The 138,366-nt window shown below is 54.1% G+C and overlaps 4 protein-coding genes and 1 pseudogene across 9 annotated transcripts; 2 read left to right on the top strand and 3 right to left on the bottom strand.

The window, feature by feature from the left end:
* Positions 1-7,740: 7,740 nt before the first annotated feature.
* Positions 7,741-14,119, bottom strand: BAK1 (BCL2 antagonist/killer 1). Of its 2 annotated transcripts, XM_073810846.1 has the most exons (7): positions 13,945-14,119; positions 12,186-12,376; positions 11,977-12,082; positions 10,988-11,123; positions 10,522-10,665; positions 9,236-9,416; positions 7,741-9,109 (listed from the first exon to the last, which is right to left on the bottom strand). In XM_073810846.1, exons 3-7 carry the CDS (start codon positions 12,047-12,049, stop codon positions 9,005-9,007), a joined length of 639 nt encoding a protein of 212 aa, XP_073666947.1. In that variant the 5' UTR covers positions 12,050-12,082; positions 12,186-12,376; positions 13,945-14,119; the 3' UTR covers positions 7,741-9,004. The 2 variants fall into 2 exon arrangements, with proteins under 2 accessions (XP_073666947.1, XP_033720304.1); XM_033864413.2 differs by lacking the exon at positions 12,186-12,376 and having other exon boundaries at positions 13,945-14,117.
* A 193-nt stretch (positions 14,120-14,312) lies between these two features.
* On the top strand, positions 14,313-20,274 carry LOC117313870 (gametogenetin-binding protein 1-like). The gene is made up of 6 exons (XM_033864414.2): positions 14,313-15,593; positions 16,245-16,363; positions 16,765-16,859; positions 17,042-17,186; positions 18,193-18,332; positions 20,009-20,274. The coding sequence occupies exons 1-6, from the start codon at positions 15,142-15,144 to the stop codon at positions 20,057-20,059; spliced, it is 1,002 nt and encodes a 333-aa protein (XP_033720305.1). The 5' UTR covers positions 14,313-15,141; the 3' UTR covers positions 20,060-20,274.
* Positions 20,275-39,586: 19,312 nt separating this feature from the next.
* On the top strand, positions 39,587-106,398 carry ITPR3 (inositol 1,4,5-trisphosphate receptor type 3). 4 transcript variants are annotated; one of them, XM_033864409.2, is made up of 58 exons: positions 39,587-39,966; positions 54,482-54,552; positions 63,974-64,095; positions 65,714-65,800; positions 66,320-66,478; positions 66,667-66,765; positions 68,048-68,131; positions 68,740-68,886; positions 69,142-69,237; positions 69,797-69,847; positions 70,047-70,189; positions 71,430-71,529; positions 71,623-71,783; positions 72,395-72,536; positions 74,087-74,248; positions 76,605-76,777; positions 77,320-77,439; positions 77,835-78,017; positions 78,940-79,191; positions 79,279-79,423; positions 79,934-80,075; positions 80,745-80,944; positions 82,881-83,010; positions 83,534-83,591; positions 85,026-85,191; positions 86,174-86,338; positions 86,415-86,489; positions 86,876-87,001; positions 87,794-87,916; positions 87,999-88,199; positions 89,274-89,525; positions 89,777-89,902; positions 90,013-90,138; positions 91,930-92,050; positions 92,573-92,763; positions 93,297-93,445; positions 93,598-93,706; positions 93,815-93,926; positions 94,034-94,203; positions 95,402-95,576; positions 95,742-95,926; positions 96,177-96,377; positions 96,523-96,633; positions 97,117-97,212; positions 97,317-97,418; positions 97,508-97,594; positions 98,159-98,269; positions 98,361-98,553; positions 98,796-98,921; positions 99,312-99,484; positions 100,166-100,330; positions 101,001-101,193; positions 101,657-101,761; positions 101,849-101,976; positions 102,751-102,916; positions 103,532-103,692; positions 104,817-104,978; positions 105,563-106,398. In XM_033864409.2, the coding sequence occupies exons 1-58, from the start codon at positions 39,878-39,880 to the stop codon at positions 105,629-105,631; spliced, it is 8,037 nt and encodes a 2,678-aa protein (XP_033720300.1). In that variant the 5' UTR covers positions 39,587-39,877; the 3' UTR covers positions 105,632-106,398. The 4 variants fall into 4 exon arrangements, with proteins under 4 accessions (XP_033720300.1, XP_033720301.1, XP_033720302.1 ...); XM_033864410.2 differs by having other exon boundaries at positions 39,588-39,966; positions 93,836-93,926; XM_033864411.2 differs by lacking the exons at positions 39,587-39,966; positions 54,482-54,552; positions 63,974-64,095; ... (8 more) ...; positions 71,430-71,529; positions 71,623-71,783 and having other exon boundaries at positions 72,397-72,536; positions 76,589-76,777.
* On the bottom strand, positions 61,222-62,397 carry LOC141279667 (ubiquitin carboxyl-terminal hydrolase MINDY-1 pseudogene; annotated as a pseudogene).
* Positions 106,399-107,386: 988 nt separating the features above from the next.
* Positions 107,387-128,677, bottom strand: UQCC2 (ubiquinol-cytochrome c reductase complex assembly factor 2). Of its 2 annotated transcripts, none has more exons than XM_073810845.1 (4): positions 128,518-128,677; positions 111,246-111,334; positions 110,337-110,406; positions 107,387-107,567 (listed from the first exon to the last, which is right to left on the bottom strand). In XM_073810845.1, exons 1-4 carry the CDS (start codon positions 128,609-128,611, stop codon positions 107,440-107,442), a joined length of 381 nt encoding a protein of 126 aa, XP_073666946.1. In that variant the 5' UTR covers positions 128,612-128,677; the 3' UTR covers positions 107,387-107,439. The 2 variants fall into 2 exon arrangements, with proteins under 2 accessions (XP_073666946.1, XP_019786962.1); XM_019931403.3 differs by having other exon boundaries at positions 111,246-111,320; positions 128,518-128,675.
* Positions 128,678-138,366: the final 9,689 nt, after the last annotated feature.

Here is a 138,366-nt window from a genome sequence, read left to right as displayed (position 1 = left end):
GCTTGGTTGCCCTGCAGCATGTAGGATCTTAGTTCCCTGACCAGGGATCGAACCTGCATCCCCTGCATTGTAAGACGGATTCTTTACTGCTGGACCACCAGGGAAGTCCCCTCTGCTACTTCTCTTGCTCCTCTGTGATCACCATGAAAACATGTCCAAAACATTCCCAGCTTAAGCTGCCAGAGGGACATGAATGACACATGGAGGAAACTGAGTTGCCCAGCTGAGGTTATCCTAGACAAGCCAGCCCTCAGTTGACCTGCCAATTGATGACAAACACATGAATGTACCCAACTAATAGCAGCCAAGCCTGGCCCAGATCAGCAGAATTGTCCACTTGAACCACTGACTGTGGGGAATAATCAATGGTTATTGTTTTAAGTTGCTAAGCTTTGGGATAGTTTTGTTACACAGCAATAACTAACCGATACACGGTTATTGACTATGTATGTACATTTTTAAAAGATTGGAAAAGGACTACACAAACGTTAAGAAAAATGAATTATGGTGATTTTTAGTTTTTTCTTCTATTATCCCTATAACTGTGTTTCCCAGTTATAATAAAAAGAAAGCAGAGTAACATAATGGTAAAGACTTCAGGTAATAGACTTCAGAAAAATCTTAGCTTCCTAGTATAAAACAGATTTGGATTTTACTTACACTTGCACTTTTCACTTAGACTCTGGGAGAGTTACTTAGCCTCTCTAAACCTCAATTTCTTTATCTGCTAAATGGGCATACTTCATAAAGTTGTGAAAATTAATTAAGATAAAATATATAAAGGGTATAGTATGTATCCGACACAGAATAAAAACTCAGATTTTATTATTATTTTTTAATTTTTATTGGAGTATAGTGGACTTACAATGTTATGTTAGTTTCAGGTGTACAGTGTACATTGTGTTTTTTTTCTTACAAATTTATTTATTTATTTTTGGCTGAGTTGGGTCTTTGTTGCTGCACGCGGGTTTTCTCTATTTGCGGCGAGTGGGGGCTACTCTTCATTGCAGTGCGCAGGCTTCTCATTGTGGTGGCTTCTCTTGTTGTGGAGCACAGGCTCTAGACACATGGGCTTCAGTAGTTGTGGCACACAGGCTTAGTAGCTGTGGCTCGTGGGCTCTAGAGTGCAGGCTCAGTAGTTGTGGCGCATGGGCTTAGTTGCTCCGCGGCGGCATGTGGGATCTTCCCGGACCGGGGCACGAACCCGTGTCCCTTGCATCGGCAGGCGGACTTTCAACCACTGCGCCACCAGGGAAGCCCCGGCAGGCGGATTCTTAACCACTGTGCCACCAGGGAAGCCCCAGATTTTATTATTAATAATAAAATATTTTTGAAGATTACAATGAGGTCCTATTATTTGATTAGCAGTAATTGACAAACAAATTCAATAGATACAACTCAGTTCCTACCGGTAAATCATATACATAACAAGACAAATACAAATACTAGAGCAAAGTTCTCAGACATTCTACTCCATCTGGTTTTATAGAGCCTTCATGGTATCCAATAAATGTTTGTTGAATGAATGAAAGCAAGCATGCATTCTTATTTATTTTCACATTTAGAGGGACTAGCCCAAAAGCTATGTAAGAGGAAGACCTAAGACTTATACCCGGGTCCCAAAACTTAAAGTGAAATGATCTTCCTAACTGGACAAGACCATTAAGCATCAGATCCCAAGAAACACTGGAGATGAGAGAAGGGCGAAACTGACCCAGGTTTGGAGGGTGGTCACAGAAGGCTTCCTGACAGAGATGGAATTAACATTGGATATGTAGGGGAGGGAAGATAATTTTTCCTCTACCCCTCTGAATTCTTAGCTGAGACCCCTGCAATAAAAGACAGATTAACAAGAGGAAAACAAGTAGAAGTGCACTGACTTGTATACCTCATATATACCTGGGAGGAGATACCCAGGGAAAAATGAGTAACTTCCTGATGTAGCTTAGAATTCAGGATTAAATACCATCTTAATAGGGAAGGGGGAGGGGTTATGTAGGCCTCTTAGGGGAGAGTAAATGATTTTTAAGGAAGCAAACGGGCCCTTAAGAGAATAGATGGGAGATACGACAGTTTGTGACAAAGTTTGGTGCGATGTGGACTTCTAGTCTCCTCTTTGAGGATAAACAGTCTTCTCTGGTTGATGAAACTCCTGGGGAGGGGAATCCATGACAATCCATCCTGAGAGGATCTGTCTTTAGGCAGATAAGGGGGATTCCGAGAAAGCCTCTCCCTGCATTTGCTGTTTTTCAAGTGCCTACAGCTCAAAATATACCAAAGTGTCATATTTTGAGGTGGCATATTCTGCTGCCCTTCTGATGTTAAAGGATGAAGAAGCAGGTTGAAACAAAGAAAAGAGGTGGGTGGGGAGCAGATCCTGTTAAATGTGGATTGGAGGACAGGGAAGAAGTGGAGGAGCTCTGAAGACAACAGCGTGATACTTGGACCATCTGGTAGGAGTCAGAGAAAAGCTGGAAAGGTCTCAAATGTCTGTTTGTTCCCTCCTCTGAGAAGCCTCCCTGGATCACCCCCAGACCTGGCTTGGTGCATCTCCTCTGGGACCCCACGGCCCCTGCGCTGCCCTGACACTTCTCACCTGAGCTATTGTCACTGCTTGGCGCTTCCTCCTTTGAAGTGGAAGCTCTCTAAGGATAGAGAGACATTGGCTTCCCAGTGCCTCCACCAGGGACCCGCAAAGAGGAAGTGAACGTAATGAATAGAACGGATCTAGTGGATCTGAAGTGGGGATGTGACATGATAAAGACAATATTTCGTGAAGTGGGTTTGGCGGTGGTGGGGTTCTGGGAGGATTTGAGCTGGGCAGGACCCAAGGAAGGGCCATTACCAAAACCTGGAACATTGAGGATACACCCCAGGGCCTTGGCAGTGGGAATGGGAAGGCAGAGATGGGGAGATGAGGAGCGGAGAGGCTTCAGAAGCGGTGCTGACTCAGGGCAGCCGTGGGCAGAGGGAGGCACTGTGGCACGAAGCGTGCACCGGGGTGGGGGGGTGTCCTGGGCGCAAGGAAGGGGTGTTTCCCATAGACAAAACCCGTCTGGGTCTCTCCCTGTCAGGCACACATTTGAGACAAATCCCATAGCATCATGTAGCATGGAAATAGACTTTGTGATATTGCGATTTATAATAAGAAATACATATTTGGTTTTTGTCCCTGTTCCCCACACAGAGCTCCTAAAATCCTTGGAATTTCCTAAGAGATAAGAGCGATATATAAAGGTGCATTTTTTTTAAAGGTGCTTTTGTTATTCATAACAAGGCCCTTTCAGCCACACCTGAGTTTATGTTAATGAGGTGACTTTTGGAAAGCCCCTAAGGATGGGGGCTGGTTGCCAGGGGAACCAACCTTGATTAGAGAGTTGGAACTTTTGGCCCCATTCTCCCACCTCTGGAGAAGGGGAGAGGGGCTGGAGGTTGAATCAGTAACCAGTGGTCAACGATTTAATCAACCATGCCTGTGTAACGAAGCTTCCGTAAGAATCTCTGAACCATGCGGTTTGGGAGAGCGTCCTGGTTGGTGAACACCTGCCAGCTATGCCTCCACCTGCCAGGAGGGTGGCACACCCAGAACTCCATGGGGACAGAAGCTCTTGTGTTCTGGACTCTTCCAGACCTGACCCTATCTCTTCATCATCTGGTTGTTCATTTGTATCTTTTTCTTTTTAAATATTTGTTTATTTATTTGGCTGCGCTGGGTCTTAGCTGCAGCATGCTGGATCTTTGTTGCTACATGAGGGATCCTTAGTGGCAGCATGTGGGCTCCTACTTGTGGCATGCGTGATCCAGTTCCCTGACCAGGGATCGAACCTGGGCCCCCTGCATTGGGAGCGCTGAGTCTTAACCACTGGACCACCAGGGAAGTCCCCATTTGTATCTTTTAATATCTTTTGTGATAAACTGGCAATCTAGTAAGTAGACTGTTTTCTGAGCCGCTCTAGCAAATTGATCGAACAAGAGGAAGGGGTTGTTGGAACTTCTATAGCCGGTCTGTCAGAAGCATCTGGACTTGCTATTGGCATTTGAGGTGGGGGTGGGGGTAGTCTTCAGGGACTGAGCCCTTAACTCGGGGGATCTGATGCTATCTCCAGGTAGACAAGTGCCAGATTTGAGTTAAATTGTAGGACACCCAGCTTTGCTGGGGAAAGAGAAAACAAGGAGGTCAATAAGAGAAGCAGCCGCAGCCCTCTGACCTTCATCTCATTCTGTGGAGGCGAGCCAGGCCAGGGGTAGCTGGGCCTGCTTTACAGTGTGCATTCCAGCGAAGGGCCTTCTTGCCATCACTCTGCCTTTGTATAGAGCTAGCATGGGAAAGCAGCCTTGTCAATGAAGGAACACCAGGCTGCTTGGCACCATTCAGTCTGGATTCGGGGGGCCAGCCCATTACAGGAGTTGTCTGAGGATGCCAGTAACTGGACACCTCTGGCCTATGGATGTTACTGTGTCCCCAACTGGCCAAGGAGGGGGGCAGAGAATATTTGGAAAAGCCCCCAGTCCAGCGGTCAGCTGAGCTTGGGTGTGGCTCCTCTCACTGGGAGAAGGAAGGAGGGCTACTCCTACCCAGCCCACTGTTCAGGCCAGCCAAGGTCATGTAAAAACAATCTCGTCCATTACACTACACATCACAACTGAATGCAGGGACTCCCCCACCTCCTCACCAGGATAGCATTTGGCTTTTAGCCTGCACTCAGCCCTTCTCACACTCAGCCTGCTAGTAGGCTGGCAATCAGGTTCCTGGAAATCTCATTCTTTTTTAGCAGACATGGGAACCCACATCCCTAAGCCCAGCCCAGTGCCTCCTATGCACTCTGATTCACAACGTCCACAGTTCAGAGATGCTGGACATGCCAAATTCACCCTGGTGTGGTCCTCCTGAGAATTAAGCAAGAAAGTGTTCTCACTCTCGAGGAAGCCTAACCATCTGCTGGAAATGAATTGGAGAAATTGCTCTTAGTAGGGATGCTCTAAGAGAGGGTTCAAGTCAAAACATGAGAAGGCTGGTGAGCCCAGCTTCCATGCAGCCAATCATCACAAAAGTCTGTGCCGTGAACTTTGCAAAGCAGGTTCACTGCATGATGTGATGGAACAGAAAACTTTGAAGAACTGTGTTCTTAGCTAAACCTTGAAAAACTTGAGGCATTGGGCACCAGGAATGATTCCCAGACTGCAAATGAAGAGTTGGTTAAGTGGAGCTGAGAGGTATACTCATATCCATGTTTATTTCAGCAATGGATGCATGCTCACAGGTATCCATTTGGTGCCTGCCTGCATCCGTTGCCAAATCCCATACTCCAGGTGGAGGGAGATTCTGTGGCTTTCGTCTCTTAAGCTATTGACTTTTCTCAGAAAGTCCAGTTTCTGCCCATGTTATTCCATCACTTGATTTTGGTCTTGTGAGGTTGCCCCTCTTTTGATTCATTCATACAATTTGCTAGGGATCTGCTTCCAGTCATGTGCTCGATAGGGCAGACCACTGCTTTTTGTTCTTGTTAACTGGTGGGCTGAATCCCTCCTCTTCCCCCATCTTTTATAACCCAGTAGTCTGGTGTTCACCTTTTTATGGTGTTTGGCAATTGGCAACCATGTCCCATCAACTGGGTTTTGCTGATTTTCTGGACCTTGACATTTAGATACCTCTGGCAATCTCTTGTAACTCCCTTCTCTCTCTGTCTCTGTCTCACTCACACACACACACACACAAACACACACCTGTTCTGCTTAGATTGAACTAAATAAGTGTCTTTGATCTGGGCCTTTACATCCTTGGTGTGTACAACTGGAGCAGGATATGGTTGTTTTCTTTATTTTAATTAACTAACGAATTAATTTTAATTAATTTTAATGCTATTCAGATGGTTAGGTCCTAAAAACTTGTTCAAACAATCTACTGAGTGGTTTGGGCAAAGGAAGGATTTTCTCATTTGGATGGACACCCAGTGGCCTAAAATAAACTTTCTTCAGAGGCTGTAAAACAGCAAACACATGAAGGTACGCTGCGGGGTGGGGGGTGGGGGGGAGGCACCGGGTTCGAGGCAGGGCAGGTGCCAGTTTATACTGACGCTGCACAACTGAGCTTGACACCTGAACACGCTCCTTCCCCTGGCTGCATTGCCCCAGCTCCATGGCACTACGGACTGAGGAATCTAGACCTCTTTGCAGGAGACGAAGGTACAATTTCAGAAGAACTACAAATCTTGAGAAGAATTTGATTTAACTTCCTTAATACCTGCAGAGCCCATCTGCTCCCTGCCTTATTCTGTCCCTCCTAAGTTCTCACGCCTCACAGCTCCGGGATGTATTTAGATTTCGGTTTTGGCAACTTCGTCCTGGCAGAATAGAGGGTGGAGTGGAAGGCTAGACACAGGCCAAAACCTTATGGGGCTCCCCACGCCTTCCAGGATAGAGTTCTAACGCCTTTCTTACAGGGGCAGAGGACACACAGCTGCCACCAGGGCCCACCTTTCTTCCAGCCTCCCGCGGGGAGGGGGTGAGAGGTGCGCACCGAGGCCCTGCCCACGAGAGGGCACGCTTGCGTGCCTGATGCAGCAGCGGCCATCTTTGACCCGGGCAGCCGGCTCACCCCCCGGCGTTCTGAGGGGTCGCGCAGTTCCCGCCGGTAGCGTGTAGGCTACCTCCACCGCCTCACCCCTTGGCAGACCTGTGCTCAAGACCAAGGGCCCCAGCCCCCACCCTTCCGGCCTCCATGTAAAACCTCGAGCCAGTATCCTGGTGGCCAGTGCCAGCTCTCCAACCTTTCTACCTGGTAACTCTGGACAGGTACCTCAGTTTCCTTATCTGTAAAGTGGGAGTTTAGGGCCCCCCCTATTCCCGGTCACCAGCTATATAATACCTATTGATTGGGCATGTATGATAAATTCTCAGCATAAAGCCCGGCACAGAGTATGTTCCATAAATGTCTCCGAGATTTTCCTGCAGGAAATTGCAAGGGGCCTTGTATCCACCACCCTTTCAGCCACCACTGCTGCAGGGGCCCCCTCCCTATGACTGCAGTCAGTACGTGGGCTCTTTGAAGACCAAGTCGGAGGGCCCAGGGGATTGGCAAGATGCCCTCGGGGGAGTGAAAGAGAAGCCTGAATCTTTTAGGACTTGCATGTGACCACTTTGGAAGGGTGTCAGAAAACAGACCAGGGTGCCCAGGACTGGAAAGACTTTGTAGATTTTGGAACATTTAAACGCCCCCGTGCTTGTTATTTTTATCACCCCTGGCTGTGTCCCCATAGGGACTCCCATGCAGCACAAAACTCCTAGAATGAAAAGCCCTGTGTGTGTGCTAGCTGTGGGGGACATCGGGAAGAGGGAGCCGGGACACTGTGTCCCAGGTGGAGCCAAGCGTGGGTGGTGGCTCCCCGAACGGAGAGGGATTCAGGCCAGGCCTGTGGGGGTCCCCAGGCAGGTGCAGCTGCCCCACCAGCTCTGCAGCCAGAGCCTAGCAGTTTGGAGACCCCTGACTCTCTGTGGGGATGGGAAACTTGCCTGGAACCCAAAGAAATGAGGGTAGTTCCTGGAGAAGGGGCTGGAGAAGAGTGGGGAGGGGCCAAGGCCTTCTAGGAGGCTGGAGAAACACACCCAGCCCTCCACAGGATTCAGGAGGCCCGAGATGAGACCTGTCAGTAAAAACCAGGTGAAAGCCAGGCATGCCCAGGTTCCCCGTCCAGCCTGATGGACAGAAGGGTAGCAGAGGAGACAAAAATGATCAAGTGGGAGTGGAGGGATTGCAGTTTATTTTCAGACACACTCAGAGGGTGGGAGGTGGCCAGCTGGCTCCATCTGCACCCCCTCCCTGCATTTGGCTTCATCAAGAACTCCTCTCCCCTGACCTCCAAACCCCTAGGCTGTACAAGGTAGACGAGGCACTCCTACCCCACCCATCAGGAGAGGCTTGGGCAGGTGTGGAGTGAGGAGTGTAGAGACTGGGGGTAGAGTTCAAATATTCACAGTTCCTCTATCCGTAACCCCAGATTACACTGTGCCCAGGCCACGAGGGCGGCTCCCAACCCTGGGATTCCTAGTGGTGTTAATAGCCCTTCTCTCACTCAGAAACTTCAAGTTGAGCTCCCTACCCCCTTTCCCTGACCATAACAAAACTGCAGTCCTAAACCCTGTAGCCTGGGCGAGGAGGGGGCCTCAGCACCGCACTCACCCAAGCCCCCTGCCTGCCTTTTCTGGAGTGATGGGGGTGGGGCGAGCTTCACTTGTAGTGAGCAGGGGTGGGGTCTGGGTGTGGGAGCAAGTGGTAATAGGTGAGGGGAAGGGAGAGAATGAGGGCCTCAGGAGGCAGGCTTGGAAGGTGCTGATGGTCTGCACCCCTACTCCACCCCCACTGCACCCCCAGAATCCCTGAGAGTCCAGCTGCAAAGGCAATATGGGGCAGTGGGAGCGGGGCGGGGAGGAGAGCTGAGCCATACCTCGTCTCCACCCCCCACTGGTCCTGTTCCTGGGGGACATGATGTTTAGGAAGGGCCAGGACTGAGCTCCAGGCCCAGCATTTAAGCTCTGACCTTCCAGAACAGCTGAATCCTGGGAAAGGGTAGGGCTATTAACCCCCACACCCCAGACGTCCTGGCTTTGGGTAGAGAGGTGGGAATCGGAGGGGGGCAGTGTCCCCCCAAGGATATTATAAAAAGCTAAAACCGTTAACAACTCCTTGGGGAGAAGCGGCTCATAGCCTCTTGCTTCCCCAACTTATCATCTCCCCAAAACCCAGTAGACAGGGCTGAGGGGGTCCCAGAGAGCTAAGGGAGGGGGCCATAGCCCCTCTCTGAGAGGGGGCCCTTTAGCACCATGCAATGTTGGGGCACCCGTGCAGTCTGATGGACCCCTGGGCAGGGACCCTCCAAACCTGGAGTGCCCACTTGCTAAAGCTTCTGTGCTCTTAAGGAGGGGACCCCTGCAGGGGAGGAGGTGAAGGGAGAAGACTGGGCCAAAGTCCACGCAGGGGTCTCAAGACCCCAAAGGACCCCTCCAGGAGTCATGACTTGAAAAATCTTCGTAACACAAACTGGCCCAACAAAACCACAGCCAGACCTATCAGCACATTCCGGATGGGACCGTTTCCCAAGTCCAGGGCTGCCACCTGCCAGGAGAGACAGAGTGGTCATAGGGGGGCTGGCGGCATATTCGGCTCCTGGGGACTGGGGTGGGGCTGGGAGAGGGGCGGCCCTAGCAGCAGGGAGGAGGTGGTCAATGCTTGGGCACTCACCCAGCCACCCCTCTGTGCGATCCACCGGGCAATGCAGTGATGCAACATGAAGTCGGCCACGAAGCGGGTCACCTGGCCCAGGAAGCCAGTCAGGCCGCGCTGGTAGACGTGGAGGGCCAGGCGGTAGCCAAAGCCCAGCAGAGCCACCACTCGGCCCCAGTTGATGCCGCTCTCAAACAGGCTGTGGGCCGAGGAGATACAGTCAGTGGAGACCTCTAGAGGGCCCTTCATCTGTTTGCCTCTCCCACCCCCTTGGAGACCCCTACCCCTCTCCCAGCTGGAAAGCAAAATGGCTTAGCTGTGAATGGAGGTGGTAGAGGCTGCCCCAGCCTGGCCTCAATTTGGTTAGAGCCCGTGTCTCTGTGAAAGGAGAAAGCTCAGAGGGCAGATGAATGGGATGCTGCTGCTGGGGCTGGGGCCCCAGGGCTGGGGGAGCAAAGGGGCACAGAGAGCGTGGAGGGCAGAGCGAGCAGACGGAGGCAGCAGGGAGATTACCTGTGGGCATTGCTGCTGGCCTGGCAGCCCGAGGGACAGCAGAGAGAAAAGGACAGAAGAGGAGGTTAGGACAGTCCAGTCCTGGAATCACAGCTGAGTGGGCGGTGGCCTCTCAGGACACGGGCAGGATGTTTCAGCTCCGAGCACTAATTCTGAATCTATCGGCTACTCCTGCCTTCACCCTCAGCCTCGAACCTACCCTGAGACTGGCCTCTTTAACCAGATGGTGACAACAGCTAACACCTTTAAGTGCAGACACTGTTCTAAGCATATTTCCCCTATTTTACGGACCAGGAAACTGAAGGCTAGGAAGTTTCACAAAGCCGGTAAATGGCAAAGCTGAGATTTGCCCAGGCTGCTGGTTTCTTTAACCACTGCCTGTCTGACACCAGATTATAGCATCTGGAAGCCATTTCCAGGACCTGGTGGGCTGAAGCCAGAGCCAGCAACCATCTTTGGTGTGAAATGTGGTTCCAAATCAGAAGGAGAGCCGTGTCCCAGCGGGGCTGGGGAGCTCTGGGGACACCCCCACCGCGAGCCCCTCTATAGCCCTGATCTAACAGGTCAAGTCCTCGGGGCCAGAGTTAACAAGGGCTGTGTGCTTATGCAGAGATGAAGAGTCTGGGCTCAGAAAGAGAAAGACAGGGGCCCAAGGCCCCGCGTGAGTTAACAGCAGACACGGGGACAGCAAACACGTCTTCTGGTGCCGACAGAGAAGTGTGTCCCCCATCCCGTGGGCAGGGCCTGGCATGGTGGTGACAGCACAGCGGAGAGGCAGTGGCCAGAGCTACCTTGAGGCGATCTTGGTGAAATACTCATAGGCGTTCTCTGCTGTTGGCTGCAGGTGCTGCAACATGGCCTGGAACTCGGAGTCGTAGCGCCGGTTGATGTCATCCCCGATGATGGCCAGCTGGCGACCCACCTGCCCCATGGTGCTCAAGGAACGGTAGGCAGCAGGTGAGCTGGGGCCTGGGCTCATGGCGAAGGGCTCCTCCCCGAGATGCCCCAGCCTTGGGCCCCCCCTCCTTGGCGGTCCCAACCGTGTTCTCAGACACGAGGGCTGGGCCCAGGGACAAGGGGCAGGCATGTGCTGAAAAGGATGCCAGGTCCCGGATGGGGGTGGGAACCCACATGAAAAAGGAGCAGCAGTGGGAAAAACCCCCAGGCCTGTCCAGCTCCCAGGACCTGCATGGTGACCCCACGTGAGCCTCCAACTCCCTGAACATGTCCCCGTGGGCCCAGGGGGCTGCTGCTCACCTGCTAGGTTCTAGGGACAAGGTGACCATTTCTGGGTCAGTGGGCGCAGCCGCCCCCTCGGCCTCCTGCTCCTGCTGATGGCGGTAAAAGACGTAGCTGCGGAAAACCTCCTCCGTGTCCCGGGCTACCTGCTCCTCTGAGGATCAAAGCCAGGAGTCAGGGAGGAAGTGCTCTGGGGATGGTTCACTCTGCCTGTGGACAGAGGTGTCCCTCCTCTAGCCCTTAGTTACCACCTAGGGCTGACACTGAAAAGAGGATTCTTGTCACAGCTGCCTTGTGGAATAGGTGACCCCCAGTTTACGGATGGGGAAACTGAGGTGCAGTGTTTACGTAACTTGCACGAGCGTGTACAGCTGGAGAGAGCGGTGCAGCCAGGATAGAATCCCAGGCATTTGGGTCCCCGACTTTATTTTAGTTTGTCCAAGGCACCGAGCCCTTATGGCTTAGGGAACGTGGGAGACAGAATTTGAAATCGTAGCCCAGAAAAGCCACATCGGGAAATAGTGACAGACCTGGGACTGAACCCAAAGTCCAGGGAACAGCCTGTGCTGGGCCGCGAGCTGCAGGCGTCCCTGACGTTCCCCTTGGAAGAGGAAAGAGGGACAGCCATTTTACTTCCTCCCCAAAGTCGTTAACAATCCCTCTCCCTGTTAAGCGGACCTGACTCGGTGATAGGTGGATTTACTTCCTTATTTCTCCCAGGGCAGGGATAGGACAGCCACACCCCACTCTTCTTTCCTCCTCCTCGCAGATGGCAGGGTGCCCACCTCATGCACACTGCCCCGCCTCCCCCAGCCTCTGCACCCCCCACTGCTGCCCCCCTGCCTGCATTGGGTAGGGAGATGCTTTTCTCCTTTACCCAAGGTGAGGAAACTGAGGCGGGAGAGCCTGCCTTTAAATCTTGCCCGGCTTGTCCACATCTGCTCTCTCCATCCTCACAGACGGCCCTGGTGGTTATGGGAGGGGTGAGGGGGCAGAAAGACAGTTACCCGAAGTGGAGGAGGGGTCAGGTTCTTCTTCGCACCCCTGCCTGGGAGGACCTGGGCCTTGTCCGGATGCCATTTCTCAGGTCCTGGCAGGAATGGCAGTGTTAGCCTGTGGGGGTGAGTAGGAAAGCAGATGGGGACCAGAGGTTCCAACAGCACACGGAGGGAGGGGACCCCCACTCCTGAAAGACCGCACCGTCCTAAGAACTTACTGAGTATTTCACTGGCAGTTCTTCAAGGAGACTGGGAGTGAGAAAGGCCGGGCAGCCAAGATTCCCACCCAGGGGTCAGCCAGGGCCCAGGGAGGGGTGGCCGCAGCAGTGCCCGAGTGGATCTCTAGTCGCACTGGGAGGCGAGTTTCAGAAGCTGGGGTTCCTTCCACTGCTCCGGGGCCTCCTGCACCCTACGCAGCACACGCTTACTGCAGACTTGCCACCTTCCAGCCAATGACCCACGAAGCCGTCCCCGAAGGTTCCACTTCCCCTTGGCTAGTCAGAACACACCTGTTTTCCAACTCAGGCCCGTTAGCCGCAAGCATTTCCTGAGTACCTATGGTATACTTCTACCATGTATGTTCAAGTACTCCCCAGGGAGTGTGGGACATGGAAAGAACACATTAACCTGGCAGGGTAAGCAATGTCATACCCATTTTACAGGTGGGAAAAGGGAGGCACAAAGAAGTTAGTGCCCAAGGCCACAGAGCTAGTCAAGGAGTCAGGTTGGTTATTTGAATTTCCACGAGTCAGTCCTCCACTCAGCACTCATTTCAGATTTATTTTTCAGTTTGTGGACCTTAGAGGCTGTCCTTTCCGGGGAAACTTCCCTTGTTTGCGTCCCGCCTGTGATCTTCACATTTCTGCCTAGCAGGTGGTTGAGGAAATCACATGTACCCCTTGCTCTCCTGTCTCCAGCCCCTATTTTCCTCCTTTGCCCAGTCCTGGCCACAACCCCAGTATGCTCTGTAAACCTCCACAGAGGGAGTATTTCCTGGACATAAGCTATTTCACTTTCAATTTGCACCCCCTTCACTTCCCCCCACCCCAAAGCTGCCTCCATCACCCAGGCGGGAAGCCACCCTCCTCCTCTCCCTGGGAGGGCCTGTGTCCCCTCCCCCCACCTTCCCTCTCAGGCCTGGGGCCATTTTCGAAAGTGCCTGAGGAGAAGGGTGGGGAAAGTCCGGACCACCTGTGCTCTCCACCCCTTCACTGTCTCAGGGCAGGGACAGGGAGAAGACCAACTCTCCCCTCCTCCACCCCTGGGTGCTCAGACTCCTTATGACAGACCTTTGCCTGGCAGACCCCCATCCCAGAAGCTTCTTCCTGAACAAGGTACCTTCCTCTCTCCCTTGGTCTCCGAAACCCAGTGCCCCCAGGACAGCAGGGCTGGAGGATGCTGATTGCATCTCGACTGCCTCTACCGCTACCCCTGGGGCTCAATGCTGGGGAGAAAGTGGAGCCTCAGAACCGGCCCCAGGGCCAGAGGCCTATGCCAACCTGGTTCTACCTCTGCCCCCATCCAAGTGGCCTGACTTCCTGGTAGGGAGAGTCCACTGTGCCCCACCTGCGGGGTTTGCTGGGCCCAGGATGTTTCCCGGGGCGGGGGGGAGATGCAGACCTAGCCCTGCTGAAGACCTAGTCTTAGGGCTCCTGGGACAGCAGGAAGTGCTGTGAAAGTTCTCCCCCTGCCCTTGACCTTGGCTCTGACCTCCACTCCCATCCCCCAGACTGCTAAAGAACCTGGTTCTTTAGCACCCGATTCTCTGGCACCAGGGCCAGGCCAAGAGGGAAAGCTGTCTGAGGAGCAGCCAGAGGGAGCCCCGGCCGGATCAGGCCCTGAGCAGGAGTTGGTGGAGCTGCCCAGACAAGCCTCGAGGCCTCCCCCTCCCCACCGGGTTCCCTGCGGGCTCCCTGCCTCACCCTGGGCCTGGGGCTGCCGAGAGTGGGGAGCATGGGCAGGACCCTCCCGGCTTACCTGCCCGGACCCTGGCCCAGGCCCGGGACGGCTCAGCAGGGCAGAGGCTGGAGATCCTGAGGAGCCAGTGGCTGCTCCCAGGGTCAGGTACCCAGGTCTGGCTCCCAGGAAGGGGCGTCAGTGAATTCCTGGTGTCTGGATGCAGCCTCTGCTGGTCCCAGCACGGCCCTGGGGACCCGCGAGGCTGCGGCGATCATAGAGGTGCCGGCGGTTCCCGGCTCCAATCAGCTCCCTCTAGAGGAAGTTGCTCTGTGGCCGCCGGATGCAGATGCCCCAGCCTACAGGGCTCCCAGGCGGAGAGAGCGGCTCCCACCCAGGCAGAGTGGCTCCCCCTCCCCCACTGCTTTTCCCACCGTTGATTCCCAGTCCTCATCCTTGATCTTTCCCCTGCTTCCATCAATGTCAATAAAAAAGCCAGGATGGCGAGGTTTCTTAAGCGCCACTGTGTACCCGGCACTTTAAAACCTCTTTGGAACAACCCTTGGAAGTAAGTGCAGTGGACCACACCCATCTTAGAGCTGAACAAACTGAGGCTCAGCTGGTTTAAGGAACCTTGCCCAAGGTCACTGAGCTGGGTTTATAATCAGGTCTGTAGGTGCCGTGAGGAATAATAATACAAAATTGAGATTCAACGCGCAATTAAGACCTGTACACCAAGCACCTCGGTGGTCTGCAGAGAGAAAAATCCTGAATGTGATAGGCAGGTAAACATGAAAACACAGTGGGTCTGTGCTACCATCTGGGCATGTGCCAGCTGGATACTGAGAGGAGAGAGAAGAGGGAGGACAGAGACTCTCTGGCCTCAGGGATTGAATGGTTCTCAAGGACAGAAGCTACCGCAGCCAGGGAAGGACAGGCCTGGAGAGAGCTGTGTGCCTCCACCCCATTCTCAGAGTTGGGGTTCTCCAGACACCTCTGCCTGCCCCCCACCCTGGTGTTTCCTGGAGCCTCGCCAACCCCCTCTCCCTTCAGGCTGGCTCCCCAGGCCTCCTTCCCCTGCCTCATCAACCCCTTGCACTCTCTGCCCCCAACTAAGCCCTCCTACCTTCTCCCCCCACCCCTCCCCTACCTTTGCCTTCTAGAACTCCTGGAAGTTTCCAACTGGAGGGTTTAATTTGAAAACTCCTCCTTTTCTTAAGTAGTTGGTCCTGAGGTGGCTGCTGTGGCCCCTCCCTCTGAGTCAGGGTCCTTGTCAGGATGGAGGCCCCAGCTTCAAGCCCTCGATCCCGAATTTTGGGCCACTCCTCTATGTTCCGCTTTTTCCGTAGCCTGGTGGGGAGCAAGGGCAGCCCAAAGAGCTCAGAGAAGGCCCTGCTGGGGGGCCAGTCTTGTCCCTTTCGAGAGCAGAACGCCACCCCTTTGATGACTGATCACCAGGGAGGAGCAGGGCGGGAGTCCAGGCCTCCTGCCACGCTGCCCTACACCTTCTCTGTGGCCCTGCCACAGTCCGACCCCTCGGGGCTGGGGCTGGGGAACACAGGGCCCCAGACCCCTACCCCCGTGGAGGTCCTGAGGGTCCTGGCTCAGGGTGTAGAGGTGAAGCCAGTCCTGCCCAGAGGAAGCCAGGAGGTGCTGGGCAACCTGTCTGAGTTGGAGGAGAGGGAAGAGGAACAGACAGAGGTAGCAGGGGATACAGGGACCTCAGACAGGTGAGGGGCCGGGCTGTGGATGGTGGGAAGGAGCCTGGGATGGAGGAACTGGGAGGAGGCCTGGATGTAAGAAGGGGGAAGGATGTGGGCCTGAGATGGGAGGACCCAAATTGGGGAGGGGCCAGGAGCGGACTCCTTGGGTGGACAGAGGACTGGGTGGGCATGGTTGGACAGACGTGTCAGGGGTGGAGAGGAGCCTGGAGATGTGGGGAGGGGGTGAGGCAGAGATGGGGGTCCTCCCGCAAGTGAGTGGTTGTGGAGGGAGGCATCATCGAGAGGAAAGGGGGGTGCTCTGGGTTGAGCCGGGGCTCCTGTTACTTCCCAGCTCCTTCCTGGGCCCCACTCCCCCCACCTTCCCTCCCCACTCTCTCCCTCCCGGTTCCCACTCTCATTTGGACCTGGCACCCACCCCTGGTGAGGAAGGGGGCCCACTTCTCTCTCTGCTCCCCACGCCCCTCCTCACCCTACTTTTGGGGAGGGATCATCCCCTCTGTGATGAAGACCCCAGAGGGCCGAGCAGGGAGTAGTTGGGAGCAGGAGGTTAGAGGAAGCTGAGCAGGGCCTCTAGGAGAGCCTTGGAGGGTTTAGGGGGCCTTCACCACATCTCTGGGCCCCACCTGCCACCCCCGTCTGACTATGCTTGGGGATCAGGGGCCACTTTGCCCAAGCCTTGGCGGTGGAGCAAGGATGCTTGCAGAGGGCCATGGGGCCACTGGATATCAGCCCCGAGACCTTCACCGGGGAGGAGGAGAAGGAGCGTCTGCTTGATGGTGAGTGTGGTGGCCGCAGGTGTGGGGGACATGCCGGGGGTGTAGGGCCGGGAAGGACACAGGGCAGTTTGAGGGGACGCTAGAGGCGGGCTGCCTGGGTTTGAATCCCACCTCCACTAGGCCAAGCTGTGTGATGGTGGCGAGTCACTCAACCTTTCTGTGTCTCACTTTCCTCATCTGCAAAATGGGAATATAATAGTACCTATCCCAGAGGGCAGTAGCAAGAATTGAGTGAGATTTTCTCTGTGAAGTGCCTAGAACTGTGCCCAGCATGTAGCAGGTGTTTGCTAAAGAAAACAAGGAAACCTGGCCCTCAGCTCAGCCTCCTGATGGCCCTGTCCTCCTGGGCCTGGGCTGCCTCTTGCTGCTGTGAGCTATCAGTGACCACTACCGCTCCACAGGAGACCTCAGGCTGGCCTCCTCCCAGGTGGGGGCAACTCCCTGGAACCGCCTCCTCAGCTTGTACAAACAGCTCCAGAAATCGGCCCCGGCCAAGGTCAGTGGGGCTAGCTGAAAGTGCGGGGTGAGGCCTGGGTGGGGCCCAGGGGGGCAGCCACCTGCCTGAACCTCTTGAGAGCCGTTGTTCCCTCCTGCTTTCTGTTCTGGGTCTCTGTGGGCGTGGGGGCTGCAGGCTCGGCCCCACCCTCCTCACCTGCTCAGTCATGGGCACACCCTCAGATCCCTCTCAAGGAAGGCCTGCCCTGTGAGGAGAAAGGCGGGGAAGAGGAAACAGAGGAGGACAGCTCACTCAAGCTCTGTGTCCCAGGCATTGTCACCCTCCAGTCGCCGCTGCATAAGACTTTTAGGTCGACAGATACAGTAGGTAAATGTGGTGCCCCCACCTCCCCACCCAGCCAGCTCCCCCACAGAAGGAGCCCCACTTGGGTCAGTGGCTCATGGATGCGATACCAGTTCTGACCACCAGGTGGAACCAGAGGACCTAAGATGACTGCCCAAGCTGGAGGAGCTGTGTGTGGCTGGTCCCGAGGCTGAGCTGGGTCTAGCAAGGGTCCTCCTCCCTCGGGGCCCGGGTGGGCAGCAGAGGGTGGAGGGGTGGGGGGCGGGTTGTGACTGGGACTGCGGCTCCTTGAGCACCACCCTTTCCCAGCCTGGAATTCTAACTCCTTCAGTGGCCACCTCCATCCCTGGTTTTCCCATCGTGCGTGCACTGCTGTGACAGTACCCCAGAAGGCCCCCTCTCCCACTGCAGCCCACTTGCCGCCCTGACATGGTGAGCAGATGGCTTAGTGGTAATAACATACTCCAATAAAATCACTGTTGACATTTTCATAGCCATTACTATGGGCCAAACCCTCCTCTAAGCACTTTTCATGAAATACTGCGTTATAACTCTGAGGTAGGTTCTGTTACAGTCTCCACTTCACTGTGAGGAAACTGAGGCACAGAGAGGTTAAGTAACTTGTCCAAGATCACACAGCTAGTAAGTGGCAGAGCTGGGACTTGATCCCAGGAGGTTTGGGTTGTTCCAGATCTGTGCTCTGGAATTGGTGGCTGGAGGGGGCAGGGTGGGGTAGGGCAGATGTCTGCCCCTTGCATGCTGTCCCCAGAAGGTAAGTAAAGAGACTCACACTCAAGCTGGTGGGAGGGAGCCCATGGAAAGCGAGTGTCCTGGGGAGGGCAGGGCAGTGGGGAGGTGTTGTCTGGCTGGCTCCAGGGACTGGATGGAGAAGGGGCCCAGCTGGGAAGGCCAGGGGCTGCACAGGGCTGGGTGAGGTTTGGAGAGCCAGAGCCCCCTCCTCTCCCTTCGATCCCCAGCAGGTTGTCCACCCTTCTCCTGCCTGTCCCATGCCCATCTCTCTGACTCTCAGGTTTCGTGGAGTCGGAGTTAAAGAAGCTTCTGGTAGTGCAACAGGAGTTCCGCCTCTGGAAGATGGGTGGCCATGAGGGCCGGAAGCTGCTGACCCAGCCAGAGATCACCCTGGAGGAGGCAGGCATTGTGGATGTCCAGGTATGCCCGCCCATCCTGCCCCCACCCTCTGCCTGAGAGCCCTGGAGAGAGTGGGGCTGGAGGCCTCCCCTCTCCACAGCTGCTGGCCCAGGCTCCAGCCCCCATGCTGGGCAGGAAGTGCTTAACTCCTTCTTGGTGGTGGTATCTCTGAGAGCAGGATCCTGACCCCCTGCACACACACACTCCTCCATCAGTCTCTCTCACTTGACCTGAGTCCATTTTTAAGGCTTCACTGCCGTTCACTTGCTGTATGGCCTTGGGCAAGTCCCTTCCCCTCTCTGGGCCTCAGTTTCCTCATCTCTACATTGAGGGGACTTGTCTAGGTGGCTTTAAGGCTTTCCTGCACATCTGTCATTCGCATAATGTTGCTCTTTTTCTGTTTTCTCTCCCATTCACACCCACACCAACTCCCACAAACACACATAGGTGCGGGGGAGTTACCTACCTGGTCACACCAAGGACCACCTACAGCCCACCCTCCTTGACATTGGCCTCAAAGGTTAGGCCTGTCCCAGCTTCTCTGAGTGCACATTGATGGATATGTTGATGAAAAATGTGTCAATGTCCTTCTTGGGTTAATTTCCACTCATTCATCAGCTCATCCTTTCATTCAGTGGACATCTGCCCCTGACGGTGTGTGTAGTTTACAAAAGGAAGGAGCAAAGTCTTTAGTCGAAGTCTCTGACCTGGCATGACTTGCTCTGTGACTTTGAATGTGGGCCTTGGTTTCTTTACCTGAAGAGGGGACCATTGGAGGATCAAATGAGCTGCCGAGTGTGTAGCCCTCAACTTCAAAGGGCGCTCCAGCGCCAGGGAGTATGACTCACCCCTTGGGGGTCGTTAATACCAGAAATACTTGCCTACCGGGTACTGAGGGGCAGCCTTCCCGTTGTCTTGAGCCTGCAGGCTATGTGTCAGGGTGCCCCTCTGTGCTCTGGAGAACCTCACCCTAAACCACACAGGTGGTCACTCTGGCAGGGCCCCTGCTTTTGTCTTTTCCTGCTAAAGGGAGCTCTCCTCCCCTCTCCCCTCCACTCCAGGACCACCCCCTGAGCCGGCCTGCCCCAGCCCCAGGGGTCACAGTCCTAGGGTAGCCTGAACATCACTGGGGGCCCCTAGGGAGTTTCTGGAGTAGAGGACCAGCTGAGTCCTCACTTGGGGACAGGGCTGCCTCAGGGATATCTTCCTGCTGTGGGTGTTACAAGGATTCTGTCCTTATTACCTCCCCCCACTCTCTCCTTATCTGCCCTCAGAGACACCAAGCTGAGGGGGGAAGGAAGCTGCCCCCCAGCCTTTGGGGAATGCTGGGGACCTGGGGGAGGGGCGCTGAGGCACCAGAAGCACCACCCTAGGCTGGAGGGAAGGATGCAGAGCCCCCTTGGTGTGGTGTCTAGGATAGAGGTGAAGGAGGGGAGGGCTTGGCTGGGGTGCCTGGCTCCAGGGGCTTCCCAGGAATCCCCCAAGCTGGAGGGAGAAGGTTACCTCCATTCTATGGGAGGGAGGTGGCTCAGGGCTAGTGGGCCTGGCCTGCTGTGGGCACCTGGGGGAGGGTCTGGAAAGGTGGCCTTGGGGTGCTTGTCTCTGAGGGCAGGTGGGATGGTTCTGGGGGTACAGAGCAGGAAGAGGAGAGCCCAAAGATGCAAAGGCATCTTCCTTCACCCACTTCCGCCCCCCAGCACCTGCTCCTTGAGGAGATGAATGAGATGGAAAACTGGCCTCCAGAGTGAAGCTGGTGCTGGCCTGAGTCTGCCCTGCCCCGGGTCCCTGCAGCCTGTGTAGAGATGTATCCGCCTCCTCTTAGGGCACCTCAAGGAGCCCCTGGGGCCAAGGGGTCTTTAATAAATGGTATCCATGTGTCTGCAGGGTGGGCCTGCCCGGCACACTGTCCCCACTCTTCAGACTCAGGCCTGTGATGTTATTAATAAAACTCAGTTTGACTTTGGCCTTCTTGCCTGTCTGTCTGCCGACCTGGCCCCTCATCCTCCACCCAAGAACAAGCTCAGGGTTCTCAGTCTAGTTCTAGTCCATGCCTACAGGCTGCCAGGCCACCCCAGCTGCAGAGCCCTGGGTTCCATCTGAGCTGGAGGACGGGAGGTTTAATGCACCTGACCCAGGGGTGGGGAAGGACCTGGGGCCCAGAGTGAGCGCCGGGGGAGCCCCTGCTGCCACAGACCCGCCCGTCATAGAGCAGCCCTGGTTTCCCTGCCTCCTAAATTCCCAGGCCTGGCTTGCAGCCTCCTCGAAGGATCCGGGAATTCTCCAGCAGGAAGTTCCTGCCCAGCCATCACGGGGACAAAGCCAGGAAAGCAGCCTTGGGACCATGGGGACCTGCCTCAGGGGCTGGGCTAGGGGGCAGGTGAGGGGGCCCTGGGGTTGATGGAAAGGTGCCACGGGGGTGGGGGTCAGGGCTCCATCCTACTGCCCCTGGTCAGGGCCCACTAGGCCATGCTCAGTGCCAAGCGCCTTTGGGGATTCTGGGCGGAGGGAGGTCCAGACATCTAGAAGGCCCAACCCTATCTAATCCCAGAAGCAAGGATGGGCTTGAGTATTGGCCGTGGCAGGGCACACCCTCATACCCGGCTTCGTGGGCATCCAATGGGAGGGAGGGCCAGGCCCAGTTTGGACACCAGGAGGTGCTGTTTGCCAGGAGGTCCAGCTGGCTCCCGGTAGGACCCTGGTTCATTCCCTCCCGTGCTGGTCCTGGCTGAGCCCCCAGCACACGTGTGAGAGAGAGCTCACACTGCCCAACTCTTATCAACACAACTGCTATTTACAGATGCGTGTCTGGCCTTCTCCATGGGGCCCCCACTGTGTCCAGCCCGAGGCCTGTGCAGAGCTGAAGTTCAATGTCAAAACATGGTGGCCACTCTGAATAATTATCATGATTGATAACAATAGCTGTTTGTTGGATGGATGGGCGTGCTTGAGGTGGGGGTAGGGAAACTGCAGCAACCTGGCCTCCTGCCCCAGCCCCGCCCAGCCCAGTGAAGTGGGGAGCCCCACCTCCTCCCATCCCCCAGCCTGGGCTCAGGGGAGAGCTTGGAGAGGAGACTGGCTAGTGATTCACAAGTGGGCTGGGGCTTTATTTTCTCTTGGGCTTCCTGGTCAGGCCCCCCACCTCCTGGAATCCTTGACTCAGGCCCTGAGCTGAGGCCCATGGAAGGGCCCATCTGGACTGTCCCCCTGAGTCAGCTGGAGGCAGCCTTGTGATCATATGACTCACCTGGGCCCTAATTACTTCCTCTCAGAGTGTTGGCTGCTGGGAAGGGTGGGGGCCCTGGAGGGCAGCCTGTGGGCTCCCTGGGTGCACGTGGACCCCTGGTGTTCCCTTGTGGACATAGCACTCCTCATGGACCCCACGGAGGGGATACCTCTCTGCCTTCCCCCTTCCTGATAGGCCCCCAAACCTGGTGCCAGCCATGCCCAGGCTGGAGGAGGATCCCTGGGCCCAGAGCACTCCAGGACACAGCTCTGCCCTCTCCCTCCGTTGTCTTCTGGGTGGGGCTGGCCAGCAGCCCCTGGACACAGGCAGGCACCACAGTGGGTCGGGGTAGACTGGGCCCAGCTGGCACTCAGGCTCCTTGGCTGCTCGTGTGAGCCAAGTGGGCACTCATAGGCCGTGTCACCTCAGCTCCCAGGGACAGGAGCGTCTCATCCTTGGGCCCCACGAGAGTGGGCTGCTGGGGAGTGGCGGGGCGGGCACCTGTCTGCTCCTCTCTCTCCCTTTCTGTCAAGTGAGGGCCATGGCACCTCATCGTCCACCCCGCCTCCCCCAGGGTTCCTGTGAACCACAGGGAGGAAGGTCTGTGAGGCTGGGAGGCGCAGCTGCCGGTGCGGGAACAGGAGTGGGGACTGTGTCCGGGCACAGGTGTGAGGGCCTCTCCCCGGCCCCGAAAGGTCCTGGGCCGGTTCCTGTGGATGGGCCTGGCCTGACACTCATGAGTGGTGAAGGCAGGGGTGACGTGGCCCAGGGACCTGCGGGGGGCGCGGGGAGGCGCGGCGGGCAGGTGCAGAGGGCCGGGTGCAGGCTCAGCGCACACGTGGACAGAGGCCAGACGTTTCTGAAAGGCTTCGAGGGAACACTGCCGATGCATCTGTGGGTCTGACCTGAGGACTGGGTGGCATTTAAAGTTTTCTCCTCTCCAGCGTGTGCAGACAGCCGGGGCGGGGGAGGGGGGGGCAGGGCATGCACCACTTGTGCAGGTTGGGCCCTGCACCAGGGCACTAGGCTCAAGGGTGACAAGGCTCTGAAGCCCCAAGAGGTGCCTCTCTCTCATTTGCTCAAAAGGGCCAGTTGGGGGGCAGTGGCCCTGGTCAGTCCTGCAGGTTTAAGTCAAGCTGTTATGTCAGAACTTGCCAAGCCTCTGCCCCTCTCCAGGTTTCTCTCCACGCTCCCCATGCCCCCACCCCCCGCATCTTCCTCCATCTCTCTCTGTTGGTAGCTACGTATGGGTCTGTTTCTTTTCTCTCTTTCTTACTGTATCTCTGGAGGGATAGAGGTGAGAAAAGCAGCCCCCAGATCCATTCTGAGGGTATGTGGGGGACAATGGTGGCTGAAAGGAAGGCAGTAGGTGGTGGTGGGGGGAGAGCAGGGTGGGTGGTCCCAGGGAAGTGTGGGCAGGGTCAAAGGTGGGCCTGCCTGCCTGGGGAGACACTGGGGTCTCCCTCCCTGTGGGCTCTTGGGCATAGCCTTTGAGGAAGATGCCACCTCGGGCCGTGTTCAGAGGCACTGGTTGTCAGCCTTGCCTATCCCTGGGGTGAGGGAAGGGCAGAACCACTGTCTTATTTTCCAAGTGGGAAGGGAGCTGGAGCGCAGAGGAGCAGAGGGGAAAGACTCAGCTGGGTGGCAGCCGAGGCTCCAGCTTGACAAGCTCACGTGACTGCTGGCAGGTCCCTGACCTCTCTGAATCTCAGTTTCCACATCCTTGAAATGGGTGAATCACAGGCTTCTCTTGTGGGCTGAATGAAGTGCTGTTTGGCAGGGATCGAATAATTATTAAGCACCTACTACATTCTGTTCTAGACACTGGGGAAATAGAGCAGTGAACAAGACACGCAAAACCTTCACTTTTTTGAGCACTTACAATTGCTAGTAGGATATACAGCGAACATGTAATGTATCAGGAAGTGACAGGTACTATGAAGAAGCTGGCTAATAGGATACTCTTTCAGAGTGATGGGATGGGAAGGGCCATTCTGAGGAGGTCAGATGGAAGCATGGACCACCAGGAAGTGAGGGCAGGAACCATGGGAATGTCGGGGAAGAATATTAGAGCTGAAGTGCAAACGCCCTGAGTCAGGAGAAGGCCTGGGGTGTTTGAGAAACAGGAAGGAGGCCTGTGTAGCTGGAGGATAGAGTGGGAGGAGGAGTAACGGGGTGAGATCAGAAGGGAAGGAGGAGGGACTTGCCTGGTGGCACAGTGGTTAAGAATCTGCCTGCCAATGCAGGGGACATGGGTTTGAGCCCTGGTCGGGGAACATCCCACATGCCACAGAGCAACTAAGCCCATGCGCCACAGCTACTGAGCCTGCGCTCTAGAGCCCACAAACCACAACTACTGAAGCCCGCGCGCCTAGAGCCCATGCTCCGCGAAAAGAGAAGCCACTGCAATGAGAAGCCTGCACACTGCAACGAAGAGTAGGCCCTGCTCTCCGCAACTAGAGAAAGCCCGCAGCAACAAAGACCCAACGCAGCCAAAAATAAATAAATAATAAATAAATTTATAAATAATCCGCCTGCCAGTGCAACACGAGTTCGATCCAAGGTCAGGGAACTAGATCCTGTATGCCACAACGAAGACCCCGCATGTCACAAGTAAGACCTGGCGCAAAAATAAATTAAAAAAAAAAAAAAGACCTTCTCTCCCTGCCATCCATCCCTCTGTAAACCTGCACTCTAGTGCCTTTGCTGGGACCCCAAATCACAGCCACAGCTTCCCAAGCCTTCAAAGCTGCTGTCCCCCCAGGTCTTCCCTGCTACCCCCGTACCCCTGCCTATCCTGTACAGCTCAGCTCTGGCACCTCCTCTTCTCCTGGAGTCCTCACAGCTCCCTGGCTATGGGACTAATGGGATCTATGTGTTTTCCTGCTCTCTAGCCTGGACAGACACATTATGAAGGCAGGCCCTGGGGGGGTTTGTCCCCATGTCTGCAGTGTCCAATGTGCTGGCTAGCACAGAGCAGGCTTAGCACAAGGTGCCAGACTGAACGAGCAAGGGAGGGGAGGTGGGAGGAGGGGGCTCAGGGACAGAGCTGGAGTGGTAGGGGCTAGATTACATAGGGCCATGTCTGGCAACCTCAATGGCTTGGCATCCTCAGGGCAGTGGGAGCCATAGAAGGCTATAGAGCTGGGGGAAGTAGCATGATAAGATGTACAGTAGAGGGGGGAGTGGAGGGAGCAGGGGGCCAATTAGGAGGCTGTCACAATTGTTGAGAGAGATAAGTGAGCCTGAGCTGGGACAGTGGCAGATGGGGTGAACAGGAGGACACTTGGGCAGTGCTTCTCAACCGGGGCAATTATGTCTGCCAGGAGACATTTGGCAATGTCTGGAGACATTTTTGGTTTGTCACAACTTGGGGTGGGGTCCTACTAGCATCTCATGGGTAGAGACCTCCCTATGTTTCCTCATCTTTAGTAAAGGTTATTAGGAGGATTAAATGGGTTAATACATGGCCAGTGTTTAGAAAAGTGACTGATATGTATTAAGCACTAGGTAACATGAGCTACTGTTATTTTAAAACATAAATCCTTAAAAAAAAAACCAGTTTTAAAAAAAACAACTAAACATTTAAAAAATAATAATAATAAAAATAAAACAGGGCTTCCCTGGTGGCGCAGTGGTTGAGAGTCCGCCTGCCGATGCAGGGGACACGGGTTCGTGCCCCGGTCCAGGAAGATCCCACGTGCCGCGGAGCGGCTGGGCCCGTGAGCCATGGCCGCTGAGCCTGTGCGTCCGGAGCCTGTGCTCCGCAACGGGAGAGGCCACAACAGTGAGAGGCCCGCGTACCGCAAAAATAAATAAATAAATAAATAAATAAAACAAAAATCCTCTGTTTAAAGCCCTGCACTGAATCCTCATTGCCCAAGTAAGAGCCAAGTCCTTCCAAAGGCTGACGAGTCCCCTCACCACCCGGTCCTTTTCCGTCTCCCACCCCATCTCCTGCTGCCCTGCTTCTTTCTCTGTGTGCTCTGGCCACGCGGGCCCCTCTGCTGTTCTTGCACACACTCAGCCTACTCCTGCCTCAGAGCTCTGGCACTTGCTGCTCCCTCTCTGTTGTTTCTCTGCCCTTAGGAATTTACATGACTCCCTTCCTCACGTCCTTGAGATCTTTCCTTAGCTGTCAGCTGTCACCTTCTGGGGGATATTTCTTAACCACCCTCTGTAAAAAAAACACAAAAAAATCTATCTCTTCCAACTGGCTCTCTCCCTGTGCCCCTCCCCTGCTTTATTTTTCTTAAGAGCACTTTCATCATCTAACACATCATGTATTTAGTTTGTTTATGTGCTTGTGGTCTCTCAACTGGAGTGTGAGCCTCATGAGGGCAGGCACTGTTGCCTGTTTTGTTTGCTGCTGTGTCCCTAGGGCCTAGGACCTTACTAGTACCTTCCAAATACCCTTAAACATTACTTAAATGAATGAACAGAGTGAATGAAAAGCCCCACCAGGACTCAGAGAGGTAGGAAGGGAATGGAGAGAATGTAGAATTGTGGAGGGGAAGGGAGGGCCCAAGTGGACCTCTGGAAGGGCCAAGGTCTTGGCACAGTCTGGGGCACGGAGCCTTGTTCATCTGTCCTCCCCAGGCCTTCCACCCCCATCTACTCTCTGGGATCGTCCTTCAGGCAGTGCCGGGCTCTACCTGCCATGCCCTGAACACACCACCCCCAGTCCGGGCAGATGACCAAGCCTGAACGAAGTGTCCTTTCCCCTCTGATAAGCGGCCTCCTTCTAGGGGCACTCAGGGCAGGCCATATCCTGCTGCTTAGGAAGTGCCTGAGGGCCTGGGTGGGCCTCTGGAGTGGGCATGGGGCCGCTGCAGCAGCCGCCCTGCCCAGAGGCCCAGCAGGGGAGCAAGGGCAGCGGGCCGGGCAGACCCCTGCCCACCACCAACCCCAAGCTCGCACCCATTCCTCATTCTCATTCATTCAACAAATCTCTCTTGCAAGCTTGTTGGGAGCACAGCTGTGAACAAGGGTTCCTGGTGGAGATGGGTGAGGAATGGCAGAGACTGGGTGACAGGCTGCCAGACATGGGGCGCTGGCCTGCCTTGGGCACCTTGCCCTGGGGACAGTGGGGACAGGTGGGGTGCTGAAGGGACATTTTACTTCTTGGCTTGGGGAGGAGCTGGAGATGACGGGTTTATCCTACTTCCCTGATCCCCTCAAGTCCCCCTCCCCGCATCTCTGCAGGTGTTTCCATGGTTGATGGTGCCAAAAGGAAGCTGTCAGTGGCTTCTGATGATTGACTATCACCCGCTTCTTGAGAGCCCTGAACCTGAGAACCCAGAACCAGACTCCCAGCCCCTCCCAGCCCCTCCCAGGGCCTCCTTCTTGCTCAGCCCCTCCCTCCTGAAGCCCTTTCCTCCCCGTGGTCCTGCCTCAACTTTCCCATCCCTGCACAAACTGGGTCCTGGGGGAGGGGAGTTTGGTGACGGAGCACAGTATCTTCTAGGGGGTAGGGTAACCCTCCCACATCCAGCCGCATGCGTGAGTCCTTGCACACACACGCACACACTCAAGTACCCCTCGAGCACATGTACCCCTGACCCCCCCACACCTCTCTAGGTTGCTGACCCACCCTGGGCCTCAGGGCCTGAGGGCTCCCTGGCCTTCACTGTCACAGGCGGGCAGGATGGGGCTGAGGCAGGTGTTGAGGGCCAGGCTCTACATTCTTGGGGTCCAAGTCTTCGAATCTATAAGATGGGTGCTGACTTGAGGTCTCTTGGTGTCCCCCAGGGCCTGTAACCTTTGAGATCCCAGGTAGTACAGGGAGAGAGACCCGTTCTGAGATGTCACCTGTGCTAGTTTTTTTTTTTCCTTAGCAACCTTTTAAATTAATTAATTAATTAATTTTAATATATTTATTTCTTTATCTTTGGCTGCGTTGGGTCTTCATTGCTGCGCACGGGCTTTCTGTAGTTGCGGCTCGCGGGGGCCACTCTTCATTGTGTGGGCTTCTCATTGTGGTGGCTTCTCTTGTTGCAGAGCATGGGCTCTAGGGCACGCAGCCTTCAGTAGTTGTGGCACACGAGCTCAGTAGTTGCGGATCGCAGGCTCTAGAGCACAGGCTCAGTAGTTGTGGCGCACGGGCTTAGTTGCTCCCCGGCATGTGGGATCTTCCTGGACCAGGGCTCGAACCGGTGTCCCCTGCATTGGCAGGAGGATTTTTAACCACTGCGCCACCAGGGAAGTCCGCCTGTGCTAGTTTTAAAACATGGGCCCAACATCCTTTGGCTCTCTTCCCAGGGAGAGGGGATCTGTGTCATTCTCCCCTTGGATCTTGGAGGGCTATGATTGCCTCCGTCGTAAAGTACCATGGGAGTGAGGCTATATGACTGCAGAGGCTACATTAGAAAAGGCCACGCAGGACACTTGCTCTGGGATAAACCAGCCCCCATGTAAGAAGTCGGAGGCCACATGGAGTCAGTCTCATCCACAACCCCAGCTGAGCTCCACCCCCACCCCCGCCATGACAGCACCACCTGCCGGCCGCGCAGGGAGCAGCCATCGTGCACGTACAGCTCAGTTGCATCTTCAGATGACTCCAGCCCCAGCCGGCGTCTGCCCCCACAGCAATCACACGACAGACCCCCAGCAGCAACCACCTAGCCAGGCCCTTCCGAATTCCTGACCCACGAAACTGTGAGCAAAATGAAATGGCTGTTGTTTCACACGACTAGGTTTTGGAAAATTTGTTAGGTAGCAATAGTGATCAGAACATTGTCCCCAAACCTTTCCCAATTCTTCTCTTAGTTCTCTTCCCACCTTGTCTCTCAGGCTGAACCCCTCCTGGTCTGGACTCAAAGCCCTCAGAGATGGCGGCCTGGGCTCTGAGAATGCAAAGTGGGAGCTGAGGCAGGCTCCCCACCCACTCCCGAGGAAGCGCTTGACTTACGCTGACAGCAGTGACCAGCCAAGCATTTGACAGATGAGCCTCTGGGCGGCACCTCCACCCTGGTCGGTCCCTCCTGTTTAACCAGGACCAGGGTGTCCCTGGTGCCTATCTTTGTGCCCATGCTGGCCCTCAACCAGGCTCTGCTCTCAGCCCCTGGAACCCTGTCTCCAAGGCCTGGACTCCTGCCCCAATCTGTTAGCTGAACAAGGCCAGAGCTGGATGAGCACACGACAGCCCGTCACCAGGGCTCAGATCTGCAGAAAGCTGGGGCCTGGGACATGGGTGGGGTTTGAGGTTGACGGGGTGAGAAGGATACATCAGAGACGGACCTAGCTCCCCGAGCTCCCCAGAGGGACTGGGCGCCACATTGAGAACTGGTAGACAATACCTCCGTGACTGACATCTGCCCCTTCCCTGCCTCACTTCTCCACTCCTCTAACTGGAGTTCACTTTGGTCACCTCCATTCAGGTATGTGTCCCCGAATCTCAGGGTCTGCATCCTGGGTAACCCAAACCAAGACAGAGGTGTTGAGATGAGTCCTCAGTGAACTTACAATCGGGCCTGAGAGGTGAAATCAACAGAGTTAGGATGGTGAGGTGCCAATAAGAAAGTGTACCTAATAAAATTAGCAGTGAAAACCTGCCTCTGTTAAGCGCCCCTCTGTGCCAGGGACTGGTCATAGGGCACAGTGTGTGTTATCTCGTTGAATGCTCACCACCATCCTCTGTGGTTGGGGCTTCATTATCCCCATTTGACATATAAGGAAACAGGTTTAGGGAAGTCGTTTGTTCACGGTCAAGAACTAGGAAGTGGCAGGTCGGCCTGGAGATCCTGGGCTCCGATTAGCCTTGGTCCTTGTGCGTGTACAGCCCCGCAGAGGGCAGAGGTCCTTGGCACAAAGGGGGGCATTTAAGCTGAACCTTGAAGGACAAACAGACATTGGGAAGATGGAGAGTCCTGGAAAAGGCCTTGGGCCTTGGTTTCCTTTTCTGTCAAGTGGACATAATGACCATAATGACCGTAGCCCTCTTCGGGCTCTTTGAAGATTACATGAGCTGATAGAGACATAAAGGGACCATAGTAAGTGTTCAGTAAGTGCTAATTCCCACTGCCTCTGAATGCGACAGTGTGCACTGTGGGTGTGGTCCTGGCTGCAGGTCTGAACAGGTTCTGGAGGCAACCTTCCAGCTCCCACTCCCAGCACTTGGGCCTCGAGGGGAGGAAGCTAGAGGAGCCACAGGAAGTTAATTTGTCTGGAACCCCTGCATTTGGATTCTCACTCAGGCAGCCTAGCATATTCCTCTTTTAAAGAACCCCGCCTCCTCTGGCACCCAATCCCTGAGTCTCCCATCCCCAACAACCTGGAGACCCTCCCTGCTGTCGAACCACTTTCCCTCCTGCTGTGCATTTTGTCTGTCGGGACAAAGGGGGAGCTAATGAATCGTGGTAGTTGGTGCTGGAATCTGCTGGAATCGGGGCAGGTGCAGCCTGTGCGTGGACCACAGACTGTGGTGCCCAGAGGCAAGGAGGCCCACCTGGCTCAGGATGGAGGGAGCTGGGCCAGGCCCCACTGGAAGGTGGAGTCAGGAAAGAACTAGGTGGCAGCCGGAGGTGGAGGCTGGAGGCACAGGCCTTGGTGGGGTCCCTGTGCCAGCTGCGAGGGTCCCCCCGGCCACCACCAAGGAGGAATTCGGGGCAGGGTCTGCGAGGGCAAAGGAACAGTCCTCTGCCAGGCATAACTCCTGAGCGAACAAATTCCCCTCCCAGGTTCCCTGTCTGTGACCCTTCTGCAGGGTGAAGATTAAGAAGACACAGGCTCTGGGGTCAGGCAGGCCTGAGTTTGAGTCCCACCTCATGTCACTTATTGGCTGTGTGACATTGTGCAAGTCCCTTCACCCCCCTGAGCTTTCTTTATCTGCAAAATGGAGACCCTTAGTAGCCGTACAACCGTCATCCGACCTGTTAGGTAACAGAATTTCCCTTCCTCATCCATTAGCTGTTTGATTGTCTAGACCCTCAGCTCTGTGAGCCTCTGTTTCCTCCTCAGTAATAAAATGGGGACAGGGCTGAGGGCCGACTAGGTGCACTAATGCAGCCAGAGCGCCACCTAGGGGTGGGAACCAGGTGTCGGCAGTGAGTGGTTGCTACTGTTTCCCTTTGTGGTTCCTGTTCCAGGCGCCTAGCCTTGGGGGGGTCTTCCTCTCTGCTCCCCCAGCCAACCCTGGGAAAGTACTGAGGGCCGGCTGATGAGCTGGGGGCCACTCTTGGGAGTGGCTACGCTTAGAAAGAGGGCCTAGAACAACATCAGTACCAGCCAGAGGAGGGAGTTGCTGAGGTTGGTTCAGCTGGGTTGGTCAAGGGTCTGCTGGGGCCAGGGGAGCCCTTGGCCTCCTGCCCTGTAGAGAGCCCCGCACACAGCACAGATTCCATCAATGTTTGTCAGGTGGCCGGATGCAGCCCTCCTCACCAGAACGCTGCCCTGAAGATCCGAGGCCGGGTTTGTTCACCGTCAACCAGGAGAGCCCCTTCCAGAGAGAAGCCTGCCCAGCTTCAAGGGCCCAGGCTCAGTAGGTTTCTGCAGCATCCGGGCCTCAGGAAGGCAGTACCTTGCTCAGCACCAGGGCTGCCTTCGGAGGTTCCGAGTCTGGGTGGTAATGGGGGCTGGGCTTCACCAGGTCTCAGTAAGTCTCCTGTCTTCTTGCCCGGCAGGCCAGGGAGCTGGGTGGGGGTGTGGGAGGAAGAGGCTGATAGCTGGGCCCTGGAATCCCTCCCCCCACTCCCCCACTGCTCTCCATCTGGCCAGCAGCCTCCCCCACTGCCCCAGGACAAGGGCCCCAGTGTCTGTTCAGCTCCCAGGCAAACAGCAGGCCTTTCTCTCCCTCTCCCCCTAGAGTGGAGTGCCTTGACCATGACCCCTCCCTGCCCCCTCCGAAGGGCACGGCACACCCCTCTCTGCGCAAATCTCTTCCTTCTGAAAGATCCAGAAACAAAGGCTGGCAAACCTGGTGTAGGAGCAGGTCCTGTCTGCTGGGTGAAGCCTCAGCCATTCCGAGCTGTGGCCGGGCAGCCCAGGCTCGCAGGCCTCAGTCCTGCCAAGGTGGGCGTGGGGTGCAACTGGAGGCCAGGGCCCAGCCCAGGTGGACTTGACATCATCCTGTTCGTCTCCTGCCAGACAAAGGCTGCTCCTGCCTGGCCCTGGCCCCAGGGAGGATTTCGTTCTGGTGCCCTTTCTCAACAGGATCACCACGCTGGTGTTCCCCCTCCTCCAAACCTGCCTCCCTTGTTGGCAGGTGAGGTGTAGAGGCCTGTGCAGCTTCCCCTCACGAGGCAGGGTCCCCCTCCTGAGTGTGGAAAGAGAATTGCCAGAGGCCTCCCTCTTCTCCAGGGGTCCTGCCAAGGTCCTGACCTGGGCATCAGGAGCGGGGTAACCTCAGAGGGTGACTGGGAGCTGTAATCAGACAGCCTCCACTGGAACCTCCACCACTGTTCAACTCTGACTTAGAACGGGGGTGGGGGTGGGGGTGGGGAAGGCATGTGCAGGCCAGCCCAGGCCCCTGTACTTCCTCCTTCTGGCCAGTGGGTACTCAATAGCTGATTACTCTATTGGGGAGGGGACTCAGAGGTCAGCTTTGTGGAAATCTCGATAAAATCTTCTGTCTCATAAATGTCCCCTCCTTGGTCATCCTATAAAACAAAATTCCATTATTAGATTGTCACTGCTTTAGATCTACAAGCACTTCTCTTTATTGAGAACCCTGAGGACTATGCCAACGAAGACAATTATAGAGAATATTCGCTGCTCGAGCTAAATGTTTTACAAAGTAGTTACTTATGTTAGATATTCTCCATTCACCCCGCTGGATACACTGTCCACTCTTCTGTGCTTGCTCTGTGTCCTGGGAGGCTGACCTCTATGGCCCGAATTACCCAGGCTCCCTTGTCCTCTGAGCCAATGGGAGGCACTGGAAAGAGACTGGAGGGCAGGAGGGGAGAGAGGTTTGGTGTTTGCTCCATTGGCTCCTTTTTGGGACTGGACTGGTAACAGCTCTCTGCAGTGCCTAGCTCCAGGCACTGCATCACCCCTGGCTGGGGCTCTTAGCCCCACCCACACCTCTGCAATTCCATCCATTCATTAACCTCTCTTTAATCACCCACTGGGAATGTGTTGCCAGTTTCCTGCCAGGATCTCACCAACACAGCTCTCTATTCTTATTTTACACACAAGGACACTGAGGCCCAGAGAGTGGGGGGCAGCTTCTCTATAGAGCGCTTGGAGCCTGCACTCCGTGGTCTTGCTCCAGGACTTCTGCTTTTCACTGTTTGTGAAGGTGCCCAGGGCAGGGTCACCTTACCTGCCAGCCGACACCTCTGCACAGAGGAAGAGGAAAGACCTGGAGTTGGGCCCCTTGGATTCAGGACTCCAGAGCCAGGGGGTTTCCCTCTCAAGAGGCCAAAATTAGCAGTGGGAGGAAATCACTCTTTCTTCTGTGACCAGTGGGAAGGGCAGCAGCAGATTCTTTGATCTCTTTCTTCATCAGGCCGGGACCACGTGTTCAGGTTAGCTGGCTACATTCCTCCGGTTGGTTTCCTCTCCAGGCCCTTGCATGTGGTCAGTGGTCAGCGAATGTCTGAAATAAATAGATATGGCATTGATGACTGGGAGGTGGGGTGGGGGGAAGGCCAACAGAGCAAGTTCTGTCTCCTTTCAGACTCCCTGGGAGGGTGACTGTGTGTGTGTGTGTGTGTGTGTGTGTGTGTGTGTGTGTGTGTGTGTGAGTGGGAGTGCAGGCTGGCAGGGCCGGCAGCCCTGGCTGTGGCTGAGTGCTTGCTGAGGGCTGAGGTGCCCGCCCAGGGCAGCTTATGGCATGGGGAAGGAATTCTCTGGGAACCCCGGCAGCGGGCAGGGTGGCTGCAGCACTGAATCGGCCCTTCTGGCCTGAATCCACCCCTCCCCTCCTGGCCCTGCTGCCACATCAGGAGCAAGGGGCCCGAGGAAGCCCTGCAAACTGCCTGTTATCTGCCCGAAACCATGAGACGGCACAGCTAGCATGGGGCTGGCGTTCCTGCCCCTCCCAATCCCAGGCAGGGAGGGCTAGAAAGAGCTCAAAGAAAAGTCAGCGCCAAGGGTGAAATCTGGGAAGGTGATGTGAACTCTGGTTACAAGAAGGAACCGGAGACCCAGAGAGGTCTGTACCCTCTGCAAAGTCACACAGCAGAGCTGGGGAGAAGTCTCCAGAAAGTAGGTGTGGTGGTGGGGAGGCAGGGGAGCATGCTGATGAAGGGGGCCTAGGATTCAGAGCTGGCAGCCCCCCCACACCCTCCAGTTGTCTTATCGCCCCTGCCCCCAACACACACACAAAGTTCCCTTTGATTCCAGGGGAAGGGTCTGAGCACCACCCCCCCTTGACCCCTCAGGTCTGGGTTGGATGGAGAATAGGGGTGGGTTTCCTGTAGGTCTTCCTGCGGATGCTTGGAGCTTGGGGAGTGAGACTTTGAACCTCTTTAATTTTGGTTATAGGTTAAACATCCACATAGTCCAAAATTCAGAAGTTGAAAAAAGAGATACGGTGAAAAGGAATTTTCCCCACGATCCAGCCCCTGCCCCTCAGTTCCCCCTCCTGGGGGCCCCTGCAGTCACTGGCTCCCTGGGAATCCTGAGTTTGGAATTTCTGACCAGAGTGTCCCATCCCATCTGTTTTCCCTCTAGAAGAGGCCCCCCTTGGGAGGGGGTGCTGGGGGTACCCAGTCATGGAGGTTGGGGCCTGAACCAGTTGCCATGAGGATGGTGGTGGCTTCCTTCCTGGGCCTGAACTTGGCCCCAGCTTAAGAGTATCCTACTCAAGCCGCTCAGGAGGGGTGCGGCCCATCGGTTCTCCTTTCCAACTGCTTAGAGCACCCTGGAAGCTCCCACCTCCCACCTGGGGACCCAGGTGTCCGACACCCCAAGCTGGGGCTCCCACAGTCTCCCTTTATCCCCTGGTATAATTTATATACTTTCCCCATCTTCCTGCTCCTTTGACAGTTCAATTACACTCACATTTAGTGAGCACTTATGATATGTCCGGCCTGGTCTGGAGACACAAAATGAAATGGACACAGCCTCCTCCACCCAGGAATTCATGGTCTAGAGGGGGAGGCCAAAAAGGAGAGAGATCATTACAATTCAAGATGGCTCATGATATGTTCTCTGATGCTGGGGGTACAAAGAAGTTCCAGGCTAAAAAGCCTGACAATAGCAAGTGTTGGTGAGGGCATGGCTCAGTGGGCATACTTCTAGTGGCCGGTGAGAGGGTGACTTAGAAAGGCCACTTTGGAGCATAATTTGGTGATTCCTAGGAAGTTGACCATGCACCTTCCCTGTGACCCAGCAAGTCCACTTTCTAAGTTCTCACTCTGGAGTAGAGTTTTTCAAACTTTTGGACAGGTATCCTCAATAAGCATGAACTGTGATCCAGAACGTGCCACACACACCTTTCACCCTAATGGTGACTTATGTTACTTAATAATAAAATAATGTGATGCACGTTATTTTGTAATCAATGTTTTTTTTTTTTTTTGCACACAGGGAAAAACCACTGGACTGCCAGGGAAGTCCTTCTAATCAATTATGAGTTTTTAAAAATGCTGATCTTGGGGCTTCCCTGGTGGTACAGTGGTTAAGAATCTGCCTGCCAATGCAGGGGACCGGGTTCGGGCCCTGGTCCGGGAAGATCCCACATGCCGCGGAGCAACTAAGCCCGTGCACCACAACTACTGAGCCTGAGCTCTGGAGCCCATGAGCCACAACTACTGAAGCCCACATGCCTAGAGCCCATGCTCTGCAACAAGAGAAGCCACCACAATGAGAAGCTTGTGCACCGAGATGAAGAGTAGCACCCATTCGCCGCAACTAGAGAAAGCCTGGGCGCAGCAACAAAGACCCAACGCAGCCAAAAAAAAAAAAAAAAAAAGACCCAATGCAGCCAAAACTTAATTAATTAATTAATTTTTAAAAATGCTGATCTTTACCCACTCACTTGATTTCATGACCCACAAATACATCTGAGTCCATAGTTTGAAACACTCTGCCCTAGAGACACTCATGTGTTTGCACAAGGAGACAAGAATGTTCACTACAACATAGTTGTAATAGCCAAAACCTAGATAGGGCTTTCATGGTCACCGACCAAATAGATAAACAAATTGTGATGTGGTCAGGAAGTGGACTGTCACACCTCTGCTCCAAGTACCAAAGGATACACATGGGGTGATACTATTTATATAAAAGGTAAAAAACCTGAAGAGTGATAGGGTACATTGTTTATGGATACATCTGTACCTGGTACAAGCATAAATCAGGACAGTGGTTCTTCCTGGAGGGAAGTGTAGCTGGGAGGCATCCATAAGGAACTTCAACTGAATTTTTTTTCACTTTTTTTTTTTTTTTGCGGTACGTGGGCCTCTCACTGTTGTGGTCTCTCCCGTTGCGGAGCACAGGCTCCGGACGCGCAGGCTCAGCGGCCATGGCTCACAGGCCCAGCCACTACGTGGCATGTGGGATCTTCCCGGACCGGGGCACGAATCCATGTCCCCTGCATCGGCAGGCGGACTCTCAACCACTGCGCCACCAGGGGAACCCTTTTTTTTTCACTTTTTAACTGAATTTTTAAGGTTTAGTTTAAAAATATATATACTGGAACCACTTTGCCGAATATTAAGATTTGACAAAGTTGGAGGAAAGATACAGGGTGCTCACTATATTTTTGGTATATTATTTTAAATTTAATAGTATTTCTAAAAATATTTCATAATAAGACTTAAAAGATTGCTGCTCCAGGACATCAGGGAAGGAGAATTTATTCTGACCATAGGAATACAAAGAGGGGGGTGGTGGAGGGAACCCCAGGAACCTACAGAAGTGGGACTGGACGTGGTCCTAGGGAAATGAGATTGAACATACTCAGTTCTTCTTAACTGGGGGATGCTGTGATGATGGCTTTATCCCACTTCCCCCACATGTTGGTACAATATTCTCCCCATTTAACAGACAAGCAAACAGAGGCCTTTAACAGATGGAAATGGAGGCTGAGAGAATTGCCTCTGGAAAAATGGCAGAGCTGGGCCTCTAACCCAGGCCTATGAGAGTCAAAGCCTGCACGGTTCACAGCACGGTTCTTGAGGAGTGACCTTTGTGTCTGCCAAGGGTGCCAGAGTGGGGAGGGGCGGGGACAGACAGGGTCTGGTGTGTTGAGCTAAGGCCTGTAGGCTTGATCCTGTGGGTGATGAGAAAATGCAGGAAGGTTTCAAGCAGGGGAGCAGGACAGTGAACTCACTGGAGCTGTATCATCAGTTTCTTAAATTTTATTATTATTTTTTTGACCAACTGAACCTTTCTTTAAACAAACTCTAACTCAGAACCCAGATACATAAAAGCGCTTACAGTGGAATTGATTTTGCAGAGGCAGGTGACCAGGGGTCTAGAGCCCAGGGGTGGCTCCTCTGGGAACACAGCATGGATGTCGTGGTTCCGAGGAATACACAGAAGCAGTGTGTGTGGCAGGAGGCTGCCAGGGGCATCCCTACCAGGGTTTCTCAGTTGGATGACAGTTGTGTTCCCCTCCTCTGAGTCCTTCTGGTTGGTGGAGGGACAGAGGCTCAGAGCACTCCCGATCTGGGGGTGGAGGGAGAACCAGCGGCATGTGCTTTTGGCAAGATAGGCCTGACCTCCACTTCCTGGCTGTAAGACCTTGGCTGAGTTGTGGAACCGTCCATCTGAATCTTTTTTTTTTAATTATTAGTTTTGGCTGCGTTGGGTCTTCATTGCTGCGCCTGGGCTTTCTCTACTTGCGGTGAGCTGGGGCTCCTCTACGTTGTGGTGCGGAGGCTTCTCATTGCGGTGGCTTCTCTTGTTGCGGAGCACGGACTCTAGGTGCGTGGGCTTCAGTAGTTGTGGCATGGGGGCTCAGTAGTTGTGGCTCACGGGCTCCAGAGCTCAGGCTCAGTAGTTGTGGCAAACGGGCTTGGTTGCTCCGTGGCATGTGGGATCTTCCCGGACCAGGGCTTGAATCCGTGTCCCCTGCATTGGCAGGCGGATACTTAACCACTGCGCCACCAGGGAAGTCCCCATCCGTTTGAATCTTAGGAGAGGAAGGACATGGACCCCTGGATATGGCTGGGGCAAGGAAGGCACGTGTGCAGAGTGAAGCCACTGGAGGAGTGTTTCCAGCACATTTCTCTTCATCATCACTGTCTGGGGAAGGGGAAAGTCAATTGGGCTGAGGCTGGTGGCTTGATCAGAGCCTGGTGCCCAGCAGAAACTGACACATACTAGGCCCTTGATAAATGCTTATGCAACAAATGCATATATTTCCCTTCTGTCCACAGGAAATGCAGTGGAGGCCTGACTTCTGGGAGCAAGTGAAGCTGTTCCAGTTGCTGGCCCTTCCCAGCTGGGCTCCAGGGATGGACAGCTGAGGCTCCAGTGCAGTGTAAGGCAGTGGAGAGAGTACTGGGCTGAAGTCAGGAGCTGGGGGTCAAGGGCTGGGCTTCTGGCTCCAGTTGCCATGAACCGGCTGTATGACCTAGAGGTCTGGTTCATCCTTCTCTGGGCTTTGCTCATCTCTTTTTGGCAGAGTGGCCTGGGTGAGGTTTTTCCAACTGCAATTTGCAACCCATTCGGTACATTTAAAAGAGCAATTTAGTGGTTCACAATCAGTATTAAAAAACAAACCAAAACACAAACAGAACAGAAAATATCAGAGTGCAATCACAGGTCATAAGGGTAAGTATTGTTTTGTGAAACTATTGTTTTGCTTATATATAGATGAAGGTGCCGACTGGTCTGATGTAAAACTTATTTGCTACTGTGGATCCTGGTGAAAAGAGTGTAAGACACTGAATTCAGCAATCCCGGAGGTGTCCTCCTCTCCCACATTCTAGGGGTCTTTGTGAAAAAGCCACAGGCCCAGGGGCTCTTCTCTCCCCCCCCCTGCGTGTCAGCAGCTGTCTCTCTGCTCTTCGCTGCCTCACCCGTCCCCGGGTCTTTCTCCTTCCTGCTTCAGTCCTCAGTCCCCTCCTCCCTTTCTCCCAGGGACAAGCCTCCCCCTTCCCAGGAAGTCAGGGTGGGGTGGGGTGTGGGGTCGGAAGGGAGTAAACGTGATCGAATGGCGGTGGCAGTGAGCACTGTATCCCAGAAGCAAAAATAAAGGACTAGGAAGCAAACACCCAAGCACCCGGGAACAGAACAGAAAGTAGGCGAGCTGGGGACGTGCGTTTGAAGGCAGGACTTCGTGAGCAAGAGCTCAGCGGCGACACCGCAGCGGGTCACTCACAGGGGGCCGGCACTGGCCTTGTGCTTGTTGGCGCTCGGGTGCGCAATTAACTAGCGAAGGTAGTTTTCACTCCTGCCCCCCTCCCCCCGTTAAAAGAAAAGAAAGAAGAAGCCGGGAGTTTTGGAGCCAACTCCTGGAGAGGGAACGGCTGAACTGATTCGGAAGTTGGATCTCTTTGTACACAGGAATGCGGAGAGAAAAAAACAAAACCCACCCCATTGCTTCATTTCCCCCTCCAAGCCCGAGCACTTTCTGTTGTGCAATGAAAAGGCTTTTCACGTTGAGAAAAATGAATCCCGATTTGCGCTGCGAAGGAATGAGCGCGCCTCTCGGCGCGAGACGGCTCTCAGCTGGGCGCGGAGACGGCGCGGTGGCCGCAAGGCGACCGCGGCCTGGGCGCTCGGAGGCACCTCCTCCGCGCGCGACTCAAGGTAGCGCCCGCGGGGTCGTTGGACTCCCCCTTCCGCGGGCTGCTGCACGGCTCTCGGCGACCCGAGGGCCGAGGAGTAGATAGTTCGGGGAACCTCGAGGGCGGAGAGCCCCAACTACGGCTGGGCCTCCTGGGGATGGCGGTTCCGCAAGTCTGGCTGGTGACTCGCCGGAACTGAAAACCTGTCCCGGGAGCCCGCTGGGGCCCCGGGACCCCTCGGAATCGCTGGGGGCAGGAGGCCGGCTCGGCGTCCGGGAGACCGGGCCGGGACGCGCTAGGGGCGCGGGAGGAGGGCCGGCACACGTGGGTGCCGGCGGGCGGGCCGTGGCCGGGTGCGGGGTGGGGGCGGGGTGTGGCTTCTCCGCCTCCCGGGCGAGATTTACATGTGTGTGTGGCGGCCCCAGACTTCCTGCTCTGCTACGCTGCAGGTACGCGCGGGCCGGGCCGGGCGGGCGGCGGGTGAGCCGAGACGCGGGCACCTCCTCACCCGGACGCCACCGCCGGCTCCCGGGCCGCGCCGCGCAGCCTTCCGCCCCGGGGGCTGCTAGCCCGCCCCGGCCGCGCCAAGCGCCAGGCTCCGAGGTGGGGGCGCGCCCCTCTCGGCCTCCCCGGTCATCTCCGCCCTCAGCACCTAGCCTGGCCGCGCGCCCCTGGGCGCCCCCACCGCCCGGGCTCCCCGGAGGGCCGCAGCCATGAGCGAGATGTCCAGCTTCCTCCACATCGGGGACATCGTCTCCCTGTACGCCGAGGGCTCAGTCAATGGCTTCATCAGCACTCTGGGGTGAGTGAGCCGAGTTCGGGGCGGGGGGGCGCGGTGGGCCCTGGTGCTAGTTGCGTGCGTCCTGCTGCCTCCCGCCGACAGAGGACCTGGACGTCCCCAGCTTTAAGGAGAGGGGGAACGGCTCGCCTCCTTCTTTCAGAGAAAGGAAGTGAAATGTTTGCCCAGGTAAAGTCGGGCGCCCAGCCGGAGTTGTCAGGAGGCGCCCCCCTTCGCGAAGCCTCCACCCTGGCGCTCTCGCCCTTCTTCAGAAGGGGCGGGGAGGCCGAGACTTCCTCTGCAGGTGGTCCCTGTAAGGGGGCAGGTGGGTGGCTGAGGCGTTAGTTAGGGAAAGGCATCCGGGCCTGGACGTGACCGGCTCTGGGGTGGGGCGGAGCCGTGGCGGGGTGGGCAGGCTCAGCCCGGAGTCCTCTAGTAACAGACCTGTCGCACCTTTGAAGGGTCGCACCTTTTCCTCCTAGCTCTCTTCTGCCCTGCGCCCCCCCTCCCCCGCCCCCATCACTAGGAGTGTCTTCGCAGCCCTCCCCTTCCAGGCGTCCCAGGTTCCTGCCGGCTGCCCCCTTCTCCCCGCCTCTCCCTGTCAATTTCCTGAGTAGCTCATCTGGCGCCTCTGGGTCCCTGGTCCCAGGATCTCTGGAGCACTTTACCAACATTAATTAATTCTGGCTGCCACCCCACGGGGTCTGGATAAGCAAGGAATCAATTCAAGTCCCTGGAGAGAGCCAGGCCTGAAGCTGGCATAGGACAGGGCAAGAATTAGAGCAAATGGGTTTCATCTTCAGAGAGCAGTTGAGTGAGTCGGTGGGGATGGGACGTAAGAGTGATTTCTCCACCTCTCCAGCCTCAGGGCAGGGCCTGTTACCTTTGTCACATTTTCAGTCTGGGGACTTGTGTTAAATGGTCTCATCTTCCCCAGCACACCCAGCCGTTTTATTTTAGGGTAAACCCACCCTCTTCTGCCGACCCTACCCTCATCTGGATGCCAACCAGCTGCAAGGTGTCCTCTCCCTGGGGACTTTCGGAGGACAGCCTTGGCACTCTAAACCCAGGGCTGGCTCGCCCTTAGCTGGGGAGGTGGGAGTCACCTGGCTCCCTTGGTGTCTTGTTGGGAGTTTAGCTTTAGTCCTGTGGGAAAGATCGGGAGGGTTGGAGGTCTGGCTTAGCCAACAGGGAATGGATGCTGACTTGGAATTCCAGAATACCTGCGCTCCTTATCTCAGCACCCTCCAGGCCTTCTCATTCCCCTCCCCATTCACGTGTGGACTCCCCAGCCCTGCATTCCCTCCCAGCTACATCTCACTCGTCTTGCTCAGTTTACCAGAGGATGGGGTAAGCTGCATTCCTGGCACATAGTAAACACGTCTGATAGAGCTGAGGGAAGGAGCAGAGACTGTGGGGACGTGGGGGATGCAGGGGCAGACAGTGTCCCCCTGCCTGCTGTCTGAACAGTACTGGGGACTTTTGGGAAATGACCATCTTCTCTGTTGCTCTGAGTGCCAGGCTCAGGGCTGAGCACACTGTGGGGGCTTTTTTTTTTTTTTTTTTTTTGCGGTACGCGGGCCTCTCACTGTTGTGGCCTCTCCCGTTGCGGAGCACACGCGCAGGCTCAGCGGCCATGGCTCACGGGCCCAGCCGCTCCGCGGCATGTGGGATCTTCCTAGACTGGGGCACGAACCCGTGTCCCCTGCATCGGCAGGCGGACTCTCAACCACTGCGCCACCAGGGAAGCCCTGTGGGGGCTTTTTTAGCACCTGTGAGGATCTAACAGAACCAAGGCCGTCCACACAGGCCTCATCCCCTCACTAGGGATTCCCTCTATTGCTTCCTAGCACAGCTCCCTCCCGCCCTGGCCCTTCCTGCCCCAGGAAGCTGCTTCCTCCAGTCCAGTTTGATTCTCAGGCAGGGCCTGGTGACCGCCCAGAGCCATTCTACTCCAGGGGCGGGTTCCCAGTGCAAACATCTCCAGGAGCTCCCAACTTCTGCCGATACACGCACGCCCACCCTCCCGGCACTCCCACCCTCCCAGCCTGGCCCTCTAGCACTGGCGTGTGCTGGCCCCAACTTAACTTTCTATTTTTTTTTTTTCCACCACCCCCTTCACGACCCTGACACTCCAGGTGCACCACCTGGATTGGGATTCCTGGAACCTTCCCCACGCCTTTGCGGTCTGGTGTGCTCTTGTGGTCTTGTCTCCGTCTCTTTACCTTTGTTCCAGTTGCCCCTGCCCTTCAGCCAGTCTCCACCTGAGTAAATCTGACCCACCCTCTCAGACCTGGTACAAAGCGGCCCTACTTTGTGAGATGCAACCCCCCTCCCCCACCCCAGCAGAATTAACCCCTTTTCCCCCCCGTGCGCACTGCTTTATACACATTCCTCTCCTGTGTTAACTGTGTTGTTTTACAATTAGTTGAAGGTTTCTCTGTAGAGCCCTCTAACACTGGGCACTTTGCCAGGATTGACTGATTAATCACCCCATTCCTCCACTCAGGCGCTGTGCTGGGCACCTTCTCAGAACTTCACTCAGTGAAGGAATGGTTTCTAAACACCCTAAGGCATCGCTACTCAAAGTGTAGTCCTTGGTCCAGCAGCATCAGCAGCTCTGAGAAGCTTGTTAGAAAATACAGAATCTCACACCCCTGCCTGTCCTGCTGAATCAGAATCTGCATTTTGAGCCCCAGGGGATTTGGAGCCTTAAAGAGAAGCATTGCTCTATGTGATTCTCTCTCTGCTCCAGTCTCACCGGAATCTTTCTGCCTCCATCCTCAGCTCTGGTCCCCTTTGCCTTCATCCTGGCTGTTGGTGCCCATGTCTGCGAACCCTGGAGGCTGATTTGACTGAGTTCCCAGGCGATCGCAATGCTCGGTGCCCAAGAGGTGCCCAGTAAGGGCTGGAGAAAATGAATTTGATGAGGACAGGGGCAGCCTTGGTGGACAGTGGGACTGGCTCAGCTGGGGGAGTGGAAAGGGGGGGGCATTGTTGGAGGAGGGAGTCTGGGGCAGCTTCAGATTCCAGCCAGGCTCTGCAGAGCCAAGTGGAGGAGGCCAATTAGAGCTGCCTGCGTAATTACAGCTCCCAGTGGAGATTGTACATTAACTCTGGGTTGGGAGGATGGGAGGGGTCTGGGGAGTGGATCCTGGAGCAGGTTGAGACCTCAGCCGGGAAGGAAAAGCAGGCCCACGCCTGTTCTTGGGAGGAGAGCATGGCCGGGGACACTGCCTCATCCCTCACTGCAGGTGGGAGGCAGCAGAGGCCAGGGCTGCCGCGGCGGGTTAGGGCCACTTCAGGTGAAGGATTTACTATGGCTCCCGGCCAGTGACTGTGGGAAACCGGCCCAGCGTGCAGGGTAGGCCCCTCAGGATCTCATGTCCAGTTCCTAGAAGGTCTCTTTTGAATGCCCAGAGGGGTGGCCCCCAGACCACTGGGATAAGCTGGGGAGTGCAGGTGAACTGGGTCTTGCAGTCGAGCTCCCAAGATTTGTCAGATGACCTCCGCCTGCACATGGCTGGGCCTTGGAGCACCATTTGGGGGCTCTCAGGGCCTCTGGACCTGTGTCACCCAGGGCTGGGTGATCTCAGGGAGTAGGGTCAGAAGTGACCTTGGGATTCCGTGTCTACCTTCCAGCCTGATCTGCTTCCCCAGGAGGGTGGTAATTGGAGGTCAGGACCCAGAAAACGTGGAGGTAAATGTGGAGGAAGTCCCAGGTCCCCAGGGTCAGGACCTGCTTTGTCACTAACTGCGTGGGTGATTTTGGCAAGGTCCTCCCTCTCAGAGTCTGTTTCTGTCAGCCTGGTTGTCCTCTAAGGTGCTCTGTTTGCACCCGAGAATCTCCCTGTGGGTCTTTAAAAAAAAATTCCAGCTCCCATGTCCCATGTCAGACCAACTGTAGTAACATTTCTAGGGGTGGGCATCTGAGGTTTGGGTTTTTAAAGCTCCGCAGTGCTTCTAATGTGTACCTGGGGTGGGGGGGGGGTCCCTTCTCAGGGCCCTCTCAGGCTGACAGGCTGTGAGGAAGCCTAGCTATTGGGTCTGCCTGCCCCTTGGTCCAGAGAGCCCATCTCTTAGCCTTCATCAGACTTCATTAAGTCATTCAACAAACATCTAATGAGCACCTACTATGTGCCAGGCACTGTTCTAGTCACTGGGGAATCAGTGGTAACCAAGACAGAGTCCAGCCTGTTCTAGTCTGTACAGCGGAGAGCTGGAAGAGATGGTCTTTAAGGGCCCTTTGTGCCTTAAGTCCCTGAGACTCATGTGATTTCAGGAGGGGACACTGCCCCTCCCGTGCAGACGACATTCCACTGGCAGATTTCAGACCTTCCCTTGGCTTTCACTTAATTGTGATTTCACTGGAATGAGATGTTGGACTTAGCCCTGTCCTGTGCCCCAAGGCAGGGTCTCAGCCTCCACTAGGTCAATCCATGCAACTCATGTTTTTTTAGGAAAATGTATATATTTTTCTTTCTTTCTTTTTTAAATGAAAAAATTTTTTTCGCCGCGCCCTGTGGCTTTTGGGATCTTAGTTCCCTGACCAGGGATTGAACCCAGGCCCCGGTATTGAAAGCTCCGAGTCCTAAGCACTGGACCACCAGGAAATTCCAATACATATTTTTTTCCTGATTAAAAAATAATATATGCTCCATGGAGGAAACTTGAAAAACTAAAATAAAAAATGATCTGTAATACCACTGTGATTATATTGACAGCCTCTATATGGGCTTTCTAGCCTTTTATGCACACAAATAAAGATTTACAAAACAGTATCACATTGCACATCTGGCTTTGTATCCTGTCTTTCTGGGGGGAATACATTAACCTGTATTTTCCCATGCGTGCCAGCCTACGACTGTTGTGGCCACAGAGCATCCCCTGGTATGATGTACCTTCATTTATTTAAGCAACTCTAGTATTGGGCATTCAGCTGGTCTCTAAATTTTTTGCTGTTCCAAACAATCTGCCCTGAACATCCTAGTCCATACATGCCCGAACACTTGTCCAGTTATCCTCTCAGGATAGATTCCCAGAAGTGGAATTCTGAGATCAAAGGGAAGGCACATCTTTCTTTATTTTTTCCTGCTGCGCCGCGTGGCTGCGTGGCTTTTGGGATCGTTCCCTGACCACGGATTGAATCTGGGCCCTCAGCAGTGAGAGCTCAGAGTCCTTACCCCTGGACCACAAGGGAATTCCCAAGGCACATCTTTTACCTTGCTGGCTCTCTCTAACTGCACATTTCTCTGGTGGCGGAGGAGGTGGAAACGGGGACCCTGTGCCCCGGGGGGTCTAGCCCACTTCACATCACGAGTTTGAGAGTGTTGTGCTAGGGGTGTGGGGAGTAATACCAGCCTCTGCCCTCCAGGTTGGGCCAGGTTGGGTGTGGCGGCTGCAGTGGGGAGGGGGTGAAGTAGAGAGAGGGGTGGTGTGTGGGTTGCCTGAGGACAGGATCAGCCCCAAGGTCCCACCGAGGGACTCCAGGGACCCAGGCTGCATGCAGCTCCTGGGCCTTAAAGAATCCTGCCGTAGCCACTTGCTCACACTCTGTCCTGCCCGACGCTCCTGACCCCGTGTCCCCTCCCCTCCCCTTCCTGACTTGGCCCAGTGGGGCTGTGGGGTGGAGGCTTGGGTTGGGGGTGGGGTGCTGTGCTGGATTTTAGGGGGGGGTCACAGGAGCTTTCTGCTGCCAGTTTAGGGGCAGGTGTCTGGGTTTGAGTTACCCCTGAGCACACGTCTCCTGCAGTCTACCCCGAGGCCTGCTCGCCACACTTCACCCCATGTGGAGCTGGGGGGCTCCTGCCTGGAAGTGGGGGCTGTGAGGGAGGTGGGAAGGAGGCCTGGGAGAGGGGGAGGAGAGCAGACCCCAAACCTCCAGTAAGTTCATCACAGGCCTCTAAATGTCAGCTCTGAGCTCCCCCAAGTGCATCACGCGGGTCATGCCCAGTAGTGGCAATGGTTCCCAGCGGTTGTGCCTGTAGCCAGCCTGCTCCAGGGAGGACCCCTGGCTCAGTGGGGCTAAGCGATTTGCTGGGGTGGGGGTGGGGGACCGTAAGCCAGCAGGAGCCCTGCGCGCCACGCCACTGGAGAGGAGGCTGCAGGACTCTTCACACCAGGGCGGAGATGAGACTGGGCGCTGACAGCACAGTGCGCCTGGGGTGTGGGCTGGGGGGCGGGGAGGACACACTGCAGAGGGCTTCCCACCTGAGGAGACAGACAGTAGGGACTCCTTGCAGGGGATTGAGTGGGGGAGTAAAATGATCACTGTGGTGTGTAAAGGTACATATTTGTTTCGCTGGCAAGTGGGCAGAGCCAGGAGAGACAGTGAACATAAATCTTAGCCCAGGGGCAGCTGCCGGTGTTTGAGGCAGACACCTGTGCATATCTGGTTCACAGATCCCTCTCCCATCACTCAGCCAGCCAGCCAGCCAGCCGTCACCCGCTTCTACCAGCCTGCAGGAGAGCCGGCTCTCCAGGGTCCGAGTCTAGAAATGGGTGATGGGGGTGATAGAGGTCATGCGAGGGAGAATTAAGTCTGTGTCTCAGAGATGCTGCAGCTGATGATAGACGGACTTCACCGAGTGTTTACAGCTCTGGCCTGTGCTGTCCCTTTGACCCCTTACCACCAACCGGAGGCATATATATAATTTATAAAAGTAGAGAGAGGGACTTCCCTGGTGGTCCAGTGGTTAAGACTCCATGTTCCCAATGCAGGGGGCACAGATTTGATCCTTGGTCAGGGAACTAAGATCCCGCGTGCCACGTGGTACGGCCAAAAAAAAAAAAAAAAAAAATAGAACCATTTAGAACACCCACATATCCACCACCTAGACTTAATCGTTGTTTACATTTTGCCATATTTGCTGTTTCTTCTTTGCTGAAGTATTTTATGGTAGATTACATGCATTGCATTTTTTTCACCTCTACATCCTTCATTTTACAGGAAATAGGCTATGTTCCTTTGTAACCACAGTGCTGTTATACCAATTAGTAATTTCCTAATAGCGTCCGATGCTCAATCCATAGTCCAATAATACACTCAATTGTTCTCAGTCTAGCCTTGACCACTGGTTTCTTTAAATTAGGATCTACTCAAGGTCCACGTGTTAATTTGATTCTTATGTCTCTTACGTCGCCTTTAATCTAAAGCAACGCCCGGCCCCCACCTCTTTCTACCTCCCCCGATAAGCGGGAGGCTGTAGACTTGTCTCACTTTCTGGAGTCATCAGGGCTGCTTTGCTGCTCTGTTTCCCAGAGAGCCAAGCAGGGATGTGGAGGAGGGCGGCCTGGGCTTCAGGGCTGCCCTGCTAAGGCTCCTCCAGCCTCAGTTACTATGTCAGGTTTGCGGGGCTGAGAGCCCAGTCCCCGCATGGAGAGCAGGAGAGAGGCCTGGGCAGGGCAAGGCCGACCTGTGAGGGAAGGGTGGGCTAGGTGGCCCAGGGTTGCCCCTCTTCTCGGCCTTTTCTCAGTTCTCTCTTGTGTCTCCTGCTCCCCATCCCTCTTCTCCTTGGCCTAACAGAGACCCCAGGACTCGCCAGAGCCCACCCAGTCCTGAGAGCCAGCAACCCAGGCCTGCTGCAGAGGCAGAGCCCTGAAGGCTTGTGCCCCGGCCAGGGGCCCTTATTTCTGTCGGGCCAAGTTTAGTCACTTTTGCTGCCTCTCTTCCTCACTGGAGAGGCTCTTGGGGGTTCCCTGAGTGTGTGGCTTACTGTCCTTCCTAGACTTAAGCTCTCTGAAGGGATGAGCCATGCTTGTTTTAAATTCCATATACTGGTCCCTTCGGTGGCTCAAGGTGGATCCTTGGTAAAGACCTGTAGAGGTCAAGTAAATGGGTGTTTTTGCAGGGATGCAGAAGTGAAGTTCTTTTCTCCGACGGGCCAGCGATCCCAGCCAGTGAACCTGGGCTCCTCTCCCAATATTTCTCCCCACCCCTACCTAGTGGATGTGACTTTGGTTTTTTGGGGAGGGGGAATCCAAGGCCCCCATCCTCCACCAGCCAATCCCAGTGTTCTGACAGTTCCTGCTTTGGGCGTGGCCTTCTGTGGGTCTAGCCTAGATCTGTGGGGTGGTGGCCAGTGCCCTGGGCTGGGAGTCAGGGGATCTGGGGTTTGGAACTGGCTCTTCTTTAATTGTCCTGTGACCTGAGCTCGTCAGTTTCCCCCTCCACCCTCTTTTCCAGGCTAGATCAGGGAGGGGCAGTCTGGGGACCCTTTGGGATTTCCCTAGTCTGGTGTCCTCCTCCCTTAGCTGCTCCTCTGATAGTCACTTGCCCCACTTCTAGCTCCCTTCTTCCTCCTATTTATCTAATCTTTCCGGACAGCACTGACCTGCCCCACTGCCTTTTCCATGGCTCCCACCTGGATCTCAAAGTCCACCCTGGTCAGAATGGGGCCAGCCAGGCCCCTGGATGCATGTGCCTTTCCCTCTTCCTTCAGACCAAGGTCTTGGGGTGCAGACCCCGGGGGCATTTCAGAGACAGCGCCCTTCTCCACATCCTTCTAGAGCAGAGATGTCCACCAACTCCTGCTCAGAGGGTCCAGGGCAGGCCTGCCCACAGGCTTCCTGCCCGACCCCCCCTACACCTACTACCCCCTCCCCTTGCCCACTCTACTGATGCCCTGTTGGGCCCTGCACAGTGCAGGCTCAAACTCATCTTGTGTCACCCAGTGGATAGAAGGCTTACAGCAGACTGTCCTCAGGGCTCCTGAGTGTCCACTGGGCTGGGGGGGTGGGGGGTGGGGGGTGGATTGCACAGGTGAAGGTCGTGGCTCCTGTCCTCACAGCACACAGCATGGTGGACGTGAGCTTCCAGAGGGTGGGGACCACACCCAGCACATAATCCCTTTGCAGTAAGATTTTGTTGAACCGATGGAGACCTAGATTGTACAGGTACCATCAACTGACCAGCTGTGTGGCCCAGTGGCCCCTTTAACTCAGTGAGCGCCACACTGGACTGTGGTAAGAATGGAACGAGGTATCGGGTGTAATTTATAAACTAAAGTGTTCTGCACATCGGAGCGTCGGATTTTCTAAGATGATCTTGGCTGGGGTGCCTTTAGTTAAGGGGCGATGCCTCATGTGGTGGAAACGGGGCAGGGAGCTCTGCAGGAGCCTAAGCGCGGCCTTGAAGATGGCAGGACTCGGAGGGAGCTTCTGCGTGTGCAGAGGCGTGGAGGGGGGGACAGCGAGATCAGAGGACTGGCGGGGCGCGGGAGTAGGCCCTTCCCTGGATCTTGGGCGGAGGTGGACGCGCTAGGGAGGGGAGGGGGATAGTGAAGCGACGCGGCAACTTCTCCCAGGAGAACCCGGCTCTGATTAGAGCGCCAGGTGCGCATCGGAAGCCGGAAGCCGGACACCAATCCACACAGATACCCCCACCATGAGGGAGAACGGGGGAGCTACGGCCCGGGATATAGGTGCCACCAGGTGGGGAGGGGTCCTTCGGAGCCGCCTTCCGCGGGCTCCCGGGCGCGGGGTGAGGAAAGCGCGGGCGCTGGTGGCTTGTCCCGCGCCCAGCCCCTCGCGCCCGCCTCCCACCGCCCCCGGGCGCTCCTGGCACAGGCCCAGCGTCCTGGCAGCGGCTGGCAGTCGGAGGCAGGCCGGGGCGAGGCCGCGCTCGCATCCCCTCCGCGACGCGGCTGGGGCGACGGCCACACACTGGGAGGCGAGTTTCGCTTCTTGGCGGGGGCGGGGCTCGGGCGGGCGGACGGAAAGCGCACTGCGGCCTCGGCGCGTCAGCTGGGTCTCGGCGGGCCGGGGCGGGGTTTCGGAGGGGCGGGGGCGGGGCGCTCGACGACCACCTCGCTGCCTCTCCCTCTACCCAGAGGGACAGAAGTCCCGGCCGCGCCCTCTGAGGCTTCTCCTCCATCAAAACTTACCTGTCTGCTGTCCCAGCCCTTGCAGCCCATCTGATAAGGGCTTTCCTGCTTATCTGTTAATGGCTTCACGGGACACTCCTCCCATCTCCTCCCGCCCAATAGCACCTTCTTGGGATGCCTCAGTCTTAAGGAGTAGGTTCAGAGGAATGGAGGGGAGGCTTGTGAGGGGGCGCTTGGGGACATTTTGGGACTCTCTAAACATCCTGCTGCTGGCTGCCTTCTTTGCCTACGGACTTGGTGGAGGGCTGCCCTCAGCTACAGCTAGGAAATGAAATGATGGGAGGGGCGAGGCGCCATCCCTTAGAGGCTGCAGGGGAGGGGTACAGAACGTTCCCAGGGAAGTCGATTTTGCTCATCCAGAACCCACACTTGGAGGAGGGAGGGGGTGGAATGTTGGATCCAGGAGGAGGTTCTGAAAGTCCCATCTTCCTGACCTTGTTTTCCCGATACCTTGTGGGAGCCCCCTGCCATTTTTTTTAACCGTCCACGTGGCTTGCTTCTCTGTTCTTACCATTCCTGACCCCTCTTGGCTGCAGGTCTGGGATGTTTTCCTTCCCAACCTTGCTTGAAATTCTCCTCCTGGAGGCCATGCTCCCCTCCTGACCAGTCCCTCCCCTTTTCTAAGTGGCTTCAGCTTGCGCTCCCAAAGCAGTGCCCTGCTTTGTAAACCACTGGGCACTGGGGAGGGGCTGAGCTGGAGACACAGGGTTTCAGAAGCTGTGCCAGAGTGGGCGGGCACAGAAGGACATCCACATAATGACCAGGCAGATTTGTGCCAGGGGGATTAGGAAAAGCACGCCAGGCATCCACTTTTGCATGTCTTTTTCCTGCACTTGTGACCCAGGGGAGGGATGGAGGGGGTCTGGGGTGAGGATGGGTTTTCCTCAGACAAGGAGTCTCTGGGGAGGTGGCCTACACAGGGCCTTGTGCACTGGTCAAGATGGCAGCTGTGGGGACTACGCCAGCCTCTCCTCAGTTGCACCAACTTCCATGATGCCCTATGGCTGTCCAGCACCCCCAGCAGTGCCAGGTGCCAGGCCCTGGCCGAGGCTTCATCCCCTTCCCTACCAAAACTTACCATCCTGTGTCTCCTCCCCTCAGGGCTTTGCCAAGAGACAACCAGCTAATCTGATTCACTAATCTCTTACAGGAAATTCTATGAATTATTCGAGGCTTTGCACAGCTTCTGCCTCTTCTTTCACACCTTGTCTGATTGGCCAAGCTCTGACCTCACCCTTCCCTGGACGAAATCCACAGATTGGCACCAATGCATATTCCTTATATCATGAACTCTTCTGAGTATGTGACTTGTCTTCCTGATGAGATTTTAAACTCTCTTAGGGACCTCATCTTTTGCTTCTTGTGGACTTCCCACAGCAGCTAGTAAAATGATTAATTCACGCAATATGTATGTCGTGTGTGCCCGCTCTGCGCCAGGCAGGTGGTCCAGATGCTGAGGATACAGGAGGAAGCAGAACAGACACATCCCTGTCCTCATGAATCTTCCATCTCAGGTTGGGGAGGATAGGAACCAAAATAAATAAAATATATAGCAGGCTGGGTGGTGATACGGAGAACAGGGAGGAAGATGAGAAGTGTGGGAGAGAACAGTTTACAGTTTTTAAAAGGATAGGGAGGGAGAGTGTCCATGGGAATGGGTCATTTGAGGCGAGATCTGAAGGAGGTGAGAGAGGGAGTCAGGAGAGTGTCTGGGGCAGAGAGTTCCAGGCAGAGGGAGAAGCCAGGGTCAAATCTCCTGGAATGTTTGAGGAGCCTGGAGGAGGACTGTGGGCTGGAGCAGAGTGGGCCAGGGGCTTGGGGAGGAGATGAGGTCTGAGAGGTAAGGTGGTAGGTCATGTGGGGTCTTTCAGGCCATAGTGAGTTCTTGGGTGGGTGGTTCTCTGAGATGGGTGGTTCTGGAGGGTTCTGAGCAAAGAACTACCCTGATTTAACTGACCTTTTAAAGGGATCCCTTTGCTGCTAAGTGGGGAACAGGCTGTAGGGAGATGAGAGGGGGGGCCAGGAGACTAATGGGGAGGCAGTTACATCTAGGTGAGAGCTGGTGGGGACTTAGGGTGGTGGTGGCGGCACGATGAAAAGAGGTCAGATTCCATACGTATATATATTTTTTAATTTTTCAACTTAATTAAATTAATTGATTAATTAATTTTTTATTTTTGGCTGCCTCAGGTCCTAGCTGCGGCACGTGGGCTCCTCGTTGTGGCGTGTGGGCTCCTATCTAGTTGTGGCACGCAGGCTCCAGGGCTCGTGGGCTCTGTAGTTTGTCGCACACAGGCTCTCTAGTTGAGGCGCGTGAGCTCAGTAGTTGCGGTGTGCAGGCTTAGTTGCCCCGCGGCATGTGGGATCTCAGTTCCCTGACCAGGGATCGAGTCCGCGTCCCCTGCATTGTAAGGTGGACTCTTTACCGCTGGACCACCAGGAAAGTCCCATCATATGTATATATTTTTAAAAATTTTATTGAAGTATAGTTGATTTACAATGTTGTGTTAATTTCTGCTGTACAATAAAGTGACTCAGTTATCTATGTATATTCTTTTTCCTATTTTTTCCATTATGGTTTATTACAGGATATTGAATATAGTTCCCTGTGCTATACAGTAGGACCTTGTTGTTTATCCATCCTATATATACTAGTTTGCATCTGCAAATCCCAAACTCCCAGTCCATCCCTCCTCCATCCCCTCCACCGGCAACCATGTCTGTTATCTATATCTGTGAGTCTGTTTTTGTTTCGTAGATAGGTTCATTTGTGCCATATTTTAAAGTCAGATTCCATACATATTTTGAAGATAAAGCCCACAGGGTTTCCTCACAGATTAGGTTTGAAGGACGAGTGGAAGAGAGGACCAAGGATTGACCCAAGATTTTGGGCCCAAGCACTTGGGAGGATGGATCAGCTGAGATGGGGAGGACTTCAAGGAGAGCAGGAGCTCAGCTTGTAACGTGCTGAGTTTTCGATGCCTGCGGACATCCAAGTGGAGACGTGGAGTGGGCAGTTAGATCTACGAATCTGGAGTTGGGGGAAGAGGGATGGCAGAGGTGGAGGTGGGAGTCATCAGTGAATGTATAAGTGGTGCTTTGAACCCATGCTTGTGGCCGAGATGACCAAGGGTCAGTGCTGATGGAGAAGGGGAGAGGGCTAAGGGCTGAGCTAGAGGCTGGGGATGGGGAAGGGGACCAAGTGAGTCCTTGCAGCAAGCTGCCCTCTCCCCTCCCCTCCCTGTCACGGAGAGGTCCCCCACAGCAACCCCTGCACCCCCATGCTTCTGGGACCACCTCTGTAGAGACGAGAGCTCCAGGGACCTTGAGATCAACCGGAGGTTTAGCACAGCTGGGGCAAGGAGGTTGTGAGGCTAGCTAGGGAGTGGGTGGAGGTCAGATCACAAAAGGCCTTGTTGGCCAGTCCAAGGAGGGGAGGCGCAGAAGGAGGCTTTGGAATTAGCTCTGTGGCTTCAGACAAATTATTTAATGTTCAAACCCAGTTTCCTCCTCTGTAAAATGGTGCTCATGACTAGCCCCTTGGGGGAAGTTGGTGAGAATTCAGAGGAAGTGGTTGTGAAGTGCTGAGATAGAGTTGGCCTCTGAAATGGTAGGTCATCATCATCACTTTGTCCTGGAGGCTGGGGTGGCACTGAAGAATGTTAAATGCAGGAATGGGGGGATGGATGGATGAGTGGGTGTCCTCCAGAGACTCAAGATTAACCTCAGCCATGGCTGGAAGGGAGGAATTTCAAGCCCAAGGGTGACCAAAGCAGAGAGTATGAAATGGGCCTGACTGAGGTCGGGAAGGTGCAAGGTTCACTGTCCTGTCTTTGAGACCCGGAGGCCTGTCCCCGTAGTTCGGTGTCTCATAAGCTTCTCTCATCTGTTCATCTGTCTCTAGGCTCTCTCTGTTTCTGTTTCTTATCCTGTTTATCTTTCTGACTCTGTCTTTTCTGTCTCTCTCTTCCTCTCTGTCTCTCCGTCCCCTTCTCTCTTCCTCCATCACCTGCTGCCTTTTCAGGTCTGGGCAGGGTCTCAGGGCTATGACAGGAGTTATATCCGCAGTGTGTGACAGCCCAGACTGGCAGCAGGTCCCCATGGGACAGCTCCAGCTGGGGGGTCGGGGGTGGTCTGGGTGTGTCTCTGAGCTTTTTGTGGGGTCTCCCCTATCTCCACCCAGGACACCTCGCATTTTAACAGTGGTGCCAGGAAAGGGGATGACCTGATGGCAGGGGGTTGTCAGTGATGGAGAAGTTTCTTTGTTTTTTTTTTTAATTGAAGTATAAAGTATACTTTATACTTCAATTAAAAAGTATAAATTGAAGTATAGTTGATTTACAATTTTATGTTAATTTGTGCTGTACAGCAGAATGATTCAGTTATACATATATATACATTCTTTTTTCATATTCTTTTCCATTATGGTTTATCACAGGATACTGAATAGAGTTCTCTGTGCTCTACAGTACGACCTTGTTGTTTATCCATTCTACATATAAAAGCTTATATCTTCGAATCCCAACCTCCCACTCCATCCCTTGAGAGGTTTCTTTGGGGGCCTCCCTGGTGCCCTGGAAACCCCTGCCCTGAAGGAGGGACACCTGGGGAGGTGGGTGTCTTCTTTCTGCTGACCCAGCTGCCTTGTCGCCCAGGTTGGTGGATGACCGCTGTGTCGTGGAGCCCGCGGCTGGGGACCTGGACAACCCTCCTAAGAAGTTCCGAGGTGAGACCTCTGCTCCCCCCACTAACTCCCCTCCCCCTCCTGGCTGCTGAGTCATGGACCTCGGACAGAACCCATTCAACCCAGGGGCCCAGTGGGCGGGTTAGGCAAGGTGCCGCCCACAGCCCCCTCACACTGCTGCCTGTGGAACCCCCATCGGCTTGAACGATGCCATCTCGGCAGGATGGCCTCTGCCTTCATTTTCCGGGGGCCACACCCCACTTCTCAGGGGCACACCCACTTCTGGCTGGGGGCCCGTTCTCCCCTGACCGCCCCACCACCCACAAGGCTTTCTTTGTCTGTGTGACTGGGCGTTTTCTGAGGGAACAGGGGAAGAAAAGAGAGTCTCCTCAGGTGTTAGGAGGCCCAGGGTGAGAGCCCTTCTCTGTGCTGCATGGTGAGGGGGTTGGACCCCATGGTCCCCGGGCAAGTGCCTTCCCTCTCTGTGTCCTCCGAGGTCAGTGGGCGCCTCAGCCCCGCCCCACAGGCCCGGGGGCCCTCGTGAGGATGAAGTGATATCCTGCTGTCGCTGCGCCCTGCAGGAGAAGGTGTCATTGTGGTGCTTACTTGTGAGGCTGAGACAGACGGGCAGACGGAGCCTGGGCGTGGTGGGCAGGTTGGGAGCAGGCAGGAACACGCCAGGCCGTGCCACCTTGGCTGCCCACGTGGCTGCCCCTCTGGGGAGAGATCAGCTGGGATTGTCCTCGAGAGGGATGCGGTTGAGGGAGGGGAGTGGGATTTACCACAGTCCTGTGGCATCCTCGGCGCTCTCTGTCTGCTGGGGGCCTTGCCTATCTGTCGGAGTGTAGAGGAGATAGGAGGCTCCTCCCAGGCTGCAGGGGGGCCCCACATCTACTGTTCTGCTTCCATCGTGTGCCTCTGAGTGGGGTCTTAGGTCAGGACGTGCCTGGCTCTGTGGGGCCCGCCTCTGGCACTGGACCTTCCTCACCACCGCACACCCCTCTGTCCTGCCCCATCTGGCCGCACTGCCTCTCACCTCATCCCCTACCCCTGGCCCTCCCTCGTTCCCTCTCGCCACACCAGACCCGCTGCTTTTCCTCACATTTATTAGCCGTGCTCTGGGTAGAGATGGGGGTTTCGGGGGGTCGTGTGGGCTGCCCGCTTGGAGGTACAGCCCCAGCACTTTCCCGGAGCCAGGAATAGGAGAGCTTTGATTTCTGCTCTAGCTGAGGGTTTTGGGTGAATTCTTGGGAAGAACATAGAACGGAAGAGAGTGGTTGAGGTCCCGAGGCTGGGCTGTGCCAGGGCAGGGAGGGGACCGGGGCTGAAAGGAGGTGGGTGGTGTGTCTCGGTGTGTGCAGTCAGCTGTGTGGCGTGATTGGCGGTGACAGGGAGGTGGGTGTGGCAGAGGAATATTTGCCCTCGAGTTCCGGTAGACAGAGTTTGGGGCCAATTTTTGACAACAAAACAGCTACTTAGCAGAACAAGTGCTCCTTTGACTTCTTGTCTGCCTCCCACTCCCTCCTTTTTCTTCCTCTTTATTTTCCCAAAGCCCGTGAGCAGGGCCCACCCCAGCGTCGGGGGCTGCTCCGTGGTCCCCGAGGCTGTGCTGGGCCCCCCCAGCTCCGGGAGATGACAGAGGGGCTCAGCCCCCAGCCTCCTCCCCACCCACCCTGCTCCTGGCCTGGCCTGGGTGTCTTGCTGAGGCGGGCAGAGGCCCTTCTGGACCCCCTGTGGCCCAGCGTGGACCTGAGAAGAGCCCACCTTCTGGGACAGAACCAGGTCTCTGTGCAGCCCCTTGGCTGGCGAGTAAGTTGGAGCGTGAGAACCTGGGACAAGAGACACAGACTCCAACCTCTTCAGCTTTGAGGTTGAAGCCCAGAGAAGAAAGGTTGAGCTTGGCCTCCAACCCTGGAGTCCCGGTTCTCATTGTTCCATGTTTCTCCTGCAAACAGCCCCTCCCTGGAGGGAGGCCCCAGCAAGGGCATGGGGACCATGGCAGGCATTTTAGAACTTGGTCGGAGCTCATCAGAGATGGCCAAGGTGTTCTGAGGCCACCCTGGGGTGGACCCGGCCTTGGCTGGGAACTGTGGTATCTCCCTCTCTCCCTGCACGGCTCGCGCCTCCTTCACCTGCTGACCCCGGAGGCCCCCAGGTTGGGTCGGCCAAGCCCGTGAAGCCCCGGCCCTACCTCCATCAGCCTCTGGTTAGCTCCCTGTTTGTGGTTTCAGCTCCTGCACCTTTCAAGGCCATCCCAAGCCCCGACATGTTCAGGGAATTTTTTCCAGAGTTTGCAGGGCCCTGGGAGATCCAGGCTGCCAGTGCCCCAATGTGTAGGGCACCCCACGCCAGCCCAGCCTCCCCGACCTCCGCTTTGTTGTAGGGGTCTTGGGTTATGGCTGCTCAGAATCCTGCTCTCCTGGCCAGGCCAGGTCTGGGCAGGTCCCCTCCCACAGCATGGGCGTGGGAGACCCACTGCAGAAGGACGCACCTCCCCATCCACCTGGGAAGCTCAGTGCTCACACCCCCGGCTAAGGCGACCCCACGAAATGTGTAGCAGTCACTTACCCACATAGTGGGCGGCAGGTGCCGGGGAGGGGGCTGATGAGGGGACCTCCCTGTGCTTGCACCCTGGGTGCCCTCCGCCCCCAGCCTCATGCCTCTGCTCTACCTGCCCATCTTCCAAGTCTGGTTTATTGTTACTTTTATTAAGATCCGCTTCAACTACTAAAACGAAAAAGTAAAGAGAAAGATAACACACACCAATGCACCCACTACTGAGCTCTCTCAAATCCTTTTTCCTGTGTTTATTTCAGGTCTTTTTCATTTTTAAAGAGATAGCATCTTATGCATGTAGCCAAAGCCCCCTGTGCCTTCCCCTGACCTCTTTCTCTTCCCCCTCCCCAGAGGCAGACACTCTCAGAAATTGGTATGCCTCATTCAGGGGCCTGTTTGTATGCTTTTTCTTTAATACGTAGAGATATTTCTATGATGAATTATATAGGGTATTCTTTTCCATTTTTCCAACCCTGTATGTTGAAGGTAGCCTTCTGTACAAATCTTTCTGCACTTTTTTCATCGGTGGCTTCTCTTGTTGCGGAGCACAAGCTCTGGGCGCGTGGGCTTCCGCAGTTGTGGCACATGGTCTCAGCATTTTGTGGCTCACAGGCTCTAGAGCATAGGCTCAGTAGTTGTGGCGCGTGGGCTTAGTTTCTCCGCGGCATGTGGGATCTTCCCAGGCCAGGGCTCGAACCCGTGTCCCCTGCACTGGCAGGCAGATTCTTAACCACTGCGCCACCAGGGAAGTCCTCTGCACTGTCTCTGAGACTCATCTGTATTGACCCGCATGGCTCTAGTTCATCTGTTTAATTGCTATGTAATATTCCACTGAGTGAGTAAACTGCAGTCCTTTTATTGGTTCCCCCGTTGATGGACGTTTATCTCATTTGCAGCTTTTGGTAATTGCCAACAATGCTGCAGTGAGCCCCCTGTACACGTATGTCTCCCTGGGCTCGCGGGCAAGAGTTTCTTGGGTGTGTTCCAAGGGAGGGTGACCTGGGTGAGAGGCATCTCTCCTGTCTTGCTAGGAACGGCCCTGCCGCCTTCCATGGGGGCTGTGAGTGTTTACCCCCACCCCTTGCCCCCGTTCACCCCTGCCAGACTGTGGGTGCATGGGGTGGGGGTGCCCTTGCTGCACCCCTATCCTGGCTACACTTGGTTTTGTCCCACTTAATTGTCTTCCAGCCTGCTGGGTGTGAAATGCCATCTCACTGTGGTTTTAATTTGCATTCCTCTTGACTACTTGTGAGACATCTTTTCATATGTTTATGAGCCGCTTAAAATCTTGTTCTTCATCTTTTCTTTTTCCTCTTTATAAAAGTAATACAGGGCTTCCCTGGTGGCGCAGTGGTTGGGAGTCCGCCTGCCAATGCAGGGGACACGGGTTCGTACCCCGGTCCGGGAAGATCCCACATGCTGCGGAGCGGCTGGGCCCGTGAGCCATGGCCGCTGAGCCTGCGCGTCCGGAGCCTGTGCTCTGCAACGGGAGAGGCCACAACAGTGAGAGGCCCGCATACCGAGAAAAAAAAAAAAAAAAGTAATACAAATACAGGCTCTAGGATCCAGGAGATGGGAGCATCCCATCCCACCCTCACTCACCTCCTGTTCCCATCTCCAGGGACAACCCTACTAGAGAATCCGACTAGGTAGTTTATTCATCCGGTTACACCTCAAAACGTTGTGCAAACATCCATCGAGAATCTGCTCCCACGGCCCTCTCCCATCTCCACTGTTGTCCCTCCAGGTAACCACTTTCTTTAGTTTCTTACGCATCCTCCCGTGGTCCTTAATGCAACTGCAAACATATGTTCAGACTTCCCCGATTTTCTTACCCTGGGGTAGCATTCTATATGCACTGTTCTATTCTTTGCTGTTTTTACTTTATGAGTCTTACTGTGGATAGATCCTACTGGAGATCTTTCTATATTAGTATATAGAGGTCTTGAGCTCTCTTTCTCTCTCTTTTTTTCACTTAAAAACTCATATTTGTCCATATCCTGGACAACTGTGAAAACAGTGTTCCTATGGTTTACAAGTTTTAAGCATTTCAAAAATATTTTTTTTCAACTGTGGTGAATAGCCACGTGAAGTTTACCATCTTAACCACTTTTAAGTGTACAGGTCGGTGACATTAAGCACAGTCTCATCAGCCATCACCACCGTCCATCCACAGAACTGCTTTTCCTCTTGTAAAACTGAAGCTCTATATCCATTAAATAATAACTCCCCATTCCCAACCCATCCCTCACCCAACCACCGTCCGACTTGCCATCTGTATGAATCCGACTAGTCTTAAGTACGTCACATGAGCAGAATCGTACCTTATTTATCGTTTTGTGGCTTATGTCACTTAGCATAACGGCTTCAAGGTTTACCCGGATTGCAGCCTGTGTCAGGGTTTCTGACCACCCCGCCCTCTCACAGCTCCATAGCTGTCCTTCATATGGCTCCATCGTAATTTATTTAACCAGTCCCCTCTGATGGGCACGTGGGCTGTTTCTAATCTTTATCATTCCCGACAGTGCAGTGAAGACCCTTGTCCCTTGTCATTTTGTACAAATGCAGCTGTGCTCTTGGAATGAAGGACCCGTGAGGAGATTGCTGTGTCCAAGGGAGGGGGCATCCGTGGCTCTGATCTTTTGTCTTGCGCCTTGTCCAACAGTGTAATAAGAGAAAGCAAATCCATTCACCCTTCTCATCGTTTCTTCTGCTTGCTACCCCAGGTTTTGCTTATTCCGGGAGAGTTTCTCTCTCGGCCCATCCCTCCACTTTCTCCCCTCCCCCTGCCCCCAGCAGCATGCTGTCGCTGTTGTAGATTCTCCACGGTCACCTTTATTAACCCAAGTATCATAGTCACACCTGAATGTCTCATCCTGTCAAGTCCTGCAGTGCTCTGCCTCACGTCTGCCTTCCACCAACCACGCGCCCTTTTAGTTTTACATCAAGACCGAATAAGCTTTGCATTCTCTTCTGTAACCGCAATGGGGTCTTCAGTGTTCTGTAAGTTGAGTCTAAATGTTAAAGATTAGAAACAGATGTTTACATGATTTATACAGGGTTTATGTGTAATTGTGGCTGGATAACTTTATTGCCTGTGATCTGTTCTTGTCTCGAATCCCCTGCTAGTGCTTTGCAGCCTTGGTTGGGCAGCAGAACCATTTGGGATCGGGGGTGGGGGTGGGGTGTGCCTTTCACGATGCATATCTGCAGGCCTTGACCCCTACCAAGATCTATGGGGGAGCTGAGAGTTTGTATTTTTTAAATCTTCCCCCGCCCCAGATGATTCTGTGCAGTGGTAGTGAGTTTTTGGAGTATTGCATACCTTAGTTTCAGGGAATGTCAGCCGACTTTGCTAAAGGAATATCCTCTTGTCTGCAGCCTCACCAGCCCTGTGCCCCCGCACCCACAGGTGCATTCCCCCCAGCACACACAGTCCTTACGGTAGGACACCCCCCTGGACCCAGACTTTTCTCTTGGCCTTTGCTGCTGCTGGTCCTGCGTGGGCCCGGTCTCCTGGCTACCCTTTCACCCTCTGTCCTCTCTGCCCTTCTGCCCCACAGTTTGGTGAGAAGGAAGGTTCTGGCCCCCTTGGGTTTTGGGCAGGGCCGCCTTTGGGCAAAGAGCGCGGCAGAATAAAAGCATGGAGATGTGCATTGCTCATAGGGGTGGGCCACAGACATTTATTCATTCAACAAGCTCTTTGTTTTCGACTTGTGTTTCTTTTCTTTTTTTTAAACCATTTTTAAAAATTGAAGTATAGTTAATTTACAATGTTGTGTTAGTTCCAGGTGTACAGCACGATGATTCATTCAGTTATACATAATGTGTGTGCGTGCCTGCGTGTGTGTGTATATATATTCTTTTTCAGATCCTCTTACATTATAGGTTATTACAAGATATTGAATATAGTTCCCTGTGCTATACAGTAGGTCCTTGTTATTTATCTATTTTATTTTTTATTGTTTTCTCAGGAAAGAAGTTTTATTTCCAAACCCCTAGGAAGGCATTACACATAATGGAGATAGAAACCCAAATTAAACCCTGAAACAAACAGATGGCTGGATACGGGTGGGCCTGCAGGAGCAGAAAGTAGGGGAGATGTGTTCTAGACGGGGACCTCACCCTGCAGCCTGAGTCTGTATATTAATGTGACTATTCTGGGGAAGGGGAGTTGGGAATCAGAAATCCTCACCCCACCAACCCCAGTGTTGCCCGGGATGGTTGGGAGGAAGAGGAGGCAGCACGTTGGGGCAAAGACGTCACCAAGTCTGACCTTGGCATTTACTGCCTGCTCTGATCCCCAACATTCCATAAATAAGTTACCCTGCATATCTCAAGTTGAGCTGGGGAGCAAGCAGAATAGCCCCAACCTCTGAAAGCGGAGGCAGGGCAGCCTGGGACTGAGCGGGGCTCCAGGAGGACACAGTCGCACTCTTGCTTCGGCCTTTGCCGACACTCGGCAGCTGGGCGTCCATCTGCGGCTCCTCTCCCCTGCGGTGACAGGGCCCGTGCTGACGCGGGCTGGGCTGCTTGGCGCTGTTGGTACGCCTCTTGCTGAGGTTGCTGGGCCAGCTCCAGGTCGCTAAGACCCAATGTGCCTCGCGACGGCTGCTGCTGCCGCAGGGACAAGGCGATCAGGTAGTCCTGGTCCACCTGCTGCTGCTTTTCTGGGGAGCCACTCCCACCTTCTGCTCCAGGTCCTTGCCCAGGGAGTGACTTAGGTGAAAGTCAGAGTCACAGAAACAGCTGTCTCCGTCCACGTTGCGCAGGCTCTCCCACACCACTTGCTCCTCCTGTAGAAAGCCCTGGTCGGTGACCAGTAGGTACAAGTGCCCCTTGTGCTTAGTCATAGTGCTAAAGTGGTCGTTCCGGAAAAAGATGCTAAGTTCGCCCTCCTTGGCAGTGTTGTTAGCTCACACAGACCATGGTGGGTCCGCTGCGCGGCGGTGGTCTCCAGGAACTGCTCTGTAGTCAGGCCTTCTGTCCCGAGGTTGGTGTCACCGGGGTGCTTGCAGGTGATGATTGGTTGTAACTCAGTTTCCCACCTGCACTCACAGCCTCAGGACTCTGTGGATCAACAAGCCAGCCGTGGTACAGAGGTACGCCTAGTAGGTCAAAGGCACTGCACTGGGGTGTATACTCAAAATCAGAGACACCTGTGAATAGCACATTGCCATCCAGACCTGTGGCCAGTTTAGGCAGCACTGTCATTGCATCGTCCACATTCTGCTGAAAATTAAGCTGAAGTCCTTCTGACTTCTCCTGGGGCTTGATGGACAGAAGGCAGTCTCCAAGGTGGGCCATGACCTCATCTGGTGCGATCACTTCCTTCTATTTAGCTATTTTATATATAGTAGTGTGTATCTGTTAATCCCAAACTCCTGATTTCTCTCTCCCCCCAACACCCCCCATCCCCTTTGGTAACCATAAGTTTGTTTTCTGTGTCTGTGAGTCTCTTTCTGTTTTTTTTTTTTTTTTTCTGTTTTGTAAATAAGTTCATTTATCTCATTTTTTTAGATTCCATATGTAAGTGATATCATATGGTATTTGTCTTTCTCTCTCTGGCTTACTTCACTTAATATGATAATCTCTAGGTCCATCGATGTTGCTTCAAACAGCATTATTTCATTCTTTTTTATGGCTGAGTAGTATTCCATTGTGTATATATACCACATCTTCTTATCCATTCATCTGTCCATGGACATTTAAGTTGCTTCCATGTACTGGCTATTGTAAATAGTGCTGCTGTGAACACTGGGGTGCATGTATCTTTTCAAATTAGAGTTTTCTCCTGATATAAGCCCAGGAGTGGGATCAACAAGCATTATGTGACATATATATAAAGGAGGCATGAGGCAGGGCCCCGTCTCTGTGATCTGCTCCCCCAGGGACCCCTGTCCAGGTTCCCAGCACAACAGTCTTCCTGTGTTTCTGCTGCGGGAGCACTGCTGATTGTGGAGGCACTGCGGCCTGGGAGGGGTCTTAGAGGCTGTGAGCCCAGCCCTGTGCCCTCCTGGGATTCCCTCCTGTGACGGGGAGCTCACTGCCTCCCAGCACGGCTCATGCTATCGTCAGGCCCAGTCCCCGTGCCAGCGTTTCACAGGGATCCAGAATCCTCTATCTCTTCACATCACACTTTAGAATAGGATTTTCCAACTCATGCCTCCTTTCCAGAAGTAGAAAAATCTGACATCCTTTCTGGAGTTTGGGCTTGTGAAAATCATTGATGCTTTATCTGTGTCCAGAATAAAAATCAGGTAATAAAGAACCTGTTTCTGGAATTCTGATTGGCACTCTCTTAGGTTGAGTTCCCTAGAAGCAGAGTCTACAGCGGGAGAATTATCGAGGAGGGGTCCCAGGAGGAGTGTGAGGGCGCCGAGCAGGGAGGTGGTTTCGGGGGAAGAGAGACCTTAGGAGGCTTATCCCACAGGGACCACTGCAGGCGGTCCCCTCCTGCTGCCAGTGGATGGAGGACACCCCTTGGGGGCTGGGGGGAATGTAACTTCCCAGGCATCTGTGGGCAAGATGGGGGTGGGCCAGAGAAAGGATGCTGATGTGAATGGTCAGCTGCCAATGTCCACAAAACCTGGACACAGACAGGGCATGGGGTGGTGGCCCAAGGGCCTCTGATAAATCTCCCGTGGGGAAGAGGGCACGCGTCCGCCTCCCAGGGGGGGTCCCACTCTCAGACCTGCTTCTGGGCCCCTCCATTCTACTCAGCACAATCCAGGATGCTCCCAGTTCCACGGGGGTCTTCTGACCACTGCCTCTCTACCCAAGAAGGGCGGCGGGGTGGAGAGGGGTGGGGAGAGCAGAGGTGGGCTTTGGGGGCAGGGCTGCAGGCCAGGGTTTTCCCCTGAGCCCCGCATGAACCGAGCTCCCTCCTTTTGCCCTCCCTCCTCAGACTGCCTCTTCAAGGTGTGTCCCATGAACCGCTACTCGGCCCAGAAGCAGTACTGGAAGGCCAAGCAGACCAAGCAGGACAAGGAGAAGATTGCCGACGTGGTGCTGCTGCAGAAGTTACAGGTGTGTGTGCACAGGTGTGTGCACGCGCAGGTGTGTGTGCCCTGTCCCAGGCCACATGCCTCAGTGGACTGTGGACTGCACTTCAGCTGCCAGCCGGGCCTTCAGCTGGACACCACTGTGCAGTGAACGACCTGTGCAGCTGTACATGGAGTTACCAGGGGCTCCTAGAGACGGTGGCTCCAGCGAACCTGATTTAAGAACTAGTCTTAACCTCACCCCTCATTTTATAGAGTTGGAGCCTGGGGCCCTTCAAGGGGACCGGGCCATTGTGCTCATCCTACGAGTTGGCAGTGGGGCTTAGACGGCCCCTGGGTCTCTGGCCGACCTTGGTGTGTGGTGTGAGGGCCTGGTGGTTGCTCTCAGGCCTCTCAGTTTACATCCTGGGCGGTTCTCTCTGGACAGAGCTCAGGGCGTCCAGCCCAATCCCCATGGAAAAGAGAGTGGGAGGATTGGCTGTGGTCAGCAACGTTGCAGCCTGCTTCTGAGACCCTCCCCCGGACCTGGGGCCCCGCCCCCCATCAGGCAGACCTTGCTTCCCGGTATCCCCTTCTCTGAGGAGGTGGTGTGAAATGGGGAAAGGGTGGGCCCGGGTGGGCCCCACCCACAGCTGTGAACTGGGCTGGAAAGAGGGGGCTGGGTGTGGGCTGCTGAGCTCTGTTATAAATAAGGCCGTCCCTCATCCTGGGCTGGGGGCCGTCGCAGCTTCTTCCTGCTGCCGCCACAGGCCCAGGCTGAGCTGTGGATCTGACTGGGCGTAGGGCATTCACGCGTGCGCAGACACTCAGAACCACACGTGGTCACACAGCCGTACACTGTAGGTTTGGGGAGAGTCACGTGGTACCTGGCGTGGCTCCCCAGCAGCCCTCCTCCCACCAGCCTCCGGCATGAGGCCCGGATAATGGGACTGAGGAGATGAAAGGGGCAGAGGGGCCACTGCCCTCAGAGAGAGCCGGTCTGACGGAGGAGACAGAGCCCCACCTCCAGGACCCCCCCGTCTGATGGAGGAGGCACAGTGTATCCTCGGGCAGCTTCCAGTCTAACGGGACAGAAGAACCTAAAATGGTGTCCCCAGTGGGATGCAAACCAAATCCTGGCGGCATCAGGGTTGGATCTGTCAGAGTTGGATGTGGCTCGTCAGGGAAGGCTCCCTGGAGGCGGTGGGCTAGGAGCACACACAGTTTGGGGAGGGAGGGTCACAGAGGAGTGAGGGTGGAGGGGAGGAGGAAATGCTGCCAAGCACACCTGCCGGTGTCTGGGCTGGGCCAGGGGTCCCCTGTTGGGGCACCAGGGGTCTGGTGAGGCAGGGGAGTGAGGCACAACTGTAGGTTATCTGCTGGGGGTGTTGGGGCGTAGGGGGCTCACAGGCCTGCTGGCTGCCCCCTCCAGAGGGAGGCGGCGAGGAGGGGCCTGAGGGGAGGAATCTGGTGCCGCTGGCTGTGTGCTGTACACACTCTGAGCCTCGTTCTCTCGTCGGTAGTGGGAGGAACAGGCCAGGTGGCCTCAGGAGGGTCACTCTGGGTGCAGTGCCAGGACCTGCATTGTGTGGGGGGTGGGAAGATGTGTCCCTTCAGTAGCAGGCTTCTGGGCCCGCCCTCCACCTCTGTGCATGTCTGTGCAGCATGCGGCCCAGATGGAGCAGAAGCAGAATGACACAGAGAACAAGAAGGTGCATGGGGACGTCGTGAAGTACGGCAGTGTGATCCAGGTGTGACGCCGGGGCAGGTGTGGGGGTGAGGGGTGCCAGTGCCATGGCACCAGCCAACCTGGGACTGTCTCTGTGACTGCGCGTCTGCCTCTACGTGTGCCCGTTGCCGTGTGGCCTGAATGGCTGTGTGCACGGGTGTGTGTTCAGCACTGTGGCCACCAGCACAGATCTGGAGCCCCGAGGTCCAGGTTCACATCTTGGCTCTGTGACCTGGGCCAGCTACTTCACTTCCCTGGGCCTCTGTTTCCCCAACTGGACAATCAGGCCAGTGACAGTACTTCCCTCTGGTTGCTGTAAGGTTCCTCGAGCTACTACTCTTAGGGTGTTTAGAACAGCGCTAGCTCTTTGTGTGATCACCCGGGTGCTGGACTGGGTGTGTGATTGTGCGTGTGGCCATGTTTGTCTCGGTCTGTTTGTCCAAGGGTCCAGTGTGCCCCCCAGCCCCCCGCTTTCTGATGGGCTGGCCTCCTGGGGTGACCTCACTCCCCCCCCACTGCTTGGCCCCCCGCCGCCTCTCAGCTCCTGCACATGAAAAGTAACAAGTACCTGACCGTGAACAAGCGGCTGCCGGCCCTGCTGGAGAAGAACGCCATGCGGGTGACGCTGGATGCCACGGGCAACGAGGGCTCCTGGCTCTTTATCCAGCCCTTCTGGAAGCTGCGGAGCAACGGGGACAATGTGAGGACAGGGCTGGGGGGAGGGGCCTGCTGGAAGGCGCAGGCCACAGCACCAGGGGGGCTTCTCCAGGGTCTTTGGTGTGGGGGCTGCATGAGCTCATGCCTGTTTCTTAGGGGGCAGACTGGCCAGAGGGAAGCCTGGGGGCCCGGCCGTCCCCACCCTCACTCTGCTGCATTCTGTCCCCATAGGTGGTTGTCGGGGACAAGGTGATCCTGAACCCTGTCAACGCTGGGCAGCCTCTGCATGCCAGCAACTATGAGCTCAGCGACAATGCTGGCTGCAAGGAGGTGAGTGGGGCGCTGGGCTGAGATAGGCTGGGGTCAGGGGCCCCTCACGGGAGTGCTTGCACCTGGACAAGTGTCTCCCGAGCAACAAAATACAAAGAAACTGTAAGGGACTAAACCTACCCGCACCCATGCACAGTCAGGGCAACGATGAACAATAAGATACAAAAACGCCAAAAACCAGCTGCCACTTCTGAGGTCCCAGGAGCAAAAGCCAGGCACTGCACATGATGCCCGCACCACCGTGGGGGCGGGCAGATCGCCTAAGCCACGCCTCCGACCTAACCCATGGATCCGCCCCTGACCTCAGCCCATTTAAGGGACCAGCTTCCCCGGCCTCAGGGAGCAAGCAAGGGCATCTGTTCCTTGTTTTCACTCCCTCCTGCTGTAGCCTTGCCTGAATTTCTCATCTGGTCTCTTACCTATTTCTCCTGATTAAAGAGGCCAAGAACCTGGGGTGGTAACAGGGTGGTGGGCTGATAGAGGCTGGGACCTAGGACCCTTTATGGGAGTGCTTGCCCTTGTACCTGGACAAACATCTCCTCAGGCAACAAAATACAAAGAAACTCTAAGAGACTAAAAGGAACTGCACGCGTGTGCACGCGTGCACAGTTGGGGCAAGTTGTGAACAGTAAGGTACAAAAAGGCGGAAAAAACCAACTGCCATTTCTGAGGTGCTGGGAGCAAAAGCAGGGTACTGTGCCGGGCACCACCAAGGGGGCGGGCAGGCCACCTAAATCGCCCCTCCGGCCCCATCCATGAACCCGTCCCCCGCCCCCCGCCCCGCCATATAAGAAGAGTGAGCAGGGCCACCTGTGTCTTATTTTCCCTCCCTAGTGCTGAAGTAGGAGTCCTGCTAAAGCCTTGGCTGAAATTTTCATCTGGACTCTTACTCATTTCTGTTGATTAGAGTCCAAGGACACTGGTTGATAACAGGGCCAGCCCGGCAGCGGATGGGTGTCCACGTAGCCCCCCCCCCCCCCCCCCCCCCCCCCCGGATTGCTTCCTCCAGTCCTGTCTACAGCTGGAGGGGCTGGGTGGGCCTCCCTGCTCCCTGCTCCCTGCCTGTCTCCCAGTGTCTGCCTACATTCTCCACCCCACTGGGTGGCGGCCCCAGGGCAGCTGGGCTGGGGTCTGGGGGCCCTGGTTGGGAGAAGACACCCCCCCTGTGCTCTAATGGGGGCTGAGCTGGCCTCCCCTCACCCGCTTCGGGTCTTAGGCACAGGCCCACTCCCCAGCGGCTGGGGGCCTGCCCGGCCTCACGGGTCTCTGTGCGCTTCCGCAGGTCAACTCTGTGAACTGCAACACCAGCTGGAAGATCAACCTGTTTATGCAGTTCCGAGACCACCTGGAGGAGGTGTTGAAAGGGGTAAGGACTGGGAACTCCCCGGAAACAGCCCCGCCCTACCCCCACAGGTCCCCCTGCCTGCCTGCCCCCACCTTCCAAGCACCCAGCTCTGCTCCCTGTCTGGCCCTCCCCTCCATGCTGCCCCTTCTCTGCCTCTGCACCCCCATCCGGCCTCCCTCCACTCCCACAGGGCCCTACCCAGCGGCCCCAGCTGGTCCTCCGCTTCTCTTGTCTCTGGCCTCACAACCCCCCTGTCCATCCTTTCCCAGTCCTGGCTGCTCTCACTTTGCTGTCTTGCTAAGGGGGTGGCAGTGGAGTGGGGGTCCCCATCCCCCCACCGTGGGGTGGGCCCAGATTCTTTGAGCACCCTGTGCCCTCGACACCTCTCCACGGTTCTAGGCCAGGCCCCCTGCCCTTTGTGCCCTCTCGGACAAGGATGCGAGGCTGTCGGGTCGGGGCCTGTAGGACATAAGGGGTTGGCAGGAGGGGCCGCCCTCTCGGAGGGCTAGGTGTGCACCCCACCCTTGGCTTGCTGGCTCAAGAAGGAGCTGCGCCAGTATCTGAGACAGGTGGGCTCCTCCCCCGGGAGGGTCCTTGTCTGCCCCGAGCCCACGCCGTGCCGCCTGCAGGGAGACGTGGTGCGGCTGTTCCACGCGGAGCAGGAGAAGTTCCTGACGTGCGATGAGTACAAGGGCAAGCTGCAGGTGTTCCTGCGCACCACGCTGCGCCAGTCCGCCACCTCGGCCACCAGCTCCAATGCCCTCTGGGAGGTGGAGGTCAGATCCCTGCTTCCGGCGCCTGGGCCCCAGCCCTCCTCTGCAGCCCTGGGCTTCCCCCGCTCCTCCTCCCCCTCTAGGGTGGGAGGTCCACCCCCATCCGTCTCTCGTCTGAGCCCCTCTGCAGCCAAGGGGCCAGAGAGGGTCCCAGAGCCATCCACCCAGAGCTCTCCAGGCCTGCGGTGCCCCTCCCCGCCATGCCTCCCCTTCCCCAGCCAGCCCCTCCTTCCAGCCTGACACCCCTGCACCCGCCAGGTGGTCCACCATGACCCCTGCCGTGGAGGAGCTGGCCACTGGAACGGCCTGTACCGCTTCAAGCACCTGGCCACGGGCAACTACCTGGCTGCTGAGGTGAGTGGGGAGGCAGAGGGCATCCTGGGAGCTCAGGCCGTGCGTGCACGAGCATGTGTGCCTGGCGCACGTCTGCGCAGAGATACATGTGTCTGTGGACCCTGGCTTCTCTGCACTCATGCATCTACTTAACAAATATTGTCAAAGACGTGCATGACTATGAATAAGTCTCACAAATATGACTGTGTCTCCTACTGTGTGCCAGGAGCTATTCTAGGCACCGAGGATACAGCAGTGAGCATGACGCCCAGCCCTTGTGGAACTTACATTCCACGTCCTTGTCTGTCCGTAACGCACAGGCTTGTGTATATTGGGGCATTCATGTGTGTATGTCCGTGTCCATCTGTGGGTCTTTGGAGAGGGGCCGTGAGGGCAGGGCCTGGGGCTCTAGTTGGTGCCTCCTCCATGTCAACAAGGAGTGGCATGAGTTTGGGGGCTGGGATGGGCACCCTTGGGAGGTTGGGGGGGTTCCTGACTGCCCCAACCCAGGGCCACATGTAGACTGTATTTTGGAGTGGGGGTCATGTGGATAGCCCCCCTATCTTGTACCTCTGAGCAGGAGAACCCCAGCTACAAGGGTGATGCCTCTGATCCCAAGGCAGCGGGAACGGTGAGGACCAGAGAAGGGTTCCAGGGCCGGGAAGAGTGACTGTGCACAGCTCTGGGGTGGGCGGGGGTGGGGCCGGGGAGCCCGCGAAACCCTGGGAGGTGGGCTGGAGGGAGACGGCCTCTCAGGTGGGATCCTGGGTGGTTTCAGGGGGCCTGAGAGGAGGAAGGGGCTCCTGCCTGAGTTGAGGTCCTCACCACAGGGTGCCCAGGGCCGCGCAGGTCGCCGGAACGCTGGGGAGAAGATCAAATACCGCCTGGTTGCTGTGCCCCACGGCAACGACATTGCTTCTCTGTTCGAGCTGGATCCCACCACGCTGCAGAAAACCGACTCCTTCGTGCCCCGGTAGGTAGGCGCTGTGTGCCTGGGCGCCGGCAGGGGTGCCCAGGCTGGCACCTGGACTCCCTGCACCCCCCACTCCTCTGTCCTTCTGAGGTCCTTTGGCCTCAGGACCTGCCATGAGTTGCCCCTCTGGGGATGCAGCTCTGAGGCCTGTAGGCAGCTCACCACCACTGAATGCTTGCCATGTGCCCGGCCCTGGGCCCTGCACCCTGGGTGCCGCCTTGTGCTAGTTCTTCATCAAAATGCCTTTGCTCCAGGGCTTCCCTGGTGGCGCAGTGGTTGAGAGTCCGCCTGCCGATGCAGGGGACGTGGGTTCGTGCCCCGGTCCGGGAAGATCCCACATGCCGCGGAGTGGCTGGGCCCGTGAGCCATGGTTGCTGAGCCTGTGCGTCTGGAGCCTGTGCTCCGCAACGGGAGAGGCCACAACAGTGAGAGGCCCACATACCGAAAAAAAAAAAAAAGCCTTTGCTCCAGTGTTCTTTAAAGCCACTCAGCCTGGGGCTCAGGCACGGGCGGCATGACAGCTTGTCCAGGGTGCATTGGATGTGACGGCTGGACCTCCTGACATTTAAGGCCCCCTCAACCCCGAGATTCTAAAATGTAACATCAAGAAACTTCCTGGGTGTCAAGCAGGCTTTAGCATTGACTGGCTGGCTGATCTCAGGCAGCTGACTCTGTCACTTTGCCCCAACTTCCTCACCTGTGAAGTGAGACTATCAAGTTGCCCGTCAGCAGGGCTGATGGGAGAATTCATTGAATCACTGTAGGCCCGCGATCCCTTATCGGAAACTTGGGGCCAGGTGTACTTGGAGATTCAGGTTATTTTTCATTTCTGAATGTTAATTGTATTTCATAATCAAAGACAGGAGTATTTCCGCCGTGAAAATACTACATGCGTAGTTGACACTAGGTGGGATGGTTTAAATAGCCTCATTTGTCCCAATAAATTTGGGTCCTGAGCTTGTAATTAAGCCTGGGCTTTCAGAGCTTCGTTCTGGGGAGACTGGGCAAGGCATGTGGGCCTGGCAAAGCGCAGCAGTTAGTACAGGGCCTGGGGGCCGTGTTGCTGGTCTCTCTTCTCTGGCTCAGGCTCCTCACCTGGAGGGGACCTGTGCCTCTGTCCCACGGCTGCTGGGTGTGGAGGCAGGTGGAAGATGGGAAGCCCCAGGGGTTAGAGCGGGCAGACTGCCGGGTTACGCTCCGTGGCGCACTCCCCCTGCTCTGTCCGCCCCCCTGCCCGCAGGAACTCGTATGTCCGGCTGCGGCACCTCTGCACCAACACGTGGATCCAGAGCACCAACGTGCCCATTGATGTCGAGGAGGAGCGACCCATCCGGCTCATGGTGTGGGGCCCATCGGGGCTAGGGGGCTGGGCTGGGGGCTGGGCTGGGGCCCAGGCTGGTCCCTGAGTGCCCTGCTGACCTCTGTCCCTGCAGCTGGGCACGTGCCCCACCAAGGAGGACAAGGAAGCCTTCGCCATTGTGTCGGTTCCTGTGTCCGAGATCCGAGACCTGGACTTTGCCAATGACGCCAGCTCCATGCTGGCCAGCGCCGTGGAGAAACTCAACGAGGGCTTCATCAGCCAGAATGACCGCAGGTGGGCCTCAGGGGCAGGGTTGCCGAGGTTTCCTGAGAGCCCTTGTCCTCCTGGGGCCTGTGTTTCACAGAGGAGTCACAAAGCAGAATCTGGATAGGCTGGGTGGGGGCAGGGTGACAGAGGTGGGGACTGGTCCCTGTGGGCCCCTGGCTGACCTTGGACCCCAGCCTCACTGCTCACATACTCCAAGAACTAGCCTTGTGATGGAGCCATCATTACCCCTGTTTTACTGATGGTGGGATTGAAGCTCAGAGAGGTTAAGAGACTTGCCCAAGGTCACACAGCTAGGAAGTGGTGGATGGAAATGCAGAGCCCTTCACATCAAACACCCTGCCTGTGCCCTATTGGTTCTTTCCAGATCGGAGTATCCTGAGATTCTTTGTCTAGAGGGCACTTTGGATCCAGGATGGGTGGGGTGAGGGGTGTGTTTGGATAGCAGTTCGGGGTGAAGCTGGGAGAGAAATGGAAGGCAGATGATGGGCTCTGTGCTGTGACAGCAGGGCTGGCACGTGCGGAAGGGCTGGTTGCCCCAGGGGGCATGTGACGGGGGTCCTGGGGGTTGCCCAGGGTCGGCACCTCACACTCGTCACCCCTGGTGTCCCTTCGTGAAGATTTGTTATCCAGCTGCTGGAGGACCTGGTGTTCTTCGTCAGCGACGTCCCCAACAACGGGCAGAACGTGCTGGACATCATGGTTACCAAGCCCAACCGGGAGCGGCAGAAGCTGATGAGAGAGCAGAACATCCTCAAACAGGTGGCCATGCACATGCATGGGGGTGGGCGGCCTCAGGGAAAGGCCAGTGACCAGGGAACAGGACACCTTTTTTTTTTTTTTTTTGGCCGCACGGCATGTGGGATCTTAGTTCCCTGACCAGGGATTGAACCTATTCCCCCAGCATTGGAAGCACGGAGTCCCAACCGCTGGACCGCCAGGGAAGTTCACTCCTGCTTTTTTTTTTTTTAATTTTGGGAACAGGACGTTTTGTGAACGTGAGCTTGCCTTTTCCCATCTCCAGCTGAGCTGCAGTCTCCCTGATGTTTCTCATCAATTCCTTTTAAAAATTAAAAAAAATATTATTATTATTTTAAAAAAATGGAGGTATGGTTGATCTTATCATCTCTTAAAAAAAAAAACAACACCCGCAATATTTATTGCGCTCTTACCATGTACCAGGCACTGCCCTAAGTGCCCTACATGAATCGACTCATTTGATCCTCCCAGCCTGGGGAGAGCTTATTTATTAATCATTATCCCCATTTTACCCATGAGGAAACGGAGGCACGCAGAAGTTGGAGTAACTTGACCGAGAATCCACAGCTAGGAAACAGCAGGGCCAGGATTTGCACTGAGATATCAGGCTGAGAACTTGAGCTTTTTCTTTTTTTAATAAATTTATTTATTTTATTTATTTATCTTTGGCTGTGTTGGGTCTTTGTTGTTGCGCATGGGCTTTGTCTAGTTGCGGCGAGCGGGGGTTACTCTTCGCTGCGGTGAGCGTGCTTCTCGTTGCGGTGGCTTCCCTTGCTGCAGAGCATGGACTCTAGGCACGTGGGCTTCAGTAGTTGTGGTACGCAGGCTCAGTAGTTGTGGCACACGGGCTCAGTAGTTGTGGCTCTAGAACGCGGGCTCTAGAACGCGGGCTTGGCGTTTGTGGTGCATGGGCTTAGCTGCTCTGCAGCACGTGGGCTCTTTCCAGACCAGGGCTTGAACCCATGTCCCCTGTATTGGCAGGCGGATTCTTAAACAGTGCGCCACCAGGGAAGCCAAAACTTGTGCTTTTTTAAAAAAAATTTTTTCTAAATTTTTATTATGAAAATTTTCAAACGTTGGGAAAGTATTGAAAGAATAGTACAACAAACACTGCCTGAATTCACTTGTTACCACTTCGCCAGCCTGGCTTTATATAATCCTACATCCCCACATCCATCCTTTTGGACAAGGCAGGCCTGTGTCTGGTCTCTTAAGCTCTGGCCACACGGGCCTGGCCTGCCTTTTCTCTTAGCCTCAGACCCCTGAGCTGCAGTGAGCCGCAGCTCTTCCCCCAGAGGCTGAGCCAGGCCCAAGATCTGAGTTGGGATTAGAATTCACGTTGGGGAGGGACAGGCTGAGGCCAGCGTTGGGATTCCAGCCAGGAGAGGGGAGTGAGTAGGGGGTGGGCGGGGGTCATGGTCTAGCTTAGAATCAGCTCAGGGTTAATGTCAGGGTGGCTTCCAGGCAGGGTCAGTTTCGGGCTTAGGATTCTTGGGACAATTAGGGGTGCAGGCAGATGTAGGGATCCCTCCTGACTCTCCCTGCTTCCCTAGATCTTTGGCATTCTGAAGACCCCGTTCCGTGACAAGGGGGATGAGGGCCCCCTGGTGCGGCTGGAGGAGCTTTCGGACCAGAAGAACGCCCCCTACCAGCACATGTTTCGCCTGTGCTACCGCGTGCTGCGCCACTCCCAGGAGGACTACCGCAAGAACCAGGTGGGCTGCCCGCCGCCTGGACTGCTGCCCCTTCACCTGCTGGCCGGCTCGCTCCCTCCCTCACTCCTGCTCTCATTCACTCAGCACGTGTTCACCAAGGCGCACCCGCGGTGTGCCAAGCGCCGTCTCAGGCCCCAAGGATGAGGATGCTGCAGGGAACCAAACCAGATAGTGGGGCTGTCCTCACAGCGCACAACCTGGCTCCATCCTTAGAGGGGCCTCATGCTGGGTTTAACTCTCCACTGTGGCTGTCTTGAAATTCTTAATTTTTGAACAAGAGTCCTGCTATTTCTTTTTTTTTTTTTTAATATTACCTCTGGTTTATTTATTTTTGAAATATAGTTGATTTACAATGTTGTATGAATTTCTACCATACAGCAAAGTGATTCAGTTATACATACATATACATTCTTTCTTTAATAGTCTTTTCCATTATGGTTTATCATAGGATATTTTTAAAAAATTAATTAATTAATTAATTTAATTTTGGCTGCATTAGGTCTTTGTGGCTGCGTGCAGGCTTTCTCTAGTTGCGGCGAGCGGGGGCTACTCTTTGTTGCAGTGCGCAGGCTTCTCATCGAGGTGGCTGCTCTTGTTGCAGAGTATGGGCTCTAGGCGCGTGGGCTTCAGTAGTTGTGGCATGCGGGCTTAGTTGCTCCACGGCATGTGAGATCTTCCCGGACCAGGGCTCAAACCTGTGTCCCCTGCATTGGCAGGCGGGTTCTTAACCACTCTTCCACCAGGGCAGTCCTATCATAGGATATTGAATATAGTTCTCTGTGCTCTACAGTAGGACCTTGTTGTTCATGCATTCTATATATAAAAGCTTACATCTGCTAACCCCAACCTCCCACTCTGTCCCTCCCCGAACCCCCTCCCCCTTGGCAACCACCAGTTTGTTCTTTATGTCCGTGAGTCTGTGTCTGTTTCATGGATAAGTTCATTTGTGTCATACTTTAGATTCCACATATAACTGATATCATATGGTATTTGTCTTTCTCTTTCTGACTTACTTAGTATGATAATCTCTAGTTGCACCCATGTTGCTGCAAGTGGCATTATTTCGTTCTTTTTTTATGGCTGCGTAGTGTTCCATTGCATATATATACCACATCTTCTTTATCTACTTATCTGTTGATGGACATTTAGGTTGTTTCCATGTCTTGGCTATTGTAAATAGTGCTGCTGTGAACATAGGGGTGAACATATCTTTTTGAATTATAGTTTTGTCTGGATATGTGCCTAGGAGTGGGATTGCTGGATCATATGGTAATTCCATTTTTAGTTTTCCGAGGAACCTCCATACTGTTCTCCATAGTGGCTGCACCAACTTACATTCCCACCAAGAGTGTAGGAGGGTTCCCTTTTCTCCACACCCTCTCCAGCATTTGTTATTTTTAGACTTTTTAATGATGGCCATTCTGAGTGGTGTGAGGTGATACCTCATTGTAGTTTTGATTTGCATTTCTCTAATAATTAGTGATGTTGAGCATCTTTTCATGTGCCTATTGGCCATCTGTATTTCTTCTTTAGAGAAATGTCTATTTAGTTGTTCTGCCTATGTTTTGATTGGGTTGTTGTTTTTTTTTTGTTGTTGGGTTGTATGAGCTGTTCGTATAGTTTGGAAATTAAGCCCTTGTCGGTCGCATCATTTGCAAATATTTTCTCCCATTCTGTAGGTTGTCTTTTCGTTTTGTTTATGGTTTCCTTTGCTGTGCAAAAGCTTTAAATTTGATTAGGTCCCATTTGTTTATTTATTTTTTTATTTCTTTTGCCTTGGGAGACTGACCTAAGAAAACATTGGTACGATTTATGTCAGAGAATGTTTTGCCTATGATCTCTTCCAGGAGTTTTATGGTGTCATGTCTTATATTTAAGTCTTTAAACCATTTTGAGTTTATTTTTGTGTATGGTGAGAGGGTGTGTTCTAACTTCATTGGTTTACACGCACTGTCCAACTTTCCCAACGCCACTTGCTGAAGAGACTTCTTTTTCCCATTGTACATTCTTGCCTCCTTTGTCAAAGAGTAATTGACTGTAGGTGTGTGGGCTTATTTCTGGGAAGAGTCGTGCTATTTCATTTTTACCGGGCCCCACCAATCATGTAGCTGGCCCTGCCAAACAGACAGGGTCCCTCCCTCGTGGGGGTTTCACTCTGGTAGGGAGATGGATGGTGAGCTAAATAACTATATTACATAAAACTGCCCTCTGCCCGGAGCTGGCATCCTCTCCTGGACCCCTTAGCTTCCTAGGGTTGGGGTCCCCTGCCGGTGTCGGGTCCTTGTCTGGGGCCCTGGAAGCGGTGTTCTGGAGCAGAGCTGGGCTCCCTGTGACCCCCAGCCTGGCCACCCCCCAGGAGCACATCGCCAAGCAGTTCGGGATGATGCAGTCCCAGATTGGCTATGACATCCTGGCCGAAGACACCATCACGGCCCTGCTGCACAACAACCGCAAGCTCCTGGAGAAGCACATCACCAAGACGGAGGTGGAGACCTTCGTCAGCCTGGTGCGGAAGAACCGGGAGCCCAGGTGGGCCCCCCTCCCCCGCCATACCACCCCCCTCCCCCCTCCCACTGCTGCCCAGGGGAGAAAGCTGCTGGTGCTGGCTGTTAAATATTGAAATCCTTCTGCACTTGTTGATAAACTGCCACCTCTCTGAGGCCCTGGCCCCCCCAGCCCCTCCCTATGTCCCCTCCCATATTTGGCCCAACCTAGCAACAAGGGGGTTGACTCCTGGTAGAGCAGGAGGCCCCCAGACCCTTCTCCAGCGGCCAAGCCAGTGCCTGCATTGGATCAGTTAAATATTTTGAATATCACTCCTTCCTTGTGTCTCCTTTCCTCTGACCCTCTGGACTCCCATCGAGCCCCAGGGTGATGACTGTGGGTCATCCCTCCCCAGGGAGCCGGGAGCCCACATCCCTGTCTACAAGCTTTGAGAAGTTTGCAGGAGCAGCAAACTCCAAGTGCCAGGGAGCTGGTGCTGCCAGCTGGGGAAGGAGCAGGGTGGGCTTTGTCCCCACTGGGGGGCCACCTCTGAGTCCCTCACCCCACCCCTGCTGTCACCACTCCAGGTTCCTGGACTACCTCTCTGACCTGTGTGTGTCCAACCACATCGCCATCCCCGTCACCCAGGAGCTCATCTGCAAGTGTGTGCTGGACCCCAAGAACAGTGACATTCTCATCCAGACCGAGTGAGCCGGCTGCGCTGTCTCCTACCTGCAGCTCACATCCCCCCCACCAGGCCTCCACCCTGCCCGGAACCCCCGCTGCCTTAGAGCTGGGGCCCTGTCTGGGTTCACGCTAGAACCTGCAGGCTCTCTGCAGATACCCAGTACCTGCTGTGTGGCCAGCTCGGAGCTCGGCACTGTGTGGGGGAGGGGATGGGGGCACAGAGGAGAATGAGCCCAGGCCCCTGCCTTCCAGAAGCTCATGGTCTGTCTGGGGTCGCAAGCTGGAGGTGGGTCCCACAGGGGAGGCAGCCTGACTGGCCCTCAGCCCAGCTCTGGGAGGGGAGGTCTGTGTGGCCGGGGGTGCTCGGGCAGGGCTCTGGGCCCCGCTCCCTGTGATGGGTTCCGTCGGTCTGCAGGCTTCGGCCCGTGAAGGAGATGGCGCAGTCCCTTGAGTACCTGAGCATCGAGTACTCAGAGGAGGAAGTGTGGCTCATGTGGACCGACAAGAACAACGAGCACCATGAGAAGAGCATCAGGCAGCTGGCCCAGGAGGCGCGGGCCGGCAACGCCCACGATGAGAACGTGCTCAGCTACTACAGGTGCCTCATGCTCCTCCCAGGGGGCCTCGCCAGGCCCTGCCCCGGGACGAGCCCCAGCAGCTTCGCGGGGGCTCCTGCCTCTGCCTTCACCAGGGAGGCTAAGTGATGGGTGACTGGGCGGCCCGAGGAGCACTGGGTGGCCTGAGGCCGGGCTCAGCACAGTGGTGAGGCCTGAAACAAACCCACACCTGTCCCCATACATTCGTATTTAAAAAATAAGAATACTAGATAACACTCATCAAGGGCTCACTGTCTCCTGGGCACTGGTCAAAACACTCACCCAATCACTCATTTCAGCCTCACGACAACCCTGTGAAGTAGAGACTATCATTACTCGCATTATAAAGTTGGGGAGACAGGCACAGAGAGGTAAAGGAACTTGCCCAAGGTGACACAGCTGTAAACAGGGAGCCACGATCCAAACCCAGGCTGCCTGGCCATGGAGCCTGGGGTAGGTAATGCAGGCCTCCGAGGAGGAGGCAGAGGGCATGACTTGGTGCAGAACAAAGCTTCCTACAGCCTTCATTTCTATAGCTCTTCCACCCTGGTCTTGCACCCTCCCCTCCTCTGTCTCCCAGTCTTGCCCTCAACCCCCTGCCCGAGCAGGGTTCCTCTTACCGAGCTCTCCTCCCTTCCCCCTCCCAGCCTTTCTCTGTGCCATCCCTCTTCCCATGAAGACCTGTCCTGGCTGAGCCAGAAGCACCTTCTTCCTTAGCAAAGAGGGGAGATTTGCTATTACTCAATCCCAGACTGTGTTTCTGTCCACTTGGCTTGCTCAGAATTGGGTTCTGTTACGGTGGCTGGTGCGTGGTTTAACCTAAGTCCCTTTGCCACTTTCTCAAGTCCTCAGCAGGCCCAGGCCTGTGCCAGCAGCCCTTGCGAGCCCACCTGCCACGTCCTCACCGTCCTCCCTGTCCCGCAGGTACCAGCTGAAGCTCTTTGCCCGCATGTGCCTGGACCGGCAGTACCTGGCCATCGATGAGATCTCTCAGCAGCTGGGCGTTGACCTCATCTTCCTGTGCATGGCGGACGAGATGCTGCCCTTTGACCTGCGTGCCTCCTTCTGCCACCTGATGCTGCATGTGCACGTGGACCGTGACCCCCAGGAACTGGTCACGCCCGTCAAGTTCGCCCGCCTCTGGACTGAGATCCCCACGGCTATCACCATCAAGGAGTGAGCTGGGTGGAGGAGGGTGGGCAGGGTTCGGCGGGAGGGGGAGGATCTCAGGGGACCCTCATGCCTCGCTGCCTCCACCCCCAGCTATGATTCCAACCTCAACGCCTCCCGAGATGACAAGAAGAACAAGTTTGCTAGCACCATGGAGTTCGTGGAGGACTACCTCAACAACGTGGTCAGCGAGGCCGTGCCCTTCGCCAATGAGGAGAAGAACAAGCTCACCTTTGAGGTGGGCTGGGGTCAGCAGCACGCTGGCTTGCCCCCTCCTGGGTCTTGGTCACTCCCCAGGGTAGGGTGTGGGATATACGACCTCACTTCCCTCAGTGCCCCCGCCACTGCAGGGAGACCTCATAGATCGCTGGGAGGGAGGCTTCTCTCCTGACGCCCCGGAGAGGGCTGCCTCCCCCTCGTCCACTCACCACATCAGCCCAGGGCTGGGTCACGGGCCCCTGGCAGGAGCCACCCGCCACTTCTTGCATTTCTGCCCTGTCCTCCCCACAGTGGCCTCCTCTGCAGGCCTCTCTTCCTCGGTAACCCTCTGGGGTCAGGCTGCCCTTGTCTGGGACTCTTTGGTTCCGTGTCCATGCAGCCTTGACATCCTAGAGCCTTTCCCGAGGAATCTGTCCCTCATTATACTCCCTGGGCTGGCCTCACCCACAAGACCACGCCCTTCATGAGGCCCCACCCACCACACTTTGGCCCCACCCACACTCACCTCGGCCCCACCCCCTCTCCGCAGGTGGTCAGCCTGGCGCACAACCTCATCTACTTCGGCTTCTACAGCTTCAGCGAGCTGCTGCGGCTCACACGCACTCTGCTGGGCATCATCGACTGCGTGCAGGGCCCCCCAGCCATGCTGCAAGTCTATGAGGACCCAGGCGGTGAGGCTTTGCTCCGTCGGGCCATCCGCTACCCACCCTAGTGTTTCTCAGTCTCCTTTTACCTTTCCCATCGACCCTCCTGTGCCTCCTGCCTCCTGGCTCTTCTGCCAGTGAGTGTCTTAAGCCCCAGTCTCCTCCAGCCTTGGCTGGACCAGAGAGGCCCCCTGCCTAGGCACTGTGGAGACCCTGGGGTCTGGGCGAGTTGCCTTCCTACATAGCCTGGTCTTGAGGGAGATAATGACACCCTGCAGGGGAGCTCCCAGTCAGATGGGGGGACACACCCTGCTATCAAGAGGAAACAGCCCAGCCGTCAGGGACACCCACTGGTGGCGAAAAATCATTCAAACAAAAAGTGCACGGAGGCTGACCCCTGGCCTTTAGTGCTCTCCACACAGTGTCCCCTGAGTCCCCCGTGCTCTGTAACAGCTCTCGTGATTTCCCACATGAGAATTCTCACTGATCTCCCCACACAGTTCACCTTTGCCCTGGCCCTCCCTTCTTTTCCCAGCTTTGGCTGAAAGCTCACCTCCCCCAGGAAGTCTTCCTGGGGTGGAGGAAGCCCTGCCCCTTCCTTAGGGTGGCTTTGCCCTGCAGCTGAGAGAGACAGAGTCAGACCAGGTGCTCCTGCCGTGTGTCCTCTGTGACCCCCTCCTGCTCGCCGCTCTGCAGGCAAGAACGTGCGGCGGTCCATCCAGGGAGTGGGGCACATGATGTCCACCATGGTGCTGAACCGCAAGCAGTCTGTCTTTGGCGCCCCCAGCCTGCCTGCCGGCGCCGGTGCCCCTGAGCCGCTGGACAGAAGCAAGTTTGAGGAGAATGAGAACATTGTGGTGATGGAGACCAAACTGAAGATTCTGGAAATCTTGCAGGTGGCTGGGCCAGGAGCGTGGCGGGAGGTGTTAGGAACAGGGCAGGAGAACGGGGGGCAGGTATGAGGAGGTTGGTGAGGTGAACCCCCCTCAGTTCATAGTATCTAGTGCTGGGAGGCTCCACGATGAGCCGTCTAGCCCAGTGGGTAGCCCAGTGGGTCTCAGAGTGTGGTCCTCCGACCAGGAGCATCAGCCTCACCTGGGAACTTAGAAATGCAGGTTCTTGGGCCCCACCTGGGACTTACGGATCAGAGACACTGGAGGTGGGGCCTGTTGTCTGTGCGGTAACAAGCCCTCCTAGTGGTTCTGGTGCGCGCTGTCCCCTCATTGTCCAGATGAGGGAAGGGAAAGCGGGGAGGGGACTCTTCTGCAGTCACACAGGTTTTGAAGCAGAGCTAGAGATTTGAGAGCTTGTTTCCTGGTGGGGTGGACACAGTCATCCTTCTTCTGGGTGTCTTCTGGGTCTGAGACTCCTCAGCAGCACTTGGGGAAGGGGCTTTATAGGGTCCTGAGAAGGGATAAGGACCCTTTGCTTTTGCTGTGCTTCCACCAGAGGATGGGAAGGGTAATGCAGTGATGTCCCTGGGGACCCAGTCTGGGCAGGGTCTGTTTAGGGGAGTCAGAAGAGGGGACTTCTAACTCATTCTGGGGGCTGGGGGCTTCCAGATCTGAGTCCTGGGTGTGGCCAGAGGCTCTGTGCCCCATGATGACAGAGGATAGAGGTCAGTCAGGGGTGTCTGCAAACCCTGTGTCCTCACCCCCCACCCCGCCTCTCCTGCTCCCCCATAGTCCTTGGTTCCCTCCTACTTCCAGGAACCCCAGGGTCTGTTTGGCAGAGAAGGATAGGAGGACAAGAGTCGGCCTTTGGACCTGGGGAGCTGCCTTCCCATCCCTGTTAGCGTCCAGCCTGGGAAAGAGGGACTGAGTGGGCTGTGACGGGGGGCGGTCTCTGCCTCATTCTGAGAGGAGGTACCATTCACCATCACTGAGGCAGGAGCTGGGGAGAGGGCGCCCTGGACCTCCCTGGGAAGAGGAGTCCTTATTTATTTATTTATTTTTATTGAAGTATAGTTGATTTACAACATTGTGTTAGATTTCTGCTGTATAGCAAGTGATTCAGTTATACATATATCCACATGCTTTTAAATATTCTTTTCTATTATGGTTTTTCACAGGGTACTGAATATAGTTCCCCGTGCTAAACAGTAGGACCTTGTTCTTTATCCATCCTGTATGTAATAGTTTATGTCTGCTCATCCCAAACTCCCAATCCTTCCCTCCCGCACACCCCTGTTTCCCTTGACAACCACAAGTCTGTTCTCCGTGTCTGTGAGTGTGCTTCTGTTTCGTAGGTAGGTTCATTTGTGTTGTACATTAGATTCCACATATACGTAATATTGTATGGTATTTGTCTTTCTCTGTTTGACTTACTTCACTTAGTATGATAATCTCCAGGTCCATCCATGTTGCTGCAAATGACATTATTTCGTTCTTTTTAATGGCTGACTTATATTCCATCGTGTATATGTACCACATCTTCATTATCCATTCCTCTGTCAATGGCCATTTAGGTTGTTTCCATGTCTTGGCTGTTGTGAATAGTACTGCTATGAACATAGGGGAACAGGTATCTTTTTGAATTATATTTTTGTCCAGATAATATGCCAGGAGTGGGATTGCTGGGTCATACTGCAGCTCCATTTTTAGTTTTTTGAGGAACCTCCATACTGTTTTCCACGGTGGCTGCACCAGCATGCCTTCCCTGGGTAGGGGAGTCTTGATGTTGTTGGTTGTGTTGTCCCATAGGGTCCTGAACATCAATGCTGAGCCTCCGGAGTGCTGGAACTCGTTCAGGGTGGCCCCTCACTCTTCCTGGAGCGAGATTGGCCTCCTGACCTCAGACCGGTCCTCACCCCATCCTCTCCTCCTTCTCCAGTTCATCCTCAATGTCCGCCTGGATTACCGCATCTCATACCTGCTGTCCGTCTTCAAGAAGGAGTTTGTGGAGGTGTTTCCCATGCAGGACAACGGGGCTGATGGCACAGCCCCAGCCTTCGACTCCGCCAGTGAGCCCCCACCCTTCCCTTCATCCTGACTTCATGCCGAGGCTGTGTGACTCGCCCAGGGGTACACAGCCGTGGGCTGCGGCCTGGGGTCACTTCAGGCCAGCTCCCCAGCCTTGCCCCCATTTCCCAGTCTGCAAGGGCCTTTCCTCTCCATTGTCTCATTTAATTGCCCCAATGAGGGCACGGGGCAGGGGTCATCCCCTCCATTTCCTAAATGGGGAAACTGAGGCCCACAGCGGGGCAGGGACTTGCCCAAGGCCACAGTTGGTCACAGGCTGAGCCGGACCAGCACCCCCAGCCCAGAGCTCTGCTCGCCCCGGCAGGGCAGGGTGGCTGATCTGGTCCCTGCCACGGTTGGTTCCACCTCTGCCGCCAGAAGAGTCAGGCAGAGGGGCTGCCAACCAGCCAGTGTGGGGAAGGGGGTGGTTTGGGCGTCTCCCTGCCCCCTCTCCCCAGTGCTCCCCATCTTTCCTGGACATGGACCAGCCACTTGCCTTCATCTGCGCCCTCTTGCTCCCCACAGCCGCCAACATGAACCTGGACCGCATCGGGGAGCAGGCGGAGGCCATGTTTGGAGTGGGGTGAGGCCAGGGTTGAGGCTGGGGGTTGTGGATGGGGTTGGGTGGGTGATGCGGACACAGGCTTGAGACCCCTCCCCCCTCGGTTAATCCTCCTGCAGACCCTTACCAGGCTCTGGGGTGGGGGTGCCCCGGCTTTGCACTCTGCCCCTCCCTTGCCTGCCCAGGCCCAGTGATATCGGGACCACTTGGGCCCCACTGTCATCCTGGTCATCCCCCTGCCTCCCCTCAGGGCAGTTGTGCCTTTGTGTGTCAGGACTTGGGCCAGGTGGCTGGAGGGATGTCCCTGTGTCCCACAGCAGGGAGGGCAGCCTGCTCTTCAGAGGGCTGGAGCAGGGTGGGGAGGGTCACCCCAGGAGCTGGGGGCTCTTAACTATTTCTGTGCCATGCCTTTGGCGTCTGGTGAAGGCTTTGGCTCCCTTCTCAGAATGGCGTTTTTATTTTTTATTTATTTATTTATTTTTGCCGTATGCGGGCTTCTCACTGTTGTGGCCTCTCCCGTTGCGGAGCACAGGCTCCGGACGCGCAGGCTCAGCGGCCATGGCTCACGGGCCCAGCCGCTCCGCGGCATGTGGAATCTTCCCGGACCGGGGCACGAACCTGTGTCCCCTGCATCGGCAGGCAGACTCTCAACCACTGCGCCACGAGGGAAGCCCTTTTTAAAATTTTTTTTTATTTTTGACTGTGCCGTGCGGGATCCTAATTTTCCGACCAGGGATTGAATCCGGGCCCACGGCAGTGAAAGCGCTGAGTCCTAACCACTGGACTACCAGGGAATTCCCAGAATGGCGTTTTTAAATTCATAAAATAGTGCACACAAAATTACAAAGGAAACCAATGGCATTGAGATGCAGTTATCAAAATACTGGAGAAAACAAATTTGAAGTGACAGTTATATACGTGTGCCTCTCTATTAGCACATTAAATAACAGTCTGTGCCTGGGGTGTAATTAGTACCATTACTCTGAAGTCTTGATGACTGTAAATGATATTTTGCAAATTTCTATAGCAACTCTTAGGTGATGGGAAAACATCTGTGATTTTTTTATTGGTGACAAAGTCACAGGTACCGCTAATTTTTTCTCACTGAAGGAAATGCTACGTTTTGGTGAGAGGTTGGTGAAAAGAAAGATGGATGTTTCCCCCCACCTCTGTTCACAGCCCCAGCCTCTAGCCATGAATCCCTTGGGGGTGTCTGTGGGTCCCCTGTGAAGAGTCCCTGCCTCAGCTGTTGTGTGGGACCTCAGGGGACACAGGGATCCCTGGGGTGCTCAGGGTGACAGCTGTTTGCAAAGTGAGGAGGAAACATCAATATTTTTAGCCAGCGTGACATGGGGCACCACGGCTACCTAATGGGTGGCAGGGAGCCTGCTTGTCCCCTGGGCCCCAGGAAGGCGCTGGCCGTGCCCCCCATCACCCTCCTCCCCACCCCCCCAGGAGGACGAGCAGCATGCTGGAGGTGGACGACGAGGGTGGCCGCATGTTCCTGCGCGTGCTCATCCACCTCACCATGCACGACTACGCGCCCCTGGTCTCGGGGGCCCTGCAGCTGCTCTTCAAGCACTTCAGCCAGCGCCAGGAGGCCATGCACACCTTCGAGCAGGTGCTGGCTCCCCTGCCAGAGCGCCCGGCCCTTGGGGAGCGGGAGGAAGGCCCGAGGGGGCTTCTCGGGAGCCAGCAGGCACCGAGCAGGTGGGCTGCAGACTGGACGCTAGGCGGGGATGCCAGGATGGAGCAGCTCACAGCCCCGGGGCAGCTCGAGATGCCTCCCTGGGGTGTTTGGCCTTGCCGAGCCCCTTAGAGGGGGAGCTGCGTCTTGGCCACCTCGGTCTCCTCTTAGCCTGGCTCCAGGCCTGTCATGTCTTATGAGGTGGACAGCACTTTACAGACGGCACCCTCTATCACGTGCACCTTTGCTAATAAGTGCTTTGAATCATGCCTAGTGCGCACTCAGCCTTCACCAAGGGGACTGGCTTTGTCACTGTGATGTCATGTGGTCTCGACCGCTCCCTGTGAGAGGGGAGTGGTATTTAATGAGCGAGCGCCGTGTACCAGGCACTGAGCACTGGGCTTACATTCATGTAATTCTCCAAGCAGCCCCGACAGCGTGGTTTCTACTCTCATTCCTGTTTTACAGGTGGGAGAAATTGAGGCCCAGGGGGCTTTAGCTTTCTTCCCTTACCCACTGACCCAGAGCGGATAAGGCGGGATAGGAGTCAGGGTTCAGTTCCCGGCATTCAGTGATGTCAGTATGCCTTACCCGGCCCTGTTCAGGTTTTGCGTGAACAACTGACAGGCCACAGCAGCACGTGACACGAGTCAGTGAATAACTGAAGCCAGCTGATGACGCAGCTCATGACCGGGGGTGCAGGGAAGCCTGTGGCCATCAGGGAAGGCTTCCTGGAAGCAGTGGACTTAGAACAGAGTCATAAATTCCGAGTAGGATCTAGCTCGGTGGAGAGGAGCAGTTGTAGAGTGGAGATGCCGGGAGCAGAGAGGCCGGGATAGTGCAGCGCCGGGAGTCTCTATGAGGCAATGGACCTGGGGGTGCTCTCTCACCAGGCACGCCTGTCCTTGACCTTCAGGTGCAGCTGCTGATCTCAGCCCAAGACGTGGAGAACTATAAGGTGATCAAGTCGGAGCTGGACCGGCTGCGGACCATGGTGGAGAAGTCAGAGCTGTGGGTGGACAAGAAGGGCAGCGGCAAGGGCGAGGAGGTGGAGGCAGGCGCCGCCAAAGACAAGAAGGAGGTGTGCGGGGTGCGGGAGTGGGGGCAGGGCCCCCGCGAGGGCTGGGCCTGGCTGACCCCGCTCCCTGTGCCCCCAGCGGCCCGCGGACGAGGAGGGCTTTCTGCACCCACCTGGGGAGAAGAGCAGCGAGAACTACCAGATCGTCAAGGGCGTGAGTGGCCGGGTCCTTGGGCGTGGGTCTGCGGGCCGGCCTCTTCCGCCTCCGCTCCCCGCCGCCTTGGAAGATATCCTCCAGCTTTCCTTGAGTGTTGAAAACAACTCTGCCAAGGTCCAGATGGAATTATTTTAAAGCCGAAGGAACTTAATGAAATTCCATCTTACAGTCATGTTGTTGTGTTAGCTTTGATGGGTGGGATTGGGCTTTTAGTTCTTTCCTGCCTTGCTGCAGGGATCTGATTCAGCGGCCGTGGCCTCCTTCCCGCTTCCTGTCCCTGGTGTGAGCTGGGGCTTGGCTGTGGCCGGCTGAGGGGTGGGTCGGGCAGAGGGGAAGCTTGAGGAAGTGGGAAGGGGCCCTGGGCTCACCCTCCCCTCCCCCAGATCCTGGAGCGGCTGAACAAGATGTGCGGCGTCGGGGAGCAGATGAGGAAGAAACAGCAGCGGCTGCTCAAGAACATGGATGCCCACAAGGTCATGCTGGACCTGCTGCAGATCCCCTATGACAAGGTGACACCCGACTTCTGACCTCTGACTCCCCGGGGCAGCTTCACCCTGAACCCTGACCCAACCCAAACCACACACTAACCCCTGATGCTGACCTAACCCGGCCTCACCCTGACCTTTTACCTTGGCCTGCCCCACATACCTTGACCCCTGAATCCAATCTTAGTGTCATCTTGACCCTTGACCTTCCACCCCTCATCCTGATCCACTTTGACCTTGAGTTGACTCCAGTCTCACCCTGATTCTTGACTCTGACCCCAGCTTCTGTTTCCCTCTCTGGTCTAATCCTCATCCTCTCAGCATCATTTTAACCTTTGACCCTCAACTTCCTTACCCTGACCTATGTTAACCCTAATCTGACTCCAGTCTCTCCTTGGCCCATGACTTGGATTCTGTACCCCAGCCTCACCCTGACCTCTTACCCTGACTGTCCCCATGCCCACCCTGGCCCGTAACTGCAGACATGGCCTCATCTCCACCACGGACCCCTCCCCTTGACTGATCTTGATGTTGATATTTCTCCAGCTTCACCCCACTCTTGACCCTGACACCCCCTCAGTGTTCACCTGATCCCGACCCATTAGCCTTGCTCCCCGACTCCGGCCTCATCTCAGCCTCTGACCCTCAGTCCCTCACACGTTTCCATATCCTGACCCACCTTGAACCTGGCCACCTTGGGGTCCCAATCCTGAGCCCTGACCCACCCCCACACCCGTCTGCGCTCTGGCCCCAGACCCGGCCCGGCCTTCACCCTGTGGTGGTCCCAGCACCCTCTCCCCTCCTGTCTGCGTCCAGGGCGATGCCAAGATGATGGAGATCCTGCGCTACACACACCAGTTCCTGCAGAAGTTCTGCGCTGGGAACACCGGCAACCAGGCCCTGCTGCACAAGCACCTGCACCTCTTCCTCACGCCAGGGGTGAGGGCGCGGGGCCCGGGGCTCCGGGGCAGGGCTGGGCTGCGGGATCCCCCTCTCTGACGGACGTCCTGCCCCCCTGCAGCTGCTGGAGGCGGAGACCATGCAGCACATCTTCCTGAACAACTATCAGCTGTGCTCTGAGATCGGCGAGCCCGTGTTGCAGCACTTCGTGCACCTGCTGGCCACCCACGGGCGCCACGTGCAGTACCTGGACTTCCTGCACACCGTCATCAAGGCCGAGGGCAAGTACGTCAAGAAGTGCCAGGACATGATCATGACCGAGGTGAGGGCGGCCGAGGGGTGCTCGGGGAACTCGGGCAGCGGGCAGGCAGGACCCAGACTTGGAGGAGTCAGACAGTGGGTCATAGAGAGGCCTTCGGGTGCTGGGCTGTGGAGGGGACTTGGGGGAGAATTGAGGACACAGAGGCTGGTCTAGCAGAACTTGGGCTGCGGCCTAACAGGACTCAAGCAAGGCCCAGGAGAAATTAGGCGCCTTGTAGAACTCAGATAACGGGCCTGAGAGAACTCATTCCTTCATTTATCATTTATTGTCGTTTATCATTTGTTGTCGTTTATTTACAAATCATGAGGCACCTGCTATGTACCAAGGACCAAGTATCCTTGGGGAAAATCAGTCAAATGAAAGCCCCGAGGGCAGTGTGCCGGGGGCACAGGGATCACAGCTTTTGTGCTCATTGCTGGGCCCCAGGGTCTGGCACATAGTAGGTACTCAGCAAACAAGGGGTGAAGGGCTGAATCTAAATCTGGAACAGACATGCTCTCTGCTCTGGAGCACCTCAGAGTGGGGAGGAGCAGGGAGAGAAAGGAGCAAACACTCAAGTGAGATGAGGGACTTACCAATGAGACGTCGTGTCTGGAAGTGCTGTGCGGTGTCAATTATTAATTGCTATTATTAAATTACCGTGACTAACCTAATCGCCGACACCAGAGGGATGCAGTGTATGCTCCTCGAGGGTTTAAATTACAGCTATGGGAGCACAGGGGAGAGAGAGGGTGAGCCGGGAGAGGGGGGGATTACAAAGGACTTCCTGGAGGAGGCGCCTCTGAGACAAGCCCAAGTGGGATTTCTTTCCTTAGAGGAGGGGGGACTTCCTGAGTCTGGGGTTCGGTATCCTAGCTAACAGCAGAGGGCCTGAGACATCGGGCAGCGGGCAGGGATGTCCCAAGGGTCAGGGAACCCCAGAAACTCAAGCACGGGAGGGTTTTCCTAAGTGTCGGGTGAGGGCTGGAATCAGAGTCCCAGAGTCCCAGTCTCTCCCTGGGAAGCACAGGAGAGGGCTGGGGCCCCAAGCCTGCTGGACTGAGGGGGTCTGATGTGCCCCCTTCCCACCCACAGCTGACCAACGCAGGTGACGACGTGGTCGTGTTTTACAACGACAAGGCCTCGCTGGCCCACCTGCTAGACATGATGAAGACTGCCCGGGACGGCGTGGAGGACCACAGCCCCCTCATGTACCACATTTCCCTGGTGGACCTGCTGGCCGCCTGCGCCGAGGGCAAGAACGTCTACACCGAGATCAAGTGCACGTCCCTGCTGCCCCTGGAGGATGTAGTGTCTGTGGTGACACACGAGGACTGCATCACCGAGGTGGGGCCTGTGTGCACATGGGGATCCCGGAGGGCTGGGGGAGGGTGCGGGGGTGGGGAGCCAGCCCCTCAGCCCTGCTGGGTGGGGCAGGGGGAGGGAGGGAGGGAAAGTGGGGGAAGTAGACAGGGCTTGGGAGGTGGGGAGGTGGTGGGAACTCGGGCAGAGGAGCAAGGGGAGGGTCGGGAAGAATCAGGGAAGCGCAGAGAGGAAGACCCGGCTCGTGCCCTGACCTCCCGGCCCCGCCTGCCCAGGTGAAAATGGCCTACGTGAACTTTGTGAACCACTGCTACGTGGACACGGAGGTGGAGATGAAGGAGATCTATACCAGCAACCACATCTGGACACTCTTTGAGAACTTCACCCTGGACATGGCTCGGGTCCGTGCCTGTCGGGGTGTGGGCTGGCAGACAGACCATGGCGGGGGGCCAGCGGTCTTCCAGGGGGTGGGAGTGGAGGGGCCCCCAGGCATCAGCCTCTCCTACCCCAGGTCTGCAGTAAGCGTGAGAAGCGCCTGTCTGACCCCACCCTGGAGAAGTATGTGCTGACCGTCGTGCTGGACACCATCAACGCCTTCTTCAGCTCCCCGTTCTCTGAGAACAGCACCTCCCTGCAGGTGAGCTCCAGCTGCTGGCGGCTTCTGTGTGGGCAGGGGTGGGGCGGGAGTCAGAATATATATATTCGTATTTGCTTGTAGCTTATAAAGATACAGCAGAAGAATATAAACCTGTATTAGTTATCAATGCTGTGTAGCAAATTATCCCCAAATATAGCAGTTTAAAACCACAAACGTTTATTATCTCACAGTTTCCGTGGGTTGGGAATTACAGGGGAAATTACCATAGAACAGGAATTCCTAAATTCACTTGGTACGATGGGTCCCAGGGTAGCCGGGGACACCTGGCAGCCCTTATGCACTGAAGACAACGTGTGGCGATTACTGCAGTGGATGGCAGAGCCGAAGCAGGAGAATCTGACGCGCAGAATCATCAGTGTTGGCTAGCTGGTCGTGGTGTCCCTAGAACTGAAAGAGGTAGACAGTCTTCTTAAAGCCTTTCTTATCCATAGAGGCAGAAGAGCTCTAGGCTGTGAACGGGTGTTGGACTTGAATCCCTGAGAGTCACAGCCCCTCAATCCCCAAATTCCCAGACTTGAGCCAGGTCACAGCCCAGAGCCCCTTGAAAGGAAGAGACCCAGGTTCCCTTGAGGAAGGACCCTGCTACACCACCTAATTCATAAAGAAACACTGGAAGGACACACAAGAAACCAATCAAAGGGCTGCCTATAGGTAGAGGGACTGAGGGTGGAGCGGGGATAGTGCTTCTGAGCGAAAAAAACACTGGGTCCCGCCCTCCCAGCCAGGATGGGCTTGTTTTGAAACATATGTGTTTGGGCCCTGGGACCCCTTTGGGACTCTGGTGATGTGTATCAGCTTTCCCCACCTCTCATTAGCCACAGGGTAGAGCATGGGAGAATGGGGGTGACGGGGTCAAGACTTCTTTTTTTTTTAAGATTTTATTATTTATTTATTTATTTATTGGCTGTGTTGGGTCTTAGTTGCGGCCCTTGGGATCTTCTTTGAGGCGTGTAGGATTTTTCGTGGTGGCGCGCGGGCTTCTCTCTAGTTGTGGAGTGCAGGTTTTCCCTTCTCTAGTTGTGGCGCGCAGGTTCCAGAGCACGTGGGCCCTGTAGTTTGTGGCACGCAGTCTTTCTAGTTGAGGTACATGAGCTCAGTAGTTGTGGCGCGAGGGCTTAGTTGCCCTGAAGCACATGGGATCTTAGTTCCCTGACCAGGGATCGAACCTGCGTCCCCTGCCTTGTAAGGCAGATTCTTTCCACTGGACCACCAGGGAAGTCCCAAGACTTCTTTATTATTAATTATTTTTTTTGCGGTACGTGGGCCTCTCACTGTTGTGGCCTCTCCCGTTGCGGAGCACAGGCTCCGGACGGCATGTGGGATCTTCCCGGACCGGGGCACGAACCCGTGTCCCCTGCATCGGCAGGCGGACTCTCAACCACTGCGCCACCAGGGAGGTCCCCAAGACTTCTTGAAGTATTCTTTCTTATAACCTTTTGGTTTTTGAACCATGTAAATATATCCCCTTTCCACAATATTAATTTATCTGAAATTTTTTTAAAGGAAGAAAAGGGTCAGCAATAGGGTTATAAGCCCCAGGCCTGGACCTTGGGGAGTTCTCACAGGGCTGCCACGTATAGTTGCGCAGGTTGTGCACTGCTGAGAGGAAAGGAGGTGCCTTTTTCCAACTGGCACAAAAGCCCATGGTAGCTATTGGAGGCCTTATCCCTCCGCCCACGCCCAGACTCAGTAGGCTCTGGTCACCAGCCTGGGGCCGCCCAGGGTGGAGTGTGGGCCGGGCTGCGGCAGCAGGCACGTTGCCTCTTGCAGACACACCAGACGATCGTGGTGCAGCTGCTGCAGTCCACCACACGGCTGCTTGAGTGTCCGTGGCTGCAGCAGCAGCACAAGGGTTCCGTGGAGGCCTGCATCCGGACCCTCGCCATGGTGGGTGAGTGTGCTGGGGCACTGGCCAGCCCCTCCCCTCCCCTTCTCTCTCCTCCCTCGGGATGCCCGCCCTCAAAGTAAACACCTTATCCCGAAGCTCGCCCATCAGCTGCTCCTAGGTGGTGCTCAGTAAGTCCTTCTTGGTGTCTAACTGGCGTCTTGGCAATTGAGAAAGGCTGTTTTCTCCTCTGAGGCAGTTCCCTGGAGGAGAGTGCTGGGTGACATCCCCCGAGCAGAGTTTCTTGGGCTTACAGATGGTCTCAGGCAGGAGGGAGAGTTAGGGAAGGGGAGGGGGGAGGCGGGAGAGTGGAGGGGTGAGGGGTCAGAGTGGAGCCAGGCTGGAAACGAAGAGGCAAAAATTCCCTCTTTTTACCCTAAAAAGGGAAGAGGGCACCTCAGTTCAAGTGGGGGCCAGGGTGGGGGCCCCTGCACCCCAGGCCCCGTCCCCCAGTGCCACAGACCCTGAGCCTGGCCCCTCTGGCTGAGCCCTCACCCCCCACCAGCGCCCCGTCCCCTCTCCCCTCAGCCAAGGGCCGGGCTATCTCGCTGCCCATGGACCTGGATGCCCACATCAGCTCGCTGCTCAGCAGTGGCGCCAGCTGTGCAGTTGCCGCCCAGCGGAACGTCTCCAACTACAAGACGGCCCCGCGGGCCTTCCCCCGCGTCACACCCACCCCCAACCAGTGGGACTACAAGAACATCATCGAGAAGCTGCAGGTGGGCGTGGGGCTGGGGAGTGTCCCTCCCTGTGCTGCCCACGCTCCCTGGGAAGGGGCTGGCCAGCTCGCCCACTCCTGGGGGCTGCTAGGGGCAGGGGACGAGGGGCACCATTCCAGGGCTGGCGCTCGTGGAGGGCCGGCACACCCTTCGCTCCCAACGGCACCTTTGCGTTTAGAGGGCACACTCTGTCCACTGCCTCACTGGCCTCTAGAGGGGGTGTGGTGAGTTACTATCCCCATGTGGCAGAAAATCGAGGCCCAGAGGGGGCAAAGGGTTTGCCCAAGGTCACACAGAGCTAGAGAAGGGGATGGGACGAAAGCCAGGGTATGCCCAGGGGCTCTGAGCAGACAGATATCATGCTCTGTCCTGGGTGGCTCCGTGGGCCCAGGGCCCCTCAGACAGGCACAGGCCAGTCTGTGGGGCGCTTTGGCGTTGGGGGAACGGCAGTCACGCCCTGGTCATCGCTTGGGCCTGGGTGGCCTGCATCTCGCCCAGCGGTGACCCTGCCCTCCCCACGCCACCCACTCCAGGACATCATCACGGCCCTGGAGGAGCGGCTGAAGCCCCTAGTGCAGGCCGAGCTGTCCGTGCTGGTGGACGTCCTGCACTGGCCCGAGTTGCTCTTCCTGGAGGGCAGTGAGGCCCACCAGCGCTGTGAGAGTGGAGGCTTCCTGTCCAAGTGAGTGGGATGCGGGGCCGGGGCATGGGGGTGGCAGGGGCACAGCGGCCCAGGACGCGGAAAGCCCATGGGGTCAGAGGGCCGTGGTCAGGAACAGCAGCTGGAGGGGGGATGGGTCCGCCCCAAGTGTGCCCTCCTTCCCCGCCGGCCAGGCTGATCCAGCACACCAAGGACCTCATGGAGTCGGAGGAGAAGCTGTGTGTCAAGGTGCTGAGGACGCTGCAGCAAATGCTGCTTAAGAAGACCAAGTATGGGGACCGGGTGAGTGCCCAGGTCGGCTGGATGCCGGGCGGGCTTGGCCACGAGGTCCAGGGCCTCAGGACCAGGGCCGCTGGGCTGGGGGGTAGAGGGTGAAATGGGCCACCGTAGGCCTTGCTCCCTTCCCTGCAGGGCAACCAGCTGCGCAAAATGCTGCTGCAAAACTACCTCCAGAACCGGAAGTCCAGCTCGCGGGGGGACCTTCCAGACCCCATGGGCACCGGTCAGTCCCGCGTCTCCCCTGCTATGCCCCCGGGAGGCCCATTCGCTCTGGGCCCTTCCTTCCCCTCCCTCCACCTGCTCCCCCTTAAGCGAGTTTGCCCATTCCAGGCCTGGACCAAGACTGGTCAGCGATCGCAGCCACCCAGTGCCGGCTGGACAAGGAGGGGGCCACCAAGCTGGTGTGTGACCTCATCACCAGCACCAAGAATGAGAAGATCTTCCAGGAGAGCATTGGCCTGGCCATCCGCCTGCTGGACGGTGGCAACACCGAGATCCAGGTGTGGAGGGGGGCCGGGCTGCGGGGGGCTCACCTCCTCGGGTGATGCCCCCTGCTCAGGAGGGGACAGTGTGCCAGTCCCCAGGCCATGGGGGTGGGGCTGCAGGGCTGGGTGCTGGCGGCCAGTGCGAGTCCGGCTACTCATGGGAGGCTCTGCCTCCCATATCTGCCCCCGTGTCACGTGGCCCTTTTCTGTCCCACACCCCCGCCCTGCTCCAGCCGGGCCTGGACCTGTCGCCCACCATCCCGCCCCCTATTAGTCCACCATTCTTGCCTCTCAGCCTCTGCTCAGGTCTCCTTCCCTCCTCTTCCACATCCTCAGCCTTTGGTGTCCAAGTAAAGGCCGACTATCTCCAAAAGCCCTCTCCGATTATTTTATCTCCATTCATTTATTTACTCACTCATTCATCCTTCCCATAAGTCTGCATTTAGTAAGTGCCTTCTGTGTGTCTGGCAGTGTTCTAGGCGCTAAGGATTCAGCAGTGAAGGAAAGAGACGAAACCCATGTTCTCTTGGTACTCGTATCCTAGTGGGGACAGCAGTCCCTAACTGCAATCTCTGTGTAATACGGAGAGCATGCTGGATGGTGGTAATTCAGGCAGGGGGCTTCAGGAGTTCTGGGCCAGGGGTATCTCAGAAAGAGTGATGGGGAAGACCCCTGAGAGGGGACCGTTTGAATGAGGACCCGGAAGTGAGCACGTGAAGTGGGGCAGGGCGCACGGGGCAGAGCCGGCAGCAGAAGGCCGTGAAGGGGAAGTGGCTGATGTGGCTGGAGGGGGTGGAGGAGGGGTGAATGGGAGGAGCTCGGGTCAGGGAGGTGGCAGGCCATCATGTGGCCTCGTGGGCACTGTGGGCCCAGGCCTGCCCCTGGGGAAGATTCAGGGTTTTGAGCAGAGGAGGGATGTGACTTAGACTTCAGAGAGACCCCTCTAGCTGCTGTGTGGGGAACTGACGGAAGGTCAAGGGCAGATGCAGGTGGGTAGGAAGCTAGTGCAGGCCTCCAGCATCACTGGCCCTTCCTCCTCCACCTCTGCTGGTCCTGGCTGCCCCCCACCCCAGCCTTAGGCGCAGGGCACAGGGGCGTCTCTGTCTCTGCCACCTTGTCCCTGCAGCACGGGATGGAGCCCCCGGGTCTCGCTGAGGGCTGCTTAGAGCCAGGCCTGGTGCTGAGGCTGCCCCGTCTCACTGTCCACCCGCAGAAATCCTTCTACAACCTGATGACGAGCGACAAGAAGTCAGAGCGCTTCTTCAAGGTGCTGCACGACCGCATGAAGCGGGCCCAGCAGGAGACCAAGTCCACGGTGGCCGTCAACATGAGCGACCTGGGCAGCCAGCCGCGCGAGGACCGGGAGCCAGCAGACCCCACCGCCAAAGGTCAGGCTCAGAGGGTGTAGGGTGAGTGGGGTCACGGGCCCCAGGGATGAGGACGTGGGCACAAGGCAAGGTGGGCAGGCTGGGGACTGAGGGTGGGAACAGAGGGTGAGGGTGAGGGTCTGGCGGCTCCCCGCAGCCCCAGCCTAACCAGGCCTCACCCGGCAGGCCGCGTGGCCTCCTTCTGGATGCCCAGCTCCTCATCCCGCTATTCGCTGGGCCCCAGCCTGCGTCAGGGGCATGAGGTGGGCGAGCGCGTGCAGAGCAACGAGATGGGCACGTCCGTGCTCATCATGCAGCCCATCCTGCGCTTTCTGCAGCTGCTGTGTGAGAACCACAACCGGGACCTGCAGGTGAGGCCCTGCCCCATCTGACCCCGCCTCCCTGTTCCCGGCCCTGCCTCCCGACACCTGCCCCGCCTCCCTGGGCCTGCCCCACCTCCTGACCCCGCCCATACTCTGTGCCCCGCATCCGGCCTGGACATCACTGCTCTGAGTCTGGCAAGGCCCCCACCCCTGCAGCCTGCAGCATCACGGTCCCCAGGCGGGCCCCTCCCTCCCTGCTGCAGCGATGCCACGCCCCCCCCCCTCCTGTGCTCTTCAGAACTTCCTGCGCTGCCAGAACAACAAGACCAACTACAACCTGGTGTGCGAGACTCTGCAGTTCTTGGACATCATGTGCGGCAGCACCACCGGCGGTCTGGGGCTGCTGGGGCTCTACATCAACGAGGACAACGTGGGCCTCGTCATCCAGACCCTGGAGACCCTCACCGAGTATTGCCAGGGCCCCTGCCACGAGAACCAGGTGAGCCGTCGGAGTGGCGCCTGGCAGCGTGGACATGGGGGAGGATGGAGCAGGCCGGGCAGGGGACAGACCGAGGCCCCTGGAGCTGCCACGATTCTGAGGGGGCCCAGGCCCCGTGTCACCCGCCACCCCTGCCTCCTGCCAGACCTGCATCGTGACGCACGAGTCCAATGGCATAGACATCATCACCGCGCTGATTCTCAATGACATCAGTCCCCTGTGCAAGTACCGTATGGACCTGGTGCTGCAACTCAAGGTGGGGCCCTTGGCAGCCCACGTGAGCATGCGTGGGTGTGCATGTGATGCGTGTGTTGAGTGTACATGCTGGTGTGTGTGATGTTAGCATTGTGTGTGTGTGTGTGTGTGCGCACGCAGTGTGGGCATCACGTGTGTAAGCATGGGTGACGTGCAGTTGTGTGATGTGTGCATGTTTGTACACACAAGTGCATGTGTGAGCAAACGTGTTGGATGTACACTTGCTCTAGAAGCAGACATGTTCTGGGTTTATCCGAGGGCCTCCTGTGTCCGTGTCTGCTGTCTGGGGGGTGCACAGGGTGGGGGAAGGTGGCCTGTGGGTGGACTAGATACGCAGCATCCTTGTCACAGCAAGCCCTGGGGATAAGTGGGGAACAAGAAGGCCATGGGACTTACGGGCCAAGAGAGGCTGTTACGGAGTAGTCAGTGGAGGGGGTGGCGGGGGCCCTCAGACTGTGGCCTGTCCCTCCCTCCTCTCCCCCAGGACAACGCCTCCAAGCTGCTCCTGGCTCTGATGGAGAGCCGGCACGACAGTGAAAACGCCGAGCGCATCCTCATCAGCCTGCGGCCCCAGGAGCTGGTGAGGCTGGGCTGGCGGTCAGGTGGGGAGGCGGACCAGGGGATCAGAGCCCAGCCCGCCCTACGCCCCAGGAAGAGGGCATTCAGCAGCCCCTGCCCCGGCAGGTGGACGTCATCAAGAAGGCCTACCTGCAGGAGGAGGAGCGTGAGAACTCGGACGTGAGCCCTCGTGAAGTGGGCCACAACATCTACATCCTGGCGCTGCAGGTACCGGCCCCACCCCACGACCCCGCCCTAGCGGCCACGCTCCCACCGGCAACCACGACCCAGTGACTCTGCGCTGCCATCTCACTCAGCTCTCCAGGCACAACAAGCAGCTACAGCACCTGCTGAAGCCCGTGAAGCGCATCCAAGAGGAGGAGGCCGAGGGCATCTCTTCCATGGTGGGGGCCCAGAGGATAGGGCTGGGTGTGGGGCGGGGCTTAGATCTAGGGGCGGGGCTGGGTGGGAGATTGGATGGGATAGTATTGGGGGTGCGGCTAGGAGTTGGAGGGCGTGGCTATGACTCGGGGGCGGGGCTGAGGGCAGAGCTGAGACCTCAGATCCTGGCTGGAGTCTGGGATGAGGCTGGGGGCAGGGCCAGGAACTTAGGGCAGACCTGTGGCCCAAGGCCTTGGCTTGAACCTGAGTAAAGAGCCAGCTCAGAATTGGGGGGCGGGGCTGAGGACCGGTGGGAGCCGGCCTGGTGGCCAGGGATGTCACTGGGACAGAGGAGTGGGAGCAAGGCTGCGGTGTGGGTCTGGGGCATCTGGCAGCCTGGAGCAGGACCTAGCGGTGCACCTGGGCAGGACTGTGGAGGGTGCTGACTGTCCTATAGGATTGTCTCCCACTTTGGGGCTGGATCTGGTCTAGCTGGGGGTCACTCAGTGGGGTGTAGTTCAGAGCTGGGCCCCGGCATGGAGGTGGGGGTGGGCCTGACCTCGGCATCCCCTCCCCCCCGCCCCCAGCTCAGCCTCAACAACAAGCAGCTGTCACAGATGCTCAAGTCCTCAGCACCGGCACAGGAGGAAGAGGAGGACCCCCTGGCCTACTATGAGAACCACACGTCTCAGATAGAGGTGGGACCTGAGAACAGCTGGGGGCCGTGAGTGAGGGCTGGGCCCTTGGGGGCCACAGCTCAGATGTGACCAGGTGCCCGTGTGCGTCCAGATCGTGCGGCAGGACCGCAGCATGGAGCAGATCGTGTTCCCGGTGCCTGGCATCTGCCAGTTCCTGACGGAGGAGACCAAGCACCGGCTCTTCACCACCACCGAGCAGGATGAGCAGGGTAGCAAAGTGAGCGACTTCTTCGACCAGTCCTCCTTCCTGCACAACGAGATGGAGTGGCAGCGCAAGCTCCGCAGTGAGGACCCTGCGGGCCGGCAGGAGGGCGGGGGTGGGGCGCTGGAGCCGCTCACTGATGCCCCTGTTGCCTCCCTCGCCTACTGGTGGTGGTCCCACCCCTGCCCCAAGGAGGGCTCCGATCACGTTTTCCTCCTGAAGTGGGGCCTGGAGCTTGTTCAGGCTCTGCGGCCTGGTATGGGGTGGGCAGATGGTGTTAATCAGGGGCCCCCCTTACCCTGGCCCCACCACCTCCTCCCCCAGGCATGCCACTCATCTACTGGTTCTCCTGCCGCATGACCCTGTGGGGCAGCATCTCCTTCAACCTGGCGGTTTTTATCAACATCATCATCGCCTTCTTCTACCCCTACGTGGAGGGTGCATCCACAGGTGAGGACGCAGGGCTGGCAGGTGGCGGCCCTGAGCCTTCCATGCTCCCTCCTCTGATGTGAGCCGGCCAGGCTCTGAGGGGACTGGATGCAGAGTGGGGAGAAGCAGCCCCTTCACTGGCCTCTGGGTTCTGCACCTCATCGCGGGGATGGATAGGGTCCTTGACCTCTGGAGACAGCACACACACATACAAGGCAGAGACCAGTTACGGTAGCAGCAGATGGAGAGGGCCTCCTACCTTAGGCCTCCAGATGCAGGTGTGATGGGCGGGGCCCTACAGCCGGGTGAGCAGGAACTTACAGGGAAGGCTCCCAGAAAGGGGTGGCTTCTTGGGGTCTGCTGGGTAGGTGGGCTGGAGCAAGCCACCCTGTCCCTGCTCCCTGCCCCCAGGTGTGCTGGGCTCCCCCCTCATCTCGCTGCTGTTCTGGATCCTCATCTGCTTCTCCATCGCGGCCCTGTTCACCAAGCGCTACAGCATCCGCCCCCTCATCGTGGCGCTCATTCTGCGCTCCATCTACTACCTGGGCATTGGGCCCACGCTCAACATCCTGGGTGCCCTCAACGTGAGTGCCAGAGGGCCCCCACCGCCCACCCCCAACCCCTCCTGGGCTTGTCACGCAGCTGGACCCGAAGCTGGCCTGCTGCTCTGCCCCTTCCCCCTGGTCCCTGTGTTGGGATCCCAAGCTCATTATAGACCCGAGGCTGGGACCACTCTGTCTCCTCTTTCCCCTGGACAACTCGGGGCAGCAGGCACTCAGAGCCAGCCAGCCGGGAGCCGCTTTGGAGCACCAGCTTCAGGGCTGCTGGGTTCCCAGTGTTAGTTGTGCACTGCCTGAAGGCATATTGAGGACATCAAAGATATATGTGTTATGACAGTTTCCTGACAGGTAGAAATAAAGTGTCTCGAGCACGTGGGGGGTGCCTTTTCCTAACTTGTCTAGTCACCGTAAAGGCTAAGGACGGTCTTCTCTGACCCATTCTCGTTTATCTGCATCTCACTTTCTTCCTGGAGCTGGGGACCCAAGGGGCTTCTCCTCTATTCTAGTCCCAGAAGCCCAGATGCATTTCAGGAAGCATTTTCATTAAGGCTGTGTTTGCCAGGATGAGCAGGACCAGCTCAGATCCACTCCCCTGAAGACCCAGCCTTCGCCTCTGCTCTAGGCACCGGCTGGGCCTGGCAACAGGGGTAGAGATTCAGGGTGGGTGGTAGGGCACTGACCCCCATGCCCTGCACTTGCCCACAGCTGACCAACAAGATCGTGTTCGTGGTGAGCTTCGTGGGCAACCGTGGCACCTTCATCCGGGGCTATAAGGCCATGGTCATGGACATGGAGTTCCTGTACCACGTGGGCTACATCCTGACGAGTGTCCTGGGCCTCTTTGCCCATGAGCTCTTCTACAGCATCCTGGTGAGGCGTGGGTGGGGCTGGGCAGGGGCAGGGGCAGGCAGCTGGGGCTTCCTGCCAGTTGCTAACAGTTCCCCATCCCCAGACCTCTTGCTGCTGGGCTGGGAGGAGTGGATTTCCAGTGTCCTCCTCCGCTGGACCCCAGCCTGGCCTTCAAGGCCCTGATATCTACTCATGGCCCCATCTTCCCTGTACAGTGGGGGTCCAAGCCTGGACTCTTGAGCCAGACCATCTGGGTTTACATCCCAGTGTGGCCCCTCCTAGCTGTGTAACTTTGGGCAGGTTTCTTAACTGCCCGTGCCTCAGTTTCCTCATCTGTAAAATGGGGATAATTAACGGCACCTGCCCTTTAGAATAACTGTGAGGGTGAAGTGAGCTAACACACAACAGTTGTGTAGAGTGTGTCCTGGCACATAGCAAGCACACCGTAAGTGTTGGCCATCCTTCTCCTGCTGCATGTGGTATGCGCTGGCCATTCCACCCTCTAGCCTTCTCCTGGACCTCTCCGTTTCCCGGGCCTTGGAACTCCAGGTTCCTCAGAGACGACGGCCCCAACAGGCCCGCCAGCCTGGTTCCGCCTGCCCAAGAGCAGATGCCGCTGGGGGAGGCGGGGGGAACCACTGGTAGGCAGGCAGCCCGTGGGTCCAGCGGCGGCCCCATCTCTGCCCTGCAGCTCTTTGACCTCATCTACCGCGAAGAGACGCTGTTCAATGTCATCAAGAGTGTGACCCGCAACGGCCGCTCCATCCTGCTGACCGCCCTGCTGGCCCTCATCCTGGTCTACCTCTTCTCCATTGTTGGCTTCCTCTTCCTCAAGGATGACTTCATTCTCGAGGTCGACCGGCTGCCCAGCAACCACTCCAGAGGTCTGGGGGCGCCTCTCCTGGGCGGGCATGTGGGGATGAGGGGCCTGCACAAGTGGCTGGAGTTGGGACCAGGGCCTGGAAGCTTATCCCACCAGGCCCCCTGCCTCAGTTTCTCCTCTTGGGTTCTGGGTGGGGGTCTAGCTCACTGCCTCCCTCTTCCCTGGACAGACTGAGGGAGTGGGAGCGCCTTGGGTTGCTCTTGTTTGAAGATCCTGTGGTTCATGTTAAACTCGGTACTTGTGGGAGCTGCCGGTGCGCCAGGGCTAGGGGTGCAGACCCCCCTCCTGGCCCTTGGAGCACAGCCCGGCGGGGGCAGGTACATGGAGACCCTTCACTGTAGCCAGGCAGTGGGGAACTGGTAGGATCAGGGCAGGCTTCCTGGAGGATGTGATGTTGGGCCCAGAGCTGGGGAGATGATGAGGACAGTCCTTGCACCTCCTGATCTTGATCCTGTCCCCTCCAGCCAGCCCCCTGGGGATGCCACATGGAGCTGCCACATTTGTGGACACTTGCAGTGGGGACAACATGGACTGTGTCTCAGGGGTCGTGGTGCCCGAGGTCCTGGCAGGTGAGGGCAGTGCGTCCTGGGAGTCAGGTGCGGTGGGGGCAGAGGCAGGTGGCCTGGCCCGGGGCTGAGCACACACCCTGCTTGCAGAGGATGAGGAGCTGGACAGCACGGAGCGGGCCTGTGACACCCTGCTCATGTGCATCGTCACCGTCATGAACCACGGGCTGCGCAATGGTGGCGGTGTGGGCGACATTCTCCGCAAGCCCTCCAAAGACGTGAGCGCCCCCTGCCCCCTCCCCAGTCCACGGGGGCCCAGCCCCGCCTTCAGGTCATGGCCAGCAGAGCAGCTTGGCCTCCCTCCATCTTCGGGGTTGCGAGTCCCTGCACCTTTGCGTCCCCTTCTCCCCGCTGTCCCGCCCAGTCCCGTGCGGTTACGGTGTAGCTGAGCTATCCAGGCCCCTGTCTACCCAGGCATCCCCACCAGCTCACTGTAGACGCTCTGAGGAAAGACCTTGGCACCCGGCTTTCCCCGGCTAGGGAAGCCGTGAGTCAGGCAGCGGGCGGGTCCCCGGCCACAGCGGCTTCATCTGAGAGGCAGCCCTGGCCCGCAGCCAGGGTAGGCAGGGTGGGGAAGCCGGGCTGGCTCCATAAGGAGGCCTCAGGGTTTGGCTCGGGCAGCCCCACGTTCTCAGAATGTCAGTCTGTCCCTAGTGGCACAAGGGTGAGAAGCTTCTCCTTGGCCAGAGGGTTTCTAGAACGAGTGAGACCAGGTGTCCTGAGGGCAGGCAGAGGAGTTCAGAGCTGCTCTTCCCCTAACCAGCAGTCAGGGGTGGGCCATGCCCGCAGGCCTGGCTCCCCACGCCAGACTCCTCGAGGGCCTCATCCCGGCCGCTGAGTCCTCATCCACACTCAGGGCCTCTGATTGTGATTCTCATTCTGTGTGGTGAGGCTGGGTCCTCTCTGCCGTCTTCAGGGCCCTGGGAGCCAGATGCCCTTATTCCCTTCCGATGGGGGCTGCTGACCCCAGCCTCCCTGCCTTCCCCCCGTAGGAGTCTCTCTTCCCGGCCCGCGTGGTCTATGACCTTCTGTTCTTCTTCATTGTCATCATCATCGTGCTGAACCTCATCTTTGGGGTGATCATCGACACCTTTGCCGACTTGCGCAGTGAGAAGCAGAAGAAGGAAGAAATTCTCAAGACCACGTGCTTCATCTGTGGTGAGGCTGGGCTCTTGCCTGAGGAGGCCGTGGCCGTCGTTGTCGGCCTCAGTCTGGCCCTTCCCAGATTCCTGTGGCCGCCGGGGAGCCCTGCCCTGGGGCCAACGGCTTGGTGGCTGTTCTCTCATCCCAGAACTGGGGAGAACAGGACCCTACCCGAACTTGGAGTCATAGAAGGGAGTGGGAAAGGGCCTCAGAAATCCTCCCTTTAAACTCTCTGGGTCTCAGATGAGGAAACGAGCCTGGTCAGTGGCCTCAAACCTCTGGTCTCAGTCCAGGGCCTTTCTCCCCACCCCCTAGGTATGAGGTGCAGGTTCCCTCACAGCCACCGCAGGCAAAGAAGCAGGTGGGCCCCTGTAGGACAGGACCCTCATCCAAGCTTTTCCGGCTCCCCGGCCCCCGGGATCCTGGCGTCTGCTCCCATGGTCCCCTCTGTGCTGCGGCAGGGCGGGGGCTCCATGGCTGTGTGGCTGCTGCTCTAAATAGAAGTGACCTAAAGAGCCCAGAGTGGGCTGTCGCCTGCATTCATCAGAACTTTCAGCCCAAGAACAACGTCCCCAGTGCATCGGGAGGCCGTGCCTGCTGTACCCTCACCCCCACCTCCTGCCTCCGCAGGTCTGGAGAGGGACAAGTTTGACAACAAGACGGTGTCATTTGAGGAGCACATCAAGTTCGAGCACAACATGTGGAACTACCTGTACTTCATTGTGCTGGTCCGTGTGAAGAATAAGACGGACTACACAGGGCCCGAGAGCTACGTGGCCCAGATGATCAAGGTGTGGGCCCGGGGAGGGGGGGTGGTCAGGACAGCTGTGGACACTTGTTAACAGGCAGCAGGGGACAAGGAACAGCTGGAGCCGACCTCGGCTACTCAGGAGCTCCTCCAGCTGCTGTGCTGCAGGGGTGCCTCCGGAAAAAAGCCCCCAGAGGACGCGCATGGCGTCCGGGGCCCGTGGGTGCCTGAGGCGAGGTGGCCCTGCTTGTGGCGGCTGCTCGGTGGCCCTTTCTGAGGGGCCTTTTCTAGCTGGGTGAGAGGGAGGGCAGCTTTCTGAAGCCTGGGTGGCCGCAGGCCAAGAGGGTGTCTGGATGAACTATAAACTGTCAAACTTAGGAGAAATCAACCGTCACTCCAATGCAGGAGCGAAGGGAGTGAAGGCAGTGAGTAATAAAGGTCTGGGCGCATTTAGGGTAAAGGATGCCATCAGTCCCATCAGATGTAGTGCATCTTAAGATTATTGCACATTAGAGAAAATGCAGCCTAAAAGGAAAGAAAGGTGTGGGGAGAAGTTCTATGCGTCTTTTGAGTCTGTATTTGGATTGGTCTTTGAGCGCAGGTGTTATCTGTTGATCTGAGAACTCAGAGCTTGCCACAAGGAACTAGAAAGCTGCTCGGTGTCCCCTCCCGCTCTGCCTCTGTCCCGGGAAACGTGGCTTTGCCTCACGTGTCAGATGCCAGCCACCCTCAGCAGAGCTCTGCTCCCTCAACGCACCATCTGTCTGACTGGCATCTTCCTGGGGTGTGGGGTGTGCTGTCGGGGCGGGAGGAAGGAAGGAAGGAAGGGAGGGAGGAGAGGCAGGGTCTGGGTGCAGAGGCCTGCCTTCCACCGCTCGCAGGGTGTTAGGAGAGTAAACAGGTGGTGTTGGTACCAGGGGGAGACTCGGGCTGTCTAACGGAGGTTGGCCTGTCTCTGCTGTGGCCTCCCCGCCCCCTCAGGGTCACTGCCAGCTCACTCTGGCCCCGGGGAGGACACAGGTCAATTCAGATTTTCCCGTGACACATCCCTGGGGAGTAATTTGGCCAAGGGTGTGGTAGCAGGCTCCCCCCACACAACTGCTTTTCTAAACAAGGCCTTCCTAGGCTGGACCCAAGCTCGCTCACCCCACTGGTGATGTTTTTCAGAACAAGAACCTGGACTGGTTCCCCCGGATGCGGGCCATGTCACTGGTGAGCAACGAGGGGGAGGGGGAGCAGAACGAGATCCGAATTCTTCAGGACAAGCTCAACTCCACCATGAAGCTGGTGTCCCACCTCACTGCCCAGCTCAACGAGCTCAAGGAGCAGGTGTGCCCCTAGCCCTGTCCTGGCAGGACACCGGCAGCCTCAGGGCCTGCCTCGTGGCGTGGGGGAGGATGTTGGGGCCTTCACGCTCCCCCTGCCCCCTTTCCTGCTGGCTCCTGTTCTTGGGTCTGGGGTGGAAAACATGTTCCAAACACACTTCTCCCCTCTGTGGAAAGCTAGACGGGGTCGTGGCCCCTATCCTTGCGCCCCAGAAAGACAGGGCTGAGTGGAACCTCGTGCCGGTGTTGGGGCCTCCCTTGCTTTAGCGAGTCCCCCTCAGGCGTTGACTGGTGACGGCAGGGTAAGACCTCTTTCCGCTTCTCAAGAAAGATCCCCTCTTGCCCAGAGCATCCTCCGCTCCATCTGGCTGTGACTAAATGAAATCGGCAGCCCCTCTTTTAGGTGGGGTGCTTTCCCAGCTGCACCAAATCAGTGGTTTGTGACGCGCTGAGGACAAGAGTTTGGGGCTGACATCCCTGCTACACCCTGGGGGCGTCTTGGCCTGCCGCCAGGGCTGAACCGCAGCTGGGAGGGAGGGTGGGTTCTGGGCAGCCTGATCCAACCTGACGGCATCTGTTTAAATCTAGATGACGGAGCAGCGGAAACGCAGGCAACGCCTGGGCTTTGTGGATGTCCAGAACTGCATGAGCCGCTGAGTGGAGCCACGGAAGGCCCGTCAGGCCACGTGCGACACTGGAGAGCTGAGAGTGGGAACACCGCCCCTCAAGGCCAGGTCCCCACCCAACCCCCAGCTCCACCTCTGCCAGACCCCGCCCCGGGCCAACATAGACTCTGAACAGCTTAGAGGGGAAACTAGAGCTGACAGTGCTGCCCAGACCAAGCTCTTAAAAAAAAAAACTCAGAAACTCAGTGGGACTCGGCTTACCTTAATGCCTAAGTCCTCTTAAAGGACTATTGCTTTGTCCCTTATGACTGACGTGCCTTTGTATTCCCCCTGGTGGGTGATTAGGAGTGGCGTCTCCGTTTTATTCCAAGCACTACATTTTGGTTACTGCCGCCTCTGGAGGGGCGCGGTGATGCTGTCGCTAGTGATTTTAAGGGCTTTGTTATTTAACTTATTCACGGTGCCAGGCTCAGCCCTGGCCAGGGCCGTGCAGCCCCCCTGTGCCTCAGAACTGCCGTATACAGTGCGTAGACCTCAGTGTCCAAGTCCACGCCACCCCCTCCGCACAGCCCTGGCTGGACTGGTGACCACAGGCTTGGTCCTAAGACCTGCCTCCTCCCGCACCTCCTGGGCAAGAGTCACAAGCCCAGGTGCCAGGGCTGGGGCGTGTTAACAGGGGCTGGTTTTGACTGCTTGTGTTTTCTCCTTTTGGTGTAATGTTTTACAAATCCTTTGGCCCGACAACTAATACGTTAATTACCTTAAATAAATTAATAAATCTAGTCCGTTAGAAAGGGAGGCTGGCTCCCGTGCTCCTCAGGGGCTGGGGTGGGTGGTAACGTGGCGCTGGCGGAGGACAGAATACGAGCCCTGCCTGCTGGCCTAACCTTGGGCTCTTGGGAGATGCTGAATGCCATCCTGTCTTGCACAGATTCCGGGACAGAACTGTACTACGGGATAACTGGTTTCTATCATAATCCTATGAATTTTATTTTATGCATTTCAAAACACAGTGAGGAGTCCAGGTAAAATGAGGTTAAGAACCCACTTCCACTTCTTCCCAACAAGGGGTGCTGTCGGCCCTGCCCTACCCCTTCTCTCAGCTCTGTTCTTGACAAGAAACCTGAAGTAGGGAATGTAAACATCTACTGGTAAGAGCTAAGGTCCCGTGGAGTAATAAGGTGACCCTGTGCGTGTCCCCGGCCAGGGGAGGGGGCCTGCCATGTGGCCTCCCACAGAACCCGCCCCGAGTGCTGAAGCCGACTCAAGCCGGGGCCCTGCCTGGCCTGTTGGTAGCTCTACTGTGCCCCTTAAGCCAACTTGGAACATGGCTTTTCTGCAAGGTCAGGGGCAGAGGACTGAGCTCTGGCCTTCTGAGTCAGTGGGGAGGAGGGCCAAGCAGGCTTTTCTCATCCCTCTGTCATACACCTCCTGCTGCTTTCTGTTTGCAACAGGACGCCTTCTTCAGTACTGAATGCTATTTTTGGCTCTCTCCCAGGAGCTCCTAAAACAAAAGAGAGCCTGTGAATCTTGCCAGGAGCCAGCCAGACCTCTGTTGGCAGGTGGGGCTCCTGTGGCCGTGCAGGAAGCACCTTGCCCAGAGGGCCCGTCACCATCCCTTCTCAGGCCCAGACGGAGACCCGCACTTCCTCTCCTGGAGGACATCCTAGCCTGACTGGTGGGCGGGCGGATGCTCAACTGGCGTCCCTCCTCAGGCCAGAGCTTTCTTTACAGCAACAAGGGCTTCCTTTCTTGTGAAGGCCAGATGAGATTCCCAAACTACAAGGAAAGGGAAATCAGGGCATTTTATTGATAATGGCAACGTCCACGACTTTACGCTTAGGTATGTGGGCGTGTTAAGGCCCGAGCCCAGGCCTTATGCTTCTCCTCGGGATCCCTGGGGGCAAACTTCTCCTGCAGTTTCTTCCACATGCCTTTATTCATCTCCTTAAACTCTTCCAAGGTATCTGTAAAAGGAGAAGACAACGAAAAAAGGCTGAAGTCTAAAATGATTACACAGGTTGGCCCCACAGGGCTTTCGCCACACAGGCATGTCTCGCTTTTCACAGTATGTTCCTAAGAAAGGGAAGTGTAGCCCCAACTTCTGATCAGCAAATCAGGCAGGGTAACAGACAGATAAATGCAAGTGTGGATGAGCACTTGTGCACCAGAGACCGTCCTTACAGTGGCCTCTGTTCACATCCAATTATCATTCACCATCTAAGCAGGGCCCTCTCCGCTCTGCTCCACGTGAGCAAAGAAAAGGCGCTGTAGCATCAGCTACACAACGCACAGGCCCAGAGGCTTATCTCAAAACTTGGCCTGAGCCACACAGACCTTACTGTCCATTTTACAGATGTGGAAACTTGAGGCAGAGTGAGGTTAAGGAACTTGAGCAGGCTACACGGCTAGGAAGTGGTGGAGCTGGGATTTGACCCCAGACACTTGGGTCCACCCCACGCTGTGGAGTTGAGCAGGCACCCGGGAGGGAGCTGGACCTGGGCCCCCATCCCTGCCCACCATTTCCACACTGGGTCCCCTCAAGCAATCAGTTAACTCTCTGAGCCTCGGGTTCCTCATCTGCAAAGTGGAGATCAAAACACCTGCCTCAAAAGTTGTGAGTCTTAAAGTAAATAATGGAGGTGACGTACCTGGCACCTGGCCCACACTCAAGAAAACGTAGCCATCTTCACAGGCGTGAAGGCAGCGGGAGCTGGTGGGAGCCAGTGGGGCCTCTGTTTAAAAACATACATCCACCCCTCCCCCCTCCCCCCTAAAGGCAGGGTTTCTCAGTGACATTTGGGGCCAGTGACATTTGGAGCCAGATAATTCTTTGTTGTGGGGCTGACCTGGCACTGCAGGAGCATCTTGGCCTCTACCCACTAGATGTCAGTAGCAAACTGCCCTTTCCCCCGCAAGCTGTGACAACTAAAGTGGTCTCCAGACATTGCCACAGGTCCCTGGGGGACAAAATAGCTCCCGGGTTGAGAACCACTGGTATAAAGTCTGTCCAGGGCTAAAGTTCTATGATACCTAATTTTACTTGTATTTTAAGTTTAGATTTTCACATTATTTAAATTTCATAGCCTGGATTTTCATCTCTTAATAAAACTTCTGGAGAAAAAGAATAGCTTTTCTGAACAAAAAGGTAACTTACATCATCTATTAACATTTATTGTCAGTGGGCTCTTGACTAAATTAGGACACGCACTGTACCCCGGCCAGCATTCCACCCTGGGACTTTTCCAGAAGTCCAGCTTCCTTCGTGGGGCACAAAACGGATGCCGAGGCCTCCTTCAGAGACTCCTGGGACCCCAAGCCAGGATGGACACACTCGGGACCTAGACTGCGGCCACATTTCTGACTTGCCAGGCCCTCAAATCCTCATGACAAACACTGCAAGGTGTCCTGCCCTGTCAGAGGAAACACTCAGTAAGCTTATTCCACAGAGTCACAACAAAAATAAGAGGCTTGCTGTGAAAGCAAATTATCAGCTAATTTCCTAAGGCTGAACTCCCAGCCACGACAAGCTGCAGCACAGGCCAGTGGTGGGGAGTCGTACATCTCCCCCTCCTTGGCTATGGCCCGTTGTCTCCGAACTCAGACGTCCCGAAGTTAACCAAGAGGCAGAGGCTGAGCCTCTGGAACTTCTTTCCATTCTAATTTCAAGTTCAAACTTTGCTCAAACTCTTCGGGGTCCTCACAATGACACTGTGCATCGATGCTGGTAATTACATGAGCCCAGGGACATGGGGGTACCATTTGTTTATATATATGTGTATGTGGGTGTGTATACACACACACATACACACTTTAAAAAAAATTGCCAATAAAGTGATTCTGCCTGGCCAAAATATCTCTACCCCAGTTTTCCAGAGAGTAAATATAAAAATAGTATCAGTCAACATACAATAGCAGATGACACCACCAGGTTTTAATCTGTTGAGAAGGTTAAGAGTTTTCTGGAAGCCTAAATTCTCAAACCTTAGTTGCTGAAGGCTGCCAGAGGAATAGGAAAGAGAAATTTCTAGAGTACCAGGAGGCAATGTTTCAGGGCCGTGCCCTCCCAGAAAAGGTTAGCCTATTTTTATATGTGGTATCCTTGGCAATAAAAATAGTTAATTTTCCAGAACCTGCCTGTTTCAACCCAGGCTTCCCCTGCCACCACCCGCCACGTCCCCCTTCAGTGACAATGGAGATGGGGAAGTAAGGAGGGGCCGGGCTAGACAGGGTTTTTCCTTTCTTGTTAATCGGTCTATCAAGGACTCCAAACCATACCTAGTTAAACCCATATCTAACCCACAGACCACGTCCCCTGGGTCAGATAACTCTTAGGCGGATATCCCCATACACGTCTATTGAATGGCTTTTTGTTTTAATTAAAACCCTCATGTTTATAAAGCCCCCTTAGGGCCATAAAGATAAAATTATTTTCCTTCCATCCTGATTTCAACTACTTCCATTTGGCAAATACATATTCCCCTGTTCCCTGCTGCCCAGCCTTGAATTTAAAAGCTCTAAAGATGGATTTGCTTTTTTTAAATAATGCCTTTGACCTTCTCCGTGTTCTGTGGCCAAAAAAGCATGAGCCCTGTAGCTTCAGAATCTCCTGTGGGCTATTCCACAAGACTTTCCATCAGGCAAAACTGTCTTATTAGACAATTCCCCTTGGCCGCTCAAACACAAAGACTCATTTGCAAACCAACCAGAAAGGGCAGCAGCTGTGCTTTCCATACCTGTGGACAGGATCAGTTTGTATTCTTCCAGGGACAGACCACTGAAGCTTGTGTCTCTGGGGCGAGGGTACTGGTCACACGGGGCAGAGGGGAAGAGAGAAGGAGGGGAGAGAAGATTAGTTCTGCAGCACAACCCGGGACTAGATGATCCTGGACAGAAGCCACGCTCTAACTGCAGTTCACAGGCCATGGGTGTCTGGAGGCCAGAAGGAGAAGCGCAACGCCACCTGGAGGCCAAACCAGTCCGGTCTGGAGAGGCGGCTCTGACGTGAACACGCACCCGAACCCTCTGGAAAATGCAGGCTGGGCCTCGGGAGCCTGGGTGGGGCCTATGATTCTGCATTTCTAACCAGCCCCCGGGTGGTGCCCATGCTGCTGCTCACAGACCACACTTTGAGCAGTGAGGATTTAGAAGAAATCCCCTCTTCATACAGACTAGGCATTTGGCCATGTAAATCTGTGGTTACTGAGCACATTTCTCAAGCCTGGGGAAAAAACACACTAAACGGAATTTGACAGCAATCATGTCAGGGCCGAGCAGAGGTCCAGCTTTGTCTGACAGGACTTTCCCAGTCACCCCATCTTTATCACCGGAGCGTGGGGAAGACCAGTTCTGTCAGAGGGGGTGGGAAAATATGTGTGAGATCCAAGAGTTGTCAGATACACCCGGAAGCATCCACTGGCATATAAAACACATGGCTTTTCTTCAAAATTAAAAACGGCTTTCATTTAGGTGACCTAAAAGCCTCTACCAGGTGCCTTAGTCGGCTTGGTTGAAATTACTGGTTACATTTGAAAGTAGCAAAACCACAATTCTTTACAGAACATCGTATAATCAGATTTCACTCACTCTTATTGGTCATCTCCAGTCGGAGGGCTGGGGACAACACAAAAGACTGGCCCACTCACCTTGTGTTTGTAGTAGTTTGCGTGGAGCCGTGCTAAGCTCTCGTACATCTGATCACAGGCCTCAGGCTCTGAAACCTGAAAAACAAAACCTCCAAGAAAGTGAGCAAATGAGCCCTGCCCCCACACGGGTCTGTACCGTATGCCTCCAGGAAGGACAGGAAGCAGGTCTGCAGCTCAGAGCTGGCTTCTCTGACCACAGGCCCCACGGTCAGAAATCACCTTTTTGGAATAATGGCTCCACCTCAGCAGCTCCCCAACCTGCAGGAAAACTCAACTGGCAAACAAACATTTGCTGAACACCTGTGACTTGTGAACCAGCAAGCCACCGCGGTGGGAGGCACTGCGGTAAAAACACAACACTCCAGGAGTGCTAGGGGCAATGTGGGCCACAAGAAGTCAGAGGAGGTCAGCGGATCATGGAAGTGAGACTAAGCTGGTTTCTGAAGGACGCACAGGAGCTGGGGAGAGTGGAGGGGGCCTTCCTGGTGGGGGCGGTTGCATGAGCAGGGCAGAGGAGGCAGGGATGCTATCTATACCTATGCCTCACACCAGACCATCTGGCTGAGGGCCTGAACATGCAGGTAAAAGAGCCTGGGTGGGAGAAAAAGAAAGAGCTTTTTGAATTAAACCTTCAATATGAAATGTATTAAATAAAGATTCTTTTATGAAAGGAAAAAAAATCATCTGAGCTTTCATCTGTGGTAAGTGGGGAGCTGTTGAATTTTACAAGGAAAGAAACATGAAGAAAGTAGTATTTTAGGATGAAACAGGTGAACTGAGGAGAACCAAGAGGGAGAATCCAGTTAGGTCCTGTTAGGAAGCCTTGCAAATAGAAAGGGGAAAAGAAAGCAATACTCCGGATGGCCCTGCTGGAAGTTCCAGGGAACGCGGGCAACATGCAGATGAGAGGTGGGTTTTTCCCTCTCATACCTCTTAGAAAGTTTTCCCTTCCTTCTGCCTTTGCCACTATTTAGCTACAGTTCCTTATATTATTCTGCCAAGAATTCTGAAAGCTCCCCAGGATGAAACTTTCTCTTCAATGTTTTTTCCCAGAATTCAAATGATGGATTTTTCCAACTTAAATCCTTTCTCGAAGAAGGCAGAGCATAAATAAATCAGTAGTTAAGCATTTTAATAGGCAGCTCCACTTCTGCCTCCGTGTGCATGTCAAATAAGGTCCCCACTTTACAGCAAACAAAAAAGACAATCCTGTCATTGAGTTCCACTCAATCCATCCCCAGGTTCAGGCCACCCATCATGAGAACGCCCAGGTAGCCACATCAGAAGAGAAAGGGTGATGGGCTGAGGAGGCAGCCAGTGTTTGTTGACTAATGATCAAAGGCATTATTTGAGTGCACTGGGGCTAAAGGCTGAAAAAGAAGAACGGATATTAACACATGAGTCTGACTCCCTATCGGGCGGTGCTTCCAAGGAAAGTCCAGCTGGAACATAATTCTGCAGCATACACTTTGGGGGAAAGCGTTTTGAATGTTCTGTCTTCAGCAGGGCATGCAAAACTAAGAGCTAACCAGACGATAGACGAACAGAAGGCACAAGATGCAAAAGGAAAAAGAGGGTAACACCAGCCAAACTTTTAAAGAATATTATGTAGATTATCAAAAGATAATTGTGCATTTCATCATTTGCTTGCCCTCTTCATACCTGTACAGATGTGTCTGCTTATAAATTTAAGAGAACCTACAGTGTGCCCAGCCCATGTAAGAGCAGGTGTGCATAGCTGTGGGGAGCTGTGGAGTCCAACTGCCTGCATTTGGATCTCATCCCTTACCAGCTAAGGGGTACTGGGCAAATCACTCCATCTCCCAATGCCCCCAACACTTAAAAAAAAATTTCCCACTTTTCCTTTATCCTTCTCTATATCTATATATACATAATATTTCAGTATGTTTCCTAAGAACGACATTCTCTCATATAACCACAGTTCCATGACCAAATTCAGGACATTTAACATTGATACAACACTTCTATCTGTTCCATTGTCCATATTCCAACTCTGTCAATTGTCTCAGTAAAACTCTTTATAGCAAAAAACAGTCCTTTAGGCCCAGGATCGCCTCCTGCACTACCTGTCACGTTTCTTTCTCCTTGCAGCCAGGACACCTCCTCGGCCTTTGTCTTCCCAGCATTGGCATTTTTGAAACATACTGCCCAACTTAACTTTTCTTTTAAAAGAAAAGATAATAATTGTCCCTATTTCTGAGGGCGATGTGAGGATAAGTAAGGTAATGCCTGGACTGCTCTGAATTCAGGGCCAGGAACACTGATGAATGTGAGGGATTAGTCTTGGTTACTATTAGTAGTAAATAGTTATAGTAAACACAGGCCTTTACTGCACTAACTACAAGGCGAAAGAAGACTTCAGGACGATCCCGGTGACAGCGGAATGAGGGGTGCGTGGAGGGCCCCTGACACCATCAGCGGAGCCAATGAAGCCCTGCCAAGGGTCACGGCGAGGGTGGGCGGAAGTTACCAGTAGGACGTGGGGCTCTCCAGGCACAGGACCAGCTCATGCACACGCCCAGGGGACAGCAATTAGGACACATCAGCGGATCAGTGCTGCTGGTGTGACTGCCGGGTATGGCTGGAGGTGAAGTGATGAAGGGATGGAAAATCACCGAAGCTTCACTCTGTCCCTGACTGGACCTCCGGCCCTGAGCTTGATGGCTCTCAGTGGTCCCCAAGTGTTTCATGATCAGCTTGGTGGGGATCACGCACTGACCCTTGGTCTCTGCTGAGCGAGTGGCTGTCTGCAGCACCTGTCCTCCACCTGATGGCCGTGCAACCCGACCTTCCCCTCCCACCACCACCGACCACCCTCCCAACCCAGCTCTTAATTAAGAAAGGCATTCACAGCACTGCCTCTGCCCAGCGCCTCTCTCCTGGGCTCCCTCACTGCCGGCAGACCACCAACACATTGTGTCCTCACCAGACCCGCGCTCCCACCAGATCCTCACCTTCAGAGATGCTGCCAAAAGGAGTCCCCTCCTGCCTTTCCTCCAAATCTAACGGTGAGAGCTGGCGGGAGGGCTGCTCAGCCACCTCCGTCTGTACCCTCGGTGGGGCGAGCAGGGTGTCTCCTTCCTGCTCAGCTTTTCCCACCTCCGACAGAAAAGTAGGGCAGAGGGGAGGGACACAGAGAGAGAGGATGGGGTCACCGTACAGAGCATTACTCAAAAACCAAAGTGACCCTCTGTGTTCCCTGAACCTCTCAAAAGTCCTTCAGTATTAAAGAGACAGTCTCCCAGATACTTTCCATAAAGCCTGGAGCCTCAAAGAATAATCTGAGAAGCACCTATAAATAACAAATCACCAAAAAAGGACCTTGTCACCCAATTTCTCATCTGAGGTCAGAAGGTGTCTGTACGAGGCTGTAAAAGTAGCTCAGTGGAGGTGATGAGAGTTTGAGGTACGGCAACTTCAGGCCAAGTTATTACTGCCTAAGCAGAGATGGAGCCAAGGCCAGTTCTGGGTTCCTAGTCACACCCAATCCAAGCTCAGCAATTACAAAATTGTCTTATTTACTACTTAAAAGTACATCAATAGAAATGCTTGTCTAATTCCGGAAGCCTCACCACATACCTACATCCTACACTCTATTCACAGACTCCAGCGCAAACATCGCTGAATTTTGAAATACGCAGTTTTCCCGATGAAGTGTACTGTGCACTTTTAGAAATATTCTTATATACAAGCTTTAAACTACCTGATTTTGCATTCACACCTAATGAGATTATGGACATTTTAGGACTAATAGCAAAGCTGGGTTTAAAAAAGGCAGCAGTGGGATATTATGAAAAATTCAGCTCTGCTCCCTAAATTTGAATAAAATAGATGTTCAAGTGACAAAGTGTCCTTTTCGGCTCTCTTTTGGCTCCTTTTGCATTTCCCCTGCTCAGTCGTCAGTAAATTTCTCTTTACCATATTAAACTTTTATACATACAAATCTACATCACTGCCGCAGGCACTGATTTTGATTTTCAAAATTGAATTTTGGGTGGTACAGTGGCCCCTATTCCAGTCACACAAAGGGATGCATAAGCACTTTTGGGAACGTGTTGCAAATTGCTTTGCTAATTAAGGTACAGCTGGATTCAGTCCAGAAGGATCTATGAGGAAAGGTTTTCATGACTTGGTAATGAACTTCTGAAATGAGTTCATTCCATTATGGGAGTCTATTCCCTTGAATTCAACTGAAAATCTATTTCTTGAGCATCTACTATGTAGAGAGCTCTGCTAGGCGGCTGTGAGGGGACATAAAGACCCAGCCTCGGCTCCAGAGAAGTTGGCAATCAAGCTGAGACAAGAAGATACACACACATTGAAAATAAAAAATGACCAGGACAGAGTGTAACTGAGTGCCAAGAGTTACAGGAGATCAGGAGCAGGAGCTAGTTACCAGGCCTGGCTCACATGGCAGGTGTGGTTCCCTTACAGGGCAGGTTTGCGTTTCACTGCAGTGACAGGTCACAGAGTGATGGGGAGTCAGAGTCTCTCACTTTGAGGAGTGTAGACTTCAGAGCTGGGCAGAATGGGGATCAGAGGAGGGACTGGGAGGAAGAGGCATGAAAAGGCAGGGGGACAAGGATGGTCCAGGCAGGCAGGGTCTTAAGCTGCGCCAAGGAGTGCTTCAAGGCCTGGGAAGCCACCAGATTCTTGACAAGTTCTGTGTCTGGGCTTTGGTCCACAGTGCACTAGGTTCTCAAAGGTTAAGAACCTGGGAGCAGAGATCAAGATGGCAGAATAGAAGGACGTGGAGCTCACGTCCTCCCACAAATACATGAAAGACACATCTACATGTTGAAAAATTCTCACAGAATACCCACTGAACACTGGCAGAAGATCTCATACAACCAAAGCCGCAAGAAAGATCACCACATAACCAGATAGGATGAAAGAAAAAAAAAAAAGCAGGAATCAGGACGGGACCTGTGCCCCGGGAGGGAGCTTTCAAAGGGGAAAGGTTCCTTTACCCTGGGAACCCCCTTCACTGACTGGGAGGTCCACTGGACAGATAGGGAGCCTCAGAGGAGAGCACAGCAGCCGGCCTGTGGCAGGCAGGACAGAGGGAGACCAGCACAGACAGTCCACGCTACCTTGCTGCACTTCCCAGCCCAAGACACATGCCTGCTGGTGTGCGGAGCGGCTGGGGGCTGGAACTCGGGCTTCAGAGGACTCACTCTGGCTGCGCAGAGACAGCCTGAAGTGCTTGGAGTGTGGTCCGGGGCGAGGCTGGGGGTGCTGTGTGCAGGATGGAGCCCAGGTCTACTGTCAACGTGCGTGTGAAGCGGGCGGGGCGTAACCCCACCACAGCGGCCTCATTCTCTGGGTGCTCACGGCAGGCACGGCTCCGCCATTATGAGCTCTGGGAGCACACAAGCGCCAGTGGGTTGCCAACACGCAGAGGTAGGGCTGAAATCTGAACCGATTCCTGGCGGGTGCGTGACTTCAGCAAATTCACGCCAGCGGCAGCGTCTACAGGACATCTGAGCTGATTACTGGCACTCCCCCAGCTGAGGCAGGTCTAGGGCCAGCAAAAACAAACTTTGTGGGCACGCACACGCAGAAGCACGGCTGATATCTGAGCTGATTACTGGTATTCCCACAGCAGAGGTGGGGCCGAAGGCAGTGTCAACAACAGTGTACTTTTTGAGCACGCACACCAGGTGACAGGAGATGTTACAGAGTGCATGTCCGGGCAGACAACTCCTGGGGAGGAATACACAGCAGTTCCTTTCCCAGTGGGAGCACTCCTGTCCCACCTACCTCACACCACAGTTTAGGACCGGATCTGGGGGCTTCTACTTCAACAACTGGGGAGCAGACCCTGCCCCTGATAGGGCTGTGACAACCACAGAGCAAAGAGGAGGCCCTGTCCAACATCCAGTGCAGGCTCTGGTCCCCACAACAATCACACCCCCTATCAAGGGGAGAAGGGCCAGCACACCCTGAGGAAAGACATGGCAGGCATCCACACCAAAAACAGCCTTTGCACCAAAAATATTAGACTCACACAGGCTACACAGGGGTGTTTCCACGTAAAAACAGCCCTCCATGACCACAGTAGATAATGTTTCCCCTAAATTCATAGAGTCAGAGTAATATAAGTAAAATGAAAAAGCAGAGGAACCACTCCCAATTATAAAAACAAGAGAAATCCCCTAAAAAAACAAACAATGAAACAGACCTCTCCAGTCTACCAGACGCTGAGTTCAAAAAGAAGGTAACAAAAATGCTGAAGGAGCTAAGAAAAGCCATCGACAGCAATGCAGATCACTGCAACTAAGAACTATAGAGGAGGCAATCAAAATCAGACAACTTAATTGCCGAGATGAAAACTGAGCTAAAGGCAATATATAGAAAACTAAATAATGCAAAATGAATTAGTGATTTGGAAGACAAAATAATGGAAATCACCCAATCAGAACGGCAGACAAAAAGACAAATGAAAAAAAAAAATGAAAGCAATATAAAAGACCTATGGGACACAAAGCGTGCCAATCTAGGCATAATAAGGATCCCAGAAGAAGAAAGAGAAAAGGGAATTGAAAATGTATTTAAAGAAATTATGGCTGAAAATTTCCCAAACCTAAAGAAGGAAACAAATATTGAGGTACAGGAAGCACAGAGGGTCCCAAACAAGATGAACCCAAGCAGACCTACACCAAGACATATCATAATTAAAATGGCAAAAGTTAAAAAGAGAGGATTTTAAAGGCAGCAAGAGAAAAACAAAGAGTAAGTTACAAGGGAACCCCCATAAGGCTATCAGCTGATTTCTCTATAGAAACTTTGCAGGCCAGAAGGGAGTAGCAAGATATATTCAAAGTCCTGAAAGGGAGAAACCTGCAACCTATGATACTCTACCCAGCAAGATTATCATTTATAATAGAAGGAGAGATAATGAATTTCTCACACAAGCAAAAACTAAAAGAATACAGCAATACTAGACCTAACCTAAAAGGAATACTGAAAGGTCTTCTCTAAATAGAAAAGAAGAAAGAATCTATAGGAAAGGGAAAATCACAATAGGAAAAGCAAATATATGAAAGGATTGTAGATCACTTAAATAAACCAGAACATACATTAAAAAAAAAAAAAATCAAAAAAAAATTTGTGGAAGCAATTATAACTACAATGAATGGCAAAAGGATAAACATGAAAATGTAAAATAGGACATCAGAATCAAATTGTTCTTACTTGGGAGAGGGGAGTAAGAAAATGTAGATTTTTTGGAATGTGTTTAAGCTTATATGACTACCAGTCTAAAGCAAGCAGATACAGTAATGGGTTAACATACTTGAAAACCAGGGAAACCACAAATCAAAAACATACAACAGATTCACAAAAAACAAAAAGAAGAGAACTCAAGTGTAATACAAATGAAAACCATCAAACCACAAAAGGAAAAACAAAAAGAAAGGAACAAAGAAGAAATACAAAATCAACTGGAAAACCAGATTTAAAATGGCAATAAATACATACCTGTCAATAATTACCTTAAATGTCAATGGACTATATGCTCTGACCAAAAGACACAGAATGGCAGATTGGATAATAAAACAAGAGCCTACAACACGCTGCCTACAAAAGACCCACTTTTGGGCGAAGGACACCCACAGACTGAAAATGAGGGGATGGAAAAAGATATTTCACGCAAACACAAATCACAAGAAGTGGGGGGGTCACAATATCATATCAGACAAAATAGACTTTAAAACAAAGGCCATAGGGACTTCCCTGGTGGCACAGTGGTTAAGAATCCACCTGCCAATGCGGAGGACATGGGTTTGAACCCTGGTCCGGGAAGATCTCACATGCCATGGATCAACTAAGCCCATGAGCCGCAACTACTGAGCCTGTACTCTAGAGCTCAAGAGCCACAACTACTGAGCCTGTGTGCCACAACTACTGAAGCCAGCATGCCCAGAGCCATGCTACGCAACAAGAGAATCCACCGCAATGAGAAGCCTGCACACCACAATGAAGAGTAGTTCCTGCTTGCTGCAACTAGAGAAAGCCCGCGTGCAGCAACGAAGACCCAACGCAGCCAAAAATAAATAAATAAATAAATTTATTTAAAAGAAAAACAAAACCCAAAACAAAGGCCATAAATAAAGAGAGATGCTATATAATGACAAAACAATTGATGCAAGAAGAGGATATTACACTCATTAACATGTATGAACCCAATATATGCTTTAGGAGCCCCTAAATACATAAAACAAATACTAACAGACATAAAGGGAGAAATTGATGGGAATAAAATAAAAGTAGGAGATTTTAACACCCCACTGACATCAACAGACAGATCTTCCAAACAGAAAATCAATAAGGCAACAGAGATCCTAAATGACACAAGAGAACAGTTAGACTTAATTTGGTATTTTCAGGACACTACATCCAAAAAAACCAGAATACACATTCTTTTCAAGTGCACATAGCACATTTTCTAGGGTAGACGACATATTAGGACACAAAACAAGCCTTGATAAATTTAAGAGGACAGAAATTATTTCAAGCATCTTTTCTGACCATAATGGCATGAAACTAGAAGTCAACCACAGAAAGAGAAATGAGAAAAAAAACCGATTACACAGAGACTAAACAAGTTATTAAAAAACCAATTGGTCAATGATGAATTCAAAGAGGAAATTAAAAAATACCTTGAGACAAATGACAATGAAAATACAACCATATAAAATCTATGGGATGCAGCAAAAAGCATTTCTTAGAGGGAAGTTCATAGCAATACAGACCTTCCTCAAAAAAACAAGAAAAATCTCAAATAAACAACCCAACCTACCACTTAAAAGACTTAGAAAAAGAAGAACAAACAAAACCTAAAGTCAGCAGAAGGAAGGAAATAATAAAGATTAGAGAGGAAATAAATAAGATAGAGATTTTAAAAAAAAGAAAAAAAATCAATAAAACCAAGAGCTGGTTCTTTGAAAGAAAAAAATCAACAAACCTCTGGCTAGGCTCACCAAGAAGAAAAAAGAGGGGACCCAAATAAACTAAGTAAGAAATGAAAGAGGAGAAATAACAACTGATACCACAGAAATACAAGAAGCCATAAGAGAATACTATGAACAATTATATGCCAACAAACTGGACAACCCAGAAGAAATGGACAAGTTTCTAGAAACATACATCCCACCAAAATTGAATCAAGAAGAAATAGATAATCTGGGGGTTTTCTGGCCACGCTGCATGGCTCACGGGATCTTAGATCCCTGACCAGGGATCGAACCCAGGCCATGGCAGTGAAAGTGCCAAGTCCTAACCACTGGACCGCCAGGGAATTGCCAAGGAGAAATAGATAATTTGAACAGACTGATCACTAGAAGTGAATCTGTAATAAAAAAAAAAAACTCCCTGCAAACAAAAGTCCAGGACCAGATGGCTTCACTAGGGAATTCTACCAAACATACAAAGAACTTAAACTGATCCTTCTCAAACTCTTCTTCAAAAGACTGAAGAGAAGGGAACACTCCTAAAGTCATGTTATGAAGCCACCATCACCCTGATACCAAAACCAGACAAAGACACCACCAAAAAAGAAAATCACAGGCCAATATCTTTGATTGATATAGATGTAAAAATTCTCAATAAAATACTAGCAAACCAAATCCAACAACATATAAAAAGGATCATACACCATGATCAGGTTAGATTCATCCCAAGTTAACAAGGATGGCTCAACATATGCAAATCAATCAGTATGACACACCACATAAACAAAGGAAAAGACAAAAACCACATGATCGTCTCAACAGATGCAGAAAAAGCATTTGATAAAATTCAACATCCATTCATGATTAAAAACTCTCACCAAAGTGGGTACAGAGGAAACATATCTCAACATAATCAATGCTCTTTTTGACAAAACCACAGCCAGCGTAATACTCAACAGTGAAAAACTGAAAGCCTTCCCACTAAAATCTGGCATGAAACAAGGATGCCTACTCTTACCACTTCTATTCAGCATAATATTGGAAGTCCTAGTCACAGCAATCAGACAAGAAAAAGAAATAAAAGGTATCCAAATTAGAAGGGAAGAGGTAAAAATTGTCATTATATGCAGATGACATGATACTCTATACAGAAAACCCTAAACACTCAACACAAAAACTTTTAAAGCAGATAAATGAATTCAGCAAGGTAGCAGGATACAATATTAACATAAAGAAATCAGTTGCATTTCTCTATATCAGAAAGAGAAAGTTAAAAAAATCCCTATTAAAATCACATCAATATATATATATATAACATAAAACCACCCAGGAATAAACCTGACCAAGGAGGTAAAAGACTTATATGCTGAGAACTATAAAACACTGATATAGGAAACTGAAGATGATTCAAAGAAATGGAAAGATATCCCATGCTCTTGCATTGGAAGAATTAAAACTGTTAAATTGGCCATATTATCCAAAGCAATCTACAGATTTAATGTGATCCCTATCAAATTAACCATGACATTTTTCACAGAACTAGAATAAATAATCCTAAAATTTATATGGAACCACAAAAGACCCAGAATTCCAAAGCAATGCTGGGGAAAAGGAACAAAGCTGGAGGCATAACCCTCCCTGACTTCAGACAATACTGCAAAGCTACAGTAAACAAAATAGCATGGTACTGGCACAAAAACAGACATACAGATCAATGAAACAGAATAGAGAGCCCAGAAATAAGTCCACACACCTACAGTCAATTATTCTTCGACAAAGGTGGAAGAATATACAATGGAGAAAAGACATTCTCTTCAGCAAGTGGTGTTGGGAAAGCTGGAGAGCCTCATGTAAATCAATGAAGTTAGAACACTCCCCACAACATACACAAAAATAAACTCAAAATGGCTTAAAGACTTAAATATAAGACATGACACTATAAACTCCTAGAAGAGAGAACACAGGCAAAACATTCTGACATAAATCATACAAATGTTTTCTTAGGTCAGTCTCCCAAGGCAAAAGAAATGAAAGAAAAAATAAACAAATGGGACCTAATCAAACTTAAAAGCTTTTGCACAGCAAAGGAAACCATAAACAAAACAAAAAGACAACCTATGGACTGGGAGAAAATATTTGCAAACATTGCAACTGACAAGGGCTTAATTTCCAAAATATACAAACAGCTCATACACCTCAACAACAAAACCAACAACCCAATCGAAAAATGGGCAGAAGACCTAAATAGACATTTCTCCAAAGAAGAAATACAGATGGCCAATAGGCACATGAAAAGATGCTCAACATCACTAATTATTAGAGAAATGCAAATCGAAACTACAACGAGGTGTCACCTCACACCAGTCAGAATGGCCATCATCAAAAAGTCTACAAATAGGGCTTCCCTGGTGGCGCAGTGGTTGAGAGTCCGCCTGCCGATGCAGGGGACACGGATTCGTGACACGGATTCGTGCCCCGGTCCAGGAAGATCCCACATGCCACGGAGGGGCTGGGCCCGTGAGCCATGGCCACTGAGTCTGCGTGTCCGGAGCCTGTGCTCCGCAACGGGAGAGGCCACAGCAGTGAGAGGCCCGCGTACCGCAAAAAAAAAAAAAAAAAAAAAAAAAAAGTCTACAAATAACAAATGCTGGAGAGTGTGTGGAGAAAAGGGAACCTTCCTACTCTGCTGGTGGGAATGTAAATTGGTACAGCCACTATGGAGAACAGTAGGAAGGTTCCTTAAAATACTAAAAATAGAATTGCCGTATGATCAAGCAATCCCACTCCAGGGCATATATCTGGAAAAGACTAGAACTCTAATTAGAAAAGATACATGCACCCCAATGTTCATAGCAGCACTATTTACAATAGCCAAGACATGGAAGCAACCTAAATGCCTGTCGACAGATGAATGGATAAAGAAGATGTGGTACATAGATACAATGGGATGTTACTCAGCCATAAAAAAAGAATGAAGTAATGCCATTTGCAGCAACATGGATAGACTTGGAGATTATCATACTAAGTGAAATAAATCAGAGAAAGACAAATATCATATAACTTATTTGTGGAATCTAAAAAATGATACAAATGAACTTATTTACAAAACAGAAACAGATTCACCTACATAGAAAACAATCTTATGGTTACCAAAGGGGAGGCAGGGGAGGGATAAATTAGGAATTTGGGATTAACAGATACACACTAATATATATAAAATAAACAACAAGGACCTACTGTATAGCACAGGGAACTATATTCATTATTTTATAATAACTTATAATGGAAAAGAATCTGAAAAAGAACATATATATAGTATATACATATATAGTTTATATATAGTATAAAGGGGGTAACAGGTAACATCTTACAGAAAAATCTGAATGAACTTTTTGGCCAACCCAATATAACTGAATCGCTTTGTTGTACACCTGAAACTAACACAACACTATAAATCAAATATACTTAAAAAAAAAAAAAGAACCATTTACATTATGACCAATTTGGGAGGCAATGAGAAGAAGCCCTCATTGGGGCTGGGGCACACGCTGGAGTGTGGTGAGGCGGCGGGACACAGGCTGGATTAGACAACAGTGAAGGCCTCACAAAGCTGCATTACTCCAGAAGGCAACAGGCAGACCCAAAGATCTCTAAGTGGTAACCCACTGAAAGTGGTGGATAATCTAGCCCTCCAGGAGGAGCACCTACATCTCTAAACATGCCTAGAAAACTGCCATGCCTTGGTCTAAACACTACCTTAACTCCCTCCAGCTCCATCCGGAACTGGGGGAGAAAAAGAGATGGAGATGCCTGCATTCCCTCTCTGACATGATTCTCCTCACAATGGCTGTTTTGCAGTGGGCTCAATATTACAACTAAAAATCACATAATCTGGGCTTCCCTGGTGGCGCAGTGGTTAAGAGTCCGCCTGCAAACGCAGGGGACACGGGTTCGTGCCCCGGTCCGGGAAGATCCGACATGCCGTAGTGTGCCTGGGTCCGTGAGCCATGGCCGCTGGGCCTGCGTGTCCGGAGCCTGTGCTCCACAACAGGAGAGGCCACAACAGTGACAGGACCACTTACCGAAAAAAAAAAAAATCACATAAGTTCTCAGGCCCTTCCTCAATAACTGGACTTCAGAGGACCCACACACGGGGGTGGGTAACGCTGGATGGCATCACCACTGCCAACACACACAGGTCTACACCCCGCCACACTGAGCCACAGACCAGGCCCCGACTGGATGACTGAGAAAACAGAAAACCTTTGAATTCCCCTCTGAGGAGTTGGACGTATCACGTACATTACTGCCAATCCAAGACAAAGTTCAACTCCTTTCAAACGGGGCCGATATTATTTCAACCTGGGTATTTAATACAAGAACTCCCTGGTGGGCGAGCCCCTTCCTGGGTGGCTCCTCAGAGCTGTGCCCTGTGCTGGATAAGTGGGCGCTGCCACGGACCTTTTAGGAAGCTGCCTGTGCATCTAATGAACTCATTAGAAGAGTTTGCACCTTCCCCTGTACTTAAGTCAACAATTACTGTTGTTTTGCCACCTTCCTCCGTGTTGTGATTCTTTTATTAAGCTCTTGGGGCTGCAGGGAACATGCGTTCTCTTAGGGAAACTGAACTGAAAGGGGGCAAAATCCATAAACATTAGCTTTAAAAAACTGCACAATAGGATAGAGGGTGTAAGAGGTGTTTAGTGTGTTTCTGCTTCCCACCTCCTTCTTGGTGGGTTTAGGTGGACTGTGAGACTCCCCAAAGGGCAATCTGTGGTGGAATAAATGGAGGCAGTTATTTTTGTACCCTGGTTTCAAGTCTGAATGATTAATTTGCTTTCTAGTGGTTCTGGCTTTTCTGTGCTGGTGTCCCACCTGAGGACCATCTTTCTCCCCATCCACACTGGGTAGGTAGGGGCTGGGCCAAAGAAAAGCAGGTGGGTAAACAGAAGGATGTTTAATTCTTTGCCAAAACTGTCCATGGTCCAAAGAGGTCTTGAGCAGGAAGTGAGGGGAAGGGAGGGCTTGAAGTTCACGGAACAAGAGGCCTTTCTAACAAGAAGAAATAACTTGGGAGGAATGGGAGCTGAGGATAGTTCAGGCACAAAGAAGACAACGCTCACTTGTCTTGCCATTTAACTCCTGGGGAACCCCGAATAAGTTGTTTTTCTTTTCAGATTTTGTTTCTTCACCTGTAAAATGGGAACAGCGATGGTGACCTCAACTCAGCTGCACTAAGGAATAGACTAAATGAGACCATGCATGCAAGTGTGTCATGCACGCGTTCAGCGTTATTGTTCAGATGCAGGAAGCCACAAGGCTGAGAGCAGGACTGCCTGCTCCTCTCCTCTACAGGAACAAACACGCAGCGGAGGAGAGCTGCCTCCCCCTCTAGTCCTGTCTTTCTGGCACATGGCATAACCGAGGGGGAGCTCCGCATCGATCAGTTGACTGGGTCGAGTGCCTGCCCCTGGCTGCCAGCTTTCTCAAGTTCTTTATAAATGATCCGGGGGTGTCAGTGGGAGTGACTCACAGCACTGTTCTCAATTCCAGCAAGGGACTGCTCCTTCTAAAAATTACCACCAAGATTTACTAAGCCCAGGTGCATTCTTGGACGACATCAGGATGAGGTACCACAACAGTGGTCCTGAGTCATGTGCCTGCTGCCATCATGAGGCACTGGTTCACTCTACCAGGGATGCACTCATGAGCTGCTCTGGAACCATCAACCGAGCCATGACTTGCATCTGCAGCCATGACTCAAATTCGTGTGGGCCTTCTACTCATCAGAACTATCTGCCTAGGTGACGACAAAAGATGACAACTGCAAAAGAGAAAGCTCTACCCTCCTTTTCTGGCTCCTCTTACACTAACAGTCAAGCAGGTGAATGTCATACTCTCACCTCCCCAGGGATCTAGCCTCTGTCAGCTTCTCTGCTGGCTGGTTTCACCATTCGAATTTCATTAAAGCAAGTCACGTGTCTGTCCAACTGTAGGCTCCTTGGTGATAAGGACCAGGTTATGTCCCTCTTCTGTAGTTCCTGCAGTTCCCCGCACAGAGTAAGCTCACAAATTAATTCTCACCACTCAGGGCACAGACATATTCCCTTCTCACTCTTCACTACTTCTCTCCATCTAGTTCTGCTACATCTGCAACTATATTCAAATGATTTTTGTCTCATAAGCCATAACCAATCATTTATTTACCCATTCATTCAGACATTTACCGAGTGTCTTTTATGTGCCAGGAACTATGCTAGACACTGTGGGGAGAAAGATAAAAATAGCACCGTCTCTATTCTCAGGAAGCTCACACTGAAAATGTGAAGGGAGCATAGCCCTAGAAAGTCTATGGGCTATGGGATTTGCAGAGTTGGGACTATGACTCTTGCCTTCAAGATCTTTATACTACGGGCCAGTGAAGACCACTGTAAGAACTGTGAAGGCCCTCAGTGTTGTGTGGCACCCCAAACCCCCCCAACAAAGCCCTGAGCCAGACACTCCGTCCATGCCCACCACCCAGTCAGCACTTGGTTTCAATGATGCCACTGGGCATGTTGTCCTTGCTCCATTAGGTGGGCTGCTTTGGGTCTGGGTTGGGCTAAGTTGCCAAAAAGCCATGTTCCTGCTTTGACAGGTTGTGGCCAAATTTCGCAAAAGTCATTTCTTCAGGCTGTGTGTGTATGTGTCACATCTCATGTGTCTGACCTCTTGCCTGAGCCCCAGGCTCAAATATCCCACTGTCTACTTTGACATTTCCACTTGGAAGTAAATCCACTTTGCATCTCAAGTTTAACATGTCTTAACACCAAACTAAAGCTGTTCTTCCCACACCCCACCTGTTCCTCATCTCGTCTTCCCCATCTCAGTAAACTGCACCACCTTGCACCGAGTTGCTCAGGCCAAAACAATCTAGGTGTTATCCTTGGTTCCTCTTTCCCTTTATCCTATATCCAATACGTCAGCAAGTCCTGTTGATGCAACCTTCACATTGCAACCCCAAAGTGGCCACTTCCATCTCCTGTGTTGCCATCTTCATCCAAGCCACCACCATTTCCTGCCTGGGCTACCAGAGTGACTGTTTCTATTCTTGCCTCCCTATAATCCATTCACTGGTACAGCCAGAGTGATCTTTAAAAAAAACAGTAAACTAGGTCACATCAGCCCCCTGACTAAACCTCCCCAGAGGCTTCTCACTGGTCTTATGATAAAATCCAACCCCTAACCAGAGCCTGCCTATAAAACCCTACCGTGCCTGACTCCTGTCCTCCTCTGACTCAACTCTTAGAAAACGGCATTTCACTCACTACCCTTCAGCCACTTGGGCTTTCTTTCTGCTTCCTGCCTCAGGACCATTGCACTGCCTGAAAGAACACCAAGTGTTCATTGTTGGCTCATCGTCTTCCCTTAGGTCTCATCTATGTGTCACCTCCTCAGTAAGCCTTTATCTATCATAACTAATATTACCCTTTTACCATGCTCCTCTATTTCGTATCCATCATAGTACTTCTCTGCACTGCCCTATGTGTGTCTACTTGCTTATTGTGTCCTGAACTAGGACGTAAACTTAAATTTCATGTGGGCAGGACCTCATCTAATTAACTACTGTCTCCCCAGCAACCGGAACAGTTCCTGGCACATGGTGGGTGTTCCGTAAGTTTGTGCTGTACGAATGAACAAATCCCAGAAGTGCAGCACCAACCTGGAGGACAGCAAGAACACAGGTCTACTACTCACACACATGGGCACGGGGTGAGGACTCAAACCTGCCGCACGGGCTTACAAGGGCCCAGGAAGCACACCAAGGCTTAGCGGGGACCCTGCATAGGTCCTTGGGCATCAGCTCAATCACTGCACAACACTTCGAGGTAATGGCATCGTGTCAGGGGAGCAATAAGCCTATGACTGTCACCACCTAGGACTGGTGTTGTGGGACTCAACCCTGGCTGCACCCTGAATCATCGAGAGCTTTTAAAAACACTGAGGGCAAGGCCTCACCCCCAGAGTTTCTGATTCAATAAGGTCGTATGGTCCCAGGTATCTAGAGTTTTAAAAAGCTCCTCAGGAACCTCCAACGTGCAGCCAGGTGAAAGTACTGAGTAGAGGATAGGATCACCGCTCTCCGCAGTTTCCCCGGGCGTTAAGAGGGTCCCCGGGTACGCGCGGCCAGGGAGGAAAGGCGCGCGCAAGCGCGGGGCCCCGCCGCCAGCCCGCTCGTGGGCCCCGCCCTGCCTCCTCCTTTCCTCCCCTCGCCCCAACCGCCTCCCCGCCGCAGGCCGACCCCACAGTCTGGTCACCTGGGTGTTCTCTCCCTCCCGAAAGGCCTGCGCTACCCGCTGCCGCAGATAAGCGCCCAAGTCCCGGCCTCTTTTGGTCTCGTCCACTGGCCATTCCTCACAGAGTCTAAGAAAACGCCTGTAGCGGCTAGCCGCCATTTTGGGCCCTGCTTGTCTCCACCCCTGAGGGAGGAGTCGACGGGGACAGGTGGAGCTTGCGCACTAAGCGTCGCCGGCTTCCCGAAGAGGTGGGGTGGGAGGGAGGAGTGAGCATGCGCCACTTGGCCGGCGCCTTGCCGCTTTCCGGGAGGGGCCGCTGCTCCCCTGTCTCTGCAGGGCCGGCTGATTCAGTCTTCGTCCTCCTGGAACCAGCGCGGTTCCCAGGGGCAAGTCAGTCGTGGAGTACACCAGGGATAGCTTGCTTCTCTTTTTCAGTGACTGCACAAGCTCCAGACTAAAAAACCCTCCTCTGAGACCTCTGCTAATTGCCTAAGCGACTATATTTGCATGTAAATACAAGTGGTTATTCGATGAAGATGTGTTTGAACTTAATCACGTAGCATGCACACGTGGTTCGCAGCCCCCCTCCCCTTTCTCACAGTCCCTGTACCTGTCGCTACCATTTGGTGATCTGCCACAATTCCTTCTTTAGTGCTACTCAGCTCTGTCCCTCTTTCCCCAGCTTCTATCAGTATCCTTTTGAGCGCCTCCTCCCCAAGCCAGCTACTTTTCCCTGCTTGAGCAACGTCATCTGGGTTGATTCAGCCTGGAAAAACTTGTCTTACCAAGCCTTCTCTTCTACATCTCCAGCTGCATATCATGTGGGATGCTCTGATTTTTCTTTTCAAAAGATATCCCCACCTTCCAGATTTTCCTTAAGAAAGTCTCAGCCCCCTTTTGCATCTTTACTGCCTGAATTTAGCCAGGACCATCCTGTGCACACACTTGGCTTCCCGCAAACCTCTTCCTTCTCACCTTGCCTAATTCATAAGTCCAGGAGACTCCTGCCCTGAGTCAGGAAGTGAATACATAACCAAAACACAAAGTTAAAAGTGACAAGGGCTTTCATTGAAGTGTTAGGAAATACTAGGAGTTTGGAGAAAGAACTAGTACTTCTAGATGTTCAGGAGATAAGGAGGTGGAAGATCAGGGATTGCTTCCGAAGGAGATAGCATTTGGGCTGGGCCTTGAGGATGGTTAGAATTTGGATAAGTGGGAATGGAGGGACATTCCTTCCATAGCAAGAGCCAGGCCTGGGGCAGAATGGGAGAGCGGAAGAGGGAGGAGGAAAAATCAGTGGGTGGTTTTAACAGAGAACAGCTCTGAACTGTCTGAAGTCCTTAAGGGTAAAGACCTATGAATCAGAACCTTTGGGGACCCAGGGTGTGTGATGCCCACTTGAGGTGAGTTCAGGGGGAGTGGAAAACAAGGCGCTCAAGGGCACCCCCAACGCATTCCCAGCCCAACAGTACCTACCTGCTCCACTCTCACCACAGCTGTATTTGTAATGGGGAAGAACAAACCTGAGTCCATGTTGGATCTGTTTCTTTTACTTTAACCTTTGTATCTATTGCTTTTGCTACAAGAGTGTTGCCTATAGCCTGAGATATACAGGATAGCCCATTCTCAAGGCTCTGAGCTTTAAAGGTATAACACTTTCCATTCATACAGAGATAAAAAGTTGCAGAACAGAGAATACCATTTGTCTTGTTGGAGGTTTACAGGAGCATTATTACTACTGGACCTATGTGGACTGCTGCAATAACAAAGGATTCCGGCACCAAGAAGTTTGCAGCAACCAACCACACCCATTTTAGTATAAAAGAAGCCTGAATTCTAACTCTGGGAAGGTGGTTCTTTGGGACACTACTTCATGATCTTCTCAGTCTGCGGGCTTTCTGAATAAAGTCACTGTTCCATGCCCCAACAACTCGTCTCTCGATTTATTGGCCTGTCGTGCAGTGAGCTTGGACTGGGTAACATATTTATAACCACATAGTTTTGATAGCTGTCCCGAGGCCCAAAGAGGAGGGTTATATCTATTTACTATCAGTATCAAGCCCCAGGCACCTAGGGCTGTGCTGGGTGCCCCAAGGCCTTGTCGGTCTGCCTGAGGCCCCATCACAGCTGTGGCTTTGAAGAGCACCTGGCTGGCCAACAGGTGTCTTGGGAGGCAGGGACAGAGGTCCCTCTGTCTTCAGCAAGAGAAAGAGTAACATGGCTTTCACCTAACTTGAGGCACAAGCGGAAGCACAAGGAGAGGTTGAGAAGAACAAGTGGAGCAGGGGAAACCCGAACCAGTGCCTCTGTCTAAGGCTCTCCTTTCCCCAGCACAGCATCTTCTGGATCAGCCTGTGGTCGCCCTGGTTCAGTGCCCACCTCTCTTCCCCCCACTGCAGGCTTGTCTGACTTGATGGTTCAGTAGTGAGGCTGTGGAGGCTGATAGACGTGGGTTGGAATGTGGACTCACTCATTCATTCATTCATCCAGAACTATCTATACAATTTGTGGGGGCCCAATGAAAAATGAAAATGTGAAGCTCCTTATTAAAAGATTATGAAAAAGTTCAAGACAGTAACAGCAGAGCATTAACCCGGGGGCGAGGGGCGGGGGGTTGCCTTCAGGTCACACACCCACGAAGCCAGCCCTGAGCTCCTTCCGTGTGGTGGACAAAACAGGTGAGGGCCCTGATCGCACGGGTTTTACATTTAAGTGGGAGGAAACAGACGACAATCAAGCAAACATACCATAACAATAACAATAATCATCGTAATGCTTTATACGTATTCAGTCCTTCAGTAAATGAACAAGATAATTTCATATGTGATAAGTGCCAGGGAGGGGTCAGGGCAGGGTGCTACATCCACAGTGATGGGGGTGGGGGTGGGGTCTGGGTGGCCTGGAGGCGCTTGTGTTTGAGAGAGACCTGAGTCACACGAGGGGCAAAAGCAACTTCCAGGTAGAGCGGCAGCAAAGGCAAAGGCGTTTGGAGCAGCCAAACTTCGGTGGGCTATTTAATCACTCTGAGCCTCAGCTCGTCATCTTAAAATGGGAATTATAATGATAAATTGACACGTACTGAGTGTTTGCTCTGTGCCTGGCACTGTTCTAAAGGCCTTCCTATTGACTCATTTGGTCCTCACAATGGATCTCAGAGAAAAGTACCACTTTTATCCCCATTTTACAGAGTTGGAAACTGAGGCACAGAAAGGACAAGGACTTGCCGAGGTCACCGGGTGGGTAAGTGGCAGAGCCTGGACCTGGACCCCAGCTGACTGACTCCAGAGCCCGTGCACTTACCCCTCCAACAGATGCCTCTTCAGGCCTCCGTGCAGCATTATCGTTGTGAACTGCACTCATGGTGTGTTTCTGTATTTTCCCAGGGGGCACTGGGGGCATCTCTGGCCTTGTTTTACCTTGTCACCCCCGCCCCCCCATGCCTGCGGGTGATTGGAGCCTGAGTCTGGGCTCACTGGCTTGTCAGTCACCGGGTGCCATTCTGGGCACATTAATAGGCGTCGCCTGGAATGTGGCTTGGCAGTGCCAGCCCCTCCGGAAGTCGATGACCATGTTAACACCCACCTGCTGACTGTCGCTCATTCCACACTGAATGCAGCCTCCCCTGGCTCCTTGAAAAACTCCAGCGGGGCTGTACCTCCCGATCCATTTAGGATGGGTATCTGGGCTTTATGGAGCCCTACTAGCTCTTTATAGAAACCAGGCACCATCAGGGGGAGGAGAGTGGAGGGAGGGAGCGCTGCTTCAGTTTTTCAAATTATAATGATCCCAGTCATTGAAACACCGAATCGCACATTTAAATCGCTTGAAAGTAAAAATATCATTTTGTAATGCTGCTGTTAATAATGTAAACATTAAAACCGAATTAAATATTTAGCTGTATTGTGGGGCACGATTGCCTGATTTTTCTTCTTTCAGCTTCTTCAACTGGAGGAAATGATTGGCTGCAGTACCCAGATATGTTACCATTAAAAGTGGGTCCGGACTTGCACTGGAGGACCTAGTCATTTAATGCCCCTGGAAGGGTCATGCTGGCAGCAGACTGCTGCCTTTTTCTGGAGGTGAGCTTTTTTTCAAGATACGTATGTGTTGGAGGTGTGCTGGGAGACGCTGGGGTCTTAAATTTCAGCCTAATACATCCAGACCCCTTAGCTCTGTTGAGATATCTTGTCATCTGCCCCAGGAACCTGCCTCCCCACCTTCACTCTGCTCTCTACTCAATGCCACTTCAGAGAGGCTTTCCCTGGTCCCCATTCAAAGTAGCAGCCCTCTCAGTTTTGGTCCCCTTTTCCCTCCAAGCACTAGTCACTATCTGACAACAGGCCCTGGCAACCAGTCATCTCTCACCAAAGGAATCTGAAGAGAAAGGACGTTAGAATAAACCGAGGTCTCCCAGCCTACTTGTGCCCACCCTCTCTCATTTTTTTTTTTTTAACATCTTTATTGGAGTATAATTGCTTTACAATGGTGTGTTAGTTTCTGCTTTATAACAAAGTGAATCAGTTATACATATACATATATCCTCCCATCTCCTCCCTCTTGTGTCTCCCTCCCACCCTCCCTATCCCACCCCTCTAGGTGGTCACAAAGCACTGAGCTGATCTCCCTGTGCTATGCAGCTGCTTCCCACTAGCTATCTATTTTACGTTTGGTAGTGTATATATGTCCATGCCACTCTCTCACTTTGTCACAGCTTACCCTTCCCCCTCCCCATATCCTCAAGTCCATTCTCTAGTAGGTCTGTGTCTTTATTCCCATCTTACCCCTAGGTTCTTCATGACCTTTTTTTTTTCTTAGATTCCATATATGTAAGGCCAGAAACTATCAAACTCTTAGAGGAAAACATAGGCAGAACACTCTATGACATAAATCACAGCAAGATCCTTTTTGACCCACCTCCTAGAGAAATGGAAATAAAAACAAAAATAAACAAATTGGACCTAATGAAACTTCAAAGCTTTTGCACAGCAAAGGAAACCATAAACAAGACCAAAAGACAACCCTCAGAATGGGAGAAAATATTTGCAAATGAAGCAACTGACAAAGGATTAATCTCCAAAATTTACAAGCAGCTCATGCAGCTCAATATCAAAAAAACAAACAACCCAATCTAAAAATGGGCAGAAGACCTAAACAGACATTTCTCCAAAGAAGATATACAGACTGCCAGCAAACACATGAAAGAATGCTCAACATCATTGATCATTAGAGAAATGCAAATCAAAACTACAATGAGATATCATGTCACACTGGTCAGAATGGCCATCATCAAAAAATCTAGAAACAATAAATGCTGGAGAGGGTGTGGAGAAAAGGGAACACTCTTGCACTGCTGGTGGGAATGTGAATTGATACAGCCACTATGGAGAACAGTATGGAGGTTCCTTAAAAAACTACAAATAGAACTACCATACGACCCAGCAATCCCACTACTGGGCATATACCCTGAGAAAACCATAATTCAAAAAGAGTCATGTAGGGCTTCCCTGGTGGTGCAGTGGTTGAGAGTCCGCCTGCCGATGCAGGGGACACGAGTTCGTGCCCCGGTCCGGGAAGATCCCACATGCCGTGCAGCAGCTGGGCCCGTGAGCCATGGCCGCTGAGCCTGCGCGTCCCGAGCCTGTGCTCCGCAACGGGAGAGGCCACAGCAGTGAGAGGCTCGCGTACCGCAAAAAAAAAAAAAAAAAAAAAAAAAAAAAAAGAATCATGTACCAAAATGTTCATTGCAGCTCTATTTACAATAGCTAGGAGATGGAAGCAACCTAAGTGTCCATCATCGGATGAATGGATAAAGAAGATGTGGCACATATATACAATGGAATATTACTCAGCCATAAAAAGAAACGAAATTGAGCTACTTGTAATGAGGTGGATGGACCTAGAGTCTGTCATACAGAGTGAAGTAAGTCAGAAAGAGAAAAACAAATACTGTATGCTAACACATATATATATGGAATCTAGCTATCTATTTTACATTTGGTAGTATATATAAGTCTATGCCACTCTTTCACTTCTTCCCAGCTTACCCTTCCCCCTCCCCGTGTCCTCAAGTCCATTCTCTACGTCTGCATCTTTTTTTAAAAAATTAATTAATTAATTAATTAAATTATGGCTGTGTTGGTTCTTCGTTGCTGCTCACAGGCTTTCTCTAGTTGCAGTGAGCGGGGGCTACTCTTCGTTGTGGTGCAAGGGCTTCTCATTGCAGTGGCTTCTCTTGTTGCGGAGCACCAGCTCTAGGCACGCAGGCTTCAGTAGTTGTGGCTCATGGGCTTCAGTAGTTGTGGCTCACGGGCTTAGTTGCTCTGCGGCATGTGGGATCTTCCTGGACCAGGGCTCGAACCTGTGTCCCCCGCATTGGCAGGCGGATTCTTAACCACTGTGCCACTAGGGAAGTCCCTATGTCTGCATCTTTATTCCTGTCCCGCCACTAGGTTCTTCAGAACCACTTTTTTTTTTTTTAGATTCCATATATATGTGTTAGCATACGGTATTTGTTTTTCTCTTTCTGACTTACTTCACTCTGTATGACAGACTCTAGGTCCATCCACCTCACTACAAAAAACTCAATTTCGTTTCTTTTTATGGCTGAGTAATATTCCACTGTATATATGTGCCACATCCTCTTTATCCATTCGTCTGTCGATGGACACTTAGGTTGCTTCCATGTCCTGGCTATTGTAAACAGAGCTGCAATGAACATTCCCACCCCCTCTTGAGAGGTCTGAGGGAGAAAGGTGAAGGGCAAATCGGGGGTGGGTAGATTTCTGGAGTTTGTTCTAGGATGAGCTCTCAAACTTCCTGTCCCATCTCAGGGCAGCTTAGTGACAGAAGGGAGGGGTTCTGAGCAATGCCTAATGGAAAGGAGCCAACCTGGGTGCAAGTCAGCCTGTCTGTCCGGCGCCTGACTTGGTGTCATCCCAGAGCTGCTTTCCTCCCTCCCTCCCTCCCCTCTGATTCTTGGCACCCACACTTTCACTTTTGTTCTTTCCCTCATCTTCTGTTTTATGTTTTGGCCACAGAGGATGTAGATTTAAATCAAAAGTCCGAAGTTTAGATCATTCTGAAGAGATGCTGAGAGTGGTCTTGCCTTGCCATGTGTTTCATTAGACTGCTTCCTGCCCTTTCCAGCATGGTCGAAAAGGCTCTGTGCAGCTGGGAAGAGTGATGGGGCTGCCAGGGTGCTGCCCAGAGGCCCAGGCCTTCCTGATGACATTGCATTATGGAAAAGCTGTAATAACACTCTGCTTTTGAGCTTCCTCTTCAATCACACAGGGGACTCCAGAGGGACAGAGGTGGGGCTGGCTGACTGTCTCCCAGGCTGCCCCTGTCCCTGCACCCCAGCCGGTGTGTGTGTGGGGGTCAGGAGCAGCTGCTTCTCCCCATCACTTGTCTTGAGGACCGAGTCAGAGGTCCCGTGGGACAGATGAGTAAACTGAGGTTGGGGAGAGGCTAAGCCAATCTGCCAGCACTCTGGGCACACTCTTTGTGTGAGGACACAGCCTGGGGGAGGATCTGGGTCAGAACCCCCAGTTCTGGCGCTAACAGTCCCCTGCTAACCCCACACGCCCCCCACTTGCTCTTTATGTCTCTGTTTCTCCCCCCATAAGTCAAGTATCAATTTGACGTGAGGTTTATGGAGAAAGGTTACAGTAGAGACACACTAGGTTCTCATCAAACCCAATTCCTCATCCTGTGCACACAATTAAAGTAATCTCAGCCCCCCGACTCCATCTGGGTAGGGCCACAGGATGGGATGTGAGGTCTGCCTTCTCTATGCTGTCTAAATTTCAGGACTGTGGTTGAAAATGGTGGTGTCACAGGATGGAAGGATCCTGGATCTCTGGATGGCTGTGTGGAGCAGAGACTCTCTGCCAACCCAAGTGGATCGAAATGTGAAGTCACTGATATTTGGAGATTGTCTGCAAATAGTTATCCTCCTCTGACTACTACCTGTGTGTTTCTCAGTTCAAAAAAGAAGAGAGCTCCCCAGTCTGGGGAAGAAAGGCTCTTGCAGTGTTCCAGGTGAGAGCTAGCAGTAGAGGTGGAAGGTTCAGAGGCCTTTCTTTTTTTTTTTTTTTTTTTTTGCGGTACGCGGGCCTCTCACCGGCCATGGCTCATGGGCCCAGCCGCTCCACGGCATGTGGGATCCTCCCGGACGGGGGCACTAACCCATGTCCCCTGCATCGGCAGGTAGACTCCCAACCACTGCGCCACCAGGGAAGCCCCCAGAGGCCCTTTCTAACTCTCACATTCTGGGGTTTCTCCATTTCCATCTTAATCTCCCTCGGTGCCCCGTACATCATCCTTCTGTGGTCAACACAGGCCACTCGCTGTGCCCTGAGCAGAATGCTTGATTCCCCGTTCCTGTAGTTGTTGATCCTTTTCCTGGAACACCCGCCCTTCTTGATCACCTTTCAGACCTGCCTCCCTTTCAAGGCTCAGCTTCACCTCTGTGATCACCCCATGTGGCAGGGAGTCCTCACTGCCTCTGCTCTCCTGTGTAGCACTCTGCACTGCTAAGCAAACGGCCCCCATCCCCTGTTGAAGCACCCGTGATATTTTCACATGAGGGTCTTTACTCTCTTGTTAAGTCATAAGGTTCTTAAGGATGACATCACAATCCTCACACTTCCTGGTTTCCTATAAGGCCCTGGCACCGTGCGTCAGGCACCAGGCACTCGGAAAATATCTGTTGGGTGGATGAATGGAAGGAAGGAAGGACGGATGAATGAAATTGCGAACAAATGAATGAGATACTTGGCCAGATTTCCAAGGGTCTCCACCAACTGGGCTCACTCCATCTTTTTGCTCACTTCTACTCCCAGCCACAAAACCCCCACCCTGACTGGGCTGGTCTGTCGCCAGACTCACGAGCCTGCTGGATTTTTCCCTCCTTCCACTCCCCACCCCTCACCAACGCCCCAGCCCCTTCCCACTCCTGTCACCTTTCATGGCCCAGATGAAGTCTCACCTCCTCCAAGTTTCCGTGATGACTCAGCTCTCCGCAAACCTGTTCAACTTTATTACAGGATTGATCATCTGTACCATGTGGATTAATCCGTTGTATCCTTGGGTATGTACTCTGTGGTTTGTGGTCAGTTCATTTGTGTTTTTCTTGCCTCCTCAACTAGAATCTGAGCTCCCAAGAGCTGGGTCATCCGTAGCACTTAGCAAAGAGATCAGCAGGGAACAGCTGAGCAGGACAGGGCTGTGCTCACCGATTGCTGGATACCTGGGGCTCCCTCACCCTTTGGCCATTTTTCAGTAAACTCAGACTGGAAAGCAAACACATACACACCCATCACTTTCTCTTCTCTCTGAATCTTTCTGTTCTTCTCCCTCTACCCAGATTTGCAATACTTGGGTGGACTCATTCAGCCAAGTTGCTGAATCTGCAAAGCCTCACACAAGCTTCCAGACCACAGTTGCCCCTCTGAGTCCAGGAGTCTAGGAAGAACAGTCTAAAACGGTAGCCAACTTTGTCCCTTGCAGCAAACTGCACTATTGTTGGTGATATCTTCAGGAGGAGGAGAGAATCATTTGGGCTGAACCTCAGAAGATTTGCAGAGGAGGAAAAAGGCTGCCTGTGAAGGGCACCGTGGGATAAAGGGGTAGCGGGTCATCACATGGGCAGGAAGATGCAGCCAGCCACGGAGAGCAGTGGCCGCATGGCTAGCCACATGGGTGGCCAGTCTGAAAAGACTTAGATTCCAGCTGACATTCCCCTCAGCCTCAGGCAGCTCCCACAGCACAAAAGGCAGAGAATGGGGACAGAAATCAGAAGCTCAGCCAGGGAGCTTTGGACTTGGTTGATGTGGTACCAGGTTCTCAAGCGAGGAAGTGACCCAGAAA

This window comes from Tursiops truncatus, chromosome 10, assembly GCF_011762595.2.
Source record: "Tursiops truncatus isolate mTurTru1 chromosome 10, mTurTru1.mat.Y, whole genome shotgun sequence".
Classification (NCBI taxonomy): Eukaryota; Metazoa; Chordata; class Mammalia; order Artiodactyla; family Delphinidae; genus Tursiops; species Tursiops truncatus.
The sequence above is the reverse complement of the archived record's forward strand: the minus strand, read 5'-3'. Positions and strand labels throughout refer to the sequence as shown.

Coding starts and splice junctions, on each gene's coding strand:
- BAK1 (XM_073810846.1), bottom strand. CDS start 12,049: ATGGCATCCGGACAAGGCCCAGGTCCTCCCAGGCAGGGGTGCGAAGAA. Junction 11,124..11,976: donor TGACCCCTCCTCCACTTCGG/GTAACTGTCTTT, acceptor TTTGATCCTCAG/AGGAGCAGGTAGCCCGGGAC. Junction 10,666..10,987: donor TTGTCCCTAGAACCTAGCAG/GTGAGCAGCAGC, acceptor CCGTTCCTTGAG/CACCATGGGGCAGGTGGGTC.
- LOC117313870 (XM_033864414.2), top strand. CDS start 15,142: ATGGAGGCCCCAGCTTCAAGCCCTCGATCCCGAATTTTGGGCCACTCC. Junction 16,364..16,764: donor GAAGGAGCGTCTGCTTGATG/GTGAGTGTGGTG, acceptor ACCGCTCCACAG/GAGACCTCAGGCTGGCCTCC. Junction 17,187..18,192: donor TAGGTCGACAGATACAGTAG/GTAAATGTGGTG, acceptor TCTGACTCTCAG/GTTTCGTGGAGTCGGAGTTA.
- ITPR3 (XM_033864409.2), top strand. CDS start 39,878: ATGAGCGAGATGTCCAGCTTCCTCCACATCGGGGACATCGTCTCCCTG. Junction 85,192..86,173: donor CCATGCACACCTTCGAGCAG/GTGCTGGCTCCC, acceptor CTTGACCTTCAG/GTGCAGCTGCTGATCTCAGC. Junction 89,903..90,012: donor TCACCCTGGACATGGCTCGG/GTCCGTGCCTGT, acceptor CTCCTACCCCAG/GTCTGCAGTAAGCGTGAGAA.
- UQCC2 (XM_019931403.3), bottom strand. CDS start 128,655: ATGGCGGCTAGCCGCTACAGGCGTTTTCTTAGACTCTGTGAGGAATGG. Junction 110,407..111,245: donor CAAACTACTACAAACACAAG/GTGAGTGGGCCA, acceptor CCGTGTGACCAG/TACCCTCGCCCCAGAGACAC. Junction 107,568..110,336: donor CAAACTGATCCTGTCCACAG/GTATGGAAAGCA, acceptor CTCCTTTTACAG/ATACCTTGGAAGAGTTTAAG.